This window comes from Prunus avium, chromosome 6, assembly GCF_965620075.1.
Source record: "Prunus avium chromosome 6, drPruAviu1.hap1.1, whole genome shotgun sequence".
In the NCBI taxonomy this organism is placed as follows: Eukaryota; Viridiplantae; Streptophyta; class Magnoliopsida; order Rosales; family Rosaceae; genus Prunus; species Prunus avium.
This window is the reverse complement of record NC_142289.1, coordinates 16,273,415-16,417,593: the sequence shown is the minus strand read 5'-3', so window position 1 is coordinate 16,417,593 and position 144,179 is coordinate 16,273,415. Positions and strand designations below refer to the sequence as shown.

Sequence of the window (144,179 nt, the reverse complement as noted above, 5' to 3'; positions counted from 1 at the left end):
ACATAAATTGTCCAATTTCTTACACCTATTGATTTCGGATCGAGCCCAAAACATCGGCAGCTTCATAATACGGTGGGAGGAGTCATTTGGTTAAGTTTGAGTGATATCCGATCTCTAGAACTATGAAATACACCAACCACTCCAATTAGGAACGAACTGCCTATCAACTTGAATTGTCCAATTTCTAACACCTATTGATTTCGGATTGAGCCCAAAACTTGGGCAACATCATAATATGGTGGGAGGAGTCATTTGGTTAAGTTCGAGTGAAATCCGATCTTTAGAACTACCCAAAACACCAACCACTCCAATTAGGAACGAACTGCCTTTGAACTTTAATTGTCCAATTTCTTACACCTATTGATTTCGGATCGAGCCCAAAACTTGGGCAACGTCATAATATGGTGGGAGGAGTCATTTGGTCAAGTTTGAGTGAAATCTGATATCTTGAACTACCCAAAACACCAACCACTCCAATTAGGAACGAACTGCCTTTGAACTTGATTTGTCCAATTTCTTACACCTATTGATTTCGGATCGAGCCAAAAACTTGGGCAACATCATAATATGGTGGGAGGAGTCATTGTTGTTAATATTATGTTAACTCGCAATTGTACGGGGCAAGACAAGTACGAGGTCGTACCCACGAAGACTGAGAAGTTAAAACTAGTTATGTACTTAGATTACCAAATTTTAGAAAGTAGGAGGTTATGTCTAAAACAGAAGCAAAATGAAATTGCAAACAAAAACAAGTAAACAAATGTAACAAAGAGTGGTTTTAAGAGTTGGAAAACAGATTTGGAGACTAGGGCATTCGAATCACCATAACAATTCAATTCTGGGTTATAAGGAGTCAAGTAACAACTCTAATTCATATTCAAAGATTGATTCTAGCTAAAGTATGATTAGGCCATGGTGTCTGGTTCTAACCTTGTGTTCCTAATTCCCTAATTTGATCATTTGTTGTCTAACCTAAATTAAGCATTAGGAACCCATTAAGCATAGAAGAACAATTTAAACAACCAAGTATGTATCTAATCCCTGTTGTCGAATGTCCATACATACTCTTCCTATTCATAGTTCAATTTGAATCAAAGCATGGTGTCTACTCTTGATTCAAACCAAGATAGCTAACATACAAGTTCTAATGGTGATCAATCATTCAAACAAGTATATTAACTGATAAGCATAATGAATAAAAACATGAATCATGAATCAAACTTGAAACTCCAACCTTCAAACTTATAAACCTAGAATATTCATGTTAGGTTACATCGAAGCCCTAGTTATGAAATTAGCTGCTCATAATGAAAAATAAACTTAGATAGAAATGAGAAAACATAAGGAATGCAATAAGAGTAGAAAAACCTCTTTTCTGAAGTTCTTGTGGTGTCCAAGACTTCTTCAAGTGCTTCTCCACGTCTAATGCTTCTCCAAGAGCTTCCCCACATCTAGAATGATGTATGACAGCTAGTAGGTGATTTGGGATGAGTTTGGGTGAGTGGTGATGGTTGAGAAAGAGGAAATTCGTAGGGAAATGGAAGGGAGGTTTTCTAGAGCTGTTTTGGTGATTTTGGGGCAGTTTAGAGTATTGGGTTGATTGCTTGAGTTTTTGGGGTTGTGGGAATGTATGAGGATGATTTCTGGATGTGTTGATGGAATGATGGAAGTGTGGAGGATGGCTGAAGTGAATTTTTTAGCTTGAAGACTCCTCTATTTATAGGGCTAAGAGGGAGGAACATCATGATGAAATCCAACACCACCATTCCTCATTTAATACAACCCATAACTCCCACTTCATCTTGTCTATGTTAGTGTGGTTGGAATCAATCCCATCCCATACTTCTTTTGCTGCACCTCAAGCTTTCTTCACATGGGTGTTCAAAGGTGTTCAATTGTGGCTGCCTTTTGCTGCCAACCCATGTGGGTTTTCTTTTGGTTGCTGGAAATAAAAGATGCTGCTGAACCAGGCTTGGTGTATGAAGGCCTGAGATTTCAATATGTATCCAATGGGGCTCAAATTTGGATATGTCCTGATAGACACCCATTGGAACAACTTTGATGAAGAATGCATTCCCATCTGAGCAGTATAAGTATATGTTTTAGGCCTTGCAAGTTGACTTTCGAAAATAGACTGGAATGTATAGTGTGCATTTTGATGGGCCCAAGGATTGGGCTTGGCTTCATCAATTGATACGTTTTAGCAGTCCATCTTGCAGTTCAGAATCTCTTCTTTCCAACCACATATTAATTGGGCCAACACAAGTTGGGAGGAGGAAGTTAAGGCCAAAAAAAATTGCTAACTCAGTCTGCTCGTTTTTGAACAATTTTGCATATTTTCCTATCCAAAGCCACCATTGCTATCTAAGGCCCAATGAACTGAATGACAAACAGAAAAGGGATTAAAAGCACAAGTTTAACTCAATAACATAACCAAATAATAAGTTAGAGGGGTACAAAATGATATACAATTATGAACTGATCAGTCATTTGGTTAAGTTTGAGTGAAATCCAATCTCTAGAACTACCCAAAACACCAACCACTCCAATTAGGAACGAACTGCCTTTGAACTTCAATTGTCCAATTTCTTACACCTATCGATTTCAGATCGAGCCCAAAACTTGGGCAACATCATAATATGGTGGGAGGAGTCATTTGGTGAAGTTAAAGTGAAATCCGATCTCTAGAACTACCCAAAACACCAACCACTCCAATTAGGAACGAACTGCCTTTGAACTTGAATTGTCCAATTTCTTACACCTACTGATTTCGGATCGAGCCCAAAACTTGGGAAACATCATAATATGGTGGGTGGAGTCATTTGGTTAAGTTTGAGTGAAATCCGATCTTTAGAACTACCCAAAACACCAACCACTCCCATTAGGAACGAACTGCCTTTGAACTTGAATTGTCCAGTTTCTTACACCTTTTGATTTCGGATCGAGCCCAAAATTTGGGCAACATCACAATATGGTGGGAGGAGTCATTTGGTGTGCTTTGAGAAAAATCTGATCTCTAGAACTATGGAATACACCAAACACTCCGATTAGGAACGAACTGCCGTTGAACATAAATTGTCCAATTTCTTACACCTATTGATTTCGGATCGAGCCCAAAACTTGGGCAACAACATAATATGGTGGGAGGAGTCATTTGGTTAAGTTTGAGTGAAATCTGATATCTAGAACTACCCAAAACACCAACCACTCCAATTAGGAACGAACTGCCTTTGAACTTGAATTGTCCAATTTCTTACACCTATTGATTTCGGATCGAGACCAAAACTTGGGCAACATCATAATATGGTGGGAGGAGTCATTTGGTTAAGTTTGAGGGAAATCCGATCTCTAGAACTACCCTAAACACCAACCACTCCAATTAGGAACGAACTGCCTTAGAACTTGAATTGTCCAATTTCTTACACCTATTGGTTTCGGATCAAGCCCAAAACTTGGGCAACATCATACTATGGGGGGAGGAGTCATCTGGTTTGTTTTGAGTGAAATCCAATCTCTAGAACTATGGAATACACCAACCACTCCGACCAGGAACGAACTGCCTTTGAACATAAATTGTCCAATTTCTTACAACTATTGATTTCGGATCGAGCCCAAAACTTGGGCAACACCATAATATGGGGGGGGGGGGGTGTCATTTGGTTAAGTTTGAGTGAAATCCAATCTCTAGAACTACCCAAAACACCAACCACTCCAATTAGGAACGAACTTCCTTTGAAGTTGAATTGTCCAATTTCTTACACCTATTGATTTCAGATCGAGCCCAAAACTTGGGCAACATCATAATACGGTGGGAGGAGTCATTTTGTTAGTTTTGAGTGAAATCAGATAACTAGAACTATGAAATACACCAACCACTCCGATTAGGAACGAACTGCCTCTGAACATAAATTTTCCAATTTCTTAATCCCATTGATTTGGGATCGAGCCCAATGCTTGGGCAACATCATAATATGGTGGGAGGAGTCATTTGGTTAAGTTTGAGTGAAATCCGATCTCTAGAACTACCCAAAACACCAACCACTCCAATTAGGAACGAACTGCGTTTGAACTTGAATTGTCCAATTTCGTACACCTATGAATCTCGGATCGAGCCCAAAACTTGGGCAACATCATAATATGGTGGGATGAGTCATTTGGTTAGTTTTGAGTGAAATCCGATCTCTAGAACTATGGAATACACCAACCACTCCGATTACGAACGAACTGCCTTTGAAAATAAATTGTCCAATTTCTTACACCTATTGATTTCGGATCTAGCCCAAAGCTTGGGTAACATCATAATATGGTGGGTGGAGTCATTTGGTTGAGTTTGAGTGAAATCCGACCTGCAGAACTACCCAAAACACCAACCACTCCAATTAGGAACGAACTGCCTTTGAACTTGAATTGTCCAATTTCTTACACCTATTGATTTCGGATCGAGCCCAAAACTTGGGCCACATCATAATACGTTGGGAGGAGTCCTTTGGTTAAGTTTGAGTGAAATCCGACCTCTAGAAGTACCAAAAACACCAACCTCTCCAACTAGGAACGAACTGCCTTTGAACTTGAATTGCCCAATTTCGTACACCTATTGATTTCGGATCGAGCCCAAAACTTGGGCAACATCATAATATGGTGGGAGGAGTCATTTGGTTAGTTTTCAGTGAAATCCGATCTCTATAACTATGGAACACACCAACCACTCCGATTAGAAACGAACTGCCTTTGAACATAAATTGTCCAATTTCTTACACCTATTGATTTCGGATCGAGCCCAAAACTTGGGCAACATCATAATATGGTGGGAGGAGTGATTTGGTTAAGTTTGAGTGAAATCCGATCTCTAGAACTACCCAAAACACCAACCACTCCAATTAGGAACGAACTGCCTTTGAACTTGAGTTGTTCAATTTCTTACACGTATTGATTTCGGATCGAGCCCAAAACTTGGGCGACCTCATAATATGGTAGGAGGAGTCATTTGGTTAAGTTTGAGTGAAATCCGATCCCTAGAACTATGGAATACACTAACCACTCCGATTAGGAACGAACTCCCGTTGAACAAAAATTGTCCAGTTTCTTGCACCTATTGTTTTCAGAGTGAGCCCAAAACTTGGGCAACATCATAATATGGTGGGAGGAGTCATTTAGTTAAGTTTGAGTGAAATCTGATGTTTAGAACTACCCAAAACACCAACCACCCCAATTAGGAACGCACTGCCTGTTGTGTAGATTTCAGCTGCACCAAAATGGATTCAGCTGCATCCTCAACTTGTGATACTCGCAAGTGCACGAGCCGTTCGGTAGTATAGCGTATGTAAGTGCGAGGTCGATCCCATGAGGATTGGTGATTGAATGATCCAATTCATTTTCCCTATACAAAACAGAAACAAAAACAAAGAACATGAAAGAAGGAAAAAAGAAAATAAGAAAGTAACTCAAGCAAATAAGTTCCCAAGTTCAATTTAGATTAATGGATTGATTCTAGCTAAAGTATGATTAAGCCATGGTGTGTGGTCATAACCTTGTGTTCCTAATTCCCTAATTTGATCATTTGTTGTCTAACCTAAAATTAAGCATTAGGAACCCATTAAGCATAGAAGAACATTTTAAACAACCAAGCATGTATCTAATCCCTGTTGTCGAATGTCCATACATACTCTTCCTATTCATAGTTCAATTCGAATTAAAGCATGGTGTATACTCTTAATTCAAACCAAGATAGCTAACATGCAAGCCTAAATGGTGATCAATCATTCAAACTAGCATATTAACTTATAAGCATAATGAATAAGAACAAAAACCATAATTGAAACTTGGAAACTAATTCAACTTGAAACTAAAGAAAAGAATTTACATAATGAAAAGTAAAGTGGAACTAAGAAAAACTTAAGGAAAATTTCAGCACAAAAGATTTCATTACAACAATTGAAAACTAGAAAGAGAAACTAAGAGAATTTGAGGGAGAGAAGGGAAGGGAGCTCTAGAGAAGTGTTTGAGAGCTCCCCCCCTTGGGGTGTGTTTACAAGCTTGGGAAACCTCACTATATATAGGCCTAAGGAAGCTGAAAATCTGAATTAAGTATGGCTAATGCATACAACACTTGTTTTATAAAATCTGAAATGGTTGATGCACTTCACTAATGCATACAACACTTCCATTATAAAATCTGAAATGGTTGATGCACTTCACTAATAAATCCCACCAGCAGCCCTAGCTCATCTTCATGTCACCATGACCAAGCTTCCAACCAGAAATGATAGCTCATACCTAGCTCACCATGACCAAGCATCCAACCAGCACATGCTGAGGTCAGCATGACCAGCAACTTCAAGGGCTTACAACTTGGGCTTCTCTTAATCAAATTAGGACTTTAAGCACTCGAAATTGAAGTTCAGAATGTCTTCTTTCCAGCCATATGTTATTTGGGCCAATCCAAGGTCGGAGGAAGAAGTTAAGGCCGAAACAAATTGCTAACTCATTTTCCGCGCTGATAAGATCCATCCTGAGCATGGTTCTGTGTTTGCTAGGTAACGGACTCCAGATTTATCCAATGGGGCTGAATTTTGGATATGTTATAGTACACACCAATTGGAACAACTTTCATGAAGAATGTGGCCTCATTAGAGCTATGTAGGTTGTTGAAACAAAGCTTGCAATATGACCTACGAAACTGGGCTGGCAGGGGACTGTAGCCAAAATGAGTTTGTCTTTAAGCTCTTCATCCATTCATCCAAATTAGGCCTTAACATGCTTGAATTGCATGAATTATGCTCTCTTGCTCTTTTTGCCTACAAAACACACAAAGAGAGGCAAATAACATAGAAATCTAGGAAACTAAGCAAAAGAAGTAAGTAAATTTGGGCATGTATATGTATGAAATTATGAGCTTAACACTGCCTTCGAATTAGGAACGAACTGCCTTTGAACTTGAATTGTCCAATTTCTAAAACCTATGGATTTCGGATCGAGCCCAAAACTTGGGCAACATCCTAATAGGGTGTAAGGAGTCATTTGGTTAGTTTTGAGTATCCGATCTCTAGAACTATGGAAAACAACAAACACCCCGATTCGGAACGAACTGCCTTTGAACATAAATTGTCCAATTTCTTACACCAATTGATTTCGGATCGAGCCCAAAACTTGGGCAACATCATAATATGGTGGGAGGAGTGATTTGGAAAAGTTTGAGTGAAATCTGATCTATAGAACTACCCAAAACACCAACCACTCCAATTAGGAACGAACTTCCTTTGAACTTGAATTTTCCAATTTCTTACACCTATTGATTTCGGATCGAGCCCAAAAATTGGGCAACATCATAATATGGTGGGAGAAGTCATTTGGTTAAGTTTCAGTGAAATCCGATCTCTAAAACTAGTCAATACACCAACCAACCCAATTAGGTACGAACTGCCTTTGAACTTAAATTGTGCAATTTCTTACACCTATTGATTTCGGATCGAGACCAAAACTTGGGCAACATTATAATATGGTGGGAGGTGTCATTTGGTTAAGTTTGAGTGAAATCCAATCTCTAGAACTACCCAAAACACCAACCACTCCAATTTGGAACGAACTGCCTTTGAACTTGAATTGTCCAATTTCTTACACCTATTGATTTCGGATCGAGCCCAAAACTTGGGCAACAAACTAATATGGTGGGAGGAGTCATTTGGTTAGTTTTGAGTATCCGATATCTAGAACTGTGGAATACAACAAACACCCCGATTCGGAATGAACTGCCTTTGAACAGAAATTGTCCAATTTCTTACACCTGTTGATTTCGGATCGAGCCCAAAACTTGGGCAACATCATAATACGGTGGGAGGAGTCTATTGGTTAACTTTGGGTGAAATCCGATCTCTAGAACTACCCAAAACACCAACCACTCCAATTAGGAACGAACTGCCTTTGAAATTGAAGTGTCCAATTTCTTACACCTATTGATTTTGGATCGAGCCCAAAACTAGGGCAACATCATAATATGGTGGGAGGACTCATTTTCTTAGTTTTCAGTGAAATCCGATCGATAGAACTATGGAATACACCAACGACTCCGATTAGGAACGAACTGCCTATGAATATAAATTGTCCAAGTTCTTACACCTATTGATTTCGGATCGAGCCCAAAACTTGGGCAACTTCATAATATGGTGGGAGGAGTCATTTGGTTAAGTTTGAGAGAAATTCGATCTCTAGAATTACCCAAAACACCAACCACTCCAATTAGGAACGAACTGCCTTTGGACTTGAATCATCCAATTTCTTACACCTATTGATTTCAGACCGAGCCCATAACTTGGGCAACATCATAATATGGTGGGAGGAGTCATTTGGTTAAGTTTGAGTGAAATCCAATCTCTAGAACTACCCAAAACACCAACCACTCCAATTAGGAACGAACTGCCTTTGAACTTGAATTGTCCAATTTCTTACACCTATTGATTTCGGATCAAGCCTGAAACCTATTCAACATCATAATATGGTGGGAGGAGTCATTTGGTTAAGTGTGAGTGAAATCCGAAATCTGGAACAACCCAAAACACCAACCACTCCAATTAGGAACGAACTGCCTTTGAACTTGAATTGTCCAATTTCTTACACCTATTGATTTCGGATCAAGCCCGAAACCTATTCAACATCATAATATGGTGGGAGGAGTCATTTGGTTAAGTTTGAGTGAAATCTGAAATCTAGAACTACCCAATACACCAACCAACCCAATTTGTAACGAACTGTCTTTGAACTTGAATTGTCCAATTTCTTACACCTATTGATTTCGGATCGAGCCCAAAACTTGGGGAACATCATAATATGGTGGGTGGAGTCATTTGGTTAAGTTTGAGTGAAATCTGATGTCTAGAACTACCCAATACACCAACCACCCCAATTTGGAACGAACTACCTTTGAACTTGAATTGCCCAATTTCTTACACCTATTGATTTCGGATCGAGCCCAAAACTTGGGCAACATCATAATATGGTGGGAGGAGTCATTTGGTTAAGTTTGAGTGAAATCCGATCTCTAGAACTACCCAAAACACCAACCACTCCAATTAGGAACGAACTGCCTTTGAACTTGAATTGTCCAATTTCTTACACCTATTGATTATGGATCGAGCCCAAAACCAGGGCAACAACACAATATGGTGGGAGGAGTCATTTGTTTGTTTTGAGTGAAATCCGATCGCTAGAACTATGGAATACACCAACCACTCCGATTAGGAACGTACTGCCTTTGAACTTGAATTGTCCAATTCCTTACACCTATTGATTTCGGATCGAGCCCAAAACTAGGGCAACATCATAATATGGTGGGAGGATTCATTTGGTTAGTTTTGATTGAAATCCGATCTCTAGAACTGTGGAATACACCAACCACTCCGATTAGGAACGAACTGCCTTTGAACATAAATTGTCCAATTTCTTGCACCTACTGATTTCGGATCGAGCCCATAACTTGGACAACATCATAATATGGTGGGAGGAGTCATTTGGTTAAGTTTGAGTGAAATCCGATCTCTAGAACTACCCAAAACACCAACCACTCCAATTAGGAACGAACTGCCTTTGAACTTGAATTGTCCAATTTCTTACACCTATTGATTTCGGATGGAGCCCCAAACTTGGGCAACATCATAATATGGTGGGAGGAGTCTTTTGGTTAACTTTGAGTGAAATCCGATCTCTAGAACTACCCAAAACACCAACCACTCCAATTAGGAACGAACTGCCTTTGAACTTGAATTGTCCAATTTCTTACACCTATTGATTATGGATCGAGCCCAAAACCAGGGCAACAACATAATATGGTGGGTGGAGTCATTTTGTTTGTTTTGAGTGAAATCCGATCGCTAGAACTATGGAATACACCAACCACTCAGATTTCGAACGAACTGCCTTTGAACTTGAATTGTCCAATTTCTTACACCTATTGATTTCGGATCGAGCCCAAAACTAGGGGAACATCATAATATGGTGGGAGGAGTCATTTGGTTAGTTTTGATTGAAATCCGATCTCTAGAACTGTGGAATACACCAACCACTCCGATTAGGAACGAACTGCCTTTGAACATAAATTGTCCAATTTCTTGCACCTATTGATTTTGGATCGAGCCCAAACCTTGTTCAACATCATGAAATGGTGGGTGGAGTCGTTTGGTTAAGTTTGAGTGAAATCCGATCTCTGGAACAACCCAAAACACCAACCACTCCAATTAGGAACGAATTGCCTTTGAACTTCAATTGTCCAATTTCTTACACCTATTGATTTCGGATCGAGCCCAAAACTTGGGCAACATCATAATATGGTGCGAGGAGTTTTTGGTTAACTTTAAGTGAAATCCGATCTCTAGAACTACCGAAAACACCAACCACTCCAATTAGGAATGAACTGCCTTTGAACTTGAATTGTCCAATTTCTTACACCTATTGATTTCGGATCGAGCCCAAAACTTGGGCAACGTCATAATATGGTGGGAGGAGTCGTTTGGTTAAGTTTGAGTGAAATCAGATCTCTGGAACAACCCAAAACAGGAACCACTCCAATTAGGAACGAACTGCCTTAGAACTTGAATTGTCCAATTTCTTACACCTATTGATTTCGGATCGAGCCCAAAACTAGGGCAACATCATAATATGGTGGGAGAAGTCATTTTGTTAGTTTTGAGTGAAATCTGATTGCTTGAACTATGGAATACACCAACCACTCCGATTAGGAACGAACTACCTTTGAACATAAATTGTCCAATTTCTTACACCTATTGATCTCAGATCGAGCCCAAAACTTGGGCAACATCATAATATGGTGGGAGGAGTCATTTGGTTAAGTTTGAGTGAAATCCGATGTCTTGAACTACCCAATACACCAACCACCCCAATTAGTTACGAACTGCCTTTGAACTTGAATTGTCAAATTTCTTACACCTATTGATTTCGGATCGAGCCCAAAACTTGGCCAACATCATAATATGGTGGGAGGAGTCATTTGGTTAAGTTTGAGTGAAATCCGATCTGTAGAACTACCCAAAACACCAACCACTCCAAGTTGGAACGAACTGCCTTTGAACTTGAATTGTCCAATTTCTTACTCCTATTGATTTCGGATCGAGCCCAAAACTTGGGCAGCATCATAATATGGTGGGAGGAGTCATTTGGTTAAGTTTGAGTGAAATTCGATCTGTAGAACTACCCAAAACACCAACCACTCCAATTTGGAACGAACTGCCTTTGAACTTGAATTGTCCAATTTCTTACACCTATTGATTTCGGATCGAGCCCAAAACTAGGGCAACATCATAATATGGTGGGAGAAGTCATTTTGTTAGTTTTGAGTGAAATCCGATTGCTTGAACTATGGAATACACCAACCACTCCGATTTGGAACGAACTGCCTTTGAACATAAATTGTCCAATTTCTTACACCTATTGATTTCGGATCGAGCCCAAAACTTGGGCAACATCATAATATGGTGGGAGGAGTCATTTGGTTAAGTTTGAGTGAAATCCGATGTCTTGAACTACCCAATACACTAACCACCCCAATTAGGAACGAACTGCCTTTGAACTTGAATTGTCAAATTTCTTACACCTATTGATTTCGGATCGAGCCCAAAACTTGGGCAACATCATAATATGGTGGGAGGAGTCATTTGGTTAAGTTTGAGTGAAATTCGATCTGTAGAACTACCCAAAACACCAACCACTCCAATTTGGAACGAACTGCCTTTGAACTTGAATTGTCCAATTTCTTACACCTATTGATTTCGGATCGAGCCCAAAACTAGGGCAACATCATAATATGGTGGGAGAAGTCATTTTGTTAGTTTTGAGTGAAATCCGATTGCTTGAACTATGGAATACACCAACCACTCCGATTTGGAACGAACTGCCTTTGAACATAAATTGTCCAATTTCTTACACCTATTGATTTCGGATCGAGCCCAAAACTTGGGCAACATCATAATATGGTGGGAGGAGTCATTTGGTTAAGTTTGAGTGAAATCCGATGTCTTGAACTACCCAATACACTAACCACCCCAATTAGGAACGAACTGCCTTTGAACTTGATTTGTCAAATTTCTTACACCTATTGATTTCGGATCGAGCCCAAAACTTGGGCAACATCATAATATGGTGGGAGGAGTCATTTGGTTAAGTTTGAGTGAAATCCGATCTCTAGAACTACCCAAAACACCAACCACTCCAATTAGGAACGAACTGCCTTTGAACTTGAATTGTCCAATTTCTTACACCTATTGATTTCGGATCGAGCCCAAAACATGGGCAACACCATAATATGGTGGGAGGAGTCATTTGGTTAAGTTTGAGTGAAATCTGATCTCTAGAACTACCCAAAACACCAACCCCTCCAATTAGGAACGAACTGCCTTTGAACTTGAATTGTCCAATTTCTAAAACCTATGGATTTCGGATCGAGCCCAAAACTTGGGGAACATCCTAATAGGGTGGGAGGAGTCATTTGGTCAAGTGTGAGTGAAATCCAATCTCTAGAACTACCCAAAACACCAACCACTCCAATTATGAACGAACTGCCTTTGAACTTGAATTGTCCAATTTCTTACACCTATTGATTTCGGATCGAGCCCAAAAATTGGGCAACATCATAATATGGTGGGAGGAGTCATTTGGTTAGTTTTGATTGAAATCCGATCTCTAGAACTGTGGAATACTGATCGGTTCATAATTGTATATCATTTTGTACCCTTCTAGCTTATGATTTGGTTATGTTTTTGTGTTAAACTTGTGCTTTTAATCCTTTTTGTGTTTATCTTTCAGTTAATTGACATTTAGGTAACAATGATGACTTTGGATAGGAAATGATGCAATCCATGCATGTTATGGGCTGATTGGCATATGAGGAATATGAGCTTAAAGACAAACTAATTTTGGCTACAGCCCATTTCCAGCCCAGTTTCGTAGGTCAACTTCTTGGCCTTGGATCAGAATTCTGTGGGGCTCGGATGAGGTGAAGATCTTCATGAAAGTTGTTCCATTGGGTGTGTACTATAACATATCCAAATTTCAACCCAATTGAACATGTCTGGAATCCTTAGCCTGTCCAACACTGAACCCTGCTCAGGAGGATTTGCAGCTGCCAGCTTTGTCATGTGCCTCCATGTGCCTCCTTTTAGCCATGTGCCTCACCCCAGCTATAACTGACTTTGCACCCAGCATAATGAGTGAAGTGGGGAGGCATTCCAGCTATGAAATTCTAAAGGAGCAAGTTGGTACATGCTGGAGCTATTATAGAGAAAGCATGTGCATGCATGGGAAGCAAAGAGAAAGGAGAGAGAGAAGGATGAGGAATGATGAGAGGCATTTTGCTTCAGCCTTTGAACATGGGAATTGAATTGGCAGATCACTTTGGAGCTGGAAATCAGGTTTTAATTGAAAGAGGAAGCATGTACGTGCATGTGAATCAAAAAGGAAAGAAAAGGTGAAATGAAGTCAATTCCAGTCTCTGTTCGGCTGCCAACTTGCAACGCCCAAAACGCACACTTCTACTGCTCCGATGGGAATACTTTCTTCATAGAAGTTGTTCCAATGGGTGTCTAGTATAACATATCCAAATTTGAGCCCCATTGGATACGTTTTGAAACCTCTGGCCTTCCTACACCAAGCCTGGTTCAGAAACCTCGTTTTTCAGCAACCAAAAGGCAACCACATGGGTTGGCAGCAAAAGGCAACCACATGGGTTGGCAGCAAAGGCAGCCACAACTCATCACCTTTGAACCCATGTGAAGAAAGCTTGAGGTGCTGCAGCAAAAGATGAAGGATGGTGTGGGAATTCATCATGATGTTCCTCCCTCTTAGCCCTATAAATAGAGAAGCCTTCAAGCTTCAAAACACACCCCAAGGGGGGGAGCTCTCAAACACTTCTCTAGAGCTCCCTTCCCTTCTCTCCCTCAAATTCTCTTACTTTCCTTTCAAGTTGTCAATTGTTGTAACAAAATGACTTTACTAAATTTTCCTTCAAGTTTTCTTAGTTCCACTTTACTTTTATTTGTAATGTACATTCTTTCTTAAGTATTCAAGTTTAATTAGTTTCCAAGTTTCAATTATGGTTTTTGTTCTTATTCATTATGCTTATAAGTTAATATGCTTGTTTGAATGATTGATCACCATTTAGGCTTGTATGTTAGCTATCTTGGTTTGAATTAAGAGTAGACACCATGCTTTAATTCGAATTGAACTATGAATAGGAAGAGTATGTATGGACATTCGACAACAGGGATTAGATACATGCTTGGTTGTTTAAATTGTTCTTCTATGCTTAATGGGTTCCTAATGCTTAATTTTAGGTTAGACAACAAATGATCAAATTAGGGAATTAGGAACACAAGGTTATGACCAAACACCATGGCTTAATCATACTTTAGCTAGAATCAATCCGTTAATCTAATTGAACTTGGGAACTTATTTGCTTGAGTTATTTCTTTTTTTCTTGTTTTATTTATTTTCTTTTTCATTTCTGTTTTATGTAGGGGAAATGAATTGGATCATTCAATCACCAATCCTCGTGGGATCGACCTCGCACTTACATATGCTATACTACCGAACGGCTCGTGCACTTGCGAGTATCACAAGTTGAGGATGCAGCTGAATCCATTTTGGTGCAGCTAAATCGAAGCAACAAGTTTTTGGCGCCGTTGCCGGGGATTGACAACATAGTTTGGTTCTATTTCTTTTCCCTTGTTTTATTTTTATTTTTCAGTTTCATGTTTTTCTAGACAATTTCTTGTTTTAAAGTTAATGCCATTAATGGACAAGTTGTGTTTGTAGTCCAACAGAAAAGGACAATTGCCCAACAAGCAAGAGAACTGGGTTTAAGTCCCAGCTTACACAACCCATTGGTGTTTGTTACTTTGAAGCATGGAATTAGATGTTTGTGGTGAAGTTGAATCCCTAATCTTGATGTTTTTGTTTAGTTTATCCTTTTCATTTAATTTATGGTTTCCTCATCCTTTAAATCTAAAAACCTGTTTCAAGTTTCCTTGTCTTTCGTTAAGCATTTCTGAAGTAGCTCAATAAGAAAGAGAGAGTGGAGAGAGATGGCAACCTCAATCATAAGAATGGGAAGTGTGGAGCAATGGGAGAAGTCGCGACCTCCAAGTGCATCCATGCTCGACCTAATCGCTTCAAGGGGAAGCATTTCAATCCTTTCTCTTCTTTGAATTGTGTTTATTTCCATACTTGTTTTTGCCTTTTGGTCCACGCTGGGTTCTTTGTTTTTCTCTGCTGAATCCAACCATATAAAGAACGTGAAATTTGGACTTGCGGTTGGAAAGTTATAGGCTAAAAACTGAACATAGGTCGAAGCTGAAAAATATAGAAACGAATCTGTCCAAATGGTGATAAAAGGGTGATAAAAAGTGCTGTTTGTGTTTTTCTTTGGTTTCTTGGTTTGTTTCTTTTAGTACAACAATTTACGTCGTTTGTTTGAGTTTGTTTAGAGTACTTAGTTCATTTTCGTTTATGGTTTGTTGTTTCATTTTATCTGAATTTGTTTTTGTTTCTTAAATTAAAAATTAAAATTTAAATAAAAAAATAAAAAAAAAAGATTTTTCATATGAGCTGACTTATGGTAACTCCAGTAAGCACTTCCGTCAATACAGTGTCTAGGAGTTCTTTAGGCGACACCTTCGGTGTCTAAGAAGTTTGGGTTTTAAACGGGACCATTGTGACCCCTCCAACCTTCCCGGATTCCCTGGCTGTGTTTTCTGAGGCCCTTAACTGGTCATCCGTGAGTTGCTTGTATATTCGTGTGTTTTTAAATTAAGTTTTTTTTTTAATTTATTTTTATTTTCTTTGTTTTATTTTCTGTATAGTCTTTGTTTTTGTTTTGTTAAGTTAGTTTATTTATTTATTTACGTGGTATGGTTAGTTAGTTTATTTCTGAGTGTTAAAAACACATTTTTATTTCACTTCAAACTCTGCATTACAAACAAAGAAAAAAAAAAGAAAAAAAAAAAAACAACAACAACAACATCATCTTCTTCATCTTCATGGCTTGCCTCTATTTTCTCGCACTTGTAGAATCTGCAGCAGCTCTACATGGTCTTCATTTCTCTTTTGCAGCATTTCTACATTCTGGTTGGCACTGTAGAGCCGCTTCTGCAAGTCCGCCACCAGAGTTTTCAAGGCAGCCACCTCCTCGCTCAGCCCTGTGCACTCCCGCATCCTCGCCAGTAATCGCATGCCCAAATTGGTAGCCGAGACCGCATGGAGCACAGTTAAAGAGTGGGACTCATCCACCGCCATCTTGTCAGACCTACGTGCCACATGCAGATGATCTGCCGATGTGAGTTTACTGTCAATCATGCCTCCCAGCAGAACTGCTCTGTTTGGCCTTGCCTCAGCAAAGTTCGGTATTGCCTCAGCAAAGTTTGAGGCCGTGCAGTGATGATATGTGGAGTTTGGGAAGACAGGAGTTGGAGGAGCCCTTATCTGGGCATTCGGAGGTGCAAGGGACAATTCAAGGTTGAGATCATCAAGGTGAGCGCATGAGGATGCCATTGTTTTGTTTCTGGATTTTTTTTTTTGGATGTTTTTCTCTGGAACTACCCAAAACACCAACCACTCCAATTAGGAACGAACTACCTTTGAACTTGAAATGTCCAATTTCTTACACCAATTGATTTCGGATCGAGCCCAAAATTTGGGCAACATCATAATATGGTGGGAGGAGTCATTTGGTTAAGTTTGAGTGAAATCCGACCCCTAGAACTACCAAAAACACCAACCACTCCAATTAGGAACGAACTGCCTTCGAACTTGAATTGTCCACTTTTTTACACCTATTGATTTCGGATCGAGCCCAAAACTTGGGCAACATCATAATATGGGGGCAGGAGTCATTTGGTTAAGTTTGAGTGATATCCGATCTCTAGAACTATGGAATACACCAACCACTCTGATTAGGAACGAACTGCCTTTGAACATAAATTGTCCAATTTCTTACACCTATTGATTTCGGATCGACCCCAATACTTCGGCAACATCATAATATGGTGGGAGGAGTCATTTGGTTATGTTTGAGTGAAATTCGATCTCTAGAACTACCCAAAACATCAACCACTCCAATTAGGAACGAACTTCCTTTGAACTTGAATTATCCAATTACTTACACCTATTGATTTCGGATCGGGCCCAAAACTTGGGTAACATCATAATACGGTGGGAGGAGTCATTTGGTTAGATTTGAGTGAAACCCGATCTCTAGAAGTGTGGAATTCACCAACCACTCCGATTAGGAACGAACTGCCTTTGAACTTGAATTGTCCAATTTCTTAAACCAATTGATTTCGGATCGATCTAAAAACTTGGGCAACATCATAATATGGTGGGAGGAGTCATTTGGTTAAGTTTGAGTGAAATCCGATCACTAGAACTACCCAAAACACCAACCCTTCCAATTAGGAACAAACTGCCTTTGAACTTGAATTGTCCAATTTCTTACAAGTATTGATTTCGGATCGAGCCCAAAACTCGGGCAACATCATAATATGGTGGGTGGAGTCATTTGGTTAGTATTCAGGGAAATCCGATTTCTAGAACTATGGAATACACCAACCACTCCGATTAGGAACGAACTGCCTTTGAACATAAATTGTCCAATTTCTTACACCTATTGATTTCGGATCGATCCCAAAACTTCGGCAACACCATAATATGGTGGGAGGAGTCATTTGGTTATGTTTGAGTGACATCCGATCTCTAGAACTACCCAAAACATAAACCAATCCAATTAGGAACGAACTCCCTTTGAACTTGAATTGTCCAATTTTTTACACCAATTGATCTCGGATCGAGCCCAAAACTTAGGCAACAGCATAATATGGTGGGAGGATTCATTTGGTTAGTTTTGAGTGAAATCCGATGTCTAGAACTATGGAATACACCAAAGCACTCCAATTAGGAACGAACTGCCTTTGAACTTGAATTGTCCAATTTCGTACACCTATTGATTTCGGATCGAGCCCAAAACTTGGGCATAATCATAATACGGTGGGAGGAGTCGTTTGGTTAAGTTTGAGTGAAATCCGATCTCTAGAACAACTCAAAACACCAACCACTCCAATTAGGAACGAACTGCCTTTGAACTTGAATTGTCCAATTTCTTACACCTATTGATTTCGGATCGAGCCCAAAACTAGGGCAACAACATAATATGGTGGGTGGAGTCATTTGGTTAGTATTCAGGGAAATCCGATCTCTAGAACAATGGAATACACCAACCACTCCGATTAGGAATGAACTTCCGTAGAAGATAAATTGCATAATTTCTTACACCTATTGATTTCGGATTGAGCCCAAAACTTGGGCAACATCATAACATGGTGGGAGGAGTCATTTGGTTAATTTTGAGGTAAATCAAATCTCTAGAACTACCCAATACACCAACCACCCAAATTAGGAACGAACTGCCATTGAACTTGAATTATCCAATTTCTTACATGTATTGATTTCGGATCGAGCCCAAAACTAGGGCAACATCATAATATGGTGGGTGGAGTCATTTGGTTAGTATTCAGGGAAATCCGATTTCTAGAACTATGGAATACACCAACCACTCCGATTAGGAACGAACTGCCTTTGAACATAAATTGTCCAATTTCTTACACCTATTGATTTCGGATCGACCCCAAAACTTCGGCAACACCATAATATGGTGGGAGGAGTCATTTGGTTATGTTTGAGTGAAATCCGATCTCTAGAACTACCCAAAACATCAACCAATCCAATTAGGACGAACTCCCTTTGAACTTGAATTGTCCAATTTTTTACACCAATTGATCTCGGATCGAGCCCAAAACTTGGGCAACAGCATAATATGGTGGGAGGATTCATTTGGTTAGTTTTGAGTGAAAGCCGATCTCTAGAACTATGGAATTCACCAACCACTCCGATTAGGAATGAACTGCCTTTGAACATGAATTGTCCAATTTCTTACAAAAATTGATTTAGGAACGAGCCCAAAACTTGGGCAACATCAAAATATGGTGGGAGGTGTCATTTGGTTAAGTTTGAGTGAAATCCGATCTCTAGAACGACCCAAAACACAAACCACTCCAATTAGGAACGAACTGCCTTTGAACTTGAATTGTCCAATTAATTACACCTATTGATTTCGGATCGAGCCCAAAACTTGGGCAACATCATAATATGGTGGGAAGAGTCATTTGGTTAGCTTTAAGTGAAATCCGATCTCTAGAACTGTGGAATAAACCAACCACTCCGATTAGGAACGTATTGCCTTTGAATATAAATTGTCCAATTTCTTACACCTATTGATTTAGGATCGATCCCAAAACTTGGGCAACATCATAATATGGTGGGAGGAATCATTTGGTTAAGTTTGAGTGAAATCCGATCTCTAGGACTACCCAAAACACCAACCACTCCAACTAGGAACGAACTGCCTTTGAACTTGAATTGTCCAATTTCTTACACCTATTGAATTTGGATCGAGCCCAAAACTTGGGCAACACCATAATATGGTGGGAGGAGTCATTTGGTTAAGTTTGAGTGAAATCCGATCTCTGGAACTACCCAAAACACCAACCACTCCAATTAGGAACGAACTGGCTTTGAACTTGAATTTTCCAATTCCTTACACCTATTGATTTCGGATCGAGCCCAAAAATGGGGCAACATCATAATATGGTGGGAGGAGTCATTTGGTTAAGTTTGAGTGAAATCCGATCTCTAGAACTACGCAAGACAAAAACCACTCCAATTAGGAACGAACTGCCTTTGAACTTGAATTGTCCTATTTCTTACACCTACAGATTTCAGATCGAGCCCAAAACTTGGGCAACAACGTAATATGGTGGGAGGAGTCATTTGGTTAAGTTTGAGTGAAATCTGATCTCTAGAACTACCCAAAACACCAACCACACCAATTAGGAACGAACTGGCTTTGAACTTGAATTGTCCAATTCCTTACACCTATTGATTTTGGATCGAGCCCAAAACTGGGGCAACATAATAATATGGTGGGAGGAGTCATTTGGTTAAGTTTGAGGGAAATCCGATCTCTAGAACTACCCAAATCGAAAACCACTCCAATTAGGAACGAACTGCCTTTGAACTTTAATTGTCCTATTTCTTACACCTACTGATTTCAGATCGAGCCCAAAACTTGGGCAACATTGTAATATGGTGTGAGGAGTCATTTGGTTAAGTTTGAGTGAAATCCGATCTCTAGAACTACCCAAAACACCAACCACTCCAATTAGGAACAAACTGCCTTCCAACTTGAATTGTGGAATTTCTTACACCAATTTATTTCGGATCGAGCCCAAAACTTGGGCAACATCATAATATGGTGGGAGGAGTCATTTGGTTAAGTTTGAGTGAAATCCGATCTCTAGAACTACCCAAAACACCAACCACTCCAACTAGGAACGAACTGCCTTTGAACTTGAATTGTCCAATTTCTTACACCTATTGATTTCGGATCGAGCCCTAAACTTCGGCAACATCACAATATTGTGGGAGGAGTCATTTGGTTAAGTTTGAGTGAAATCCGATCTCTAGAACTACCCAAAACACCAACCACTCCAATTAGGAACGAACTGCCTTTGAACTTGAATTGTCCGCTTTCTTACACCTATTGATTTCGGATTGAGCACAAAACCTGCGCAACGACGTAATATGGTGGGAGGAGTCATTTGGTTAAGTTTGAGTGAAATCCGATCTCTAGAACTACCCAAAACACCAACCACTCCAACTAGGAACGAACTGCCTTTGAACTTGAATTGTCCAATTTCTTACACCTATTGATTTCGGATCGAGCCCAAAACTTGGGCAACATCATAATATGATGGGAGGAGTCATTTGGTTAGTTTTGATTGAAATCCGATCTCTAGAACTGTGGAATACACCAACCACTCCGATTAGGAACGAACTGCCTTTGAACATAAATTGTGCAATTTCTTACACCTATTGATTTCGGATCGAGCCCAAAACTTGGGCAACATCATAATATGGTGGGAGGAGTCATTTGGTTAAGTTTGAGTGAAATCCGGTCTCTTGAACTACCCAAAACACCAACCACTCCAATTAGGAACGAACTGCCTTTGAACTTGAATTGTCCAATTTCTTACACCTATTTATCTCGGATCGAGCCCAAAACTAGGGCAACATCATAATATGGTGGGAGGAGTCATTTGGTTAGTTTTGATTGAAATCCGATCTCTAGAACTGTGGAATACACCAACCACTCCGATTAGGAACACATAAATTGTACAATTTCTTGCACCAATTGATTTTGGATCGAGCCCAAAACTTGGGCAACATCATAATATGGTGGGAGGAGTCATTTGGTTAAGTTTGAGTGACATCCGATCTCTGGAACCACCCAAAACACCAACCACTCCAATTAGGAACGAACTGCCTTTGAACTTGAATTGTCCATTTTGTTACACCTATTGATTTCGGTACGAGCCCAAAACTTGGGCAACATCGTAATACGGTGGGAGGAGTCATTTGGTTAAGTTTGAGTGAAATCCGAAATCTAGAACTACCCAATACACCAACCACCCCAATTTGGAACGAACTGCCTTTGAACTTGAATTGTCCAATTTCTTACAGCTATTGATTTCGGATCGAGCCCAAAACTTGGGTAACATCATAATATGGTGGGAGGAGTCATTTGGTTAAGTTTGAGTGAAATCCGATCTCTAGAACTACCCAAAACACCAACCACTCCAATTAGGAACGAATTGCCTTTGAACTTGAATTGTCCAATTTCTTACACCTATTGATTTCGGATCGAGCCCAAAACTTGGGCAACATCATAATACGGTGGGAGGAGTCATTTGGTTAAGTTTGAGTGAAATCCGAAATCTAGAACTACCCAATACACCAACCACCCCAATTAGGAACGAACTGCCTTTGAACTTGAATTGTCCAATTTCTTACACCTATTGATTTCGGTACGAGCCCAAAACTTGGGCAACATCGTAATACGGTGGGAGGAGTCATTTGGTTAAGTTTGAGTGAAATCCGAAATCTAGAACTACCCAATACACCAACCACCCCAATTAGGAACGAACTGCCTTTGAACTTGAATTGTCCAATTTCTTACACCTACTGATATCGGATCGAGCCCAAGACTTGGGCAACAACACAATATGGTGGGAGGAGTCATGATCAGTTCATAATTGTATATCATTTTGTACCTCTCTAGCTTATGATTTGGTTATGTTATTGAGTTAAACTTGTGCTTTTAATCCCTTTTCTGTTTGTCATTCAGTTCATTGGGCCTTAGGTAGCAGTGGTGGCTTTGGATAAGAAGAGTTGCACAATGGTGCAAAAAACGAGCAGACTGAGTTAGCAATTTGTTTCGACCTTAACTTCCTCCTCCCAACTTGGATTGGCCCAAATGATATGTGGTTAGAAAGAGGAGTTTCTGAACTGCAAGATGGACTGCTCAAACGTATCCATTGATGAAGCCAAGCCCAATCCGTGGTCCCATCAAGTTGCACCATGCTCAGGATTGCAGCTGCCAGCTGATGAGCTTGTCACCTCCTTTAAGCCATGTGCCTCACCCCAGCTGTAACTGACTTTGGCAGCAAAAGAAGACCACATGGGTTGGCAGCAAAAGAAGACCACATGGGTTGGCAGCCAAAAGAAGATCACATGGTTTGGCAGCAAAAGGGCAGCCACAACTGATCACCTTTGAACCCATGTGAAGAAAGCTTGAGGTGCAGCAGCAAAAGGATGAAGGATGGTGTGGGAGTTCATCATGATGTTCCTCCCTCTTAGCCCTATAAATAGAGGAGTCTTCAAGCTTCAAAAACACACATCCACCCCATACACTCTAGGTACTCAGCCAGATACTCTAAACTGCCCCAAATCACCAAAACAGCTCCAGAAAACCACCTTTCCATTTCCTACGAATTTCCTCTCTCTCAACCAACACCACTCACTCAAACTCATCCCAAATCACCTCCATATCCTTCATACATCCTTCTAGACGTGGAGAAGCTCTTGAAGAAGCACTGGACACCACAAGATCTTCATAAAAGGGTTTTTCTACTCCATATCCTTCATATTATGTTTTCCCTTTGAACTTGAATTGTCCGATTTCTTACACCGATTGATTTCGGATTGAGCACAAAACCTGCGCAACAACATAATATGGTGGGAGGAGTCATTTGGTTAAGTTTGAGTGAAATCCGATCTCTAGAACTACCCAAAACACCAACCACTCCAACTAGGAACGAACTGCCTTTGAACTTGAATTGTCCAATTTCTTACACCTATTGATTTCGGATCGAGCCCAAAACTTGGGCAACATCATAATATGGTGGGAGGAGTCATTTGGTTAGTTTTGATTGAAATCCGATATCTAGAACTGTGGAATACACCAACCACTCCGATTAGGAACGAACTGCCTTTGAACATAAATTGTGCAATTTCTTACACCTATTGATTTCGGATCGAGCCCAAAACTTGGGCAACATCATAATATGGTGGGAGGAGTCATTTGGTTAAGTTTGAGGGAAATCCGGTCTCTTGAACAACCCAAAACACCAACCACTCCAATTAGGAACGAACTGCCTTTGAACTTGAATTGTCCAATTTCTTAGACCTATTGATTTCTGATTGAGCCCAAAACTTGGGCAACATCATAATATGGTGGGAGGAGTCGTTTGGTTAAGTTTGAGTGAAATCCGATCTCTAGAACTACCCAAAACACCAACCACTCCAATTAGGAACGAACTGCCTTTGAACTTGAATTGTCCAATTTCTTACACCTATTGATTTCGGATCGAGCCCAAAACTTGGGCAACATCATAATACGGTGGGAGGAGTCATTTGGTTAAGTTTGAGTGAAATCCGAAATCTAGAACTACCCAATACACCTACCACCCCAATTAGGAACGAACTGCCTTTGAACTTGAATTGTCCAATTTCTTACACCTATTGATTTCGGTACGAGCCCAAAACTTGGGCAACATCGTAATACGGTGGGAGGAGTCATTTGGTTAAGTTTGAGTGAAATCCGAAATCTAGAACTACCCAATACACCAACCACCCCAATTTGGAACGAACTGCTTTTGAACTTGAATTGTCCAATTTCTTACACCTATTGATTTCGGATCGAGCCCAAAACATGGGCAACATCGTAATACGGTGGGAGGAGTCATTTGGTTAAGTTTGAGTGAAATCCGAAATCTAGAACTACCCAATACACCAACCACCCCAATTAGGAACGAACTGCCTTTGAACTTGAATTGTCCAATTTCTTACACCTATTAATTTCGGATCGAGCCAACAACTTGGGCAACATCATAATATGGTGGGAGGAGTCATTTGGTTCAGTTTGAGTGAAATCCGATCTCTAGAACTACCCAAAACACCAACCACTCCTATTAGGAACGAACTGCCTTTGAACTTGAATTGTCCAATTTCTTACACCTGTTGAATTCGGATCGAGCCCAAAACTAGGGCAACATCATAATATGGTGGGAGGAGTCATTTTTTTAGTTTTCAGTGAAATCTGATCTCTAGAACTACCAAAAACACCAACCACTCCTATTAGGAACGAACTGTCGTTGAACTTAAATTGTCCAATTTCTTACACCTGTTGAATTCGGATCGAGCCCAAAACTTGGGCAACATCATAATATGGAGGGAGGAGTCATTTGGTTATGTTTGAGTGAAATCCAATCTCTAGAACTACCCAAAACAACTACCACTCCAATTAGGAACGAACTGCCTTTGAACTTGAATTGTCCAATTTCTTACACCTATTGATATCGGATCGAGCCCAAAACTTGGGCAACATCACAATCTGGTGGGAGGAGTCATTTGGGTTTTTTTGAGTGAAATCCGATCTCTAGAACTGTGGAATACACCAACCACTCCAATTAGGAACGAACTGCCTTTGAACATGAATTGTCCAATTTCTTACACCTATTGATTTCGGATCGAGCCCAAAACTTGGGCAACATCATAATATGGTGGGAGGAGTCATTTGGTTAAGTTTGAGTGAAATCCGATCTCCAGAACTACCCAAAACACCAACCACTCCAATTAGGAACGAACTGCCTTTGAACTTGAATTGTCCAATTTCTTACACCTATTGATTTCGGTACGAGCCCAAAACTTGGGCAACATCGTAATACGGTGGGAGGAGTCATTTGGTTAAGTTTGAGTGAAATCCGAAATCTAGAACTACCCAATACACCAACCACCCCAATTTGGAACGAACTGCTTTTGAACTTGAATTGTCCAATTTCTTACACCTATTGATTTCGGATCGAGCCCAAAACATGGGCAACATCGTAATACGGTGGGAGGAGTCATTTGGTTAAGTTTGAGTGAAATCCGAAATCTAGAACTACCCAATACACCAACCACCCCAATTAGGAACGAACTGCCTTTGAACTTGAATTGTCCAATTTCTTACACCTATTAATTTCGGATCGAGCCAACAACTTGGGGAACATCATAATATGGTGGGAAGAGTCATTTGGTTCAGTTTGAGTGAAATCCGATCTCTAGAACTACCCAAAACACCAACCACTCCTATTAGGAACGAACTGCCTTTGAACTTGAATTGTCCAATTTCTTACACCTGTTGAATTCGGATCGAGCCCAAAACTAGGGCAACATCATAATATGGTGGGAGGAGTCATTTTTTTAGTTTTCAGTGAAATCTGACCTCTAAAACTACCCAAAAGACCAACCACTCCTATTAGGAACGAACTGCCGTTGAACTTAAATTGTCCAATTTCTTACACCTGTTGAATTCGGATCGAGCCCAAAACTTGGGCAACATCATAATATGGAGGGAGGAGTGATTTGGTTATGTTTGAGTGAAATCCAATCTCTAGAACTGCCCAAAACAACTACCACTCCAATTAGGAACGAACTGCCTTTGAACTTGAATTGTCCAATTTCTTACACCTATTGATATCGGATCGAGCCCGAAACTTGGGCAACATCACAATATGGTGGGAGGAGTCATTTGGGTTTTTTTGAGTGAAATCCGATCTCTAGAACTGTGGAATACACCAACCACTCCAATTAGGAACGAACTGCCTTTGAACTTGAATTGTGCAATTTCTTAGACCTACTGATTTCGGATCGAGCCCAAAACTAGGGCAACATCATAATATGGTGGGAGGAGTCATTTGGTTAGTTTTGATTGAAATCCGATCTCTAGAACTGTGCAATACACCAACCACTCCGATTAGGAACTCATAAATTGTACAATTTCTTGCACCTATTGATTTTGGATCGAGCCCAAAACTTGGGCAACATCATAATATGGTGGGAGGAGTCATTTGGTTAAGTTTCAGTGAAATCCGATCTACGGAACCACCCAAAACACCAACCACTCCAATTAGGAACGACCTGCCTTAGAACTTGAATTGTCCAATTTCTTACACCTATTGATTTCGGATCGAGCCCAAAACTTGGGCAACATCAGAATATGGTGGGAGGAGTCATTTGGTTAAGTTTGAGTTAAATCCAATCTCTAGAACTACCCCAATTACCAACCTCTCCAATTAGGAACGAACTGCCTTCGAACTTGAATTGTCCAATTTCTGACACCTATTGATTTCGGATCGAGCCCAAAACTTGGGCAACATCATAATACGGTGGGAGGAGTCATTTGGATAAGTTTGAGTGAAATCCGAAATCTTGAACTACCCAATACACCAACCACCCCAATTAGGAACAAACTGCCTTCGAACTTGAATTATCCAATTTCTTACACCAATTGATTTCGGATCGAGCCCAAAACTTGGGCAACATCATAATATGGTGGGAGGAGTCATTTGGTTAAGTTTGAGTGAAATCCGATCTCTAGAACAACCCAAAACACCAACCACTCCAATTAGGAACGAACTGCCTTTGAACTTGAATTGTCCAATTTCTTACACCTATTGATTTCGGCTCGAGCCCAAAACTTGGGCAACATCATAATATGGTGGGAGGAGTCATTTGGTTAAGTTTGAGTGAAATCCGATCTCTAGAAGTACGCAAAACACCAACCACTCCAATTAGGAACGAACTGCCTTTGAACTTGAATTGTGCAATTTCTTACACCTATTGATTTCGGATCGAGCCCAAAACTTGGGCAACATCATAATACGTTGGGAGGAGTCATTTGGTTAAGTTTGAGTGAAATCTGAAATCTTGAACTACGCAATACACCAACCACCCCAATTAGGAACGAACTGCCTTTGAACTTGAATTGTCCAATTTCTTACACCTATTGATTTCGGTTCGAGCCCAAAACTTGGGCAACATCATAATATGGTGGGAGGAGTCATTCGGTTAAGTTTGAGTGAAATCCGAAATCTTGAACTACCCAATACACCAACCACCCCAATTAGGAATGAACTGCCTTTGAACTTGAATTATCCAATTTCTTACACCTATTGATTTTGGATCGAGCCCAAAACTTGGGCGACATCATAATGTGGTGGGAGGAGTCATTTGGTTAAGTTTGAGTGAAATCCGATCTCCGGAACCTCCCAAAACACCAACCACTCCAATTAGGAACGAACTGCCTTAGAACTTGAATTGTCCAATTACACCTATTGATTTCGGATCGAGCCCAAAACTTGGGCAACATCATAATATGGTGGGAGAGGTCATTTGGTTAAGTTCGAGTGAAATCCGATCTCTAGAACTACCCAAAACACCAACCACTCCAATTAGGAACGAACTGCCTTTGAACTTGAATTGTCCAATTTCTTACACCTATTGATTACGGAGCGAGCCCAAAACTTGGGCAACATCATAATACGGTGGGAGGAGTCATTTGGTTAAGGTTGAGTGAAATCCGAAATCTAGAACTACCCAATACACCAACCATCCCAATTAGGAACGAACTGCCTTTGAACTTGAATTGCCCAACTTCTAACACCTACTGATTTCGGATCGAGCCAAAAACTTGGGCAACATCATCATATGGTGGGAGGAGTCATTTGGTTAAGTTTGAGTGAAATCCGATCTCTAGAACTACCCGAAACACCAACCACTCCTATTAGGAACGAACTGCCTTTGAACTTGAATTGTCGAATTTCTTACACCTATTGATTTCGGATCGAGCCCAAAACTAGGGCAACATCATAATATGGTGGGAGAAGTCATTTTTTAAGTTTTCAGTGAAATCCGATCGCTAGAACTATGGAATACACCAACCACTCCGATGTGGAACGAACTGCCTTTGAACATAAATTGTTCAATTTCTTACACCTATTGATTTCGGATCGAGCCCAAAACTTGGGCAACATCATAATATGGTGGGAGGAGTCATTTGGTTATGTTTGAGTGAAATCCAATCTCTAGAACTACCCAAAACAACTACCACTCCAATTAGGAACGAACTGCCTTTGAACTTGAATTGTCCAATTTCTTACACCTATTGATGTCGGATCAAGCCCAAAACTTGGGCAACATCACAATATGGTGGGAGGAGTCATTTGGGTAGTTTGGGGCGAAATCCGATCTCTAGAACTGTGGAATACACCAACCACTCCAATTAGGAACGAACTGCCATTGAACTTGAATTGTCCAATTTCTTACACCTACTGATTTCTGATCGAGCCAAAAACTTGGGCAACATCATAATATGGTGGGAGGAGTCAGTTGATTAGTTTTGTTTGAAATCCGATCTCTAGAACTGTGGAATACACCAACCACTCTGATTAGGAACGAACTGCCTTTGAACATAAATTGTCCACTTTCTGACACATATTGATTTTGGATCGATCCCAAAACTTGGGCAACATCATAATATGTTGGGAGGAGTCATTTGGTTAAGTTTGAGTGAAATCCGATCTCTGGGACAACCCAAAACACCAACCTCTCCAATTAGGAACGAACTGCCTTAGAACTTCAATTGTCCAATTTCTTACACCTATTGATTTCGGATCGAGCCCAAAACTTGGGCAACATCATAATACGGTGGGAGGACTAATTTGGTTAAATTTGAGTGAAATCCGAAATCTAGAACTACCCAATACACTGACCACCCCAATTAGGAACGAACTGCCTTAGAACTTGAATTGTCCAATTTCTTACACCTATTGATTTCGGATCGAGCCCAAAACTTGGGCAACATCATAATATGGTGGGAGGAGTCATTTGGTTAAGTTTGAGTGAAATCCAATCTCTAGAACCACCCAAAACACCAACCACTCCAATTAGGAACGAACTGACTTTGAACTTGAATTGTCCAATTTCTTACACCTATTGATTTCGGATCGAGCCCAAAACTTGGGCAACATCATAATATGGTGGGAGGAGTCATTTGGTTAGTTTTGATTGAAATCCGATCTCTACAACTGTGGAATACACCAACCACTCGGATTAGGAACGAACTGCCGATGAACTTAAATTGTCCAATTTCTTCCACCTATTGATTTTGGATCGAGCCCAAAACTTGGGCAACATCATATTATGGTGGGAGGAGTCATTTGGTTATGCTTGACTGAAATCCGATCTCTAGAACTACCCAAAACACCAACCATTCCAATTAGGAACGAACTGCGTTTGAACTTGAATTGTCCAATTTCTTACACCTATTGATTTCGGATCGAGCCCAAAACTTGGGCAACATCATAATATGGTGGGAGGAGTCATTTGTTTAGTTTCGATTGAAATCCGATCTCTAGAACTGTGGAATACACCAACCACTCCGATTAGGAACGAACTGCCTTTGAACATAAATTGTCCAATTTCTGACACCTATTTATTTTGGATCGAGCCCAAAACTTGGGCAACATCATAATATGGTGGGAGGAGTCATTTGGTTAAGTTTGAGAGAAATCCGATCTCTGGAAGAACCCAAAACACCAACCACTCCAATTAGGAACGAACTTCCTTAGAATTTGAATTGTCCAATTTGTTACACCTATTGATTTCGGATCGAGCCCAAAACTAGGGCAACATCAGAATATGGTGGGAGGAGTCATTTGGTTAAGTTTGAGTGAAATCCAATCTCTAGAACTACCCAAAACACCAACCTCTCCAATTAGGAACGAACTGACTTTGAACTTGAATTGTCCAATTTCTTACACCTATTGATTTCGGATCGAGCCCAAAACTTGGGCAACATCATAATATGGTGGGAGGAGTCATTTGGTTAGTTTTGATTGAAATCCGATCTCTACAACTGTGGAATACACCAACCACTCGGATTAGGAACGAACTGCCGATGAACTTAAATTGTCCAATTTCTTACACCTATTGATTTTGGATCGAGCCCAAAACTTGGGCAACATCATATTATGGTGGGAGGAGTCATTTGGTTATGCTTGACTGAAATCCGATCTCTAGAACTACCCAAAACACCAACCACTCCAATTAGGAACGAACTGCGTTTGAACTTGAATTGTCCAATTTCTTACACCTATTGATTTCGGATCGAGCCCAAAACTTGGGCAACATCATAATATGGTGGGAGGAGTCATTTGTTTAGTTTCGATTGAAATCCGATCTCTAGAACTGTGGAATACACCAACCACTCCGATTAGGAACGAACTGCCTTTGAACATAAATTGTCCAATTTCTGACACCTATTTATTTTGGATCGAGCCCAAAACTTGGGCGACATCATAATATGGTGGGAGTTGTCATTTGGTTAAGTTTGAGTGAAATCCGATCTCTGGAAGAACCCAAAACACCAACCACTCCAATTAGGAACGAACTTCCTTAGAACTTGAATTGTCCAATTTGTTACACCTATTGATTTCGGATCGAGCCCAAAACTAGGGCAACATCAGAATATGGTGGGAGTAGTCATTTGGTTAAGTTTGAGTGAAATCCAATCTCTAGAACTACCCAAAACACCAACCTCTCCAATTAGGAACGAACTGCCTTTGAACTTGTATTGTCCAATTTCTTACACCTATTGATTTCGGATCGAGCCCAAAACTTGGGCAACATCTTAATACGGTGGGAGGAGTCATTTGGTTCAGTTTGAGTGAAATCCGAAGTCTAGAACTACCCAAAACACCAACCACTCCAATTAGGAACGAACTGCCTTTGAACTTGAATTGTCCAATTTCTTACACCTATTGATTTCGGATCGAGCCCAAAACTTGGGCAACATCATAATATGGTGGGAGGAGTCTTTTGGTTATGTTTGAGTGAAATCCAATCTCTAGAACTACCCAAAACACCAACGACTCCAATTTGGAACGAACTGCCTTTGAACTTGAATTGTCCAATTTCTTACACCTATTGACTTCGAATCGAGCCCAAAACTTCGGCAACATCATTATATGGTGGGAGGAGTCATTTGGTTAAGTTTGAGTCAAATCCGATCTCTAGAACTACCCAAAACACCAACCACTCCAATTTGGAACGAACTGCCTTTGAACTTGAATTGTCCAAATTCTTACACCTATTGATTTCGGATCGAGCCCAAAATTTGGGCAACATCATAATATGGTGGGAGGAGTCATTTGGTTAGTTTTGATTGAAATCCGATCTCTAGAACTGTGGAATACACTAACCACTCCGATTAGGAACGAACTGCGTTTGAACATAAATTGTCCAATTTCTTGCACAGATTGATTTTGGATCGAGCCCAAAACGTGGGCAACATCATAATATGGTGGGAGGAGTCATTTTGTTAAGTTTGAGTGAAATCCGATCTCTGGAACAACCCAAAACACCAACCACTCCAATTAGGAACGAACTGCCTTTGAACTTGAATTGTCCAATTTCTTACACCTATTGATTTCGGATCGAGCCCAAAACTTGGGCAACATCAGAATATGGTGGGAGGAGTCATTTGGTTAAGTTTGAGTGAAATCCGATCTCTAGAACTACCCAAAACACCAACCACTCCAATTAGGAACGAACTGCCTTTGAACTTGATTTGTCCAATTTCTTACACCTATTGATTTCGGATCGAGCCCAAAACTTGGGCAACATCATAATATGGTGGGAGGAGTCTTTTGGTTAAGTTTGAGTGAAATCTGATGTCTAGAACTACCCAATACACCAACCACCCCAATTAGGAACGAACTGCCTTTGAACTTGAATTGTCCAATTTCTTACACCTATTGATTTCGGATCGAGCCCAAAAGTTGGGCAACATCATAATATGGTGGGAGGAGTCATTTGGTTAAGTTTGAGTCAAATCCGATCCCTAGAACTACCCAAAACACCAACCACTCCAATTAGGAACAAACTGCCTTTGAACTTCAATTGTCCAATTTGTTACACCTGTTGATTTCGGATCGAGCCCAAAACATGGGCAACATCATAATATGGTGGGAGGAGTCATTTGGTTAAGATTGACTGAAATCCGATCTCTAGAACTACCCAAAACACCAACCACTCCAGTTAGGAACGAACTGCCTTTGAACTTTAATTGTCCAATTTCTTACACCTATTGATTTCGAATCGAGCGCAAAACTTGGGCAACATCATTATATGGTGGGAGGAGTCATTTGGTTAAGTTTGAGTGAAATCCGAAATCTAGAACTACCCAATACACCGACCACCCCAATTAGGAACGAACTGCCTTTGAACTTGAATTGTCCAATTTCTTACACCTATTGATTTCGGATCGAGCCCAAAACATGGGCAACACCATAATATGGTGGGAGGAGTCATTTGGTTAAGTTTGAGTGAAATCCGATCTCTGGAAGAACCCAAAACACCAACCACTCCAATTAGGAACGAACTTCCTTAGAACTTGAATAGTCCAATTTGTTACACCTATTGATTTCGGATCGAGCCCAAAACTAGGGCAAAATCAGAATATGGTGGGAGGAGTCATTTGGTTAAGTTTGAGTGAAATCCAATCTCTTGAACTACCAAAAACACCAACCACTCCAATTAGGAACGAACTGCCTTTGGACATGAATCGTCCAATTTCTTACACCTATTGATTTCGGATCGAGGCCAGAACTAGGGCAACATCATAATATGGTGGGAGAAGTAATTTCGTTAAGTTTGAGTGAAATCTAATCTCTAGAACTACCCAAAACAACAACCACTCCAATTAGAAACGTACTGCCTTTGAACTTGAATTGTCCAATTTCTTACACCTATTGATTTCGGATCGAGCCCAAAACTTGGGCAACATCATAATGTGGTGGGAGGAGTCATTTCGTTAATTTTGAGTGAAATCCGATCTCTAGAACTACCCAAAACACGAACCTCTCCAATTAGGAACGAACTGCCTTTGAACTTGAATTGTCCAATTTCTTACACCTTTTGATTTCGGATCGAGCCCAAACCTTGGGCAACATCATAATACGGTGGGAGGAGTCATTTGGTTAAGTTTGCGTGAAATCCGAAATCTAGAACTACCCAAAACACCAACCACTCCAATTAGGAACGAACTGCCTTTGAACTTGAATTGTCCAATTTCTTACACCTATTGATTTCGGATCGAGCCCAAAACTTGGGCAACACCATAATATGGTGGGAGGAGTCATTTCGTTAATTTTGAGGGAAATCCGATCTCTAGAACTACCCAAAACACGAACCTCTCCAATTAGGAACGAACTGCCTTTGAACTTGAATTGTCCAATTTCTTACACCTATTGATTTCGGATCGAGCCCAAACCTTGGGCAACATCATAATACGGTGGGAGGAGTCATTTGGTTAAGTTTGCGTGAAATCCGAAATCTAGAACAACCCAAAACACCAACCACTCCAATTAGGAACGAACTGCCTTTGAACTTGAATTGTCCAATTTCTTACACCTATTGATTTCGGATCGAGCCCAAAACTTGGGCAACATCATAATATGGAGGGAGGAGTCATTTGGTTAAGTTTGAGTGAAATCTGATGTGTAGAACTACCCAATACACCAACCACCCAAATTAGGAACGAACTGCCTTTGAACTTGAATTGTCCAATTTCTTACACCTATTGATTTCGGATCGAGCCCAAAATTTGGGCAACATCATAATATGGTGGGAGGAGTCATTTGGTTAAGTTTGAGTGAAATCCGATCTGTAGAACTATGGAATACACCAACCACTCCGATTACGAACGAACTGCCTTTGAACTTGAATTGTCCAATTTCTTACACCTATTGATTTCGGATCGAGACTAAAACTAGGGCAACATCATAATATGGTGGGAGGAGTCATTTGGTTAGTTTTGATTGAAATCCGATCTTTAGAACTGTGGAATACACCAACCACTACGATTAGGAACGAACTGCCTTTGAACATAAATTGTCGAATTTCTTGCACCTATTGATTTTGGATCGAGCCCAAAACTTGCGCAACATCATAATATGGTGGGAGGAGTCATTTGGTTAAGTTTGAGTGAAATCCGATCTCTGGAACAACCGAAAACACCAACCACTCCAATTAGGAACGAACTGCCTTAGAACTTGAATTGTCCAATTTCTTACACCTATTGATTTCGGATCGAGCCCAAAACTTGGGCAAAATCAGAATATGGTGGGAGGATTCATTTGGTTAAGTTTGAGTGAAATCGAATCTCTAGAACTACCCAAAACACCAACCTCTCCAATGCGGAACGAACTGCCTTTGAACTTGAATTGTCTAATTTCTTACACCTATTGATTTCGGATCGAGCCCAACCCTTGGGCAACGTCATAATACGATGGGAGGAGTCGTTTGGTTAAGTTTGAGTGAATTCCGAAATCTAGAACTACCCAATACACCAACCAACCCAATTTGGAACGAACTGCCCTTGAACTTGAATTGTCCAATTTCTTACACCTATTGATTTCGGATAGAGCCCAAAACTTGGGCAACATCATAATATGGTGGGAGGAGTCATTTGGTTAAGTTTGAGTGAAATCCGATCTGTAGAACTGCCCAAAACACCAACCACTCCAATTTGGAACGAACTGCCTATGAACTTGAATTGTCCAATTTCTTACACCTACTGATATCGGATCGAGCCCAAGACTTGGGCAACAACACAATATGGTGGGAGGAGTCATTTGGTTAAGTTTGAGTGAAATCCGATCTCTAGAACTACCCAAAACACCAACCACTCCAATTTGGAACGAACTGCCTTTGAACTTGAATTGTCCAAATTCTTACACCTATTGATTTCGGATCGAGCCCAAAATTTGGGCAACATCATAATATGGTGGGAGGAGTCATTTGGTTAGTTTTGATTGAAATCCGATCTCTAGAACTGTGGAATACACTAACCACTCCGATTAGGAACGAACTGCGTTTGAACATAAATTGTCCAATTTCTTGCACAGATTGATTTTGGATCGAGCCCAAAACGTGGGCAACATCATAATATGGTGGGAGGAGTCATTTTGTTAAGTTTGAGTGAAATCCGATCTCTGGAACAACCCAAAACACCAACCACTCCAATTAGGAACGAACTGCCTTTGAACTTGAATTGTCCAATTTCTTACACCTATTGATTTCGGATCGAGCCCAAAACTCGGGCAACATCATAATATGGTGGGAGGAGTCGTTTGGTTAAGTTTGAGTGAAATCCGATCTCTAGAACTATCAAATACACCAACCACCCCAATTAGGAACGAAATGCCTTTGAACTTGAATTGTCCAATTTCTTACACCTATTGATTTTGGATCGAGCCCAAAACTTGGGCAACGTCATAATATGGTGGGAGGAGTCATTTGGTTAAGTTTGAGTGAAATCCGATCTCTAGAACTACCCAAAACACCAACCACTCCAATTAGGAACGAACTACCTTTGAACTTGAATTGTCCAATTTCTTGCACCTATTGATTTCGGATCGAGCCCAAAACTCGGGCAACATCATAATATGGTGGGAGGAGTCGTTTGGTTAAGTTTGAGTGAAATCCGATCTCTAGAACTATCCAATACACCAACCACCCCAATTAGGAACGAAATGCCTTTGAACTTGAATTGTCCAATTTCTTACACCTATTGATTTTGGATCGAGCCCAAAACTTGGGCAACGTCATAATATGGTGGGAGGAGTCATTTGGTTAAGTTTGAGTGAAATCCGATCTCTAGAACTACCCAAAACACCAAACACTCCAATTAGGAACGAACTACCTTTGAACTTGAATTGTCCAATTTCTTGCACCTATTGATTTCGGATCGACCCCAAAACTTGGGCAACATCATAATATGGTGGGAGGAGTCATTTGGTTAAGTTTGAGTGAAATCCGATCTCTAGAACTACCCAAAACACCAACCACTCCAATTAGGAACGAACTGGCTTTGAACTTGAATTGTCCAATTTCTTACACCTATTGATTTCGGATCGAGCCCAAAACTTGGGCAACATCATAATATGGTGGGAGGAGTCATTTGGTTAGTTTTGATTGAAATCCGATCTCTAGAACTGTGGAATACGCTAACCACTCCGATTAGGAACGAACTGCGTTTGAACATAAATTGTCCAATTTCTTGCACCCATTGATTTTGGATCGAGCCCAAAACGTGGGCAACATCATAATGTGGTGGGAGGAGTCATTTGGTTAAGTTTGAGTGAAATCCGATCTCTAGAACTATCCAATACACCAACCACCCCAATTAGGAACGAAATGCCTTTGAACTTGAATTGTCCAATTTCTTACACCTATTGATTTTGGATCGAGCCCAAAACTTGGGCAAAGTCATAATATGATGGGAGGAGTCATTTGGTTAAGTTTGAGTGAAATCCGATCTCTAGAACTACCCAAAACACCAACCACTCCAATTAGGAACGAACTACCTTTGAACTTGAATTGTCCAATTTCTTGCACCTATTGATTTCGGATCGACCCCAAAACATGGGCAACATCATAATATGGTGGGAGGAGTCATTTGGTTAAGTTTGAGTGAAATCCGATCTCTAGAACTATCCAATACACCAACCACCCCAATTAGGAACGAAATGCCTTTGAACTTGAATTGTCCAATTTCTTACACCTATTGATTTTGGATCGAGCCCAAAACTTGGGCAAAGTCATAATATGATGGGAGGAGTCATTTGGTTAAGTTTGAGTGAAATCCGATCTCTAGAACTACCCAAAACACCAACCACTCCAATTAGGAACGAACTACCTTTGAACTTGAATTGTCCAATTTCTTGCACCTATTGATTTCGGATCGACCCCAAAACATGGGCAACATCATAATATGGTGGGAGGAGTCATTTGGTTAAGTTTGAGTGAAATCCGATCTCTAGAACTACCCAAAACACCAACCACTCCTATTAGGAATAAACTGCCTTGCAACTTGAATTGTCCAATTTCTTACACATATTGATTTCGGATCGAGCCCAAAACTTGGGCAACATCATAATACGGTGGGAGGAGTCATTTGGTTAAGTTTGAGTGAAATCCGATCTCTAGAACTACCCAAAACACCAACCACTCCAATTAGGAACGAACTGGCTTTGAACTTGAATTGTCCAATTTCTTACACCTATGGATTTCAGATCGAGCCCAAAACTTGGGCAACATCATAATATGGTGGGAGGAGTCATTTGGTTAGTTTTGATTGAAATCCGATCTCTAGAACTGTGGAATACACTAACCACTCCTATTAGGAATGAACTGCCTTTGAACATAAATTGTCCAATTTCTTACACCTATTGATTTTGGATCAAGCCCAAAACTTGGGCAACATCATAATATGGTGGGAGGAGTCATTTTGTTAAGTTTGAGTGAAATCCGATATCTGGAACAACCCAAAACACCAACCACTCCAATTAGGATCGAACTGCCTTAGAACTTGAATTGTCCAATTTCTTACACCTATTGATTTCGGATCGAGCCCAAAACTTGGGCAACATTAAATTTGGTGGGAGGAGTCATTTGGTTAAGTTTGAGTGAAATCCCATCTCTAGAACTACCCAAAACACCAACCACTCGAATTAGGAATAAACTGCCTTGGAACTTGAATTGTCCAATTTCTTACACCTATTGATTTCGGATCGAGCCCAAAACTTGGCCAACATCATAATACGGTGGGAGGAGTCATTAGGTTAAGTTTGAGTGAAATCTGATCTCTAGAACTACCCAAAACACGAACCACTCCAATTAGGAACGAACTGCCTTTGAACTTGAATTGTCCAATTTCTTACACCTATGGATTTCAGATCGAGCCCAAAACTTGGGCAACATCATAATATGGTGGGAGGAGTGATTTGGTTAAGTTTGAGTGAATTCCAATCTCTAGAACTACCCAAAACACCTACCACTCCAATTAGGAAAAAACTGCCTTTGAACTTGAATTGTCCAATTTCTTACACCTATTGATTTCGGATCGAACCCAAAACTTCGGCAACATCAGAATATTGTGGGAGTAGTTTGGGTACTTTTGAGTGAAATCCGATCTCTAGAACTATGGAATACACCAACCACTCCAATTAGGAACGAACTGCCTTCGAACTTGAATTGTCCAATTTCTTACACCTATTGATTTCTGATCGATCCCAAAACTTGGGCAACATCATAATACGGTGGGAGGAGTCATTTGGTTAGTTTTGATTGAAATCCGAACTCTAGAACTGTGGAATACACCAACCACTCCGATCTGGAACGAACTGCCTTTGAACATAAATTGTCCAATTTTTTACACCTATTGATTTCGGATCGAGCCCAAAACTTGGGCAACATCATAATACGGTGGGAGGAGTCATTTGGTTAAGTTTGAGTGAAATCCAATCTCTAGAACCACCCAAAACACCAACCACTGCAACGAGGAACGAACTGCCTTTGATCTTGAATTGTCCAATTTCTTACACCTACTGATTTCGGATTGAGCCCAAAACTTGGGCAACATCATAATATGGTCGGAGGAGTCATTTGGTTAAGTTTGAGTGAAATCCGATCTCCGGAACTGCCCAATACACCAACCCACCCAATTAGGAACGAACTGCCTTTGAACTTGAATTGTCCAATTTCTTACACCTATTGATTTCGGATCGATCCCAAAACTTGGGCAATATCATAATATGGTGGGAGGAATCATTTGGTTAGTTTTGAGTGAAATCCGATCTCCAAAACTATGGAGTACACCAACCACTCCGATTAGGAACGAACTGCCATTGAACAAGAATTGTCCAGTTTCTTACACCTATTGATTTCGGATCGAGCCCAAAACTTGCTCAACATCATAATATGGTGGGAGGAGTCATTTGGTAATGTTTGAGTGAAATCCAATCTCTAGAACTACCCAAAACACCTACCACTCCAATTAGGAACGAACTGCCTTTGAACTTGAATTGTCCAATTTCTTACACCTATTGATTTCGGATCGAGCCCAAAACTTGGGAAACATCACAATATGGTGGGAGGAGTCATTTGGGTAGTTTTGAGTGAAATCCGATCTCTAGAACTATCGAATACACCAACCACTCCAATTAGGAATGAACTGCCTTTGAACTTGAATTGTCCAATTTCTTACTCCTATTGATTTCGGATCGAGCCCAAAACTTGGGCAACATCATTATATGGTGGGAGGAGTCATTTGGTTAAGTTTGAGTGAAATCCGATGTCCAGAACTGCCCAATACACCAACCCACCCAATTAGGAACGAACTGCCTTTGAACATGAATTGTCCAATTTCTTACACCTATTGATTTTGGATCGAGCCCAAAACTTGGGCAACATCATAATAAGGTGGGAGGACTCTTTTGGTGTGTTTTGAGTGAAATCCGATCTCTAGAACTATGGAATACACCAACCACTCCGATTAGGAACGAACTGCCGTTGAACTCGAACTGTCCAATTTCTTACACCTATTGATTTCGGATCGAGCCAAAAACGTGGGCAACATCATGATATGGTGGGAGGAGTCTTTTGGTTATGTTTGAGTGAAATCCAATCTCTAGAACTACCCAAATCACCTACCACTCGAATTAGGAACGAACTGCCGTTGAAATTGAATTGTCCAATTCCTTACACCTATTGATTTCGGATCGAGCCCAAAACTTGGGCAATATCATTATATGGTGGGAGGAGTCATTTGGTTAAGTTTGAGTGAAATCCGATCTTTAGAACTACACAATACACCAACCCACCCAATTAGGAACGAACTGCCCTTGAACTTGAATTGTCCAATTTCTTACACCTATTGATTTCGGATCGAACCCAAAATTTGGGCAACAACATAATATGGTGGGAGGAGTCACGTGGTTATTTTGAGTGAAATCCAACATCTAAAACTATGGAATACACCAACCACTCCGATTAGGAACGAACTGCCTTTGAATAAGAATTGTCCAGTTTCTCACACCTATTGATTTTGGAACGAGCACAAAACTTGGGCAACATCATAATATGGTGGGAGGAGTCATTTGGTTTATTTTTAGTGAAATCTGATCCCTAGAACTACCCAATACACCAACCAATCCAATTAGGAAAGAATTGCCTTTGAACTTGAATTTTCCAATTTCTTACACCTATTGATTTCGGATCGAGCGCAAAACTTGGGCAACATCATAATATGGTTGCAGAAGTCATTTGGTTAAGTTTGAGTGAAATCCGATCTCTAGAACTATAAAATACACCAACCACCCCAATTAGGAACGAACTGCCTTTGAAATTGAATTGTCCAATTTCTTACACCTATTGATTTGGAATAGAGCCCAAAACTTGGGCAACATCATAAAATGGTGGGAGTAGTCATTTGGTTAAGTTTGAGTGAAATCCGATCTCCAGAACTACCCAATACACCAACCCACCCAATTAGGAACGAACTACATTTGAACATGAATTGTCCAATTTCTTACACCTATTGATTTCGGATCGAGCCCAAAACTTGGGCAACATCATAATATGGTGGGAGGAGTCATTTGGTTAAGTTTGAGTGAAATCCAATCTCTAGAACTACCCAAAACACTAACCACTCCAATTAGGAACGAACTTCCTTTGAACTTGAATTGTCCAATTTCTTACACCTATTGATTTCGGATTGAGCCCAAAACTTGGGCAACATCATAAGATGGTGGGAGGAGTCATTTGGTTAAGTTTGAGAGAAATCCGATTTCTAGAACTACCCAATACACCAACCCACCCAATTAGGAACGAACTGCCTTTGAACATAAATTGTCCAATTTCTTACACCTATTGATTTCGGATCGAGCCCAAAACTTGGGCAACAGCATAATATGGTGGGAGCTGTCATTTGGTTAAGTTTGAGTGAAATCTGATCTCTAGAACTACCCAAGACACCAACCAATCCAATTAGGAACGAACTGCCTTTGATCTTGAATTGTCCAATTTGTTACACCTGCTCATTTCGGATCGATCCCAAAACTTGGGTAACAACATAATACGGTGGGAGGAGTCCTTTGGTTAATTTTGAGTGAAATCCGATCTCCAGAACTACCCAATACACCAACCACCCCAATTAGGAACGAACTTCCTTTGAACTTCAATTGTCCAATTTCTTACACCTATTGATTTCGGATCGAGCCCAAAACTTGGGCAACATCATAATATGGTGGGAGGAGTCATTTGGTTAAGTTTGAGTGAAATGCAATCTCTAGAACTACCCAAAATACTAACCACTCCAATTTGGAACGAACTGCCTTTGAACTTGAATTGTCCAATTTCTTACACCTATTGATTTCGGATCAGGCCCAAAACTTGGGCAACATCATAATACGGTGGGAGGGGTCATTTGGTTAAGTTTGAGTGAAATCCGATCTTTAGAACTGCCCAATACACCAACCACCCCAATTAGGAAGGAACTGCCTTTGAACTTGAATTGTCCAATTTCTTACACCTATTGATTTTGGATCGAGTCCAAAACTTGGGCAACATCATAATACGGTGGGAGGAATCATTTGGTTACGTTTGAGTGAAATCTGATCTCTAAAACTGCCCAATTAGGTACGAACTGCCTTTGAAAATGAATTGTGCAATTTCTTACACCTATTGATTTCGGATCAGGCCCAAAACTTGGGCAACATCATAATACGGTGGGAGGAGTCATTTGGTTAAGTTTGAGTGAAATCCAAACTCTAGAACTACCCAAAACACCAACCACTCCAATTAGGAATGAACTGCCTTTGAACTTGAATTGTCCAATTTCTTACACCTATTGATTTCGGATCGACCCCCAAACTAGGGCAACATCATAATATGGTGGGAGGTGTCATTTTGTTTGTTTTAGTGAAATCCGATCTCTAGAACTACCCAAAACACCAACCACTCCAATTAGGAACGAACTGCCTTTGAACTAGAATTGTCCAATTTCTTACACCTATTGATTTCGGATCGATCCCCAAACTAGGGCAACATCATAATACGGTTGGAGGTGTCATTTTGTTAGTTTTGAGTGAAAACCGATCGCCAGAACTGTGGAATACACCAACCACTCCGATTATGAACGAACTACCTTTGAAAATAAATTGTCCAATTTCTTACACCTATTGATTTCAGTTCGAGCCCAAAACTTGGGCAACATCAAAATATGGTGGGAGGAGTCATTTGGTTAGTTTTGAGGGAAATCCAATCTCTAGAACTACCCAAAACACCTACCACTCCATTTTGGAACGAACTGCCTTTGAACGTAAATTGTCCAATTTCTTACACCTGTTGATTTCGGATCGAGCCCAAAACCTGGGCAATATCATAATATGGTGGGAGGAGTCATTTGGTTAAGTTTGAGTGGAATCCGATCTCTAGAACTGCCCCGAACACCAACCACTCCAATTAGGAACGAACTGCCTTTCAACTTGAATTGTCCAATTTCTTATACCTATTGATTTCGGTTCGAGCCCAAAACTTGGGCAACCTCATAATATGGTGGTAGGAGTCATTTGGTTAAGTGTGAGTGAAATCCAATCTCTAGAACTACCCAAAACATCAACCACTCCAATTTGGAACGAACTCCCTTCGAACTTGAATTGTCCAATTTCTTACACCTATGGATTTCGGATCGAGCCCAAAACATGGGCAACATCATAATATGGTGGGAGGAGTCATTTGGTTAGTTTTAATTGAAATCCGATCTCTAGAACTGTGGAATACCCCAACCACTCCGATCAGGAACGAACTGCCTTTGAACATAAATTGTCCAATTTCTTACACCTATTGATTGTGGATCAAGCCCAAAACCTGGGCAACATCATAATATGGGGGGAGGAGTCATTTGGTTAAGTTTGCGTGAAATCCGATCTCTTGAAGTACCCAAAACACCAACCACTCCAATTAGGAACGAACTGCCTTTGAACTTGAATTGTCCAATTTCTTACACCTATTGATTTCGGATCGAGGCAAAAACTTGGGCAATACCATAATACGGTGGCAGGAGTCATTTGGTTAGGTTTCGGTGAAATCCGATCTCCAGAACTACCCAAAACACCAACCACTCCAATTAGGAACGAACTACCTTTGAACTTGAATTGTCCAATTTCTTACACCTATTGATTTCGGATCGAGCCCAAAACTAGGGCAACAACATAATACGGTGGGAGGAGTCATTTGGTTATGTTTGAGTGAAATCCAATCTCTAGAACTACCCAAAACACCTACCACTCCAATTAGTTACGAACTTCCTTCGAACTTGAATTGTCCAATTTCTTACACCTATGGATTTCGGATCGAGCCCAAAATATGGGCAACATCATAATATGGTGGGAGGAGTCATTTGGTTAGTTTTGATTGAAATCCGATCTCTAGAACTGTGGAATACACCAACCACTCTGATTAGGAACGAACTGCCTTTGAACATAAATTGTCCAATTTCCTACACCTATTGATTTTGGATTGAGCCCAAAACTTGGGCAACATCATAATATGGTGGGAGGAGTCATTTGGTTAAGTTTGAGTGAAATCTGATCTCTGGAAGAACCCAAAACACCAACCACTCCAATTAGGAACGAACTGCCTGAGAACTTGAATTGTCCAATTTCTTACACCTATTGATTTCTGATCGAGCCCAAAATTTGGGCAAGATTAGAATATGGTGGGAGGAGTCATTTGGTTAAGTTTGAGAGAAATCCAATCTCTAGAACTACCCAAAACACCAACCTCTCCAATTTGGAACGAACTGCCTTTCAACTTGAATTGTCCAATTTCTTACACCTATTGATTTCGGATCGAGCCCAAAACTTGGGCCACATCATAATACGGTGGGAGGAGTCATTTGGTTAAGTTTAAATGAAATCCAATCACTAGAACTAACCAATACACCAACCAATCCAATTAGGAACGAACTGCCTTTGATCTTGAATTGTCCAATTTCTTACACCTATTGATTTCGGATCGAGCCCTAAACTTGGGCAACATCACAATATGGTGGGAGGAGTCATTTGCTTAAGTTTGAGTGAAATACGATCTCTAGAACTACCCAATACACCAACCAATCCAATTATGAACGAACTGCCGTTGAACATGAATTGTCCAATTTCTTACACCTATTGATTTCGGATCGAGCCCAAAACTTGGGCAACATCATAATCTGGTGGGAGGAGTCATTTGGTTAAGTTTGAGTGAAATCTGATCTCTGGAAGAATCCAAAACACCAACCACTCCAATTAGGAACGAACTGCCTTAGAACTTGAATTGTCCAATTTCTTACACCTATTGATTTCTGATCGAGCCCAAAATTTGGGCAACATAAGAATATGGTGGGAGGAGTCATTTGGTTAAGTTTGAGTGGAATCCAATCTCTAGAACTACCCAAAACACCAACCTCTCCAATTAGGAACGAACTGCCTTTGAACTTGAATTGTCCAATTTCTTACACCTATTGATTTCGGATCGAGCCCAAAACTTGGGCAACATCATAATATGGTGGGAGGGGTCATTTGGTTAGTTTTGATTGAAATCCTATCTCTAGAACTGTGGAATACACCAACCACTCCGATTAGGAACGAACTACCTTTGAACATAAATTGTCCAATTTCTTACACCTATTGATTTTGGATCGAGCCCAAAACTTGGGCAACATCATAATATGGTGGGAGGAGACATTTGGTTAAGTTTAAGTGAAATCCGATCTCTGGAAGAACCCACAACACCAACCACTCCAATTAGGAACGAACTGCCTTAGACCTTGAATTGTCCAATTTCTTACACCTATTGATTTCGGATCGAGCCCAAAATTTGGGCAACATCAGAATATGGTGGGAGGAGTCATTTGGTTAAGTTTGAGTGAAATCCGATCTCTAGAACTACCCAAAACACCAACCTCTCCAATTTGGAACGAACAGCCTTTGAACTTAAATTGTCCAATTTCTTACACCTATTGATTTCGGATCGAGCCCAAAACTTGAGCAACATCATAAGATGGTGGGAGGAGTCATTTGGTTAAGTCTGAGTGAAATCCGGTCTCTAGAACTACCCAATAAAACAACCCACCCAATTAGGAACGAACTGCCTTTCAACTTGAATTATCCAATTTCTTACACCTATTGATTTCGGATCGAGCCCAAAACTTGGGCCACATCATCATATGGTGGGAGGAGTCATTTGGTTAAGTTTGAGAGAAATCCAATCTCTAAAACTACCCAAAACACCAACCACTCCAATCAGGAACGAACTGCCTTTCAACTTGAATTGTCCAATTTCTTACACCTATTGATTTCGGATCGATCCCAAAACTTGGGCAGCATCATAATATGGTGGGAGGAGTCATTTGGTTAAGTTTGAGTGAAATCCGATCTCTGGAAGAACCCAAAACACCAACCACTCCAATTAGGAACGAACTGCCTTAGAACTTGAATTGTCCAATATCTTACACCTATCGATTTCGGATCGAGCCCAAAACTTGGCCAACATCATAATATGGTGGGAGGAGTCATTTGGTTAGTTTTGAGTGAAATCCGATCTCTAGAACTATGGAATACACCAACCACTCCGATTAGGAACGAACTACCTTTGAACATAAATTGTCCAATTTCTTACACCTATTGATTTCGGATCAAGCCCAAAACTTGGGCCACATCATAATACGGTGGGAGGAGTCATTTGGTTAAGTTTGAATGAAATCCAATCACTAGAACTACCCAATACACCAACCAATCCAATTAGGAACGAACTGCGTTTGATCTTGAATTGTCAAATTTCTTACAACTATTGATTTCGGATCGAGCCCAAAACTTGGGCAACATCACAATATGGTGGGAGGAGTCATTCGGTTAAGTTTGAGTGAAATACGATCTCTAGAACTACCCAATACACCAACCAATCCAATTATGAACGAACTGCCGTTGAACATGAATTGTCCAATTTCTTACACCTATTGATTTCGGATCGAGCCCAAAACTTGGGCAACATCATAATACGGTGGGAGGAGTCATTTGGTTAATTTTGAGTGAAATCCGATATCTAGAACCACCCAAAACACCAACCACTCCAATTAGGAAGGAACTGCCCTTGAACTTGAATTGTCCAATTTCTTACACCTATTGACTTCGGATCGAGCCCAAAACATGGGCAACAACATAATATGGTGGGAGGAGTCATTTGGTTAAGTTTGAGTGAAATCCGATACCTAGAACTACCCAAAACACCAACCGCTCCAATTAGGAACGAACTGCCTTTTAACTTAAATTGTCCAATTTCTTACACCTATTGATTTCGGATCGTGCCCAAAACGTGGGCAACAACATAATATGGTGGGAGGAGTCATTTGGTGTGTTTTGAGTGAAATCCGATATCCAGAACTACCCAATACACCAACCACCCCAATTAGGAACGAACTGCCTTTGAACTTGAATTGTCCAATTTCTTACACCTATTGATTTCGGACCGAGCCCAAAGCTTGGGCAACATCATAATATGGTGGGAGGAGTCATTTGGTTAATTTTGAGTGAAATCCGATCTCCAGAACTATGGAATACTCCAACCACTCCGATTAGGAACGAACTGCCTTTGATCATAAATTGTCCAATTTCTTACACCTATTGATTTCGTATGGAGCCCAAAACTTGGGCAACATCATAATATGGTGGGAGGAGTCATTGGTTAAGTTTGAGTGAAATCCGATCTCTAGAACTACCTAATACACCAACCATCCCAATTAGGAACGAACTACCTCTGAACTTGAATTGTCCAATTTCTTACACCTATTGATTTCGGACCGAGCCCAAAACTTGGGCAACACCATAATATGGTGGGAGGAGTCATTTGGTTAAGTTTGAGTGAAATCCGATCTTCAGAACTACCCAAAACACCGACCACTCCAATTAGTAACGAACTGCCAGTGAACTTCAATTGTCCAATTTCTTACACCTATTGATTTCGGATCGAGCCCAAAACTTGGGCAACATCATAATATGGTGGGAGGAGTCATTTGGTTAATTTTGAGTGAAATCCGATCTCCAGAACTATGGAATACTCCAACCACTCCGATTAGGAACGAACTGCCTTTGATCATAAATTGTCCAATTTCTTACACCTCTTGATTTCGTATGGAGCCCAAAACTTGGGCAACATCACAATATGGTGGGAGGAGTCATTGGTTAAGTTTGAGTGAAATCCGATCTCTAGAACTACCTAATACACCAACCATCCCAATTAGGAACGAACTACCTCTGAACTTGAATTGTCCAATTTCTTACACCTATTGATTTCGGATCGAGCCCAAAACTTGGGCAACATCATAATATGGTGGGAGGAGTCATTTGGTTAATTTTGAGTGAAATCCGATTTGTAGAACTACCCAATACAACAACCAACCCAATGAGGAACAAACTGCTTTCGAACTTGAATTGTCCAATTTCTTACACCTATTGATTTCGGATCGAGCCCAAAACTTGGGCAACATCATAATATGGTGGGAGGAATCATTTGGTTAATTTTGAGTGAAATCCGATCTCTCGAACTTCCCAATACACCAACCACCCCAATTAGGAAATAACTACCTTTGAACTTGAATTGTCCAATTTCTTACACCTATTGATTTCGAATAGAGCCCAAAACTTGGGCAACATCATAATATGGTGGGAGGAGTCATTTGGTTAATTTTGAGTGAAATCCGATCTCTAGAACTACCCAATACACCAACCACCCCAATTAGGAAATAACTACCTTCGAACTTGAATTGTCCAATTTCTTATCCCTATTGACTTCGTATAGAGCCCAAAACTTTGGCAACATCATAATATGGTGGGTGGAGTCATTCGGTTAATTTTGAGTGCAATCCGAACTCTAGAACTTCCCAATACACCAACCACCGCAATTAGGAACGAACTGCCATTGAACTTGACTTGTCCAATTTCTTACACCTATTGATTTCGGATCGAGCCCAAAACGGGGGCAGCATCATATTATGGTGGGAGGAGTCATTTGGTTGAGTTTCAGTGAAATCCGATCTCTAGAACTTCCCAAAATACCAACCACTCCAATTAGGAACGAAATGCCATTGAACGTGAATTCTCCAATTTCTTACACCTATTGATTTCGGATCGAGCCCAAAACTTGGGCAACATCATAATTTGGAGGGAGGAGTCATTTGGTGAATTTTGAGTGAAATCTGATCTCTAGAACTATGGAATACACCGACCACTTCAATTAGGAACGAACTGCCTTTGAACTTGAATTGTCCAATTTCTTACACCTATTGATTTCGGATCGAGCCCAAAACTTGGGCAACATCAGAATATGGTGGGAGGAGTCATTTGGTTAATTTTGAGTGTAATCGGATCTTTAGAACTACCCAATACACCAACCACCCCAATTAGGAACGAACTGCCATTGGACTTGAATTGTCCTATTTCTTACAACTATTGATTTTGAATCAATCAGGAAACTTGGGCCACATCATAATATGGTGGGAGGATTCATTTGGTTAAGTTTGAGTGAAATCCGATCTCTAGAACTACCCAAAACACCAACCACTCCAATTAGGAAAGAACTGTCTTTGAACTTGAATTGTCCAATTTCTTACACCTATTGATTTCGAATCAGCCCCAAAACTTGGGCAACATCATAATATGGTGGGAGGAGTCATTTGGTTATGTATGAGTGAAATCCGATCTCCAGAACTACCCAAAACCCCAACCACTCCAATTAGGAACGAACTTCCTTTGAACTTGAATTGTCCAATTTCTTACACCTATTGACTTCGGATCGAGCCCAATACTTGGGTAACAATGTAATATGGTGGGAGGAGTCATTTGGTTAAGTTTGAGTTAAATCCGATCGCTAGAGCTACCCAAAACACCAACCACTCCAATTAGGAACGAACTGCCATTGAACTTGAATTGTCCAATTTTTTACACCAATTGATTTCGGATCGAGCCCAAAACTTAGGCAACAGCATAATATGGTGGGAGGATTCATTTGGTTAGTTTTGAGTGAAATCCGATCTCTAGAACTATGGAATGCATCAACCACTCCAGTTAGGAACGAACTTCCTTTGAACTTGAATTATCCAATTTCTTACACCTATTGACTTCGGATCGAGCCCAATACTTGGGCAACATTGTAATATGGTGGGAGGAGTCATTTGGTTAAGTTTGAGTGAAATCTGATCTCCAGAACTACTCAAAACACCAACCACTCCAATTAGGAACGAAGTTCCTTTGAACTTGAATTGTCCAATTTGTTGCACCTATTGACTTCGGATCGTGCTCAAAACTCGGGCAACATCATAATATGGTGGGAGGAGTCATTTGTTTAATTTTGAGTGAAATCCAATCTCAAGAACTACCCAATACACCAACCACCCAAATTAGGAACGAACTGCCATTGAACTTGAATTGTCCAATTTCTTACACTTATTGATTTCGGATCGTGCCCAAAACTTGGGCAACATCATAATAGGGTGGGAGGAGTCATTTGGTTAGTTTTGAGTGAAAGCCGATCTCTAGAACTATGGAATTCACCAACCACTCCGATTAGGAACGAACTGCCTTTGAACATAAATTGTCCAATTTCATACACCAATTGATTTAGGATCGAGCCCAAAACTTGGGCAACAACATAATATGGTGGGAGGTGTCATTTGGTTAAGTTTGGGTGAAATCCGATCTCTAGAACTACCCAAAACACCAACCACTCCAATTATGAACGAACTGCCTTTCATGTTGAATTGTCCAATTTCATACACCTATTGATTTTGAATCAATCCCGAAACTTGGGCCACATCATAATATGGTGGGAGGATTCATTTGGTTAATTTTGAGTGAAATCCGATCTCTCGAACTTCCCAATACACCAACCACCCCAATTAGGAAATAACTACCTTTGAACTTGAATTGTCCAATTTCTTACACCTATTGATTTCGAATAGAGCCCAAAACTTGGGCAACATCATAATACGGTGGGAGTCATTTGGTTATGTTTGAGTGAAATCCGTTCTCAAGAACTACCCAAAACATCAACCACTCCAATTTGGAACGAACTTCCTTTGAACATGAATTATCCAATTACTTACACCTATTGATTTCGGATCGAGCCCAAAACTTGGGTAACATCATAATACGGTGGGAGGAGTCATTTGGTTAGATTTGAGTGAAACCTGATCTCTAGAACTATGGAATACACCAACCACACTGATTAGGAACGAACTGCCATCGAACATAAATTGTCCAATTTCTTTCACCTATTGACTGCGGATCGAGCCCAAAACTGGGGCAACATCATAATCTGGTGGGAGGAGTCATCTGGTTAAGTTTGAGTGAAATCAGATCTCTAGAACTACCCAGAACACCAACCAATCCAATTACGAACGAACTGCCTTTGAACTTGAATTGTCGCATTTCTTACACCTATTGATTTCGGATCGAACTAAAAACTCGGGCAACGTCATAATATGGTGGGAGGAGTCATTTGGTTATGTTTGAGCGAAATCCGATCTCTAGAACTACCCAAAACATCAACCACTGCAATTAGGAACGAACTTCCTTTGAACTTGAATTATCCAATTACTTACACCTATTGATTTCGGATTGAGCCCAAAACTTGGGCAACATTATAATATGGTGGGAGGAGTCATTTGGTTAAGTTTGAGTAAAATCCGATCTCTAGAACTACCCAAAACACCAACCACTCCAATCAGGAACGAACTGCCTTTGAACTTGAATTGTCCAATTTTTTACACCAATTGATCTCGGATCGAGCCCAAAACTTGGGCAACAGCATAATATGGTGGGAGGATTCATTTGGTTAGTTTTGAGTGAAATCTGATCTCTAGAACTATGGAATACACCAAAGCACTCCAATTAGGAACGAACTGCCTTTGAACTTGAATTGTCCAATTTCGTACACGTATTGATTTCGGATCAAGCCCAAAACTTGGGCAACATCATAATACGGTGGGAGGAGTCGTTTGGTTAAGTTTGAGTGAAATCTGATCTCTAGAACAACTCAAAACACCAACCACTACAATTAGGAACGAACTGCCTTTGAACTTGAATTGTCCAATTTCTTACACCTATTGATTTCGGATCAATCCCAAAACTTGGGCAACAACATACTATGGTGGGAGGAGTCATTTGGTTAAGTTTGAGTGAAATCCGATCTCTACAACTACTCAAAACACCAACCACTCCAATTAGGAACGAAGTTCCTTTGAACATGAATTGTCCAATTTGTTACACCTATTGACTTCGGATCGTGCCCAAAACTGGGGCAACATCATAACCTGGTGGGAGGAGTCATTTGGTTAATTGTGAGTGAAATCCAATCTCTAGAACTACCCAATACACCAACCACCCAAATTAGGAACGAACTGCCATTGAACTTGAATTGTCCAATTTCTTACACCTATTGATTTCGGATCGTGCTCGAACCATGGGAAACATCATAATAGGGTGGGAGGAGTCATTTGGTTAGTTTTGAGTGAAAGCCGATCTCTAGAACTATGGAATTCACCAACCACTCCGATTAGGAACGAACTGCCTTTGAACATAAATTGTCCAATTTCTTACACCTATTGATTTCGGATCGAGCCCAAAACTTGGGCAACCTCATAATATGGTGGGAGGAGTCATTTGGTTAGTTTTAAGTGAAATCCGATCTCTAGAACTGTGGAATACACCAACCACACTGATTAGGAACGAACTGCCTTTGAACATAAATTGTCCAATTTCTTACAAAAATTGATTTAGGATCAAGCCCAAAACTTGGGCAACATCATAATATGGTGGGAGGTGTCATTTGGTTAAGTTTGAGTGAAATCCGATCTCTAGAACGACCCAAAACACCAACCACTCCAATTAGGAACGAACTGCCTTTGAACTTGAATTGTCCAATTAATTACACCTATTGATTTCGGATCGAGCCCAAAACTTGGTCAACCTCATAATATGGTGGGAGGAGTCATTTGGTTAGTTTTAAGTGAAATCCCATCACTAGGACTACCCAAAACACCAACCACTCCAACTAGGAATGAACTGCCTTTGAACTTGAATTGTCCAATTTCTTACACCTATTGATTTCGGATCAATCCCAAAACTTGGGCAACAACATAATATGGTGTGAGGAGTCATTTGGTTAAGTTTGAGTGAAATCCGATCCCTAGAACTACTAAAAACACCAACCACTCCAATTAGGAACGAACTGGCTTTGAACTTGAATTGTCCAATTCCTTACACCTATTGATTTCGGATCGAGCCCAAAACTGGGGCAACATCATAATATGGTGGGAGGAGTCATTTGGTTAGGTTTGAGTGAAATCCGATCTCTAGAACTACCCAAAACAAAAACCACTCCAATTAGGAACGAACTGCGTTTGAACTTGAATTGTCCAATTTCTTACACCTACTGATTTCAGATCGAACCCAAAACTTGGGCAACGTCGTAATATGGTGGGAGGAGTCATTTGGTTAAGTTTGAGTGCAATCCGATCTCTAGAACTACCAAAAACACCAACCACTCCAATTAGGAACGAACTGGCTTTGAACTTGAATTGTCCAATTCCTTACACCTATTGATTTCGGATCGAGCCCAAAACTGGGGCAACGTCATAATATGGTGGGAGGAGTCATTTGGTTAAGTTTGAGTGAAATCCGATCTCTAGAACTACCCAAAACACCAACCACTCCAATTAGGAACAAACTGCCTTTCAACTTGAATTGTGCAGTTTCTTACACCAATTGATTTCTGATCGAGCCCAAAACTTGGGCAACATCATAATATGGTGGGAGGAGTCATTTGGTTAAGTTTGAGTAAAATCCGATCTCTAGAACTACCCAAAACACCAACCACTCCAACTAGGAACGAACTGCCTTTGAACTTGAATTGTCCAATTTCTTACACCTATTGATTTCGGATCGAGCCCAAAACTTGGGCAACATCATAATATGATGAGAGGAGTCATTTGATTAATTTTGAGTGAAATCCCATCTCTAGAACTACCCAAAACACCAACCACTCCAACTTGGAACGAACTGCCTTTGAACTTGAATTGTCCAATTTTTTACACCTATTGATTTCGGATCGAGCCCAAAACTTGGGCAACATCATAATATGGTGGGTGGAGTCATTTGGTTAGTTTTGAGTGAAATCCGATCTCTAGAACTATGGAATACACCAACCACACCGATTTGGAACGAACTGCCTTTGAACATAAATTGTCCAATTTCTTACACCTATTGATTTCGGATTGACCCCAACACTTGGGCAACATCATAATATGGTGGGAGGAGTCATTTGGTTAAGTTTAAGTGAAATCCAATCTCTAGAACTACCTAAAACACCAACCACTCCAATTAGGAACGAACTGCCTTTGATCTTGAATTGTCCAATTTCTTACACCTATTGATTTCGGATCGAGCCCAAAACTTGGGCAACATCATAATATGGTGGGAGGAGTCATTTGGTTAGTTTTGAGTGAAATCCGATCTCTAGTACTACCCAAAACACCAACCACTCCAATTAGGAACGAACTGCCTTTGAACTTGAATTGTCGAATTTCTTACACCTATTGATTTCGGATCGGGCCCAAAACTTGGGCAACGCAATAATATGGTGGGAGGAGTCGTTTGGTTAAGTTTGAGTGAAATCCAATCTCTAGAACTACCCAAAACACCAACCACTATAATTAGGAACGAACTGCCTTTGAACTTGAATTGTCCAATTTCTTACACCTATTGATTTCGGATCGAGCCCAAAACTTGGGCAACATCATAATGTGGTGGGAGGAGTCATTTGGTTAAGTTTGAGTGAAATCCGATCTCTAGAACTACCCAAAACACCAACCACTCCAATTAGGAATGAACTGCCTTTGAACATAAATTGTCCAATGTCTTACACCTATTGATTTCGGATTGAGCCCAACACTTGGGCAACATCATAATATGGTGGGAGGAGTCATTTGGTTAAGTTTGAGTGAAATCCGATCTCTAGAACTACCCACAACACCAACCACTCCAATTAGGAACGAACTGCCTTTGAACTTGAATTGTCCAATTTCTTACACCTATTGATTTCGGATCGAGCCCAAAACTTGGGCAACGTTATAATATGGTGGGACAAGTCATTTTGGTTTGTTTTGAGTGAAATCCGATCTCTAGAACTATGGAATACACCAACCACTCCGATTAGGAACGAACTGCCTTTGAACATAAATTGTCCAATGTCTTACACCTATTGATTTCGGATTGAGCCCAACACTTGGGCAACATCATAATATGGTGGGAGGAGTCATTTGGTTAAGTTTTAGTGAAATCCGATCTCTAGAACTACCCACAACACCAACCACTCCAATTAAGAACGAACTGCCTTTGAACTTGAATTGTCCAATTTCTTACACCTATTGATTTCGGATCGAGCCCAAAACTTGGGCAACATCATAATATGGTGAGAGGAGTCATTTGATTAATTTTGAGTGAAATCCGAACTCTAGAACTACCCAATACACCAACCACCCCAATTAGGAACAAACTGCTTTCGAACTTGAATTGTCCAATTTCTTACACCTTTTGATTTCGGATCAAGCCCAAAACTTGGGCAACATCATAATATGGCGGGAGTAGTCGTTTGGTTAATTTTGAGTGAAATCCGATCTCTAGAACTACTGTTGTTAATTATTATGTTAACTCGCAATTGTACGGGGCAATTAGTAATATAGCAAGACAAGTACGAGGTCGTACCCACGAAGACTGAGAAGTTCAAATTAGTTATGTACATAGATTACCGAATTCAAGAAGTTAGGAAGTTAAGTCTAAAACAGAAATTAATGTGAGAGTGATTGTGATTGTGAAAAGAAGTGAGCAAACTGAAATTGCAAATGAAAGCATATAAAGAAGTGTAACAAAGAGTGGTTTTAAGAGTTGGAAAGCAGATTTGGAGACTAGGGCATTCGAATCACCATAACAATTCAATTCTGGGTTATATGGAGTCAAGTAACAAGTCTAATTCAGATTCAAAGATTGATTCTAGCTAAAGTATGATTAGGCCATGGTGTTTGGTCCTAACCTTGTGTTCCTAATTCCCTAATTTGATCATTTGTTGTCTAACCTAAAATTAAGCATTAGGAACCCATTAAGCATAGAAGAACAATTTAAACAACCAAGCATGTATCTAATCCCTGTTGTCGAATGTCCATACATACTCTTCCTATTCATAGTTCAATTCGAATTAAAGCATGGTGTCTACTCTTAATTCAAACCAAGATAGTTAACAAACAAGTTCTAATGGTGATCAATCATTCAAACAAGCATGTTAACTTATAAGCATAATGAATAAGAACATGAATCATGAATCAAACTTGAAACTCCAAACTTATAAACCCAGAATATTCATGTTAGGTTACATCGAAGCCCTAGTTATGGATTTAGCTACTCATAATGGAAAAGAAACTAAAATAGAAATGGGAAAACATAATGAATGCCATAAGAGTAGAAAAACCCTTTTCTGAAGTTCTTGTAGTGTCCAATGCTTCTCCAAGAGCTTCTCCACATCTAGAAGGATGTATGAAGGATATGGAGGTGATTTGAGATGAGCTTGAGTGAGTGGTGATGGCTGAGAAAGAGGAAATTCGTAGGGAAATGGAAGGGAGGTTTTCTGGAGCTGTTTTGGTGATTTTGGGGCAGTTTAGAGTATTGGGTTGATTGCTTGAGTGTTTGGGGTTGTGGGAATGTATGAGGATGATTTCTGGATGATGGAAGTGTGGAGGATGGCTGAAGTGAATTTTGTAGCTTGAAGACTCCTCTATTTATAGGGCTAAGAGGGAGGAACATCATGATGAAATCCAACACCACCATTCCTCATTTAATACAACCCATAACTCCCACTTCATCTTGTCTATGTTAGTGTGGTTGGAATCAATCCCATCCCATACTTCTTTTGCTGCACCTCAAGCTTTCTTCACATGGGATCAAAGGTGATCAATTGTGGCTGCCTTTTACACCTATTGGTTGCGGATCGAGCCCAAAACTTGGGCAACATCATAATATGGTGGGAGGAGTCATTTGGTTAAGTTTGAGTGAAATCCGACCTCTAGAACTACCGAAAACACCAACCACTCCAATTAGGAATGAACTGCCTTTGAACTTCAATTGTCCAATTTCTTACACCTATTGATTTCGGATCGACCTCAAAACTTGGGTAACATCATAATGTGGTGGGAGGATTCATTTGGATGAGTTTGAGTGAAATCCGATCTCTAGAACTACCCAAAACATGAACCACTCCAATTAGGAACGAACTGCCTTAGAACTTCAATTGTCCAATTTCTTACACCTATTGATTTCGGATCGATCCCAAAACGGGGGCAACATCATAATATGGTGGGAGGAGTCATTTGGTTAAGTTTGAGTGAAATCCGATCTCTAGAACTACCCAATACACCAACCAATCCAATTAGGAACGAACTGCCTTTGATCTTGAATTGTCCAATTTGTTACACCTATTGATTTCGGATCGAGCCCAAAACTTGAGCAACATCATAATATTGTGGGAGGAGTCATTTGGTTAGTTTTGAATGAAATCCGATCTCTAGAACTATGGAATACACCAACCACTCCGGTGAGGAACGAACTGCCTTTGAACATTAACTGTCTAATTTTTTACACCTATTGATTTCGGAGCGAGCCCAAAACTTGGGCAACATCATAATATGGTGGGAGGAGTCATTTGGTTAAGTTTGAGTGAAATTCGATCTCTAGAACTACCCAAAACACCAACCACTCCAATTATGAACGAACTGCCTTTCAACTTGAATTGTCCAATTTCTTACACCTATTGATTTCGGATCCAGCCCAAAACTTGGGCAACATCATAATATGGTGGGAGGAGTCATTTGGTTAAGTTTGAGTGAAATCCGACCTCTAGAACTACCCAAAACACCAACCACTCCAATTAGGAACGAACTGCCTTCGAACTTGAATTGTCCAATTTCTAACACCTATTGATTTCGGATCGAGCCCAAAACTTGGGCAACATCATAATATGGGGGGAGGAGTCATTTGGTTAAGTTTGAGTGAAATCCGATCTCTAGAACAACCCAAAACACCAACCACTCCAATTAGGAACGAACTTCCTTTGAACTTGAATTGTCCAATTTCTTACACCTATTGATTTCGGATTGAGCCCAAAACTTGGGCAACATCGTAATATGGTGGGAGGAGTCTGTTAAGCTCATAATTTCATACATATACATGCCCAATTTACTTAGTTCTTTTGCTTAGTTTCCTATAATTCTGAGTTATTTGCCTCTATTTGTGTGTTTTGTAGGCCAATAGAGTAAGAGAGCATAATTCATGCAATTCAACCATGTTAAGGCCTGATTTGGATGAATGGAAGAAGAGCTTAAAGACAAACTCATTTTGGCTACAGCCCCCTGCCAGTCCAGTTCCGTAGGTCATATTGCAAGCTTTGTTTCAGCAACCTACACAGCGCGGATGAGGCAGCATTCTTCATGAAAGTTGTTCCAATGGGTGTGTACTATAACATATCCAACATTCAGCCCTATTGGATAAATTTGGGGTCCGTTACCTAGCAAACACAGAACCATGCTCAGGATGGATTTTGTCAGCGAGCAAAACGAGTTTCATCTTTCTTAGCCATCACCACTCACTCAAACTCATCCCAAATCACCTCCATATCCTTCATACTTCTGTCTAGACGTGAGAAAGCTCTTGGAGAAGCATTAGACGTGGAGAAGCACTTGGAGAAGCCTTGGACACCACAAGAACTTCAGAAAAGGGGTTTTTTCTACTCTTATTGCATTCATTATGTTTTCTCATTTCTGTTCAAGTCTCTTTTCCATTATGAGTAACTAAATCCATAGCTAGGGTTTCAATGTAACCTGACAGGATAATTTCATGTTTCAAGTTAATGATTAACCTTTGTTGATTACTTTTAATTTTCTAGTCTCATTCACTTGTTCTTAGTTGAATCTTTATGCATGTTTAAATAACTGGCCATTATGAACACATGCATGTTGGTTATCTAGTTCAAGTTTACATAAACACCATATGACTCTTGAACCGATTAGTGAATGAGTGGGTAATGCATTTAGGACAAACACCATGTTCAAATGTTTACTTGGTTCCTTTGTGTTCTTCTTAAGCTTAATGGATTCAGATTCATAGCTTAGACTAAACACCTTAGCTAAGTTGTGTTTTCTGAGTACGTGATTAAAACCAAACACCATATGGATAATCATATATAAGAAAGAACGAACTCCAGAAATTGTAATCAACTTTTGTGATTGTTAACTTGTAGCTTGAAATTGGATTGTCATGGTGAAGTTGAACCCCTAGTGTTTGAGAACATTTCACAACATTCAATTTGCCAACAGAAACTAGGTAATTGCACACACAACATGCAATTGCATTCACCGTTTGCGAAAACCAACTTTCTGATTGTCAATTAAAGGAATGCATTTTTAGCTCATTTTCGTAGGTCAACTTCTTAGCTTTGGTAACTTGTTATTTTGCATTCCCTTTTAGTAGTTTTCATTCCAACAAACTCACTTTTGCTTTAAATTCTGTTTTAGACTTAACTTCCTAACTTCTTGAATTTGGTAACCTAAGTACATAACTAATTTTAACTTCTCAGTCCTCGTGGGTATGACCTCGTACTTGTCTTGCTATACTACTGATTGGCACGTACACTTGCGAGTTAACATAAATAAACAACAGAGTCATTTGGTTAATTTTGAGTGAAATCTGATCTCTAGAACTACCCAATACACCAACCACCCCAATTAGGAACGAACTGCCATTGAACTTGAAGTGTCCAATTTCTTTCACCTATTGATTTCGGATCAACTCCAAAACTTGGGCAACAACGTAATATGGTGGGAGGAGTCATTCGGTTAATTTTGAGTGAAATCCGATCTCTAGAACTATGGAATACACCAACCACTTCAATTAGGAACGAATTTGGGCAACATCATAATGTGGTGGGAGGAGTCATTTCGTTAAGTTTGAGTGAAATCCGATCACTAGAACTATCCAAAACACCAACCACTCCAATTAGGAACGAACTGCCTATGAACTTGAATTGTCCAATTTCTTACACCTATTCATTTCGGATCGATCCCAAAACTGGGGCAGCATCATAATATGGAGGGAGGAGTCGTTTGGTTAAGTTTGAGTGAAATCCGATCTCTAGAACTACCCAAAACACCAACCACTCCAATTAGGAACGAACTGCCTTTGAACTTGAATTGTCCAATTTCTTACACCTATTGATTTCGGATCGAGCCCAAAATTGGGGCAGCATCATAATATGGAGGGAGGAGTCGTTTGGTTATGTTTGAGTGAAATCCGATCTCTAGAACTACCCAAAACACCAACCACTCCAATTAGGAACGAACTGCCTTTGAACTTGAATTGTCCAATTTCTTACACCTATTGATTTCGGATTGAGCCCAAAACTTGGGCAACATCATAATATGGTGGGAGGAGTCATTTGGTTAGTTTTGAGTGAAATCCGATCTCTAGAACTATGGAATATACCAACCACTCCGATTAGGAACGAACTGCCTTTGAGCATAATTTGTCCAATTTCTCACACCTATTGATTTCGGATCGAGCCCAAAACGGGGGCAACATCATACCATAGTGGAAGGAGTCATTTGGTTAGTTTTGAGTGAAATCTGATCTCTAGAACTATGGAATACACCAACCACTTAGATTTGGAACGAACTGCCTTTGAACATAAATTGTCCAATTTCTTACACCTATTGATTTCGGATCAAGCGCAAATCTTGGGCAACAGCATAATATGGTGGGAGGAGTCATTCGGTTAGTTTTGAGTGAAATCCGATCTCTAGAACTATGGAATACACCAACCACTCCGATTAGGAACGAACTGCCTTTGAAAAAAAATTGTCCAATTTCTTAAACCTATTGATTTCGGATAGAGCCCAAAACTTGGGCAACATCATAATATGGTGGGAGGAGTCATTTGGTTTTTGTTTTTAGTGAAATCCGATCTCAAGAACTATGGAATACACCAACCACTCCGATTAGGAACGAACTGCCTTTGAGCATAATTTGTCCAATTTCTTACACCTATTGATTTCAAATCGAGCCCAAAACTTGGGCAACATCATAAGATGGTGGGAGGAGTCATTTGGATATTTTTGAGTGAAATCCGATCTCGAGAACTATGGAATACACCAACCACTCCGATTAGGAACGAACTGCCTTTGAACTTGAATTGTCCAATTTCTTACACCTATTGATTTCGGATCGAGCCCAAAACATGGGCAATATCATAATATGGTGGGAGTAGTCATTTGGTTAGTTTTGAGTGAAATCCGATCCCTACAACTAGGGAATACACCAACCACTCCGATTAGGAACGAACTGCCTTTGATCATAAATTGTCCAATTTCGTAAACCTATTTATTTCGGATCGAGCCCAAAACTTGGGCAACATCATAATATGGTGGGAGGAGTCATTTGGTTAAGTTTAAGTGAAATCCGAACTCTAGAACCACCCAATACACCAACCACCCCAATTAGGAACGAACTGCCTTTGAACTTGAATTATCCAATTTCTTACACCTATTGATTTCGGATCGACCCCAAAACTTGGGCAACGTCATAATATGGTGGCTGGAGTCATTTGGTTAAGTTTCAGTGACATCCGATCTCTAGAACTACCCAAAACACCAACCACTCCAATTAGGAACGAACTGCTTTTGAACTTAAATTGTCCAATTTCTTACATCTATCGATTTCGGATGGAGCCCAAAACTTGAGCAACATCATAATATGGTGGGAGGAGTCATTCGGTTAGTTTTGAGTGAAATCCGATCTCTAGAACTATGGAATACACCAACCACTTCGATTTGGAACGAACTTCCTTCGAATATAAATTGTCCAATTTCTTACACCTATTGATTTCGGATCGAGCCCAAAACTTGGGCGACATCATAATATGGTAGGAGGAGTCATTTGGTTAGATTTGAGGGAAATCTGATCTCTAGAACTATGGAATACACCAACCACTCCGATTAGGAACCAACTACCTTTGAACATAAATTGTCCAATTTCTTACACCTATTGATTTCGGATCAAGCCCAAAACTTCGGTAACATCATAATACGGTGGGAGGAGTCATTTGGTTAAGTTTGAGTGAAATCTGATCTCTAGAACTACCCAAAACACCAACCACTCCAATTAGGAAAGTACTGCCTTTGAACTTGAATTGTCCAATTTCTTACACGTATTGATTTCGGATCGAGCCCAAAACTTGGGCAACAACATAATATGGGGGGCGGAGTCATTTGGTTAGTTTTGAGTGAAATTCGATCACTAGAACCATGGAATACACCAACCACTCCGATTCGGAACGAACTGCCTTTGAACATAAATTGTCCAATTTCTTACACCTATTGATTTCGGATAGAGCCCAAAACTTGGGCAACATCATAATATGGTGGGAGGAGTCATTCGGTTAGTTTTGAGTGAAATCCAATCTCTAGAACTATGGAATACACCGACCACTACGATTAGGAATGAACTGCCTTTGAAAATAAATTGTCCAATTTCTTACACCAATTGATTTCGGATCGACCCCAAAACTTGGGCAACATCATAATATGGTGGGAGGAGTCATTCGGTTAGATTTGAGTGAAATCCGATCCCTAGAACTATGGAGTAACCAACCACTCCAATTAGGAACGAACTGCCTTTGAACTTGAATTGTCCAATTTCTTACACCTATTGATTTCGGATCGAGCCCAAAACTTGGGCAACATCATAATATGGTAGGAGGAGTGATTTCGTTAGTTTTGTTAAATCCGATCTATTGAACTATGGAATACACCAACCACTCCGATCAGGAACGAACTGCCTTTGAACATAAATTGTCCTATTTCTTACACCTATTGATTTCGGATCGAGCCCAAAACTTGGGCAACATCATAATATGGTGGGAGGAGTCATTTGGTTAAGTTTGAGTGAAATCCGATCTCTAGAACTACCCAAAACATCGACCACTTCAATTAGGAACGAACAGCCTTTGAACTTGAATTGTCCAATTTCTTACACCTATTAATTTTGGATTGAGCCCAAAACTTGGGCAACATCATAATATGGTGGGAGGAGTCATTTGGTTAAGTTTGAGTGAAATCCGATCTCTAGAACTACTCAAAACACCAACCACTACAATTAGGAACGAACTGCCGTTGAACTTGAATTGTCCAATTTTTTACACCTATTGATTTCGGATCGAGCCCAAAACTTGGGCAACATCATAATATGGTGGGAGGAGTCATTTGGTTAGTTTTGAGTGAAATCCGATCTATTGAACTACGGAATACACCAACCACTCCGATCAGGAACGAACTGCCTTTGAACTTAAATTGTCCAATTTCTTACACCTATTGATTTCGGATCGAGCGCAAATCTTGGGCAACATCATAATATGGTGGGAGTAGTCATTTGGTTAGTTTTGAGTGAAATCTGATCTCTAGAACTACCCAAAACATCGACCACTTCAATTAGGAACGAACAGCCTTTGAACTTGAATTGTCCAATTTCTTACACCTATTAATTTTGGATTGAGCCCAAAACTTGGGCAACATCATAATACGGTGGGAGGAGTCATTTGGTTAAGTTTGAGTGAAATCCGATCTCTAGAACTACCCAGAATACCAACCACTCCAAGTAGGAACGAACTGCCTTTGAACTTGAATTGTCCTATTTCTTACACCTATTGACTTCGGATCGAGCCCAAAACTTGGGCAACATCATAATATGGTGGGAGGAGTCATTCGGTTAGTTTTGAGTGAGATCCGATCTCTAGAACTATGGAATACACCAACCACTCCGATTAGGAACGAACTGCCTTTGAACATAAATTGTCCAATTTCTTACACCTATTGATTTCGGATCGATCCCAAAACTTGGGCAACATCATAATATGGTGGGAGTAGTCATTTGTTTAAGTTTGAGTGAAATCCGATCTCTAGAACTACCCAAAACAGCATCCACTCCAATTAGGAACGAACTGCCTTTGAACTTGATTTGTCTAATTTCTTACATGCAATTGATTTCGGATCGAGCCCAAAACTTGGGCAACATCATAATATGGTGGGAGGAGTCATTTGGTTAGTTTTGAGTCATATCCGATCTCTAGAACTATGGAATACACCAACCACTCCGATCAGGAACGAACTACCTTTGAACATAAATTGTCCAATTTCTTACACCTATTGATTTCGGATCGAGCCCAAAACTTGGGCAACATCATAATATGGTGGGAGGAGTCATTTGGTTAAGTTTGAGTGAAATCCGATCTCTAGAACTACCCAAAACATCGACCACTTCAATTTGGAACGAACAGCCTTTGAACTTGAATTGTCCAATTTCTTACACCTATTAATTTTGGATTGAGCCCAAAACTTTGGCAACATCATAATATGGTGGGAGGAGTCATTTGGTTAAGTTTGAGTGAAATCCGATATCTAGAACTACCCAAAACACCAACCACTCCAATTAGGAACGAACTGCCGTTGAACTTGAATTGTCCAATTTCTTACACCTATTGATTTCGGATCGAGCCCAAAACTTGGGCAACATCATAATATGGTGGGAGGAGTCATTTGGTTAGTTTTGAGTGAAATCCGATCTATTGAACTACGGAATACACCAACCACTCCGATCAGGAACGAACTACCTTTGAACATAAATTGTCCAATTTCTTACACCTATTGATTTCGGATCGAGCGCAAATCTTGGGCAACATCATAATATGGTGGGAGTAGTCATTTGGTTAGTTTTGAGTGAAATCTGATCTCTAGAACTACCCAAAACATCGACCACTTCAATTAGGAACGAACAGCCTTTGAACTTGAATTGTCCAATTTCTTACACCTATTAATTTTGGATTGAGCCCAAAACTTGGGCAACATCATAATACGGTGGGAGGAGTCATTTGGTTAAGTTTGAGTGAAATCCGATCTCTAGAACTACCCAGAATACCAACCACTCCAAGTAGGAACGAACTGCCTTTGAACTTGAATTGTCCTATTTCTTACACCTATTGATTTCGGATCGAGCCCAAAACTTGGGCAACATCATAATATGGTGGGAGGAGTCATTCGGTTAGTTTTGAGTGAAATCCGATCTCTAGAACTATGGAATACACCAACCACTCCGATTAGGAACGAACTGCCTTTGAACATAAATTGTCCAATTTCTTACACCTATTGATTTCGGATCGATCCCAAAACTTGGGCAACATCATAATATGGTGGGAGTAGTCATTTGTTTAAGTTTGAGTGAAATCCGATCTCTAGAACTACCCAAAACAGCATCCACTCCAATTAGGAACGAACTGCCTTTGAACTTGAATTGTCTAATTTCTTACGTGCAATTGATTTCGGATCGAGCCCAAAACTTGGGCAACATCATAATATGGTGGGAGGAGTCATTTGGTTAGGTTTGAGTCATATCCGATCTCTATAACTATGGAATACACCAACCACTCCGATCAGGAAAGAACTGCCTTTGAACATAAATTGTCCAATTTCTTACACCTATTGATTTCGGATCGATCCCAAAACTTGGGCAACATCATAATATGGTGGGAGGAGTCATTTGGTTAAGTTTGAGTGAAATCCGATCTCTAGAACTACCCAAAACATCGACCACTTCAATTAGGAACGAACAGCCTTTGAACTTGAATTGTCCAATTTCTTACACCTATTAATTTTGGATTGATCCCAAAGCTTTGGCAACATCATAATATGGTGGGAGGAGTCTTATGTTTAAGTTTGAGTGAAATCCGATGTCTAGAACTACCCAAAACACCAACCACTCCAATTAGGAACGAACTGCCGTTGAACTTGAATTGTCCAATTTCTTACACATATTGATTTCAGATCGAGCCCAAAACTTGGGCAACATCATAATATGGTGGTAGGAGTCATTTGGTTAAGTTTGAGTGTAATCCGATCTCTAGAACTACCCAAAACATCGACCACTCCAATTAGGAACGAACAGCCTTTGAACATGAATTGTCCAATTTCTTACACCTATTAATTTTGGCTCGAGCCCAAAACTTGGGCAACATCATAATATGGTGGGAGGAGTCATTTGGTTAAGTTTGAGTGAAATCGGATCTCTAGAACTACCCAAAACACCAACCACTCCAATTAAGAACGAACTGCCATTGAACATGAATTGTCCAATTTGTTACACCTATTGATTTCGGATCGAGCCCAAAACTTGGGCAACATCATAATATGGTGGGAGGAGTCATTTGGTTAAGTTTGAGTGACATCCGATCTCTAGAACTACCCAAAACATCGACCACTCCAATTACGAACGAACAGCCTTTGAACTTGAATTGTCCACTTTCTGACACCTATTGATTTTGGATCGAGCCCAAAACTTGGGCAACATCATAATATGGTGGGAGGAGTCATTTGGTAAAGTTTGAGTGAAATCCGATCTCTAGAACTACCCAAAACACCAACCACTCCAATTAGGAACGAACTGCCATTGAACATGAATTGTCCAAATTCTTACACCCATTGATTTCGGATCGAGCCCAAAACTTGGGCAACATCATAATATGGTGGGAGGAGTCATTTGGTTAAGTTTGAGTGAAATCCGATCTCTAGAACTACCCAAAACACCAACCACTCTGCCTTTGAACTTGAATTGTCCAATTTCTTACACCTATTAATTTTGGATTGAGCCCAAAACTTGGGCAACATCATAATATGGTGGGAGGAGTCATTTAGTTAAGTTTGAGTGAAATCCGATCTCTAGAACTACCCAAAACACCAACCACTCCAATTAGGAACGAACTGCCATTGAACATGAATTGTCCAATTTCTTACACCTATTGATTTCGGATCGAACCCAAAACTTGGGCAACATCATAATATGGTGGGAGGAGTCATTTGGTTAAGTTTGAGTGAAATCCGATCTCTAGAACTACCCAAAACATCGACCACTCCAATTAGGAACGAACAGCCTTTGAACTTGAATTGTTCACTTTCTTACACCTATTGATTTTGGATCGAGCCCAAAACTTGGGCAACATCATAATATGGTGGGAGGAGTCATTTGGTAAAGTTTGAGTGAAATCCGATCTCTAGAACTACCCAAAACACCAACCACTCCAATTAGAAACGAACTGCCATTGAACATGAATTGTCCAATTTCTTACACCTATTGATTTCGGATCGAGCCCAAAACTTGGGCAACATCATAATATGGTGGGAGGACTCATTTGGTTAGTTTTGAGTGAAATCCGATCTCTAGAACTATGAAATACACCAACCATTACGATTAGGAACGAACTGCCTTTGAACATAAATTTTCCAATTTCTTACACCTATTGATTTCGGATCGAGCCCAAAGCTTGGGCAACATCATAATATGGTGGGAGGAGTCATTTGGTTAAGTTTGAGTGAAATCCGATCTCTAGAACTACCCAAAACTCCAACCACTCTGCCTTTGAACTTGAATTGTCCATTTTCTTACACCTATTGATTTCGGATCGAGCCCTAAACTTGGGCAACATCATAATATGGTGGGAGGAGTCATTTTGTTAGTTTTGAATGAAATCCGATCTCTAGAACTATGGAATACACCAACCACTCCAATTAGGAACGAACTGCCTATGAAAATAAATTGTCCAATTTCTTACACCTATTGATTTCGGATCGAGCCCAAAACTTGGGCAACATCATAATATGGTGGGAGGAGTCATTTGGTTAAGTTTGAGTGAAATCCGATCTCTAGAACTACCCAAAACATCGACCACTCCAATTAGGAACGAACAGCCTTTGAACTTGAATTGTCCAATTTCTTGCACCTATTAATTTTGGATCGAGCCCAAAACTTGGGCAACATCATAATATGGTGGGAGGAGTCATTTGGTTAAGTTTGAGTGAAATCCGATCTCTAGAACTACCCAAAACACCACCCACTCCAATTAGGAATGAACTACCATTGAACATGAATTGTCCAATTTCTTACACCTATTGATTTCGGATCGAGCCCAAAACTTGGGCAACATCATAATATGGTGGGAGGAGTCATTTGGTTAAGTTTGAGTGAAATCCGATCTCTAGAACTACCCAAAACACCAACCACTCCAATTTAGAACGAACTTGTCCGCCGCGCAAATCTCACGGCCTGGAGTTCTGGGCCGAGGGGATGTGCGTTGACACGCGGTTTCCTGCTTTTGGGTGCGGTGCGGTTGTGCGCGGGCGTGCCAGCACGGTCCGCCGTGCGTCGAGATGTTTGATGAGTGTTGGATGGATAAATGGTGCGCCTGTTTGAACTCGTCCTCTTAATCAAACGATTGTAGCCGAGAGAGGAAATGGTCTCGTCTGTTAGGTTCACGGCCTGAACTACAAGGCCGTTAAGTGATGGTGTTGGTGGCGAGTTTTGGGCGGTGCTCCGGCGCGCTGCTTAGGGAGCGGCGGTCGTATGATATATGGGGTGAGTGAACGAACAACAAGGATGGTGCTCCGGCTCCTTGAAAATCAAGGGTCGTATGATATATTGATGAATGGATTTTCCTTACAACCTAACACTACTCCTAGGAAAGCAAGTAAAGATATTGAAAGTGCATTACAGGAAAAAATAAGTTGCTCCGTGGGAGGCTTTGTTTTGGTGTTGAACCTTTTGAATGTAGCTCGAGCCTTGTATTTATAGGGAGAGTCCCTGGAGGAGTAATCGAGGCTGAAAATCTGCGTGGTGGAGCTTGATTAGAGCAAGTGGGCAGTCCAATCGACATTTGGGATCGTGAAGTATGGTGGCGTGACCCCTAAAATCCTGGTGAATCTCGGCCGCCGCTCTCGATCGTGGGTTCTGAACTTCTGACCGTGGAGACGCATTTATGGCCTGGATAGCTGGTGAACCAATATCTCAAGCTGTCAGAATTCCTTGTGAGAATGTCCACGTCTAATCACTCTGATTCGCCTCACCAAATCCTGACTTCAATCACTTCCCACCTTCCCTCATGCATTAAATGCTTCTTTGTGGCCAGTGGGTTTGCTGTATTAAACAGGCACTACTTCATTAAATGAAGCATGGGACCCTGCGATCACGTGGTGATTTGTCTTGACTATCCTCGGCCATGACCCTTCTCGGCCTCGGTCTCAGCCTTCAGTCGAGGCCGAGATGTCCGTGCCTTGGCAATTTCCTTTGATTTTCAGAAGGGCGAAGTATCCTGGAAAAACGCTATGTTTCAGCTTTTATGAACAAGTGCCAAGGCCGAGAAAAAGGGGCTCCTTCGGCCAGCTCACGGCCACGATTTATTAGGCACAAACATTGCCCCCACATCCCTGGATTCTTCGGCCTCGGCATGGGTAGGGGCCGAATGGATTCCAAGGGATGGACCCTTTGCATTCCCTTCTGAAGTGATTGACAACTGGGGCATTAAATGCGCACGTCAGTTGGCGCATTTAATGCTTTGAAGCACGTCGTGTTGGCCATCATTGCCCAGGGTGTCGCTTCGTTTTGTCAGAGGAAACGCCGGCCCCTGGGCTTTCGACACGTCATTGCGCCTGTTGAGCGTGCTGACAGAACGTTACGTCTCTCGAGAGAGACACACCCTTTCGTTTCGAATTCTAGCGCCAATATAAAAACCCAGACTTCCTTGCTTTCTCCTTACGCTTTCAGAATTCTCAGACGCCCAAGCTTTGTCAAAAAACCCTTTTCTCCAACCTTCAAAACCCACAAAAATCTTTGAACCTCCAAGGTTACCAGAGAGCTCCTCCTGAACTCGTGACTTTCCAGACCCTACAGACTTTGTCCATTCTTTCTAAGCTTTTCCTCCTTAAACACTCATCTTAAGCCTGCTCTAATGGCCTCCAGTACCCCCGCATCTGTTGAAGTTCGGTCCCAAACCTTCCAAACTGAATTCGAGGCTATTTACCGAGATATTCAGGGCTCGATCCTCCCTGATATCAGTACGCCCTGGGTTGATGACGATGGCGCCCCCACCGATTCTTGCGTTCTCGGCCCCTCCATTAATGGCGGAATGCCAGAGAGGCTTGTGGCCCATCTGAAGAACAACCTAGTGGAGCACTCAGCTTTTGACGGGGGAGACTTCCAGGACTGGAATGTCCTCAGGCCGCAGCAACAGTGGCTAACCGTGACCCCAGATTGGGAAAAATGGCTGCCGAGGATGGAGCATTTCTTCGGTCGACAATGGAAGGATCAAGGCATCTACCACTTGATCAAGCTATTCGATCGGCCGCTCGTCATGGATCGGTCGCTCTTGGCCGCGGCCCTGTGCTTCTGGTCGTCGGCCACCAATACCATGAACTTTCGGTTCGGTATGATGACGCCGATCGTTCTAGATATGGCCGCCCTGTTCGGCCTGTCCCCCCTTGGCGTGGAAGTAAACACCGCCCTTGTTGCTCCCGAGGTGGAAGGGAGCTTTAAGGCCACGTGGCCCACTCTTGCGAGAGTTGCTGGGAGCAAGGCTAAGAACATGCTCAACTACTCCAGCTTCTACACCAACTTCGGCGTAGAAGACAGCGCTGAAGACGACGCCATTGCCCCTCTCGACGAGGTTGAACACGCCGTGTTCTTGCTGTACTGGTTGTGCAAGTTCGTGTTTTGCACCCAGGCGAACAAGGTCACCCTGGAGTTCGCCCACCTGGCTGATTACCTAGCGCAGGGCGGTAGGTTAGCACTCGGCCCGTTCCTGCTCGGCCACATCTACCGCACGCTTCACGACATCGTTACTGATGGGATGAAGCCGAAGCACGGTGGTACACTGTGGGCCTTCCAGTTCTGGCTGCAGGCCTACTTCCCAGAACTGAGGGGGGTGGCCGCTCCCCAAGACACCGAGCCGCTGGCCAACGCTTTTGCTCGAGCCCCCAAGAAGCATAATGTCACGGCCTTCCGCTACAAATTCTTCTACGGCTTGGCCGAGAGAACTGGTACGCAGTTCCGAGTCTGCCTTGCTCGGCCGTTCCCTCTGATCCTGACCCACGACCTCTCCGTCGTCCCTGATGTTGAGACGGAGAACGATATGAAGGAGATCTGGGGCTCCTTCCTGGTTTCGCGCGACCTCCATTGCGGTCTGTCCAAGGCCGGGGCCGAGGTATATCTGCCGAACCTCGTGGCAAGGCAGTTCGGCCTAATCCAGACGGTCCCACTCCTTCCTCTTTCAACCAACCGGCTATCGTCCTGGAGGGCCGACGTCTCCCAGCAGCACGGTGTGGCTGAGATCACCTTTCAGCTTCAAAAGGGAATGACCTTCCTAACTCTGATGCCCTGGTCGTGCCGCAATGCGTATGACGAGGATGGAAGGGTCTGGTATGAGAAGTGCATCTCGGCCAGATTTATTCAGCCTGTTGAAGAGGCCGCGAGGGCGGCCCTGACGAATGTAGATTGGGACCCTCTCACCCCCAAGGGCAGTAAAGTGAAGAAGGTATCATCTGGGCCGCCTCGGCCAAGTGCCCCGACCGTTTTTACCTCCTCGGAGGGCAGAGGAAGAGGACCCTTTTTACCTCCTCGGAGGGCAGAGGTGAAGAGGAGGCCCCTCCCGTGACTATGAGTGAGGCCCCCCCTGCGATCGTAAGTATTACTCCCTGGTGTCCTTTCTCCTTTTTTGTGCATTCTGGTAATCTGGTTCCTTCCTCAGGACGTGGTGATAGTCGAGGAGGAGGCTATGGTCGAGGTGCCGTTCGTAAAGGAGGCGGCCGCTGCCCACATGATGGTCGAGGAGGCGGGAGCCGCAGAGACGACGGCTGAAGGGGCAGCCACTGTCGAGGAAGTGGCCGAGGCGCTTGATGCTGAGATTGCGCCTGCAGAGGTGCCGCCTGCCAAGGAGGCTGCAGAGGGGGTGACCGAAGAGATCGCTGAAGAAGTCGCCGAAGAGGCCGCTGAGGGAGTTGCCGAAGAGGCCGCCGACGAGGACGGCGAGGAGGCCCATGAAGAAGCCGCTGAGGAAGTAACCGACAAGGCCGCCGACGAGCCTGCTATGGACGTGCCAAGTGGGCCTTTGACGTCCGCCCCTTGTCGCCCAAGCGGTATCTCCTTTCGCTCGGTAAGAATCCGCCTTCAAAATACTTGGCTTTGTCGTTCTCTTTTGATCTGTCTCTATGCTTCTGACCGGATTTGTTTGTCTCTAGCCTCCCCAATCGTCGCCGCCGCTGGCCATGGTTACCGCGACCATGCCTCCTATGCCGTCGTTCCAAGACTCGATGGTCGTGGCCGAGTCGGTGATGACTAGAGCCACGGTCGTGAGTGTGCCAAGTCTCCTGCGGACTACTTCAGCGGTCATGACCGACCTTTCGCTCCCCGTGAGTATTCGACCTCCCCTTTTTTGTTTATTCCTTTGTGTCTTAGTCAATTATCTCTTACCCTTACTCCCTCTTATGTTTAGGAAGCCACCTCCTCCGATGATCTTGACGAGTTATACGCCAGCCTCCATGAGGAAGGGGGAAGCTCGACCTCAGCTCCGTTGGACGAGGATTCCAAGACCGTTATTGAACGGCTCCGGGAGTTCCTTCTCCTTGATGTTCGGCAGATGACCGCTGCTGGGGCGATTTCGGAGTTTAGGTCCTGCTTGGATATGGCCATGGCGCTCGGTCTGCTCGACTCGGCTCAACTGGATGAACTGCAAGCCCGCCTGGCCGAAGGCGAGGAGATGATCGCCCGGTATTCTGAAGCCGTCATGCGGATGGCCGAGGGGAGCTTGCTCGAGCAAGATCTGGAGGTGATTAAAGAACAAGTTCATCCTGCAATGGCTCGATTGAAAGAAAATGACCTCGTCGTCCAACGAGAGAATGAAGAGCTTGAGCAGGTTGAGGCCCAGATTACCGAGCTCCAGGCTCACCGAGATCTCATCCTCCAACGCCGAGATGGCGCGGTCGCGGCCGGAAGCGAGCTGAAATCCTCGGCCAAGCGAATCCTCAAGGGGTCTAGGCGGGTGAAGAGCGACCTTTTCAACTATTTCTCCCTTTTTTTTTTCTTTTTTTTTTCTTTTTGGGATGTAAATAAATAACCACATACAATTTTAAATTATCTATACACAGTTTATCTTTTGTTTCAAGACCAGACAAATATATACTTATTTGTTTATCTCGGCCGTGGCTGACCGTTCTCTGTTTGTAAGTAATGCCCCTTTTTGTCTAAATACAAGGGCCTTCTTTTCTGAAAAGCTAGACGTATATTGTTGTTTTAATTTGACCGCGCCATTCACTTACCTTGGTCGCCTACCTTCCTCTTTTCTTCTTTTTGACTTTTTTGTCGTAGGTCCTCGGCGCAATCTTCTTTTGAACTTGCGCCGAGTTGTAGGCGCCGAGTTCCGACTGTTCTGAATTCTCTGGACTCCTGGTCCTCATCTGCGAGTGGCCCTCCTTCTCTCGGCCATGCTGCCCGATAATTTGAGGAAATCGAACCCTCTGCTTTGATATTTTACCAGGGTCATGGCCGTTGGCCAAGACATAAGGTGTCATACCCACAGCCGAAATTTCTGAGATACGGCGGGCCCAAAAAACCTTAGGAAATAAATCGTACGTATTGCTAAGTTTCTTTTATGGGCGCGGCCTTGGGTAATCTGGTGCCCCCAGCTCTCTCTTTATTGAATCATTTTTTACGATAGGAGGAGTCATTTGGTTGAGTTTGAGTGAAATCCGATCTCTAGAACTACCCAAAACACCAACCACTCCAATTAGGAACGAACTGCCTTTGAACTTGAATTGTCCAATTTCTTACTCCTATTGATTTCGGATCGAGCCCAAAACTTGGGCAACATCATAATATGGTGGGAGGAGTCATTTGGTTAAGTTTGAGTGAAATCCGATCCCTAGAACTACCCAAAACACCAACCACTCCAATTAGGAACGAACTGCCTTTGAACTTGAATTGTCCAATTTCTTAGGCCTATTGATTTCGGATCGAGCCCAAAACTTGGGCAACATCATAATATGGTGGGAGGAGTCATTTGGTTAAGTTTGAGTGTAATCCGATCTCTATAACTACCCAAAACACCAACCACTCAAATTAGGAACAAACTGCCTCTGAACTTGAATTGTCCAATTTCTTACACCTACTGATTTCGGATCGAGCCCAAAACTTGGGCAACATCATAATATGGTGGGAGGAGTCATTTGGTTAGTTTTGAATGAAATCCGACCTCTAGAACTATGTTATATACCAACCACTCCGATTAAGAACAAACTGCCTTTGAACATAAATTGTCCAATTTCTTACACCTATTGAATTCGGATCGAGCCCAAAACTTGGGCAACATGATAATAAGGAGTCATTTGGTTAAGTTTGAGTGAAATCCGACTTCTAGAACTACCCAAAACACCAACCACTCCAATAAGGAACGAACTGCCTTTGAACTTGATTTGTCCAATTTCTTACACCTATTGATTTCGGATCGAGCCCAAAACTTGGGCAACATCATAATATGGTGGGAGGAGTCATTTGGTTAGTTTTGAGTGAAATCCGATCTCTAGAACTATGGAATACACCAACCACTCCGATTAGGAACGAACTGCCATTGAACATAAATTGTCCAATTTCTTACACCTATTGATTTCGGATCGAGCCCAAAACTTGGGCAACATCATAATATGGTGGGAGGAGTCATTTGGTTAAGTTTGAGTGAAATCCGATCTTTAGAACTACCCAAAACACCAACCACTCCAATTAGGAACGAACTGCCTTTGAACTTGAATTGTCCAATTTCTTAGGCCTATTGATTTCGGATCGAGCCCAAAACTTGGGCCACATCATAATAGGGTGGGAGGAGTCATTTGGTTAAGTTTGAGTGTAATCCGATCTCTAGAACTACCCAAAACACCAACCACTCCAATTAGGAACGAACTGCCTATGAACTTGAATTGTCCAATTTCTTACACCTATTGATTTCGAATCGAGCCCAAAACTTGGGCAACATCATAATAGGGTGGGAGGAGTCATTTGGTTAAGTTTGAGTGTAATCCGATCTCTAGAACTACCCAAAACACCAACGACTCCAATTAGGAACGAACTGCCTTTGAACTTGAATTGTCCAATTTCTTGCACCTATTGATTTCGGCTCTAGCCCAAAACTTGGGCAACATCGTAATATGGTGGGAGCAGTCATTTGGTTAAGTTTGAGTGAAATCCGACCTCCATAACTACCATAAACACCAACCACTCCAATTAGGAACGAACTGTACTTGAACTTGAATTGTCCAATTTCTTACACCTATTCATTTCGGATCGAGCCCAAAACTTGGGCAACATCATAATATGGTGGGAGGAGTCATTTGGTATAGTTTGAGTGAAATCCGACTGGCAGAACTACCCAAAACACCAACCACTCCAATTAGGAACGAACTGCCTTTGAACATGAATTGTCCAATTTCTTGCACCTATTGATTTCAAATCGAGCCCAAAACTTGGGCAACATCATAATATGGTGGGAGGAGTCATTTGGTTAAGTTTGAGTGTAATCCGATCTCTAGAACTACCCAAAACACCAACGACTCCAATTAGGAACGAACTGCCTTTGAACTTGAATTGTCCAATTTCTTACACCTATTGATTTCGGCCCTAGCCCAAAACTTGGGCAACAACATAATATGGTGGGAGCAGTCATTTGGTTAAGTTTGAGTGTAATCCGATCTCTAGAACTACCCAAAACACCAACGACTCCAATTAGGAACGAACTGCCTTTGAACTTGAATTGTCCAATTTCTTACACCTGTTGATTTCGGATCGAGCCCAAAACTTGGGCAACATCATAATATGGTCGGAGCAGTCATTTGGTTTAGTTTGAGTGAAATCCGACTGGCAGAACTACCCAAAACACCAACCACTCCAATTAGGAACGAACTGCCTTTGAACATAAATTGTCCAATTTCTTACACCTATTGATTTCAGATCGAGCCCAAAACTCGGGCAACATCATAATATGGTGGAAGGAGTCATTTGGTTAAGTTTGAGTGAAATCCGATCTCTAGAACTACCCAAAACACCAACCACTCCAATTATGAATGAACTGCCTTTGAACTTGAATTGTCCAATTTCTTAAACCTATTGATATCGGATCGAGCCCAGAACTTGGGCAACATCATAATATGGCAGGAGGAGTCATTTGGTTAGTTTTGAGTGAAATCCGATCTCTAGAACTACGGAATACACCAACCACTCCGACTAGGAACGAACTACCTTCGAACTTGAATTGTCCAATTTCTTACACCTATTCATTTCGAATCGAGCCCAAAACTTGGGCGACATCACAATGTGGTGGGAGGAGTCATTTGGTTAGTTTTGAGTGAAATCCGATCTCTAGAACTATGGCATACACCAACGACTCCGAATAGGAACGAACTGCCTTTGAACATGAATTGTCCAATTTCTTACACCTATTGATATCGGATCGAGCTCAAAACTTGGGCAACATCATAATATGGTGGGAGGAGTCATTTGGTTAATTTTGAGTGAAATCCGAACTCTAGAACTACCCAATACACCGACCACTCCAATTAGGGACGAACTGCCTTTGAACGTGAATTGTCCAATTTGTTACACCTATTGATGTCAAATCGAGCCCAAAACATAGGCAACATCATAATATGGTGGGAGGAGTCATTTGGTTAATTTTGAGTGAGATCCGATCTCTAGAACTACCCCATACACCGACCACTACAATTTGGGACGAACTGCCTTTGAACGTGAATTTTCAAATTTGTTACACCTATTGATTTCGAATCGAGCCCAAAACATGGGCAACATCATAATATGGTAGGCGGAGTCATTTGGTTGAGTTTGAGTGAAATCCAATCTCTAGAACTACGCAAAACACCAACCACTCCAATTAGGAACGAACTGCTTTTGAACTTGAATTGTCCAATTTCTTACACCTATTGAAATCGGATCGAGCCCAAAACTTGGGCAACATCATAATATGGTGGGAGGAGTCATTTGGTTAAGTTTGAGTGAAATCCGATCTGTAGAACTACCCCAAACCCCAACCACTCCAATTAGGAACGAACTGCCTTTGAACTTGAATTGTCCAATTTATTACACCTATTGATTTCGGATCGAGCCCAAAACTTGGGCAACATCGTAATATGGTGGGAGGAGTCATTCGGTTAAGTTTGAGTGAAATCCAATCTTTAGAACTACCCAAAACACCAACCACTCCAATTAGGAATGAACTGCCTTTGAACTGGAATTGTCCAATTTCTTACACCTATTGATTTCAGATCGAGCCGAAAACTTGGGCAACCTTAGAATATGGTGCGAGGAGTCATTTGGTTAGTTTTGAGTGAAATCCGATCTCTAGAACTACGGAATACACCAACCACTCCGATTAGGAACGAACTGCCTTTGAACATAAATTGTCCAATTTCTTAAACCTATGGATTTCGAATTGAGCCCAAAACTTGGGCAACATCATAATATGTTGGGAGGAGTCATTTGGTTAAGTTTTAGTGAAATCCGATCTCTAGAACTACCCAAAACGCCAACCACTCCAATTAGGAACGAACTGCCTTTGAACTTGAATTGTCCAATTTCTTACACCTATTGATTTTAGATCGAGCCCAAAACTTGGGCAACATCATAATATGGTGGGAGGAGTCATTTGGTTATGTTTGAGTGAAATCCTATCTCTAGAACAACCCAAAACACCAACCACTCCAATTAGGAACGAACTGCCTTTGAACTTGAATTGTCCAATTTCTTACACCTATTGATTTCGGATCGAGCCCAAAACTTGGGCAACATCATCATATGGTGGGAGGAGTCATTTGGTTAAGTTTGAGTGAAATCTGATCTCTAGAACTACCCAAAACACCAACCACTCCAATTTGGAACGAACTGCCTTTGAACTTGAATTGTCGAATTTCTTACACCTATTGATTTCGGATCGAGCCCAAAACTTGGGCAACATCATAATATGTTGGGAGGAGTCATTCGGACAAGTTGGAGTGAAATCCGATCTCTAGAACTACCCAAAACACCAATCACTCCAATTAGGAACGAACTGCCTTTGAACTTGAATTGTCCAATTTCTTAAACCAATTGATTTCGGATCGAGCCCAAAACTTGGGCAACATCCTAATATGGTGGGAGGAGTCATTTGGTTAGTTTTGAGTGAAATCCGACCTCTAGAACTATGGAATACACCAACCACTCCGATTTGGAACGAACTGCCTTTGAACATAAATTGTCCAATTTCTTACACCTATTGATTTCGGATCGAGCCCAAAACTTGGGCAATATCACAATACGGTGGGAGGATTCATTTGGTTAGTTTTGAGTGAAATCCGATCTCTAGAACTTTGGAATACACCAACCACTCCGATTAGGAACGAACTGCCTGTGAACATAAATTGTCCAATTTCTTACACCTATTGATTTCGGATCGACCCCAAAACTCGGGCAACATCATAATATGGTGGGAGGGGTCATTTCGTTAAGTTTGAGTGAAATTCAATCTCTAGAACTTCCCAAAACACCAATCACTCCAATTAGGAACGAACTGCCTTAGAACTTGAATTGTCCAATTTCTTACACCTATTGATTTCGGATCGAGCCCAAAACTTGGGCAACATCATAATATGGTGGGAGGAGTCATTTGGTTAAGTTTGAGCGAAATCCGATCTCTAGAACTACCCAAAAGACCAATCACTCCAATTAGGAACGAACTGCCGTTGAACTTGAATTGTCCAATTTATTACACCTATTGATTTCGAATCGAGCCCAAAACTTGGGCAACATCATAATATGGTGGGAGGAGTCATTTGGTTAGTTTTCTGTGAAATCCGATCTCTAGAACTATGGAATACACCAACTGTTAAGCTCATAATTTCATACATATACATGCCCAAATTTACTTACTTCTTTTGCTTAGTTTCCTATAATTTTGAGTTATTTGCCTCCCTTTGTGTGTTTTGTAGGCCAAAAGAGCAAGAGAGCATAATTCATGCAATTCAAGCATGTTAAGTCCTAATTTGGATGAAGGGAAGAAGAGCTTAAAGACAAACTCATTTTTGCTACAGCCCCCTGCCAGTCCAGTTCCGTAGGTCATATTGCAAGCTTTGTTTCGGCAACCTACACAACTCGGATGAGGCCGCATTCTTCATGAAAGTTGTTCCAATGGGTGTGTACTATAACATATCCAAATTTCAGCACCATTGGATAAATATGAAGTCTGTCACGTAGCAAACACAGAACCATGCTCAGGATGGATTTTTGTCAGCGAGCAAAACGAGTTAGCAATTTGTTTTGGCCTTAACTTCTTCATCCGAGCTTGGATTGGGCCAATACTTGTGTGGTTGGATCAGACACATTCTGAAATTCAATTTGGAGTGCTTAAAGTCATCATTTACTTAAAAGAAGCCCAATTTGTAAGCCCTTGAAGTTGCTGGTCATGCTGACCTCAGGATGAGCTGGTTGGAAGCTTGGTCATGGTGAGCTAGGCATGAGCTATTGTAGCTGGTTGGAAGCTTGGTCATGGTGACATGAAGATGAGCTAGGGCTGCTGGTGGGATTTATTGGTGAAGGGCATCAACCAATTCTGATTTTCTAATCCAAGTGCATCAACCAATTCAGATTTTATAATACAAGTGTTGTATGCATTAGTCATATTGAATTCAGATTTTCACTTCCCCTAGGCCTATAAATAGGGATGTTCTCTAAGCTTGTAAACACACCCCAAGGGGGGGAGCTCTCAAACACTTCTCTAGAGCTCCCTTCCCTTCTCTCCCTCAAATTCTCTTAGTTTCATTTTCTAGTTTTCAATTGTTGTAATGAAATATTTGTGCTGAAATTCTCCTTAAGTTTGTCTTAGTTCCACTTTACTTTTCATTATGTAAACTCTTTTCTTAAGTTTTCAAGTTGAATTAGTTTCCAAGTTTCAATTATGGATTTTGTTCTTATTCATTATGCTTATAAGTTAATATGCTAGTTTGAATGATTGATCACCATTTAGGCTTGCATGTTAGCTATCTTGGTTTGAATTAAGAGTATACACCATGCTTTAATTCGAATTGAACTATGAATAGGAAGAGTATGTATGGACATTCAACAACAGGGATTAGATAAATACTTGGTTGTTTAAAATGTTCTTCTATGCTTAATGGGTTCCTAATGCTTAATTTTAGGTTAGACAACAAATGATCAAATTAGGGAATTAGGAACACAAGGTTATGACCACACACCATGGCTTAATCATACTTTAGCTAGAATCAATCCATTAATCTAAATTGAACTTGGGAACTTATTTGCTTGAGTTATTTCTTCCTTGTTTTATTTATTTCCTTTCTTTTTCATTTCTGTTTTGTGTAGGAAAACTGAATTGGATCATTCAATCACCAATCACTGTGGAATGGACCTCGCACTTACATACGCTAAACTACCAACGGTTCGTGCACTTGCGAGTATCACAAGTTGAGGATGCAGCTGAATCCATTTTGGTGCAGCGGAAATCTACACAACACCAACCACTCCGATTAGGAACGAACTGCCTATGAACATAAATTGTCCAATTTCTTAAACCAATTGATTTCGGATCGAGCCGAAAACTTGGGCAACATCATAATATGGTGGGAGGAGTCATTTGGGTAGTTTTGAGTGAAATCCGATCTCTAGAACTATGGAATACACCAACCACTCTGATTAGGAACGAACTGCCTTTGAACATAAATTGTCCAATTTCTTACACCTATTGATTTCGGATTGAGCCCAAAACTTGGGCAACGTCATAATATGGTGATAGTAACCTTTTGGTTAAGTTTGAGTGAAATCCGATCTGTAGAACTGCCCAAAACACCAACCACTCCAATTATGAATGAACTGCCTTTGAACTTGAATTGTCCAATTTCTTACACCTATTGATTTCGGATCAAGCCCAAAACTTGGGCAACACCGTAATATGGTGGGAGGAGTCATTTGGTTAGTTTTGAGTGAAATCCGACCTCTAGAACTATGGAATACACCAACCACTCCGATTAGGAACGAACTGCCTTTGAACATAAATTGTCCAATTTCTTACACCTATTGATTTCAGATCGAGCCCAAAACTCGGGCAACATCATAATATGGTGGAAGGAGTCATTTGGTTAAGTTTGAGTGAAATCCGATCTCTAGAACTACCCAAAACACCAACCACTCCAATTATGAATGAACTGCCTTTGAACTTGAATTGTCCAATTTCTTAAACCTATTGATATCGGATCGAGCCCAGAACTTGGGCAACATCATAATATGGCAGGAGGAGTCATTTGGTTAGTTTTGAGTGAAATCCGATCTCTAGAACTACGGAATACACCAACCACTCCGACTAGGAACGAACTACCTTCGAACTTGAATTGTCCAATTTCTTACACCTATTGATTTCGAATCGAGCCCAAAACTTGGCCGACATCACAATGTGGTGGGAGGAGTCATTTGGTTAGTTTTGAGTGAAATCCGATCTCTAGAACTATGGCATACACCAACGACTCCGAATAGGAACGAACTGCCTTTGAACATGAATTGTCCAATTTCTTACACCTATTGATATCGGATCGAGCTCAAAACTTGGGCAACATCATAATATGGTGGGAGGAGTCATTTGGTTAATTTTGAGTGAAATCCGAACTCTAGAACTACCCAATACACCGACCACTCCAATTAGGGACGAACTGCCTTTGAACGTGAATTGTCCAATTTGTTACACCTATTGATGTCAAATCGAGCCCAAAACATAGGCAACATCATAATATGGTGGGAGGAGTCATTTGGTTAATTTTGAGTGAGATCCGATCTCTAGAACTACCCCATACACCGACCACTACAATTTGGGACGAACTGCCTTTGAACGTGAATTTTCAAATTTGTTACACCTATTGATTTCGAATCGAGCCCAAAACATGGGCAACATCATAATATGGTAGGCGGAGTCATTTGGTTGAGTTTGAGTGAAATCCAATCTCTAGAACTACGCAAAACACCAACCACTCCAATTAGGAACGAACTGCTTTTGAACTTGAATTGTCCAATTTCTTACACCTATTGAAATCGGATCGAGCCCAAAACTTGGGCAACATCATAATATGGTGGGAGGAGTCATTTGGTTAAGTTTGAGTGAAATCCGATCTGTAGAACTACCCCAAACCCCAACCACTCCAATTAGGAACGAACTGCCTTTGAACTTGAATTGTCCAATTTATTACACCTATTGATTTCGGATCGAGCCCAAAACTTGGGCAACATCGTAATATGGTGGGAGGAGTCATTCGGTTAAGTTGGAGTGAAATCCAATCTTTAGAACTACCCAAAACACCAACCACTCCAATTAGGAATGAACTGCCTTTGAACTGGAATTGTCCAATTTCTTACACCTATTGATTTCAGATCGAGCCGAAAACTTGGGCAACCTTAGAATATGGTGCGAGGCGTCATTTGGTCAAGTTTGAGTGAAATCCGATCTCTACAACTATCCAAAACACCAAAAACTCCAATTTGGAACGAACTGCCTTTGAAGTTGAATTGGCCAATTTGTTACACCTATTGATTTCGGATGGAGCCCACAATTTGGGCAACATAATAATATGGTGGGAGGAGTCATTTGCTCAAGTTTTGAGTGAAATCCGATCTCTAGAACAATGGAATACACAAACCACTCCGATTAGGAACGAACTGCCTTTGAACATAAATTGTCCAATTTCTTACACCTACTGATTTCGGATCAAGCCCAAAACTTGGGCAACATCATAATATGGTGGGAGGAGTCATTTGGTTATGTTTGAGTGAAATCCAATCTCTAGAACTACCCAAAACACCAACCACTCCAATTGGGAAATAACTGCCTTTGAACTTGAATTGTCCAATTTCTTACACCTATTGATTTCGGATCGAGCCCAAAACTTGGGAAACATCATAATATGGTGGGAGGCGTCATTTGGTTAGTTTTGAGTGAAACCCAATCTCTAGAACTATGGAATACACCAACCACTCCGATTTGGAACGAACTGCCTTTGAACATAAATTGTCCAATTTCTTACACCTATTGATTTCGGATCGAGCCCAAAACTTGGGCAACACCATAATACGGTGGGAGGAGTCATTTGGTTAAGTTTGAGAGAAATCTGATCTCTAGAACTACCCAAAACAACAACCACTCCAATTAGGAACGAACTACCTTTGAACTTGAATTGTCCAATTTTTTACACCTATTGATTTCGGATCGAGCCCAAAACTTGGGAAACATCATAATATGGTGGGAGGAGTCATTTGGATAAGTTTGAGTGAAATCCGATCTATAGAACTACCCAAAACACCAACCACTGCACTTAGGAACAAACTACCTTTGAACATAAATTGTCCAATTTCTTAAACCTACTGATTTCGGATCGAGCCCAAAACTTGGGCAACAACATAATATGGTGGGACGAGTCATTTGGTTAAGGTTGAGTGAAATCCGATCTCTAGAACTACCCAAAACACCAACCACTCCAATTAGGAACGAACTGCCTTTGAACTTGAATTGTCCAATTTCTTACACCTGTTGATTTCGGATCGAGCCCAAAACTGTGGCAACATCATAATATGGTGGGAGGAGTCATTTGGTGTGTCTTGAGAGCAATCCGATCTCTAGAACTACGGAATACACCAACCACTCCAATTAGGAACGAACTGTCTTTGAACTTGAATTGTCCAATTTATTACACCTATTGATTTCGGATCGAGCCAAAAACTTGGGCAACATCATACTACGGTGGGAGGAATCATTTGGTTAAGTTTGAGTGAAATCCGATGTCTAGAACTACCCAAAACACCGCCACTCCAATTAGGAACGAACTGCCTTTGAACTTGAATTGTCCAATTTCTTACACCTATTTATTTCGGATAGAGCCCAAAACTTGGGCAACATCATAATATGGTGGGAGGAGTCATTTGGGTAAGTTTGAGTGAAATCCGATCTCTAGAACTACCCAAAACACAAACAACTCCAATTTGGAATGAACTTCCTTTGGACTTGAATTGTCCAATTTCTTACCCCTATTGATTTTGGATCGAGCCCAATACTGTGGCAACTTCACAATATGGTGGGAGGAGTCATTTGGGTAAGTTTGAGTGAAATCCGATCTCTAGAACTACCGAAAAGACCAACCACTCCCTTTAGGAACGAATTGCCTTTGAACTTGAATTGTCCAATTTCTTACACCGATTGATTTCGGATCGAGCCCAAAACTTGGGCAACATCATAATATGGTGGGAGGAGTCTTTTGGTTAAGTTTGAGTGATATCTGATATCTATAACTACCCAAAACACCAACCACTCCAATTAGGAACGAACTGCCTTTGAACTTGAACTGTCCAATTTCTTACTCCTATTGATTTCGGATCGAGCCAAAAACTTGGGCAACAACATAATATGGTGGGAGGAGTCATTTGGTTAAGTTTGAGTGTTGATTTCGGATCGAGCCCAAAACTTGGGCAACATCAGAATATGGTGGGAGGAGTCATTTGGTGTGTTTTGAGTGAAATCCGATAACTAGAACTATGGAATACACCAACCACTCCGATTAGGAACGAACTGCCTTTGAACATAAATTGTCCAATTTCTTACATCTATTGATTTCGGATCGAGCCCAAAACTTGGGCAACATCGTAATATGGTGGGAGCACTCATTTGGCTAAGTTTGAGTGAAATTCGACCTGTAGAACTACCCAAAACACCATCCACTCCAATTAGGAACGAACTGCCTTTGAACTTGAATTGTCCAATGTCTTACCCCTATTGATTTCGGATCGAGCCCAAAACTTGGGCAACATCATAATATGGTGGAAGGAGTCGTTTGCTTAAGTTTGAGTGTAATCCGATCCCTAGAACTACCCAAAACACCAACCACTCCAGTTAGGAACGAACTGCCTTTGAACTTGAATTGTCCAATTACTTACACCTATTGATTTCGGATCCGGCCCAAAACTTGGGCAACATCATAATATGGTGGGAGCAGTCATTTGGATAACTTTGAGTGAAATTCAACCTGTAGTACTATCCAAAACACCAACCACTCCAATTAGGAACGGACTGCCTTTGAACTTGAATTGTCCAATTTCTTACACCTATTGATTTCGGATCGAGCCCAAAACTGGGGCAAAGTCATAATATGGTGGGAGGAGTCGTTTGGTCAAGTTCGAGTGAAATCCGATCTCTAGAACTACCCAAAACACTAACCACTCCAATTCAGAACGAACTGCCTTTGAACTTGGATTGTCCAATTTCTTATCCCTATTGATTTCGGATCGAGCCCAAAACTTGGGTAACATCATAATAAGGTGGGAGCAGTCATTTGGTTATGTTTGAGCGAAATCCGACTAGTAGAACTACCCAAAACACCAACCTCTCCAATTAGGAACGATCTGCCTTTGAACTTGAATTGTCCAATTTCTTGCACCTATTGATTTCGGATCGAGCCCAAAACTTGGGCAACATCATAATATGGTGGGAGGAGTCATTTGGTTAACTTTGAGTGTAATCCGATCTCTAGAACTACCCAAAACACCAACCACTCCAATTTGGAACGAACAGCCTTTGAACTTGAATTGTCCAATTTCTTACACCTATTGATTTCGGATCGAGCCCAAAACTTGGGCAACATCATAATATGGTGGGAGGAGTCATTTGGTTAAGTTTGAGTGCAATCCGATCTCTAGAACTACCCAAAACACCAACCAGTCCAATTAGGAACGAACTGCCTTTGAACTTGAATTGTCCAATTTCTTACACCTATTGATTTCGGATCGAGCCCAAAACTTGGGCAGCATCATAATATGGTGGGAGCAGTCATTTGGTTAAGTTTGAGTGAAATTCGACCTGTAGAACTACCCAAAACACCAAACACTCTAATTAGGAACGAACTGCCTTTGAACATGAATGGTCCAATTTCTTGCACCTCTTGATTTCGGATCTAGCCCAAAACTTGGGCAACATCATAATATGATGGGAGGAGTCATTTGGTTAACTTTGAGTGTAATCCGATCTCTAGAACTACCCAAAACACCAACCACTCCAATTAGGAACGAACTGCCTTTGAACTTGAATTGTCAAATTTCTTATCCCTATTGATTTCGGATCGAGCCCAAAACTTGGGTAACATCATAATAAGGTGGGAGCAGTCATTTGGTTATGTTTGAGTGAAATCCGACCAGTAGAACTACCCAAAACACCAACCTCTCCAATTAGGAACGATCTGCCTTTGAACTTGAATTGTCCAATTTCTTACACCTATTGATTACGGATCGAGCCCAGAACTTGGGCAACATCATAATATGGTGGAAGGAGTCATTTGGTTAGTTTTGAGTGAAATCCGATCTCTAGAACTATGGAATACACCAACCACTCCGATTAGGAACGTACTGCCTTTGAACATAAATTGTCCAATTTCTTACACCTATTGATTTCGGATCGAGCCCAAAACTTGGGCAACATGATAATACGGTGGGACGAGTCATTTGGTTAAGTTTGTGTGAAATCCGATCTCTAGAATTACCCAAAACACCAACCACTCCAATTAGGAATGAACTGCCCTTGAACTTGAATTGTCCAATTTCTTACACCTATTGATTTCGGATCGAGCCCAAAACTTGGGCAACATCATAATATGGTGGGAGGAGTCATTTGGATAAGTTTGAGTGAAATCCGTTCTCTAGAACGACCCAAAACACCAACCACTCCAATTAGGAACGAACTTCCTTTGAACTTGAATTATGCAATTTCTTACCCCTATTGATTTTGGATCGAGCCCAAAACTTGGGCAACATCATAATACGGTGGGACGAGTCATTTGGTTAAGTTTGGGTGAAATCCGATCTCTGGAACTACACAAAACACCAACCACTTCAATTAGGAACGAACTGCCCTTGAACTTGAATTGTCCAATTTCTTACACCTATTGATTTCGGATCGAGCCCAGAACTTGGGCAACAACATAATATGGTGGGAGGAGTCATTTGGTTAAGTTTGATTGAAATCCGATGGCTAGAACTACCCAAAACACCAACCACTCCAATTAGGAACGAACTGCCTTTGAACTTGAATCGTCCAATTTCTTACACCTATTGATTTCGGATCGAGCCCAGAACTTGGGCAACATCATAATATGGTGGGAGGAGTCAATTGGTTAAGTTTGAGTGAAATTGAATCTCTAGAACTACACAAAACACCAACCACTCCAATTAGGAACGAACTGCCTTTGAACTTGAATTGTCCAATTTCTCACACCTATTGACTTCGGATCAAGCCCAAAACTTGGGTAACATCATAATATGGTGGGAGGAGTCATTTGGTTAAGTTTGAGTGAAATCCGATGTCCGGAACTACAAAATACACCAACCACCCCAATAAGGAACGAACTGCCTTTGAACTTGAATTGTCCAATTTCTTACACCTATTGATTTCGGATTGAGCCCAAAACTTGGGCAACGTCGTAACACAGTGGGAGGAGTCATTTGGTTAAGTTTGAGAGAAATCCAATCTCTAGAACTACCCAAAACACAAACCACTCCAATTAGGAACGAACTGCCTTTGAACTTGAATTGTCCAATTTCTTACACCTATTGATTTCGGATCGAGCCCAAAACTTTGGCAACATCATAATATGGTGGGAGGAGTCATTTGGTTAGTTTTGACTGAAATCCGATCTCTAGAACTGTGGAATACACCAACCACTCTGATTAGGAACGAACTGCCTTTGAACATAAATTGTCCAATTTCTTACACCTATTGATTTTGGATCGAGCCCAAAACCTGGGCAACATTATAATATGGTGGGAGGAGTCATTTGGTTAAGTTTGAGTGAAATCCGATCTCTAGAACCACCCAAAACACCAACGACTCCAATTAGGCACGAACTGCCTTAGAACTTGAATTGTCCAATTTCTTACACCTATTGATTTCGGATCGAGCCCAAAACTTGGGCAACATCAGAATATAGTGGGTGGAGTCAGTTGGTTATGTTTGAGTGAAATCCAAACTCTAGAACTACCCAAAACACCAACCACACCAATTGGGAACGAACTGCCTTTCAACTTGAATTGTCCAATTTCTTACACCTATTGATTTCGGATCGAGCCCAAAACTTGGGCAACATCATAATATGGTGGGAGGAGTTATTTGGTTAAGTTTGAGTGAAATCCAATCTCTAGAACTACCCAAAACACCAACCACTCCAATTAGGAACGAACTGCCTTGGAACTTGAATTGTCCAATTTCTCACGCCTATTGATTTCGGATCGAGACCAAAACTTGGGCAACGTCATAATGTGTTGGGAGGAGTCATTTGATGAGTTTTGAGTGAAATCCAATCACTAGAAGTATGGAATACACCAACCACTCCAACTAGGAACGATCTGCCAATGAACTTGAATTGTCCAATTTCTCACACCTATTGATTTCGAATCGAGCCCAAAACATGGGCAACATCATAATATGGTGTGAGGAGTCTTTTGGTGTGTTTTGTGTGAAATCCAATTGCTAGAAGTATGGAATACACCAACCACTACAATTAGGAACGAACTGTCGTTGAACTTGAATTGTCCAATTTCTTACATCTATTGATTTCGGATCGAGATCAAAACTTGGGCAACATCATAATATGGTGGGAGGAGTCATTAGGTGTGTTTTGAGTGAAATCCAACCGCCAGAACTATGAATTACCTCAACCACTCCAATTTGAAACGAACTGCCTTTGAACTTGAATTGTCCAATTTCTTACACCTTTTGATTTCGGATTGAGCCCAAAACTTGGGCAACATCATAATATGTTGGGAGGAGTCATTTCGTGAGAGTTTAGTGAAATCCAATCACCAGAACTATGAATTACCCCAACCACTCCAATTTGGAACGAACTGCCTTTGAACTTGAATTGTCAGATTTCTTACACCTATTGATTTCAGATCTTGCCCAAAACTTGGGCAACATCATAATATGGTGGGAGGAGTCATTTGGTGTGTTTTGAGTGAAATCCAATCACTAGAACTATGAATTACCCCAACCACTCTAATTTGGAACGAACTACCTTTGAACTTTAATTGTCCCATTTCTTCCACCTATTGATTTCGGATCGAGTCCAAAACTTGGGTAAAACATAATATGGTGGGAGGAGTCATTTGGTGAGTTTTTAGTGAAATCCAATTGCTAGAAGTATGGCATACACCAACCACTCCAATCAGGAACGAACTGTCGTTGAACTTGAATTGTCCAATTTCTTACACCTAAGGATTTCGGATCGACCCCAAAACTTGGGCAACATCATAATATGGTGGTAGGAGTCATTTGGTTAAGTTTGAGTGAAATCCAATCTCTAGAACTACCCAAAACACCAACCACTCCAGTTAGGAACGAACTGCTTTGGAACTTGAATTGTCCAATTTCTTACACCTACTGATTTCGGATCGAGCCGAAAACTTGGGCAACATCATAATATGGTGGGAGGAGTCATTTGGTTAGTTTTGAGTGAAATCCGATCACTAGAACTACCCAAAACACCAACCACTCCAATTAGGAACGTACTGCCATTGAACTTGAATTGTTCAATTTCTTACATCTATTGATTTCGGATCGACCCCAAAAGTTGGGCAACATCATAATATGGTGGTAGGAGTCATTTGATTAAGTTTGAGTGAAATCCAATCTCTAGAACTACCCAAAACACCAACCACTCCAATTAGGAACGTACTGTCATTGAACTTGAATTGTCCAATTTCTTACATCTATTGATTTCGGATCGACCCCAAAACTTGGGCAACATCATAATATGGTGGTAGGAGTCATTTGGTTAAGTTTGAGTGAAATCCAATCTCTAGAACTACCCAAAACACCAACCACTCCAGTTAGGAACGAACTGCTTTGGAACTTGAATTGTCCAATTTCTTACACCTACTGATTTCGGATCGAGCCGAAAACTTGGGCAACATCATAATATGGTGGGAGGAGTCATTTGGTTAGTTTTGAGTGAAATCCGATCACTAGAACTACCCAAAACACCAACCACTCCAATTAGGAACGTACTGCCATTGAACTTGAATTGTTCAATTTCTTACATCTATTGATTTCGGATCGACCCCAAAAGTTGGGCAACATCATAATATGGTGGTAGGAGTCATTTGATTAAGTTTGAGTGAAATCCAATCTCTAGAACTACCCAAAACACCAACCACTCCAATTAGGAACGTACTGTCATTGAACTTGAATTGTCCAATTTCTTACATCTATTTATTTCGGATCGACCCCAAAACTTGGGCAACATCATAATATGATGGTAGGAGTCATTTGATTAAGTTTGAGTGAAATCCAATCTCTAGAACTACCCAAAACACCAACCACTCCAATTAGGAACGTACTGCCATTGAACTTGAATTGTCCAATTGATTACATCTATTCATTTCGGATCGACGCCAAAACTTGGGCAACATCACAATATGGTGGTAGGAGTCATTTGGTTATGTTTGAGTGAAATCCAATCTCTAGAACTACCCAAAACACCAACCACTCCAATTAGGAACGAACTGCCTTTGAACATAAATTGTCCAATTTCTTACACCTATTGATTTCGGATCGAGCCCAAAACTTGGGCAACATCATAATATGGTGGGAGGAGTCATTTGGTTAGTTTGGAGTGAAATCCGATCTTTAGAACTATGGAATGCACCAACCACTCCGATTAGGAACGAACTGCCTCTGAACAAAAATTGTCCAATTTCTTAAACCTATTGATTTCGGATAGAGCCCCAAACTTGTGCAACATCATAATATGGTGGGAGGGGTCATTTGGTTACGTTTGAGTGTAATCCGATCTCTAGAACTACCCAAAACACTAACCACTCCAATTAGGAACGCCTGCCTTTGAACTTGAATTGTCCAATTTCTTTAACCTATTGATTTCGGATCGAGCCTAGAACTTGGGCACCATCATAATATGGTGGGAGCAGTCATTTTGTAAGTTTTGAGTGAAATCCGATCTCTAGAACTATGGAATACACCAACCACTCCGATTAGAAACGAACTGTGTTTGAACATAAATTGTCCAATTTCTTACACCTATTGATTTCGGATCGATCCCAAAACTTGGGCAACATCATAATATGGTGGGAGGAGTCATTTGGTTAAGGTTGAGTGAAAACCGATCTCTAGAACTACCCAAAACACCAACCACTCCAATTAGGAACGAACTGCCTTTGAACATGAATTGTCCAATTTCTTACACCTATTGATTTCAGATCGAGCCCAAAACTTGGGCAACATCATAATAAGGTGGGAGGAGTCATTTGGTTAAGTTTGAGTGAAATCCAATCTCTAGAACTACACAAAACACCACCAACTCCAATTAGTAACGAACTGCCTTTCAACTTGAATTGTCCAATTTCTTACACCTATTGATTTCGGATCGAGCCCAAAACTGGGGCAACATCATAATACGGAGGGTGGAGTCCTTTGGTTAATGTTGGGTGAAATCCGATCTCTAGAACTACCCAATACACTAACCACCCCAATTAGCAACGAATTGCCTTTGAACTTTAATTGTCCAATTTCTTACAACTATTGATTTCGGATCGAGTCCAAAACTTGGGCAACATCGTAATACGGTGGGAGGAGGCATTTGGTTAAGTTTGAGTGAAATCCGATCTCTAGAACTACACAATACACCAATCAATCCAATTTGGAACGAATTGCCTTTGATCTTGAATTGTCCAATTTCTTACACCTATTCATTTCGGATCGAGCCCAAAACTTGGGCAACATCATAATATGGTGGGAGGAGTCATTTGGTTAAGTTTGAGTGAAATCCGATCTCTAGAACTACCCAAAACACCAACCACTCCAATTGGGAACGAACTGCCTTCGAACTTGAATTGTCCAATTTCTTAAACCTATTGATTTCGGATCGAGCCCAGAACTTGGGCAACATGATAATATGGTGGGAGGAGTCATTTGGTTTAGTTTGAGTGAAATCCGATCTCTAGAACTGTGGAATACACCAACCACTCCGATTAGGAATGAAGTGCCTTTGAAAATAAATTGTCCAATTTCTTACACCTATTGATTTCGGATCGAGCCCAAGACTTGGGCAACATCATAATATGGTGGGAGATTTGGTTAAGTTTGGGTGAAATCCAATCTCTAGAACTAACCAAAACACCAACCACTCCAATTAGGAACGAACTGCCTTTGAACTTGAATTTTACAATTTCTTATACCTATTGATTTCGGATCGAGCCCAAAACTTGGGCAACAGCACAATATGGTGGGAGGAGACGTTTGGTTAGTTTTGAGTGAAATCCGATCTCTAAAACTATGGAATACACCAACCAATCCGATTAGGAACGAACCGCCTTTGAACATCAGTTGTCGAATTTCTTAAACCTATTGATTTCGGATCGAGCCCAAAACTTGGGCAACATCATAATATGGTGGGAGGAGTCATTTGGTTAAGTTTGAGTGAAATCCGATCTCTAGAACTATGGAATACACCAACCACTCCAATTAGGAACGAACTGCCTTTGAACTTGAATTGTCCCATTTCTTAATCCTATTGATTTCGGATCGAGCGCAGAACTTGGGCAACATCATAATATGGTGGGAGGAGTCATTTGGTTAGTTTTCAGTGAAATCCGATCTCAAGAACTATGGAATACACCAATCAATCCGATTAGGAACGAACTGCCTTTGAACAGAAATTGTCCAATTTGTTAAACCTATTGATTTCGGATCGAGCCCAAAACTTGGGCAACATGATAATATGGTGGGAGGAGTCATTTGGTCAAGTTTGAGTGAAATCCAATCTCTAGAACTACCCAAAACACCAACCACTCCAATTAGGAACGAACTGCCTTTCAACTTGAATTGTCCAATTTCTTACACCTATTGATTTCGGATCGAGCCCGAAACTTGGGCAACATCATAATATGGTGGGAGGAGTCATTTGGATAAGTTTGAGCGAAATCCGATCTCTAGAACTACCCAAAACACCAACCACTCCAATTAGGAACGAACTGCCTTTGAACTTGAATTGTGCAATTTCTTACACCTATTGAGTTCAAATCGATTCCGAAACTTGGGCAACATCGTAATACGGTGGGACAAGTCATTTGGTTAAGTTTGAGTGAAATCCGATCTCTAGAACTACACAAAACACCAACCACTCCAATTAGGAACGAACAGCCCTTGAACTTGAATTGTCCAATATCTTACACCTATTGATTTCGGATCAAGCCCAAAACTTGGGCAACATCATAATATGGTGGGAGGAGTCATTTTGTTAGTTTTGAGTGAAATCCGATCTCTAGAACTGTGGAATACTGTTAAGCTCATAATTTCATACATATACATGCCCAATTTGCTTCTTTTGCTTAGTTTCCTATAATTCTGAGTTATTTGCCTCTATTTGTGTGTTTTGTAGGCCAATAGAGTTAGATAGCATAATTCATGCAATTCAAGCATGTTAAGGCCTGATTTGGATGAATGGAAGAAGAGCTTAAAGACAAACTCATTTTGGCTACAGCCCCCTGCCAGTCCAGTTCCATAGGTCATATTGCAAGCTTTCTTTCAGCAACCTACACAGCTCGGATGAGGCAGCATTCTTCATGAAAGTTGTTCCAATTGTGTGTTTTGTAGGCCAATAGAGTTAGATAGAAATCCGATCTCTAGAACTACCCAATACACCAACCACTCCAATTAGGAACGAACTGCCTGTGAACATAAATTGTCGAATTTCTTACACCTATTGATTTCGAATCGAGCCCAAAACTTTGGCAACATCATAATATGGTGGGAGGAGTCATTTGGTTAGTTTTGAGTGAAATCCGATCTCTAGAACTATGGAATACACCAACCACTCCGATTAGGAATGAACTGCCTGTGAACATAAATTGTCGAATTTCTTACACCTATTGATTTCGAATCGAGCCCAAAACTTTGGCAACATCATAATATGGTGGGAGGAGTCATTTGGTTAGTTTTGAGTGAAATCCGATCTCTAGAACTATGGAATACACCAACCATTCCGATTAGGAACGAATTGCCTATGAACATTAATTGTCCAATTTCTTAAACCTATTGATTTCGGATCGAGCCCGAAACTTGGGCAACATCATAATATGGTGGGAGGAGTCATTTGGTTAAGTTTGAGTGAAATCCGATCTCTAGAACTACCCAAAACCCCAACCACTCCAATTAGGAACGTACTGCCATTGACCCTGAATTGTCCAATTTCTTACATCTATTGATTTCGGATCAACCCCAAAACTTGGGCAACAACATAATATGGTGGTAGGAGTCATTTGGTTAAGTTCGAGTGAAATCCAATCTCTAGAACTACCCAAAACACCAACGAATCCAATTAGGAACGAACTGTCTTTGAACTTGAATTGTCCAATTTCTTACACCTATTGATTTCGGATCGAGCCCAAAACTTGGGCAACATCATAATATGGTGGGAGGATTCATTTGGTTAAGTTTGAGTGAAATCCGATCTCTGGAACTACCCAAAACACCTACCACTCCAATTAGGAACGAACTGTCTCTGAACATAAATTGTCCAATTTCTTAAACCTATTGATTTCGGATCGACCCTAAAACTTGGGCAACATCATAATATGGTGGGAGGAGTCATTTGGTTAATTTTGAGTGAAATCCAATCTCTAGAACTGCCCAATACGCCAACCATCCCAATTAGGAACGAACTGCCTTTGAACTTCAATTGTCCAATTTCTTACACCTATTGATTTCGGATCGAGCCCAAAACTTGGGCAACATCATAATATGGTGGGAGGAGTCATTTGGTGTGTTTTGAGAGAAATCCGATCTCTAGAACTATGGAATACACCAACCACTTCGATTAGGAACGAACTGCCGTTGAACATAAATTGTCCAATTTCTTACACCTATTGATTTCGGATCGAACCCAAAACATGGGCAACATCATAATATGGTGGGAGGAGTCATTTGGTTAAGTTTGAGTGAAATCCAATCTCTAGAACTACCCAAAACACCAACCACGCCAATTAGGAACGAACTGCCTTTGACGTTGAATTGTCCAATTTGTTACACCTATTGATTTCGGATCAAGGCCAAAAGTTGGGCAACAGCGTAATATGGTGGGAGGAGTCTTTTGGTTAACTTTGAGTGAAATCCGATCTCTAGAACTACCCAAAACCCCAACCACTCCAATTAGGAACGAACTGCCTTTGAACTTGAATTGTCCAATTTCTTACACCTATTGATTTCGGATCGAGCCCAAAACTTGGGCAACATCATAATATGGTGGTAGGAGTCATTTGGATAAGTTTGAGTGAAATCCAATCTCTAGAACTACCCAAAACACCAACGACTCCAATTAGGAACGAACTGCTTTTGAACTAGAATTGTCCAATTTCTTACATCTATTGATTTCAGCTCGAGCCCAAAACTTGGCCAACATCATAATATGGTGGGAGGAATCTTTTGGTTAACTTTGAGAGAAATCCGATCTCTAGAACTACCCAAAACACCAACCACTCCAATTAGGAACGAACTGCCTTTGAACTTGAATTGTCCAATTTCTTACACCTATTGATTTCGGATCGAGCCAAAAACTTGGGCAACATCAAAATATGGTGGGAGTAGTCATTTGGGTAAGTTTGAGTGAAATCCGATCTCTAGAACTACCCAATACACCAACCCCCCCAATTAGGAACGAACTGCCTTTGAACTTGAATTGTCCAATTTCTCACACCTATTGATTTCGGATCGAGCCCAAAACTTGGGAAACATCATAATATGGTGGGAGTAGTCATTTGGTTAGTTTTGAGTGAAATCCGATCTCTAGAACTATGGAATAAACCAACCACTCCGATTAGGAACGAACTGCCTTTGAACATAAATTGTCCAATTTCTTACACCTATTGATTTTGGATCGAGCGCAAGACTTGGGCAACATCATAATATGGTGGGAGGAGTCATTTGGATAAGTTTGAGTGAAATCCAATCTCAAGAACTAACCAAAACACCAACCACTCCAATTAGGAACGAACTGCCTTTGAACTTGAATTGTCCAATTTCTTACACCTATTAATTTCGGATCGAGCCCCAAACTTGGGCAACATCACAATATGGTGGGTGGAGTCATTTGGTTAGTTTTGAGTGAAATCCGATCTCTAGAACTATGGAATACACCAACAAATCTGGTTAGGAACGAACTGCCTTAGAACATAAATTGTCCAATTTCTTAAACCTATTGATTTTGGATCGAGCCCAAAACTTGGGCAACATCATAATATGGTGGGAGGAGTCATTTGGTGTGTTTGGAGAGAAATCCGATCTCTAGAACTATGGAATACACCAACCACTCCGATTAGGAACGAACTGCCGTTGAACATAAATTGTCCAATTTCTTACACCTATTGATTTCGGATCGATCCCAAAACTTGGGCAACATCATAATATGGTGGAAGGAGTCATTTGGTTAAGTTTGAGTGAAATCCAATATTTAGAACTACCCAAAACACCAACCACTGCAAGTAGGACCGAATTGCCTTTGAACTTGAATTGTCCAATTTCTTACACCTATTGATTTCGGATCGAGCCCAAAAGTTGGGCAACATCATAATATGGTGGGAGGAGTCTTTTGGTTAACTTTGAGTGAAATCCGATCTCTAGAACTACCCAAAACACCAACCACTCCAATTAGGAACGAACTGCCTTTGAACTTGAATTGTCCAATTTCTTACACCTATGGATTTCGGATCGAGCCGAAAACTTGGGCAACATCAAAATATGGTGGGAGGAGTCATTTGGTTAAGTTTGAGTGAAATCCGATCTCTAGAACTACCCAATACACCAACCCCCCCAATTAGGAACGAACTGCCTTTGAACTTGAATTGTCCAATTTCTTACACCTATTGATTTCGGATCGAGCCCAAAACTTGGGCAACAACATAATATGGTGGGAGGAGTCATTTGGTTAGTTTTGAGTGAAATCCGATCTCTAGAACTATGGAATAAACCAACCACTCCGATTAGGAACGAACTGCCTTTGAACTTAAATTATCCAATTTCTTACACCTATTGATTTCGGATCGAGCCCAAAACTTGGGCAACATCATAATATGGTGGGAGGAGTCATTTGGTGTGTTTTGAGAGAAATCCGATCTCTAGAACTATGGAATACACCAACCACTCCGATTGGGAACGAACTGCCGTTGAACATAAATTGTCCAATTTCTGACACCTATTGATTTCGGATCGAACCCAAAACTTGGGCAACATCATATTATGGTGGGAGGAGTCATTTGGTTAAGTTTGAGTGAAATCCAATCTCTAGAACTACCCAAAACACCAACCACTCCAATTAGGAACGAATTGCCTTTGAACTTGAATTGTCCAATTTCTTACACCTATTGATTTCGGATCAAGGCCAAAAGTTGGGCAACATCGTAATATGGTGGGAGGAGTCTTTTGGTTAACTTTGAGTGAAATCCGATCTCTAGAACTACCCAAAACACCATCCACTCCAATTAGGAACGAACTGCCTTTGAACTTGAATTGTCCAATTTCTTACACCTATTGATTTCGGATCAAGCCCAAAACTAGGGCAACAACATAATATGGTGGGAGGAGTCATTTTGTTAGTTTTGAGTGAAATCCGATCTCTAGAACTATGGAATACACCAACCACTCCGGTTAGGAACGAACTGCCTTTGAAATTGAATTGTCCAATTTCTTACACCTACTGATTTCGGATCGAGCCCAAAACTAGGGCAACATCATAATATGGTGGGACGAGTCATTTGGTTAGTTTTGATTGAAATCCGATCTCTAGAACTGTGGAATACACCAACCACTCCGATTTGGAACGAACTGCCTTTGAACATAAATTGTCCAGTTTCTTACACCTATTGATTTTGGATCAAGCCCAAAACTTGGGCAACATCATAATACGGTGGGAGGAGTCATTTGCTTTAGTTTGAGTGAAATCTGATCTCTAGAACTACCCAAAACACGAACCACTCCAATTCGGAATGAACTGCCTTTGAACTTGAATTGTCCAATTTCTTAAACCTATGGATTTCAGATCGAGCCCAAAACTTGGGCAACATCACTATATGGTGGGAGGAGTCATTTGGTTAAGTTTGAGTGAAATCCGATCTCCAGAACTGCCCAATACGCGAACCCACCCAATTAGGAACGAACTGCCTTTGAACATGAATTGTCCAATTTCTTACACCTATTGATTTCGGATCGACCCCAAAACTTGGGCAACGTCATAATATGGTCGGAGGAGTCATTTGGTTAAGTTTGAGTGAAATCCGATCTCCGAAACTGACCAATACACCAACCCACCCAATTAGGAACGAACTGCCTTTGAACTTGAATTGTGCAATTTCTTACACCTATTGATTTCGGATCGAGCCCAAAACTTGGGCAACATCATAATATGGTGGGTGGATTCATTTGCTTAGTTTGGTGTGAAATCCGATCTCTAAAACTATGGAGTACACCAACCACTCCGATTAGGAACGAACTGCCTTTGAACAAGAATTGTCCAGTTTCTTACACCTATTGATTTCGGATCGAGCCCAAAACTTGCTTAACATCAGAATATGGTGGGTGGAGTCATTGGGTAATGTTTGAGTGAAATCCAATCTCTAGAACTACCCAAAACACCTACCACTCCAATTAGGAACGAACTGCCTTTGAACTTGAATTGTCCAATTTCTTACACCTATTGATTTCGGATCGAGGCCAAAACTTGGCCAACATCAGAATATGGTGAGAGTAGTCATTTGGGTAGTTTTGAGTGAAATCCGATCTCTAGAACTTTGGAATACACCAACCACTCCAATTAGGAACGAACTGCCTTTGAAGTTGAATTGTCCAATTTCTTATCCCTATTGATTTCGGATCGAGCCCAAAACTTGGGCAACATCACTATATGGTGGGAAGAGTCATTTGGTTAAGTTTGAGTGAAATCCGATTTCCAGAACTGCCCAATACACCAACCCACCCAATTAGGAACGAACTGCCTTTGAACATGAATTGTCCAATTTCTTACACCTATTGATTTCGGATCGAGCCCAAAACTTGGGCAACATCATAATAAGGTGGGAGGAGTCTTTTGCTATGTTTTGAGTGAAATATGATCTCTAGAACTATGGAATACACCAACCACTCCGATTAGGAACGAACTGCCTATGAACATAAATTGTCGAATTTCTTACACCTGTTGATTTCGGATCGAGCCCAAAACTTGGGCAACATCATAATATGGTGGGAGGAGTGATTTGGTTATGTTTGAGTGAAATCCAATCTCCAGAACTACCCAAAACACCTACCACTCCAATTAGGAACGAACTGCCGTTGAACTTGAACTGTCCAATTTCTTACACCTATTGATTTCGGATCGAGCCCAAAACTTGGGCAACATCATAATATGGTGGGAGGAGTCATTTGGTTAAGTTTGAGCGAAATCCAATCTCTAGAACTACCCAAAACACCAACCACTCCAATTAGGAACGAACTGCCTTTGAACTTGAATTGTCCAATTTATTACACCTATTGATTTCGGATCGAGCCCAAAACTTGGGCAACATCGTAATATGGGGAGAGGTGTCATTTGGTGTGTTTTGAGTGAAATCCGATCTCTAGAACTATGGAATATACCAACCACACCGATTAGGAAAGAACTGCCTTTGAACATAAATTGTCGAATTTCTTACACCTATTGATTTCGGATCGATCCCAAAACTTGGGCAACATCATAATATGGTGGGAGGAGTCATTTGGTTAAGTTGGAGAGAAATCCAATCTCTAGAGCTACCCAAAACACCAACCACTCCAATTAGGAACGAACTGCCCTTGAACTTCAATTGTCCAATTTCTTACACCTATTGATTTCGGATCGAGCCCAAAACTTGGGCAACATCATAAAATGGTGGGAGCAGTCGTTTGGTTAAGTTTGAGTGAAATCTGATCTCTAGAACTACCCAGAATACCAACCTATCCAATTTGGAACGAACTGCCTTCGAAATTGAACAGTCCAATTTCTTACACCTATTGATTTTGGATCGAGCCCAAAACTTGGGCAACATCCTAATACGGTGGAAGGAATCATTTGGCTAAGTTTCAGTGAAATCCGATCTCTAGAACTACCCAAAACACCAACCACACCAATTAGGAACGAACTGCCTTTGAACATGAATTGTCCAATTTCTTACACCTATTGATTTCGAATCAAGCCCAAAACTTGGGCGACATCATAATACGGTGGGGGGAGTCATTTGGTTAAGTTTGAGTGAAATCCGATCTTTAGAACTACCAAAGACACCAACCACCCCAATTAGGAACGAACTACCTTTGAACTTAAAATTGTCCAATTTCTTACACCTATTGATTTCGTATCGAGCCCAAAACTTGGGTAACATCATAATATGGTGGGAGGAGTCATTTGGTTAGTTTTAAGTGAAATCCGATCTATAAAACTATGGAATACAATAACCACTCCGATTACGAACGAACTGCCTTTGAACAAGAATTGTCCAGTTTCTTACACCTATTGATTTCGGATCGAGCCCAAAACGTGGGCAACATCATAATATGGTGGGAGGAGTCATTTGGTTATGTTTGAGTGAAATCCAATCTCTAGAACTACCCAAAACACCTAGCACTCCAATTAGGAACTAACTGCAGTTGAAATTGAATTGTCCAATTTCTTACACCTATTGATATCGGATCGAGCCCAAAACTTGGGCAACGTCACAATAGGGTGGGAGGAGTCATTTGGGTAGTTTTGAGTGAAATCCGATCTCTAGAACTATGGAATACACCAACCACTCCAATTGGGAACGAACTTCCTTTGAACATGAATTGTCCAATTTCTTACACCTATTGATTTCGGATCGAGCCCAAAACTTGGGCATTATCATTATATGGTGGGAGGAGTCATTTGGTTAAGTTTGAGTGAAATCCGAACTCTAGAACTACCCAATACACCAACCCACCCAATTAGGAACGAACTGCCTTTGAACATGAATTGTCCAATTTCTTACACCTATTGATTTCGGATCGAGCCCAAAACTTGGGCAACATCATAATATGGTGGGAGGAGTCATGTGGTTATTTTGGGTGAAATCCGATCTCTAAAACTATGGAATACACCAACCACTCCGATTAGGAACGAACTGCCTTTGAACAAGAATTGTCCAGTTTCTCACACCTATTGATTTCGGAACGAGCCCAAAACTTGGGCAACATCATAATATGGTGGGAGGAGTCATTTGGTTAAGTTTGAGTGAAATCCGATCTCTGGAACTACCCAAAACACCAACCACTCCATTAGGAACGAACTGCCCTTGAACTTGAATTGTCCAATTTCTTACACCTATTGATTTCGGATCGAGCCCAAAACTTGGGCAACATCATAATATGGTGGGAGGAGTCATTTGGTTATTTTTGAGTGAAATCCGATCTCGAAAACTATGGAATACACCAACCACTCTGATTAGGAGCGAACTGCGTTTGAACATAAATTGTCCAATGTCTTACACCTATTGATTTCGGATCGAGCCCAAAACTTTAACAACATCCTAATATGGTGGGAGGAGTCATTTGGTTAAGTTTGAGTGAAATCCGATCTCTAGAACTACCCAAAACACCAACCACTCCATTAGGAACGAACTGCCCTTGAACTTGAATTGTCCAATTTCTTACACCTATTGATTTCGGATCGAGCCCAAAACTTGGGCAACATCATAATATGGTGGGAGGAGTCATTTGGTTAGTTTTGACTTAAATCTGATTTCTAAAACTATGGAATACACCAACCACTCTGATTAGGAGCGAACTGCGTTTGAACATAAATTGTCCAATGTCTTACACCTATTGGTTTCGGATCGAGCCCAAAACTTTGGCAACATCAAAATATGGTGGGAGGAGTCATTTGGTTAAGTTCGAGTGAAATCCGATCTCTAGAACAACCTAAAACACCAACCACTCCAATTAAGAAGGAACTTCCATTGAACTTGAATTGTCCAATTTCTTACACCTATTGATTTCGGATCGAGCCCAAAACTTGGGCAACATCACAATATGGTGGGAGGAGTCATTTGGTTAAGTTTGAGTGAAATCCGATCTCTAGAACTACCCAAACCACCAACCACTCCAATTAGGAACGAACTGACTTTGAACTTGAATTGTCCAATTTCTTACACCTATCGATTTCGGATCGAGCCCAAAACTTGGGCAACATCATAATATGGTGGGAGGAGTCATTTGGTTAAGTTTGAGTGAAATCCGATCTCTAGAACTGTGGAATACACCAACCACTCCGATTAGGAACGAACTACCTTTGAACATAAATTGTCCAATTTCTTACACCTATTGATTTCGGATCGAGCCCAAAACTTGGGCAACATCACAATATGGTGGGAGGAGTCATTTGGTTAAGTTTGAGTGAAATCCGATCTCTAGAACTACCCAATCCACCAACCAATCATATTAGGAAGGAACTGCCTTTGATCTTGAATTGTCCAATTTCTTACACCTACTGATGTCGGATCGAGCCCAAAACTTGGGCAACAGTATAATATGGTGGGAGGACTCATTTGGTTAAGTCTGAGTGAAATCCAATCTCTAGAACTACCCAATACACCAACCAATCCAATTAGGAACGAACTGCCTTTGATCTTGAATTGTCCAATTTCTTACACCAATTGATTTCGGATCGAGCCCAAAACTTGGGCAACATCATAATACGGTGGGAGGAGTCATTTGGTTAATTTTGAGTGAAATCCGATATCTAGAGCCACCCAAAACACCAACCACTCCAATTCGGAACGAACTGCCCTTGAACTTGAATTGTCCAATTTCTTACACCTATTGACTTCGGATCGAGCCCAAATCTTGGGCAACATCATAATATGGGGGGAGGAGTCATTTGGTTAGTTTTGACTTAAATCTGATCTCTAGAACAATGGAATACACCAACCACTCCGATTAGGAACGAACTGCTTTCGAACATGAATTGTCCAATTTCTTACAGCTATTGATTTCGGATCGTGCCCAAAACTTGGGCAGCATCATAATGTGGTGGGAAGAGTCATTTGATTAAGTTTGAGTGAAATCCGATCTCTAGAACTACCATATACACCAACCACCCCAATTAGGAACGAACTGCCCTTGAACTTGAATTGTCCAATTTCTTACACCTATTGATTTCGGATCGAGCCCAAAACTTGGAAAACATCATAATATGGTGGGAGGAGTCATTTGGTTAGTTTTGAGTGAAATCCGATCTCTAGAACTATGGAATACACCAACCACTCCGATTAGCAACAAACTGCCTTTGAACATAAATTGTCCAATTTCTTAAAACTATTGATTTTGGATCGGTCCCAAAACTTGGGCAACATCATAATATGGTGGGAGGAGTCATTTGGTTAAGTTGGACTGAAATACGATTTCTAGAACTACCCAAAACACCAACCACTCCAATTAGGAACGAACTGCCGATTTCGAATCGAGCACAAAACTTGGGCAACATCATAATATGGTGGGAGGAGTCATTTGGTTAAGTTTGAGTGAAATCCGATCAATAGAACTACCCAAAACACCAACCACTCCAATTAGGATCGAACTGCCTTTGATCTTGAGTTGTCCAATTTCTTACACCTATTGATTTCGGATCGAGCCCAAAACTTAGGCAACATCATAATATGGTGGGAGGAGTCATTTGGTTAAGTTTGAGTGAAATCCGATCTCTAGAACTTCCCAAAACACCAACCAATCCAATCAGGAACAAACTTCCTTTGAACTTGAATTGTCCAATTTCTTACACCTATTGATTTCGGATCGACCCCAAAACAGGGGCAACAACATAATATGGTGGGAGGAGTCATTTGGTTAAGTTTGAGTGAAATCCGATCTCTAGAACTTCCCAAAACACCAACCAATCCAATCAGGAACAAACTTCCTTTGAACTTGAATTGTCCAATTTCTTACACCTATTGATTTCGGATCGACCCCAAAACAGGGGCAACAACATAATATGGTGGGAGGAGTCATTTGCTTAAGTTTGAGTGAAATCCGAACCCTAGAACTACCCAAAAAACCAACCACTCCAATTAGGAACGAACTGCCTTTGAACTTGAGGTGAACAATTTCTTACACCTACTGATTTCGGATTCAGCCCAAAACTTGGGCAACATCATAATATGGTGGGAGGAGTCATTTGGTTAGTTTTGAGTGAAATCTTATCTCTAGAACTGTGGAATACACCAACCACTCCGATTAGGAACGAACTGCCTCTGAACACAAATTGTCCAATTTCCTACACCTACTAATTTCGGATCGATCCCAAAACTTGGGCAACATAATAATATGGTGGGAGGAGTCATTTGGTTAGTTTTGAGTGAAATCCAATCTCTAGAACTGCCCAAAACACCAACCACTCCAATTAGGAACGTACTGCCTTTGAACTTGAATTGTCCAATTTCTTACACCAATTGATTTCGGATCGAGCCCAAAACTTGGGCTGCATCATAACATGGTGGGAGGAGTCATTTGGTTAATTTTGAGAGAAATCCGATCTCTAGAACTATGGAATACACCAAGCACTTCGATTAGGAACGAACAGCCTTCCACATAAATTGTCCCATTTCTTACACCTATTGATTTCGGATCGAGCCCAAAACTTGGGCACCATCGTAATACGGCGGGAGGAGTCATTTGGTTAGTTTTGAGTGAGATCTGATCTCTAGACCTACGGAATACACCAACCACTCGAACTTGGAACGAACTGCCTTCGAACTTGAATTGTCCAATTTCTTACACCAATTGATTTCGGATAGAGCCCAGAACTTGGGCAACATCATAATATGGTGGGATGAGTCATTTGGATGAGTTTGAGTGAAATCCGATCTCTAGAACTACCCAAAACAATAAACACACCAATTAGGAACGAACTGCCTTTGAACTTGAATTGTCCAATTTCTTACAACTATTGATTTCGGATCGAGCCCAAAACTTGGGCAACATCATACTATGGTGGGATGAGTCATTTGGTTAAGTTTGAGTGAAATCCGATCTCTAGAACTGACCAAAACACCAACCACTCCAATTAGGAACGAACTGCCTATGAACTTGAATTGTCCAATTTCTTACCCCTATTGATTTCGGATCGAGCCCAAAACTTGGGCAACATCATAATATGGTGGGACGAGTCATTTGGTTAGTTTTGAGTGAAATCCGATCTCTAGAACTGTGGAATACACCAACCACTCCGATTAGGAAAGAACTGCCTTTGAACTTGAATTGTCCAATTTTTTACAACTATTGATTTCAGATCGAGCCCAAAACTTGGGCAACAACATAATATGGAGGGAGCAGTGATCGGTTCATAATTGTATATTATTTCTTACCCTTCTAGCTTATGATTTGGTTATGTTTTTGAGTTAAACTTGTGTTTTTAATCCTTTTTGTGTTTATCTTTCAGTTAATTGAGCTTTAGGTAACAATGATGGCTTTGGAGAACATAATTCATGCAATTCAAGCATGTTAAGGCCTAATTTGGATGAATTGATGAAGAGCTTAAAGACAAATTCATTATGGCTACAGCCCCCTGCCAGTCCAGTTCCGTAGCTCATATTGCAAGCTTTGTTTCAGCAACCTACATAGCTCGGATGAGGCCACATTCTTCATAAAAGTTGCTCCACTTGGTGTGTACTATAACATATCCAAATTTCAGCCCCATTGGATAAATCTGGAGTCCGTTACCTAGCAAACACAGAACCATGCTCAGGATGGATCTTATCAGCGCGGAAAATGAGTTAGCAATTTGTTTCGGCCTTAACTTCTTCCTCCGACCTTGGATTGGCCCAAATAACATATGGCTGGAAAGAAGACATTCTGAACTTCAATTTAGAGTGCTTAAAGTCCTAATTTGATTAAGAGAAGCCCAAGTTGTAAGCCCTTGAAGTTGCTGGTCATGCTGACCTCAGCATGTGCTGGTTGGATGCTTGGTCATGGTGAGCTAGGTATGAGCTATCATTTCTGGTTGGAAGCTTGGTCATAGTGACATGAAGATGAGCTAGGGCTGCTGGTGGGATTTAGTGGTGAAGTGCATCACCCATTTCAGATTTTCTAATACAAGTGCATCAACCATTTCAGATTTTATAATTCAAGTGTTGTATGCATTAGTCTTATTGAATTCTGATTTTCACTTCCCCTAGGCCTATAAATAGGGAAGTTCTCTAAGCTTGTAATAACACCCCAAGGGGGGGGGGAGCTCTCAAACACTTCTCTAGAGCTCCCTTCCCTTCTCTCCCTCAAATTCTCTTAGTTTCCCTTTGTAGTTCTCAATTGTTGTAATAAGATCATTCTATTAAATTTTCTTTGTACTAAATATCAAACACTTTTCCTTTATCTTCTTCTAAATTCTTCAAATACTCTCTTCTCCAAACACTTCCCAAACACTTCTCCCATTTCCTTCATCAAATTCTCTAAAGCTTTCAAACACATGTTCTTCCAAAATCCTCAAAGTTCTCAAACATCTCTCTACTTCCCTTCTCTTCCAAAAGTCTCCATGTCTCAAACACTTCACAAACACATTTCTCTTCCTTCCCTAAAGTTCTCAAATTCTCCAAGTTCACAAACATCCTCCAAGTTCTCAAACACTCTCTTCCAAATTCCCCATGTCTTAAACACATTCCCTTCCAAAATCCTCAAAGCTCTCAAACACATGTTCTTCCAAAATTCTCTAAAGTTCCCAAACACTTTCTTCTCCCTCCTCAAAGTTCTCAAACACTTCCTTTCTTCCTCAAAGTTCTCTTAGTTTCCTTAATGTTTTCTTAGTTGTAATTTATTTTTCTTTGTTATGTAAATTCTTTTCTTAAGTTTTCAAGTTGAATTAGTTTCCAAGTTTCAATTATGGTTTTTGTTCTTATTCATTATGCTTATAAGTTAATATGCTAGTTTGAATGATTGATCACCATTTAGGCTTGCATGTTAGCTATCTTGGTTTGAATTAAGAGTATACACCATGCTTTAATTCGAATTGAACTATGAATAGGAAGAGTATGTATGGACATTCGACAACAGGGATTAGATACATACTTGGTTGTTTAAAATGTTCTTCTATGCTTAATGGGTTCCTAATGCTTAATTTTAGGTTAGACAACAAATGATCAAATTAGGGAATTAGGAACACAAGGTTATGACCACACACCATGGCTTAATCATACTTTAGCTAGAATCAATCCATTAATCTAAATTGAACTTGGGAACTTATTTGCTTGAGTTACTTATTTCTTTCTTCCTTGTTTTATGTTCTTTGTTTTTGTTTCTATTTTGTGTAGGGAAACTAAATTGGATCATTCAATCACCAATCCCTGTGGAATCGACCTCGCACTTACATATGCTATACTACCAACGGTTCGTGCACTTGCGAGTATCACAAGTTGAGGATGCAGCTGAATCCATTTTGGTGCAGCTGTATCGACACAACAAGCAGTCATTTGGTTAAGTTTGGGTGAAATCCGACCTGTAGAACTACCCAAAACACCAATCACTCCAATTAGGAACGAACTGCCTTTGAACTTGAATTGTCCAATTTCTTACAACTATTGATTTTGGATCAACCCCAAAACTTGGGCAACATCATAACATGGTGGGAGCAGTCGTTTGGTTAAGTTTGAGTGAAATCCAAACTGTAGAACTACCAAAAACACCAACCACTCCAATTAGGAACGAACTGCCTTTGAACATGAATTATCCAATTTCTTGCACCTATTGATTTCGGATCGAGCCCAAAACTTGGGCAACATCATAACATGGTGGGAGCAGTCGTTTGGTTAAGTTTGAGTGAAATCCAAACTGTAGAACTACAAAAAACACCAACCACTCCGATTAGGAACGAACTACCTTTGAACATAAATTGTCCCATTTCTTAAACCTATTGATTTCGGATCGAGCCCAAAACTTGGGCAACATTATAATATGGTGGGAGGAGTCATTTGGTTGAGTTTGAGTGAAATCCGATCTCTAGAACTACCCAAAACACCAACCACTCCAATTAGGAACGAACTGCCTTTGAACTTGAATTGTCCAATTTCTTACCCCTATTGATTTCGGATCGAGCCAAAAACTTGGGCAACATCATAATATGGTGGGATGAGTCATTTGGTTAAGTTTGAGTGAAATCCGATCTCTATAACTAACCAAAACACCAACCAGTCCAATTAGGAACGAACTGCCTTTGAACTTGAATTGTCCATTTTCTTACCCCTATTGATTTCGGATCGAGCCCAAAACATGGGCAACATCATAATATGGTGGGACGAGTCATTTGGTTAGTTTTGAGTGAAATCCGATCTCTAGAACTGTGGAATACACCAACCACTCCGATTAGGAACGAACTGCCTTTGAACTTAAATTGTCCAATTTCTTACACCTATTGATTTCGTATAGAGAGCAAAACCTGGGCAATATCATAATATTGTGGGAGGAGTCATTTGGTGAAGTTTGAGTGAAATCCGACCTCTAGAACTACCCAAAACACCAACCACTCCAATTAGGAACGAACTGCCTTTGAACATGAATTGTCCAATTTCTTGCACCTATTGATTTCGGATAGAGCTCAAAACTTGTTCAACATCATAATATGGTGGGAGGAGTCATTTGGTTAGTTTTGAGTGAAATCCGATCTCTTGAACTATGGAATACACCAACCACTCCGAATAGGAACGAACTGCCTTAGAAGATAAATTGTCCAATTTCTTACACCTATTGATTTCGGATCAAGCCCAAAACTTGGGCAACATCATAATATGGAGGGAGGAGTCATTTGGTTAAGTTTGAGTGAAATCCGTTCTCTAGAACTACCCAAAACACCAACCACACTAATTAGGAACGAACTGCCTTTGAACTTGCATTGTCCGATTTCTTACACCTATTGATTTCGGATCAAGCCCACAACTTGGGCAACATCATAATATGGTTGAAGGAGTCATTTGGTTAAGTTTGAGTGAAATCCGATCCCTAGAACTACCCAAAACACCAACCACTCCAATTAGGAACGAACTGCCTTTGAACTTGAATTGTCCAATTTCTTACCCCTATTGATTTCGGATCAAGCCCAAAACTTGGGCAACATCATAATATGGTGGGAGGAGTCATTTGGTAAGTTTTGAGTGAAATCCGACCTCTAGAACTATGGAATACACCAACCACTACGATTAGGAACGAACTGCCTTTGAACATAAATTGTCCAATTTCTTACACCTATTGATTTCGAATCGAGCACAAAACTTGGGCAACATCATAATATGGTGGGAGGAGTCATTTGGTTAGTTTTGAGTGAAATCCGATCCCTAGAACTACCTGTTGTTAATTATTATGTTAACTCGCAATTGTACGGGGCAATTAGTAATATAGCAAGACAAGTACGAGGTCGTACCCACGAAGACTGAGAAGTTCAAATTAGTTATGTACGTAGATTACCGAATTCAAGAAGTTAGGAAGTTAAGTCTAAAACAGAAATTAAAGTGAGAGTGATTATGATTGTGAAAGGAAGTGAGCAAACTGAAATTGCAAATGAAAGCAAATAAACAAGTGTAACAAAGAGTGGTTTTAAGAGTTGGAAAACAGATTTGGAGACTAGGGCATTCGAATCACCATAACAATTCAATTCTAGGTTATATGGAGTCAAGTAACAAGTCTAATTCAGATTCAAAGATTGATTCTAGCTAAAGTATGATTAGGCCATGGTGTTTGGTCCTAACCTTGTGTTCCTAATTCCCTAATTTGATCATTTGTTGTCTAACCTAAAATTAAGCATTAGGAACCCATTAAGCATAGAAGAACAATTTAAACAACCAAGCATGTATCTAATCCCTGTTGTCGAATGTCCATACATACTCTTCCTATTCATAGTTCAATTCGAATTAAAGCATGGTGTCTACTCTTAATTCAAACCAAGATAGTTAACAAACAAGTTCTAATGGTGATCAATCATTCAAACAAGCATGTTAACTTATAAGCATAATGAATAAGAACATGAATCATGAATCAAACTTGAAACTCCAAACTTATAAACCCAGAATATTCATGTTAGGTTACATCGAAGCCCTAGTTATGGATTTAGCTACTCATAATGGAAAAGAAACTAAAATAGAAATGGGAAAACATAATGAATGCCATAAGAGTAGAAAAACCCTTTTCTGAAGTTCTTGTAGTGTCCAATGCTTCTCCAAGAGCTTCTCCACGTCTAGAAGGATGTATGAAGGATATGGAGGTGATTTGAGATGAGCTTGAGTGAGTGGTGATGGCTGAGAAAGAGGAAATTCGTAGGGAAATGGAAGGGAGGTTTTCTGGAGCTGTTTTGGTGATTTTGGGGCAGTTTAGAGTATTGGGTTGATTGCTTGAGTGTTTGGGGTTGTGGGAATGTATGAGGATGATTTCTGGATGATGGAAGTGTGGAGGATGGCTGAAGTGAATTTTGTAGCTTGAAGACTCCTCTATTTATAGGGCTAAGAGGGAGGAACATCATGATGAAATCCAACACCACCATTCCTCATTTAATACAACCCATAACTCCCACTTCATCTTGTCTATGTTAGTGTGGTTGGAATCAATCCCATCCCATACTTCTTTTGCTGCACCTCAAGCTTTCTTCACATGGGATCAAAGGTGATCAATTGTGGCTGCCTTTTGCTGCCAACCCATGTGGTCTTCTTTTGGTTGTTGAACAAATACGAGTCTTCTGAACCAGACTTGGTGTAGGAAGGCCAGAGGTTTCAAAACTTATCCAATGGGGCTCAAATTTGGATATGGTATAGTAGACACCCATTGGAACAACTTCTATGAAGAAAGTATTCCCATCGGAGCAGTAGAAGTATGCGTTTTGGGCCTTACAATTTGGCTGCCGAACAGAGACTGGAATTGACTTCATTTCATTTATGCTTTACATGCATGCACATGCTTTCTCAATAATAACTCCAGCATGTACCAACTTGATCCTTTAGACTTTCATAGCTGGAATGCCTCCCCACTTCACTCATTATGTTGGATCCAAAGTCAGTTGCAGCATGGGTGAGGCACATGGAGGCACATGACAAAGCTGGCAGCTGCAAATCCTCCTGAGCAGGGTTGAGTGTTGGGCGGGCTGAGCACTCCACAAATGTCCAATTGGGCTGAAATTTGGATATGTTGTACTAGACACCCATTGGAACAAGTTTCATGAAGATCTTCACCTCATCCAAGCCCCATAGCATGCTGATCCAAGGCCAAGAAGCTGACCTACGAAATTGGGCTGGAAAGGAGTTGTAGCCAAAATGTGTTTGTCTTCAAGCCCTTCTTCCATTCACCCAAATCAAGCCTTAACATGCATGGATTGCATCATTTCCTATCCAAAGTCATCATTGTTACCTAAATGTCAATTAACTGAAAGATAAACACAAAAAGGATTAAAAGCACAAGTTTAACTCAAACACATAACCAAATCATAAGCTAGAATGGTACAAAATGATATACAATTATGAACCGATCAAATACCCCCAAACCTAGATTTTGCTAGTCCTCGAGCAAAACAACACAAAACAAAGTTAAAAACAACAAGTTAACTAAACCACTTTCGTAGGTAACTCGATTGCATTGAGCGTATGCAACAAGCCTTTAAACCTCTAGGCATCCCTAGTAGGAGGAGTTGTGTCTCCTGAGGGTTTAACAGAAACGATACCCACAAACGCATTACTAACTCTACAAAACAAAGTGGTTAGTAAAACTTGAAATCAACTAATGAGAACGAAAGAAAACTTTAGTCATACCTCCAACACCGTAGAGTTGCCAAGATAGGTGATCAATCAGTGTGTAATGTGGAAGCTATAGCTCAAAGGCACACGGTTTCAAAGCAAGCACACTCAAACCTTGAATAAAGAACATGCTTCGACTCTAATTCTCACAGATAACACTCAATCACTCAGAACCAATGGTTTTATTCTCTTAAACAAGCTTAAGTGAGTATATGAAATAGAAGCACAATATTTGGTTAGATCTCATGAAGGGAATCAAATACTAAGAATAGAGATACACACATACCTACCATCACCCATGAATACATCCTCAAAGATCAGCTAGGTCTTTCACAAGGTTTGTAATGAAAGGTAAGGTTAGGGGAAATGGAAGAATTGGAAGGAAAAACAGGTAACTTAAGAACATACCAAGGTTGCATTCTTCATTGATCTGCAAGGTAGCATTGACTTATAATGGCATGGCTGCAAACTTCATGGTACCACCTGGCATAGACTTTATTTATTTATTTATTTATTTATTTTTTTTTTTTTTTTACACTTAGATCAAATCGAAACACTTTCATCTTCGTTGATTTGATCTGCATCTTCATTAACTTCATTGCACAGAATCACACCATCTTTCATTTAGGCACATGGCAGCAACTTCCTTGCTTCAAACTTTATCTTGGCACACCTTGGTATATTTTTAAGCTATAGGGTATGGCTACAATAGGTGAAGTATCTCAGATTGAGATACAAAGGTAGGGAAATGATGAGGGTGATAGAAGAAAAGGCTTTAAGTGTTTGGCTTCAAGAGGGTTGATGGAACACACATATAGGTAGGGTGAAAAGAAAGCACATCGAATGGTTATGCACACATAGCCTAGCATCACTTCAATGAGTTCATTCATGAATGAGAGCAAGCACATGATATCTGCAAAAGAGAATCATCCTTAGTATTCAATCAAAATGGAATAATGAGATCATTTAGAGTGAAATGAAGAAAATAAATTGGGATGAGAAATAGAAACACTTTAAACCCTCTCAAGAAAGCAATTGGGCTCAAAATAGCTCACTAGGGTAGTCTCCACTATTCTCCTTCGAGAATTTGAGCATGGTACTTTAGCCACCAGAATTCTAGGAGCCAAAGCTTTGTGAAGTGCAAAATTCTGATATGAAAACCTCAATGGCAGCTCCATAGCATCGATTGTATGACATTAAAAAAAAAAAAAAAAAAAATTAGTGACAAATGAACGAAAATTGAAAACACAAATGAATGAAATTTGAAAACCTTCCCCCCAGACCTGAATTGAACATTGTCCTCAATGTTAAAGCAAAGTAAAGATGATTGAGAACAAGTAAATGATAAAGGGAAAAGTTAAGAAAAAGTTTAGAAGAAAAAAAAAAAAAATATATATATATATATATATATATACAAGCAACTCACGGATGACCAGTTAAGGGCCTCAGAAAACACAGCCAGGGGATCCGGGAAGGTTGGAGGGGTCACAATGGTCCCGCTTAAAACCCAAACTTCTTAGACACCGAAGGTGTCGCCTAAAGAACTCCTAGACACTGTATTGACGGAGGTGCTCACTGGGGTTACCCAAAGTTAGCTCATATGAAAAAAAATTATTTAAAGAAACAGAAACTTAAAATGACTAAAATAAAAACAAAACAAGTAAAGAGAAAGGATAGAAATGCTCCCCCTTGATGCGATTAGGTCGATTGCTACCAAGCACCTTCTTCTTGAACACATGGGTTGCCTCCCAAGAAGCGCCTTAGTTACTGTCTTGGCAAGACATTATGTGATCAACTAAGTTGATGGTACAAAGGGAAGTTGATCCACCACATGGCCTGTTTGAATGCCAGCTGAGATTCCCTCATAGAATGGCTTTAAACGTTGTCCATTTACTTTGAAAGTTGAGCCGTCTTTAGGGTTTTGAATCTCCACAGCTCCATAGGGAGAAACATTGACCACGGTGAATGGGCCTTGCCATCTAGACTTCAATTTTCCTGGAAAGAGACGCAATCGTGAGTTAAACAAAAGAACTGACATACCTTTGGAGAACTCTTTCCGTTGAATGTTTCTGTCATGGTAACTCTTGGTTCGTTCTTTGTAAAGCTTTGCATTCTCATAAGACTCATGTCTAATTTCTTCCAATTCATTGAGCTGAAACTTTCTTGCATGGCCTGCCTTGTCTAGATCAAAATTTAACTTCTTGATGGCCCAAAAAGCATTGTGTTCAAGCTCCATTGGCAGGTGACAAGCTTTCCCAAACACAAGACGATAAGGGCTCATCCCAATGGGAGTCTTATATGCAGTCCTATAAGCCCGTAATGAATCATTGAGCTTGGCTGCCCAATCTTTCCTTGTATTGTTCACCACCTTCTCCAGGATGTGCTTAATTTCTCTATTGCTTATTTCCACTTGACCAGAAGTTTGCGGATGATATGGTGTAGAGACTCGATGGGTGATGTTGTACTTCTTCATGAGTGCTTCGAATGGCTTGTTACAGAAGTGGCTGCCTCCATCACTAATGACAGCCCTTGGAGTACCAAACCTTGTGAAAATATTATCCTTCAAGAACTTGAGCACCACCTTATGATCATTGGTTTTGGTGGCTATGGCTTCCACCCATTTAGACACATAATCAACAGCAACAAGTATGTAAGTACAACCAAAGGAAGATGGGAATGGTCCCATGAAATCAATACCCCACACATCGAAGAGCTCCACAACAAGTATGCTATTCAATGGCATTTCATTCCTGCGACTTATGTTCCCCATCCTTTGACACCTATCACACTTAACACAAAAATTAAACGCATCTTTGAATAGAGTGGGCCAAAAGAAACCAGATTGGAGAATTTTAAGTGCTGTTTTCTTAGCTCCAAAGTGACCTCCACAAGCCAATTCGTGGCTATGCCTAAGTATGCTTTCTTGCTCTTCTTCTGGAACACATCTTCTGATGAGTTGATCCGGGCAATGCTTGAATAAGAAAGGTTCATCCCAGACATAATGTTTCACCATGGAAAAGAACTTCTTCTTGTCCTGAGAAGTTAGATCATTTCTAAGAACACCACAAGCAAGATAATTAACAAAATCAGCATACCATGGTTCTTTGACTTGGGCAGCATATAGTTGTTCATCAGGGAAAGTCTCATTCAAGGGTAGCACAGCTTCTCCTTTTTCTTCAACCACAATTCTGCTCAAATGATCAGCTACCACATTCTCACATCCCTTCTTGTCTCGAATTTCCAAATCGAACTCTTGCAGCAAGAGAATCCATCTAATTAAGCGTGGTTTTGCGTCCTTCTTAGTGAGCAAGTATCTAAGAGCTGCATGGTCAGAATAAACAATTACTTTAGAACCAACAAGATAAGAACGAAATTTTTCTAAAGCAAAAACCACAGCAAGGAACTCCTTCTCTGTTGTGGAGTAGTTGATTTGAGCATCATTCAAGGTCCGGCTAGCATAATGAATCACATGGGGGAGCTTGTTCTTCTTTTGACCTAAAACTGCACCAATAGCAAAGTCAGAGGCATCACACATTATTTCAAATGGTAAAGACCAATCTGGAGCTATGATAATAGGGGCTGAAGTTAGCTCCCTCTTCAAGGTAGTAAAGGCTTCCATGCAAGCTTCATTAAACTCAAAAACAGCATCCTTAGCAAGGAGATTACACAATGGCCTTGTAATGCTTGAGAAATTTTTGATGAACCTTCTATAGAATCCAGCATGACCTAGAAAGCTTCTAATTCCTTTCACAGAGGTAGGGGGTGGCAGATTTGAGATGAGATCGATCTTGGCTTTATCCACTTCAATTCCCTTGCTTGAAATCACATGGCCTAGCACAATGCCTTGTCTCACCATGAAGTGACACTTCTCCCAATTCAAAATCAGGTTTGTTTCCTGGCATCTTTTAAGCACTAGAGACAAGTGGTGAAGACAATTATCAAAAGAGGAACCAAAAACTGAAAAATCATCCATAAATACCTCAATGAATCGTTCCACCATATCTGAAAAGATAGACATCATGCATCTTTGGAAAGTTGCTGGGGCATTGCACAAACCGAATGGCATCCTTCTATAAGCAAACGTACCAAATGGGCATGTGAATGTGGTTTTCTCTTGGTCTTCCGGAGCAATGGGAATTTGATTATAACCTGAAAAACCATCAAGAAAACAATAGTAAGCATGGCCAGATAAACGTTCAAGCATTTGATCAATAAAAGGCAAGGGGAAATGATCTTTTCTAGTGGATGTGTTCAACTTCCTGTAATCAATACAAACTCTCCAACCAGTGATAGTTCGTGTAGGAACTATCTCATTCTTCTCATTCTTCACAACAGTGATTCCGGACTTCTTCGGAACAACTTGTACAGGGCTCACCCACTTAGAATCTGAAATTGGGTAGATGATTCCTACATCGAGTAGCTTTAAAACTTCAGCTCTAACCACCTCTTTCATGTTGGGATTTAGCCTCCTTTGGGCATCACGGGATGGTTTGCTGTCTTCTTCCATTAGAATCCGGTGCATGCACATGCTTGGACTAATTCCTTTGATGTCTGCTATGGTCCACCCAATGGCTGTTTTATGCTCTTTTAGAACCTTAATTAAGCTCTCTTCTTCATGTGAGGTGAGACCTGCAGCAATTATAACAGGGAGAGTTTCGTTAGCACCCAAATAAGTATATTTAAGATGATTGGGCAGTGGTTTAAGTTCTAGCTTTGGTGGGGTGATAATGGATGGCTCCAATTTCGTGGATGATGGTCCAAGAGGCTCGAGTGGTGGCCTAAAGGATGGTGGGTATGGTTGAAACACTTCTAAGGCAGCCACCACTTCTTGGAACTCCGGTTCACAAAGATCTTCCTCTTCTTGTGTTAAGACAGCTTCTAGAGCATCATTAAACTTTCTCTGCAAAATTTTGGAAGAAACCTCATGATCCACAACATCAATTGAAAAGCAAGAATCAAGAGAGATAGAAGGTTGAGATAGAGCATTAAGCATTTTAAATTCAACAGTTTCACCCAGAACAGTCATGGAAAGGGTGCTATCTTTCACTTTGATAACTGTGTCTGCAGTGGCCATGAATGGCCTGCCTAGGAGAATGCGATCAACATGATCTCCATTTGGATTGTCTTCCATGTCCATCACTACAAAATCAGCAGGGAGAATTAGTGTATTAACTTGAACTAAAATATCTTCTACAATACCTTTTGGATATTTTATAGAATGATCAGCTAGTTCAAGTCGTATTGAAGTCTTCTTCATCCCTTCTAAGCCAAGCTTTTGATACAATGAATATGGCATTAGGTTGACACTTGCTCCCAAGTCCAACATGGCTCTTCCAACCTTATTGCCTCCAATGTTAATGGGAATGTCAAAGCTGCCAGGATCAACTAGTTTTGGTGGAAGCTTCCTTTGCAACACAGCACTTACATTCTGGTCAAGCTTTACATCTTCATTTGGAGCGAAATTGAGCTTGTGAGTTTTCAAGTCCTTGATGAACTTTCCATTTGCAGGAATCTGTTCAATAACATCAAGCAAAGGCAAATTGATATTAACTTTACTCAAAATATCATAAATCTCTTTAAAAGCCTTATCTTGCTTTGCTTTCTTAAGACGGCCTGGAAATGGAATCGGTGGAACATATGGAGCGGGTGGCACGTATCTATCTTCTTGAAGATGTGGTGGCACAAATTTGTCATCTCTCTTATGCAATTGGAATTGTTTGGATTCCTGAGAATCTGATTTGGCATTAGGAGCAGATTGAGAAGTTTTGAGATGTTCCCCTTCTGTAGCCGTGGTCTCCTCCTCTTCATCTTCTACAATCACAACATCATTTGAAAGATTAGAATCAACTTTACTATCAATGATCTTACCTGATCTGAGCACATGAATGGCCTTGGCTTCTTGGTTCTTTGGATTGATCTCGATTTGGCTTGGCCATTTCCCAGGTGCTCTTTGAGTTATTTCAGCAGCTAATTGGCCTATTTGAACTTCCAATTTGGTAATGGCAGCTTGTGTAGTTTGCTGGAAATTGGATTGGTTGATTGCCATCTGCTTAACTATATCCTCCAATGATGATGTTTGTTGTGGCTTTTGGAATGAAGGGGGATTGGCTTGATTCTGAGTATTCCTCCATGAAAAGTTTGGATGATTCCTCCAACCTGGATTATAACTTTGAGAGTATGGATCATTTCTTGGACCTTGGTTGTAGGAATTTACCAACTTAGCTTGCTCTTGCACAAATTCTGGATATCCAGCCCCAAGTGGACAAGCTATGGTAGCATGGTCAGGAGTTTCGCAAATACTACACACTTCTTTCGGAGGGCTTCTTGAGTTTAATGCAAGAAGAGCATCTAGCTTTTGTTCCAGTTTTGAAATCTGCACACTAGAAGCATCATTAGAACCACTAATAACACGTTTACCTCTTGTATCCGTATGTTGGGTCTCCATTGCTATCTCCTCAAAGAGTTCGTATGTTTCTTCTGGTGTTTTGGTTTTAAAAGAACCACCTGCAAAATTGGTGACTATATTATGACTAGAAGGGGTTAGTCCTTTATAAAACATACGCATTTGAAGCTTCAATGGAATCCCATGATGAGGACATTGGTTGAGCAGCCCATTGAATCTCTCCCATGCTTCACAAAACGATTCATCATCTTGCTGTGCAAATAACAAGATCTTATCCCTAAGCATGTCGGTCTTTTGCGTGGAGAAGTATTTCTCCAAGAACTTCTTTTGAATGGCAGCCCATGTAGTGAGTGAACCAGGCTTTAAAGAATTCAACCAATATTTCGCCTTATCCTTCAAAGTGTATGGAAACACTCTCATTCGAAGTTGATCTTCTGTCACACCTGTCAAGGGAAAAGAACTCACAACATTAAAAATATCCTTTATATGAGTTAATGGATCTTCATTAGGTAAACCATAAAAGGAAGGCAGCATATTAAGATGAGAAGATTTAAGCTCATAATTTCGAGCTACAGTGGGCAGCAAAATGCTTGAAGGAGATGCTGGAATTGTTGGGATATCAAGTTCTCCCATGAACTCATTGGCAGCTATCTCTTCTTCTTCTTCTTGGTCTGAACTTGCTTCCGAATTTGAAGGTGAAGAACCAGGAAGTTCAGTGTGGAGAGCAATACTTGTAAATGTGGCAAGAGCTTGCTCTTTTGCAGTTGACAACTCTCTTTCTAGACGATTATGAACTTCAGAGATCACCCGATTGGGTTGCAACGATGGTCCTGTGTTCAAAGATCTGGAGCGTTGGAACGAAGACCTCACTTGTTCAAGGAACGGTCTTTTAGACATAAACTACCTGAAACAAAAAATTAGATTAATTAGAAACACTAAAAAAATAGGGTAACCCTGGGCACATAACCAGGGAAGAACTTTCGTTCAGTCCCCGGCAACGGCGCCAAAATTTGTTGTTAATTATTATGTTAACTCGCAATTGTACGGGGCAATTAGTAATATAGCAAGACAAGTACGAGGTCGTACCCACGAAGACTGAGAAGTTCAAATTAGTTATGTACGTAGATTACCGAGTTCAAGAAGTTAGGAAGTTAAGTCTAAAACAGAAATTAAAGTGAGAGTGATTATGATTGTGAAAGGAAGTGAGCAAACTGAAATTGCAAATGAAAGCAAATAAACAAGTGTAACAAAGAGTGGTTTTAAGAGTTGGAAAACAGATTTGGAGACTAGGGCATTCGAATCACCATAACAATTCAATTCTGGGTTATATGGAGTCAAGTAACAAGTCTAATTCAGATTCAAAGATTGATTCTAGCTAAAGTATGATTAGGCCATGGTGTTTGGTCCTAACCTTGTGTTCCTAATTCCCTAATTTGATCATTTGTTGTCTAACCTAAAATAAAGCATTAGGAACCCATTAAGCATAGAAGAACAATTTAAACAACCAAGCATGTATCTAATCCCTGTTGTCGAATGTCCATACATACTCTTCCTATTCATAGTTCAATTCGAATTAAAGCATGGTGTCTACTCTTAATTCAAACCAAGATAGTTAACAAACAAGTTCTAATGGTGATCAATCATTCAAACAAGCATGTTAACTTATAAGCATAATGAATAAGAACATGAATCATGAATCAAACTTGAAACTCCAAACTTATAAACCCAGAATATTCATGTTAGGTTACATCGAAGCCCTAGTTATGGATTTAGCTACTCATAATGGAAAAGAAACTAAAATAGAAATGGGAAAACATAATGAATGCCATAAGAGTAGAAAAACCCTTTTCTGAAGTTCTTGTAGTGTCCAATGCTTCTCCAAGAGCTTCTCCACGTCTAGAAGGATGTATGAAGGATATGGAGGTGATTTGAGATGAGCTTGAGTGAGTGGTGATGGCTTAGAAAGAGGAAATTCGTAGGGAAATGGAAGGGAGGTTTTCTGGAGCTGTTTTGGTGATTTTGGGGCAGTTTAGAGTATTGGGTTGATTGCTTGAGTGTTTGGGGTTGTGGGAATGTATGAGGATGATTTCTGGATGATGGAAGTGTGGAGGATGGCTGAAGTGAATTTTGTAGCTTGAAGACTCCTCTATTTATAGGGCTAAGAGGGAGGAACATCATGATGAAATCCAACACCACCATTCCTCATTTAATACAACCCATAACTCCCACTTCATCTTGTCTATGTTAGTGTGGTTGGAATCAATCCCATCCCATACTTCTTTTGCTGCACCTCAAGCTTTCTTCACATGGGATCAAAGGTGATCAATTGTGGCTGCCTTTTGCTGCCAACCCATGTGGTCTTCTTTTGGTTGTTGAACAAATACGAGTCTTCTGAACCAGACTTGGTGTAGGAAGGCCAGAGGTTTCAAAACTTATCCAATGGGGCTCAAATTTGGATATGTTATAGTAGACACCCATTGGAACAACCTCTATGAAGAAAGTATTCCCATCGGAGCAGTAGAAGTATGCGTTTTGGGTCTTACAATTTGGCTGCCGAACAGAGACTGGAATTGACTTCATTTCATTTAGGCTTTACATGCATGCACATGCTTTCTCAATAATAACTCCAGCATGTACCAACTTGATCCTTTAGACTTTCATAGCTGGAATGCCTCCCCACTTCACTCATTATGTTGGATCCAAAGTCAGTTGCAGCATGGGTGAGGCACATGGAGGCACATGACAAAGCTGGCAGCTGCAAATCCTCCTGAGCAGGGTTGAGTGTTGGGCGGGCTGAGCACTCCACAAATGTCCAATTGGGCTGAAATTTGGATATGTTGTACTAGACACCCATTGGAACAAGTTTCATGAAGATCTTCACCTCATCCAAGCCCCATAGCATGCTGATCCAAGGCCAAGAAGCTGACCTACGAAATTGGGCTGGAAAGGAGTTGTAGCCAAAATGTGTTTGTCTTCAAGCCCTTCTTCCATTCACCCAAATCAAGCCTTAACATGCATGGATTGCATCATTTCCTATCCAAAGTCATCATTGTTACCTAAATGTCAATTAACTGAAAGATAAACACAAAAAGGATTAAAAGCACAAGTTTAACTCAAACACATAACCAAATCATAAGCTAGAATGGTACAAAATGATATACAATTATGAACCGATCACTACCCAAAACACGAACCACTCCAATTTGGAACGTACTGCCTTTGAACTTGAATTGTCCAATTTCTTACACCAATTGATTTTGGATCGAACCCAAAACTTGGGCAACATCATAATATGGTGGGAGGAGTCCTTTGGTTAAGTTTGAGTGAAATCCGATCTTTAGAACTACCCAAAACACCAACCACTCCAATTAGGAACGAACTGCCTTTGAACTAGAATTGTCCAATTTCTTACACCTATTGATTTCCGATCGAGCCCAAAACTTGGGCAACAACATAATATGGTGGGAGGAGTCCTTTGGTTAAGTTTGAGTGAAATCTGACCTCTAGAACTACCCAAAACACCAAGCACTCCAATTAGGAACGAACTACCTTTGAACATGAATTGTCCAATTTCTTGCACCTACTGATTTCAGATAGAGCTCAAAACTTGGGCAACATCATAATATGGTGGGAGGAGTCATTTGGTTAGTTTTGAGTGAGATCCGATCTCTAGAACTATGGAATACACTAACCACTCCGATTAGGAACGAACTGCCTTTGAACATAAATTGTAAAATTTCTTACACCTATTGATTTCGAATCGAGCACAAAACTTGGGCAACATTATAATATGGTGGGAGGAGTCATTTGGTTAGTTTTGAGGGAAATCCGATCCCTAGAACTACCCAAAACACGAACCACTCCAATTAGGAACGTACTGCCTTTGAACTTGAATTGTCCAATTTCTTACACCAATTAATTTCGGATCGAGCCCAAAACTTGGGCAACATCATAAAATGGTGGGAGGAGTCATTTGTTTAGTTTTGAGTGAAATCCGATCTCTAGAACTATGGAATACACCAACCACTCCGATTAGGAAAGAACTGCCTCTGAACATAAATTGTCCAATTTCTTAAACCTATTGATTTCGGATCGAGCCCAAAACTTAAGCATCATCATAATATGGTGGGAGGAGTCAATTGGTTAAGTTTGAGTGAAATCCAATCTCTAGAACTACCCAAAACACCAACCACTCCAATTAGGAACGAACTCCCTTTGAACTTGAATTGTCCAATTTCTTACACCTATTGATTTCCGATTGAGCCCAAAACTTGGGCAACATCATAATGTGGTGGGAGGAGTCCTTTGGTTAAGTTTGAGTGAAATCTGACTTCTAGAACTACCCAAAACACCAACCACTCCAATTAGGAACGAACTGCCTTTGAACATGAATTGTCCAATTTCTTGCACCTATTGATTTCGGATAGAGCTCAAAACTTGGGCAACATCATAATATAGTGGGAGGAGTCATTTGGTTAGTTTTGAGTGAAATCCAATCTCTAGAACTATGAAATACACCAACCACTCCGATTAGGAACGCACTGCCTTTGAACATAAATTGTCCAATTTCTTACACCTATTGATTTCGAATCGAGCCCAAAACTTGGGCAACATCATAATATGGTGGGAGGAGTCATTTGGTTAGTTTTGTGTGAAATCCGATCTCTAGAACTATGGAATACACCAACCACTCCGAATAGGAACGAACTGCCTTAGAAGATAAATTGTCCAATTTCTTACACCTATTGATTTCGGATCAAACCCAAAACTTGGGCAACATCATAATATGGAGGGAGGAGTCATTTGGTTAAGTTTGAGTGAAATCCGATCTCTAGAACTACCCAAAACACCAACCACTCCAATTAGGAACGAACTGCCTTTGAACTTGAATTGTCCGATTTCTTACACCTATTGATTTCGGATCGAGCCCAAAACTTGGGCAACATCATAATATGGTTGAAGGAGTCATTTGGTTAAGTTTGAGTGAAATCCGATCCCTAGAACTACCCAAGACACCAATGATCGGTTCATAGTTGTATATCATTTTGTACCCTTCTAGCTTATGATTTGGTTATGTTTTTGAGTTAAACTTGTGCTTTTAATCTTTTTTGTGTTTATCTTTCAGTTCACTGAGCTTTAGGTAATAATGAGGGCTTTGGATAGTAAATTATGCAATCCATGCATGTTAGGGCCTAATTTGGATGAATGGATGAAGAGCTTAAAGACAAACTCAATTTTGGCTACAGTCCCCTGCCAGCCCAGTTTCGTAGGTCATATTGCAAGCTTTGTTTCAGCAACCTACATAGCTCGGATGAGGCCACATTCTTCATGAAAGTTGTTCCAATGGGTGTATACTATAACATATCCGAAATTCAGCCCCATTGGATAATTGTGGAGTCTGTTACCTAGCAAACACAGAGCCATGCTCAGGATGGATTTTATCAGCGCGCAAAATGAGTTAGCAATTTGTTTTGGCCTTAACTTCCTCCTCCGACCTTGGATTGGCCCAAATGATATATGGCTGGAAAGAAGACATTCTGAACTTCAAGTTTGAGTGCTTAAAGTCTTAATTTGCTTAAGGGAAGCCCAATTCGTAAGCCCTTGAAGTTGCTGGTCATGCTGACCTCAGGATGAGCTATTATTTCTGGTTGGAAGCTTGGTCATGGTGACATGAAGATGAGCTAGGGCTGCTGGTGGGATTTATTAGTGAAGTGCATCAATCATTTCAGATTTTATAATGGAAGTGTTGTATGCATTAGTGAAGTGCATCAACCATTTCAGATTTTATAAAACAAGTGTTGTATGCATTAGCCATACTTAATTCAGATTTTCAGCTTCCTTAGGCCTATATATAGTGAGGTTTCCCAAGCTTGTAAACACACCCCAAGGGGGGGGAGCTCTCAAACACTTCTCTAGAGCTCCCTTCCCTTCTCTCCCTCAAATTCTCTTAGTTTTCCTTTCTAGTTCTCAATTGATTGTAACAAAAATCCTTTTACTAAATTTTCCTTTAAGTCTTTCCAAGTTCTACTTTAATTTTCATCATTATGGAAAATGAATTGAAACATTCAATCACCAATCCTCGTGGGATCGACCTCGCACTTACATACGCTATACTACCGAACGGCTCGTGCACTTGCGAGTATCATAAGTTGAGGATGCAGCTTAATCCATTTTGGTGCAGCTGAATTTACACAACAACCAACCACTCCAATTAGGAACGAACTGCTTTTGAACTTGAGTAGTCCAATTTCTTACCCCTATTGATTTCGGATCAAGCCCAGAACTTGGGCAACATCATAATATGGTGGGAGGAGTCATTTGGTAAGTTTTGAGTGAAATCCGATCTCTAGAACTATGGAATACACCAACCACTCCGATTAGGAACGAACTGCCTTTGAACATAAATTGTCCAATTTCTTACACCTATTGATTTTGGATCGAGCCCAAAACTTGGGCAACATCATAATATGGTGGGAGGAGTCACTTGGTTAGTTTTGAGTGAAATCTGATCCCTAGAACTACCCAAAACACGAACCACTCCAATTTGGAACGTACTGCCTTTGAACTTGAATTGTCCAATTTCTTACACCAATTGATTTCGGATCGAGCCCAAAACATGGGCAACATCATAATACGGTGGGAGGAGTCATTTGTTTAGTTTTGAGTGAAATCCGATCTCTAGAACTATGGAATACACCAACCACTCCGATTAGGAAGGAACTGCCTCTGAACATAAATTGTCCAATTTCTTAAACCTATTGATTTCGGATCGAGAGCAAAACTTGAGCAACATCATAATATGGTGGGAGGAGTCATTTGGTTAAGTTTGAATGAAATCCGATCTCTAGAACTATCCAAAACACCAACCACTCCAATTAGAAACGAACTACCTTTGAACTTGAATTGTCCCATTTCTTACACCTATTGATTTCCGATTGAGCCCAAAACTTGGGCAACATCATAATATGGTGGGAGGAGTCCTTTGGTTAAGTTTGAGGGAAATCTGACCTCTAGAACTACCCAAAACAGCAACCACTCCAACTAGGAACGAACTGCCTTTGAACATGAATTGTCCAATTTCTTGCACCTATTGATTTCGGATAGAGCACAAAACTTGGGCAACATCATAATATGGTGGGAGGAGTCATTTGGTAAGTTTTGAGTGAAATCCGATCTCTAGAACTATGGAATACACCAACCACTCCGATTAGGAACGCATTGCCTTTGAACATAAATTGTCCAATTTCTTACACCTATTGATTTCGAATCGAGCCCAAAACATGGGCAACATCATAATATGGTGGGAGGAGTCATTTGGTTAGTTTTGAGTGAAATTCGATCCCTAGAACTACCCAAAACACCAACCACTCCAATTAGGAACGTACTGCCTTTGAACTTGAATTATCCAATTTCTTACACCAATTGATTTCGGATCGAACCCAAAACCTGGGCAACATCATAATATGGTGGGAGGAGTCATTTGTTTAGTTTTGAGTGAAATCCAATCTCTAGAACTATGGAATACACCAACCACTCCGATTAGGAACGAACTGCCTTTGACCATAAATTGTCCAATTTCTTACACCTATTGATTTCGGATCGAGCCCAAAACTTGGGCAACACCATAATATGGTGGGAGAAGTCCTTTGGTTAAGTTTGAGTGGAACCCGACCTCTAGAACTACCCAAAACACGAACCACTCCAATTAGGAACGAACTGCCTTTGAACATGAATTGTCCAATTTCTTGCACCTATTGATTTCGGATAGAGCTCAAAACTTGGGCAACATCATAATATGGTGGGAGGAGTCATTTGGTTAGTTTTGAGTGAAATCCGATCCCTAGAAGTACCCAAAACACCAACCACTCCAATTAGGAACGTACTGCCTTTGAACTTGAATTGTCCAATTTCTTACACCTATTGATTTCGGATCGGGCCCAAAACTTGGGCAACATCATAATATGGTGGGAGGAGTCATTTGGTTAATTTTGAGTGAAATCCGATCTCCAGAACTATGGAATACACCAACCACTCCGATTAGGAATGAACTGCCTTCGAACATAAATTGTCCAATTTCTTACACCTCTTGATTTCGTATCGAGCCCAAAACTTGGGCAACATCATAATATGGGGGGAGGAGTCGTTGGTTAAGTTTGAGTGAAATCCGATCTCTAGAACTACCCAACACACCAACCACCCCCATTAGGAACGAACTGCCTCTGAACTTGAATTGTCCAATTTCTTACACCTATTGATTTCGGATCGAGCCCAAAACTTGGGCAACATCATAATATGGTGGAAGGAGTCATTTGGTTAATTTTGAGTGAAATCCAATTTGTAGAACAACCCAATACCACAACCAACCCAATTTGGAACAAACTGCTTTCGAACTTGAATTGTCCAATTTCTTACACCTATTGATTTCGGATCGAGCCCAAAACCTGGGCAACATCATAATATGGTGGGAGGAATCATTTGGTTAATTTTGAGTGAAATGCGATCTCTAGAACTACCCAATACACCAACCACCACAATTAGGAAATAACTGCCTTTGAGCTTGAATTGTCCAATTTCTTATACCTATTGATTTCGGATAGAGCCCAAAACTTTGGCAACAACATAATATGGTGGGTGGAGTCATTCGGTTAATTTGAGTGCAATCCAATCTCTAGAACTTCCCAATACCCCAACCACCCCAATTACAAACAAACTGCCATTGAACTTGAATTGTCCAATTTCTTGTACCTATTGATTTCGGATCGAGCCCAAAACTCGGGCAACAGCATAATATGGTGGGAGGGGTCATTTGGTTAATTTTGAGTGAAATCCAATGTCTAGAACTACCCGAAACACCAACCACACCAATTAGGAAAGAAGTACCTTCGAACTTGAATTGTCCAATTTCTTACACCTGTTGATTTCGGATCGAGCCCAAAACTTGGGCAACATCATAATATGGGGGGAGAAGTCATTTGTTAATTTTGAGTGAAATCCGATCTCTAGAACTACCCAATACACCAACCTCTCCAATTAGGAACGAACTGCCTCTGAACTTGAATTGTCCAATTTCTTACACCTATTGATTTCGTATCGAGCCCAAAACTTGGGCAACATCATAATATGGTGGGAGGAGACATTGGTTAAGTTTGAGTGAAATCCGATCTCTAGAACTACCAAATACACCAACCACCCCAATTAGGAACGAACTGCCTCTGAACTTGAATTGTCCAATTTCTTACACCTATTGATTTCGGATCGAGCCCAAAACTTGGGAAACATCATAATATGGTGGGAGGAATCATTTGGTCAATTTTGAGTGAAATCCGATCTCTCGAACTACCCAATACAACAACCACCCCAATTAGGAAATAACTACCTTTGAACTTGAATTGTCCAATTTCTTACACCTATTGATTTCGAATAGAGCCCAAAACTTGGGCAACATCATAATATGGTGGGAGGAGTCATTTGGTTAATTTTGAGTGAAATCCGATCTCTAGAACTACCCAATACACCAACCACCCCAATTAGGAAATAACTACCTTCGAACTTGAATTGTCCAACTTCTTATACCTATTGACTTCGGATAGAGCCCAAAACTTTGGCAACATCATAATATGGTGGGTGGAGTCATTCGGTTAATTTTGAGTGCAATCCGATCTCTAGAACTACCCAAAACACCAACCACTCCAATTAGGAACGAACTACGTTTGAACTTGAATTGTCCAATTTCTTACACCTATTGATTTTGGATCGAGCCCAAAACTTGGGCAACATCATAATATGGTGGGAGGAGTCATTTGGTTAAGTTTGAGGGAAATCCGATGTCTAGAACTGCCCAAAACACCAACCGCTCCAATTATGAACGAACTGCCTTTCAACTTGAATTGTCCAATTCTTACACCTATTGATTTCTGTTCGAGCCCAAAACTTGGGCAACATCATAATATGGTGGGAGGAGTCATTTGGTTAAGTTTGAGTGAAATCCGACCTCTAGAACTACCAAAAACACCAACCACTCGAATTAGGAACGAACAGCCTTCGAACTTGAATTGTCCAATTTCTTACACCTATTGATTTTGGATCGAGCCCAAAACTTGGGCAACATTATAATATGGGGGCAGGAGTCCTTTGGTTAAGTTTGAGCGATATCCGATCTCTAGAACTATGGAATACACCAACTACTCTGATTAGGAACGAACTGCCTTTGAACATAAATTGTCCAATTTCTTACACCTATTGATTTCGGATCGAGCCCAAAACTTGGGCAACATCATAATATGGTGGGAGGAGTCATTTGGTTATGTTTGACTGAAATCCGATCTCTAGAACTACCCAAAACATCAACCACTCCAATTACGAACGAACTTCCTTTGAACTTGAATTATCCAATTACTTACACCTATTGATTTCGGATCGAGCCCAAAACTTGGGTAACATCATAATACTGTGGGAGGAGTCATTTGGTTAGATTTGAGTGAAACCCGATCTCCAGAACTATGGAATACACCAACCACTCCGATTAGGAACGAACTGCCTTTGGACATGAATTGTCCAATTTCTTACACCTATTGATTTCGGATCGAGCTAAAAACTTGGGCAACAGCATAATATGGTGGGAGGACTCATTTGGTTAAGTTTGGGTGAAATCCGATCTCTAGAACTACCCAAAACACCAACCATTCCAATTAGGAACAAACTGCCTTTGAACTTGAATTGTCCAATTTCTTACAAGTATTGATTTCGGATCGGGCCCAAAACTGGGGCAACATCATAATATGGTGGGAGGAGTCATTTGGTTATGTTTGAGTGAAATCCGATCTCTAGAACTACCCAAAACATCAACCACTCCAATTAGGAACGAACTGCCTTTGAACTTGAATTGTCCAATTTTTTACACCAATTGATCTCGGATCGAGCCCAAAACTTGGGCAACAGCATAATATGGTGGGAGGATTCATTTGGTTAGTTTTGAGTGAAATCCGATCTCTAGAACTACGGAATACACCAAAGCACTCCAATTAGGAACGAACTGCCTTTGAACTTGAATTGTCCAATTAATTACACCTACTGATTTCGGATCGAGCCGAAAACTTGGGCAACCTCATAATATGGTGGGAGGACTCCTTTGGTTAGTTTTAAGTGAAATCCGATCTCTAGAACTGTGGAATACACCAACCACTCCGATTAGGAACGAACTACCTTTGAACTTGAATTGTCCAATTTCTTACACCAATTAATTTCGGATCGAGCCCAAAAGTTGGCCAACATCATAATATCGTTGGAGGAGTCATTTGGTTAAGTTTGAGTGAAATCCGATCTCTAGAACTACCCAAAACACCAACCACTCCAATTAGGAACAAACTGCCTTTCAACTTGAATTGAGCAATTTCTTACACCAATTTATTTCGGATCAAGCCCAAAACTTGGGCAACATCATAATATGGTGGGAGGAGTCATTTGGTTAAGTTTGAGTGAAATCCGTTCTCTAGAACTACCCAAAACACCAACCACTCCAATTAGGAACGAACTGCCTTTGAACTTGAATTGTCCAATTCCTTACACCTATTGATTTCGGATCGTGCCCAAAACTGGGGCAACGTCATAATATGGTGGGAGGACTCATTTGGATAAGTTTGAGTGAAATCCGATCTCTAGAACTACCCAAAACACCAACCACTGCAATTAGGAACAAACAGCCTTTCAACTTGAATTGAGCAATTTCTTACACCAATTGATTTTGGATCGAGCCCAAAACTTGGGCAACATCATAATATGGTGGGAGGAGTCATTTGGTTAAGTTTGAGGGAAATCCGATGTCTAGAACTGCCCAAAACACCAACCGCTCCAATTAGGAACGAACTGCCTTTGAACTTGAATTGTCCGATTTCTTACACCTATTGATTTCGGATTGAGCACAAAACCTACGCAACAACATAATATGGTGGGAGGAGTCATTTGTTTAAGTTTGAGTGAAATCCAATCTCTAGAACTACCCAAAACACCAACCACTCCAAATTGGAACGAACTGCCTTTGAACTTGAATTGTCCAATTCCTTACACCTATTGATTTCGGATCGAGGCCAAAACTTGGGCAACTTCATAATATGGTGGGACGAGTCATTTGGTTTGTTTTGAGTGAAATCCGATCTCTAGAACTATGGAATACACCAACCACTCCGATTAGGAACGAACTGCCTTTGAACATAAATTGTCCAATGTCTTACACCTATTGATTTTGGATAGAGCCCAACACTTGGGCAACATCATAATATGGTGGGAGGAGTCATTTGGTTAAGTTTGAGTGAAATCCGATCTCTAGAACTACGCAAAACACCAACCACTCCAAGTTGGAACGAACTGCCTTTGAACTTGAATTGTCCAATTTTTTACACCTATTGATTTCGGATCGAGCCCAAAACTTGGGCAACATCATAATATGGTGAGCGGAGTCATTTGGTTAGTTTTGAGTGAAATCCGATCTCTAGAACTGTGGAATACACCAACCACACCGATTTGGAACGAACTGCCTTTGAACATAAATTGTCCAATTTCTTACACCTATTGATTTCGGATCGAGCCCAAAACTTGGGCAACATCATAATATGGCGGGAGGAGTCATTTGGTTAAGTTAGGGTGAAATCCAATCTCTAGAACTACCCAAAACAACAACCACTCCAATTAGGAACGAACTGCCTTTGAACTTGAATTGTCCAATTTCTTACACCTACTGATTTCGGATCGAGCCCAAAACTTGGGCAACATCAAAATATGGTGGGTGGAGTCATTTGGTTAAGTTAGGGTGAAATCCAATCTCTAGAACTACCCAAAACACCAACCACTCCAATTAGGAACGAACTGCCTTTGAACATGAATTGTCCTATTTCTTACACCTATTGATTTCAAATCGAGCCCAAAACTTGGGCAACATCATAATATGGTGGGAGGAGTCATTTGGTGAAGTTTGAGTGAAATCCAATCTCTAGAACTACCCTTAACACCAACCACTCCAATTAGGAACGAACTGCCTTTGAACTTGAATTCTCCAATTTCTTACACCTAATGATTTCGGATCAAGCCCAAAACTCAGGCAACATCATAATATGGTGAGAGGAGTCATTTGATAAATTTTGAGTGAAATCCGAACTCCAGAACTGCCCAATACACCAACCACCCCAATTAGGAACAAACTGCTTTCGAACTTGAATTGTCCAATTTCTTACACCTATTGATTTCGGATCAACCCCAAAACTTGGGCAACATCATAATATGGTGGGAGGAGTCATTTGTTTAATATTCAGTGAAATCCGATCTCTAGAACTTCCCAATACACCAACCACCCCAATTAGGAACGAACTGCCTTTGAACTTGAATTGTCCAATTTCTTACACCTATTGATATCGGATCGAGCCCAACACTCAGGCAATATCATAATATGGTGGGAGGGGTCATTTGGTTAATTTTGAGTGAAATCCAATCTCCAGAACTGCCCAATACACCAACCACCCCAATTAGGAACAAACTGCCATTGAACTTGACTTGTCCAATTTCTTACACCTATTGATTTCGGATCGACCCCAAAACTTGGGCAACATCATAATATGGTGGGAGGAGTCATTTGTTAAATTTTCAGTGAAATCCGATCTCCAGAACTTCCCAATACACCAACCACCCTAATTAGGAACAAACTGCCATCGAACTTGACTTGTCCAATTTCTTACACCTATTGATTTCGGATCGAGCCCAAAACTTGGGCACCAAAATAATATGGTGGGAGAAGTCATTTGGTTAATTTTGAGTGAAATCCAATCTCTAGAACATCCCAATACACCAACCACCCCAATTAGGAACGAAGTGCCTTTGAACTTGGATTGACCAATTTTTTACACCTATTGATTTCGGATCGAGCCCAAAACTTGGGAAACATCATAATATGGCGGGAGGAGTCATTTGGTTAGGTTTGAGTGAAATCCAATCTCTAGAACTATCCAAAACACCAACCACCCCAATTTGGAACGAACTGCCTTTGAACTTGAATTGTCGAATTTCATACACCGACTGTTTCCGGATCGAGCCCAAAACATGGGCAACCTCATAATATGGTGGGAGGAGTCATTTGGTTAATTTTGAGAGAAATCCGATCCCTACAACTACCCAATACACCAAGCACCCCAATTAGGAACGAACTGCATTTGAACTTGAATTGTCCAATTTCTTACACCTATTGAATTCGGATGAAACCCAAAACTCAGGCAACACCATAATATGGTGGAAGGGGTCATTTGGTTAATTTAGAGTGAAATCCAATCTCTAGAACTACCCAATACACCACCCATCCAAATTAGGAACGAACTGCCATTGAACTTCAATTGTCCAATTTCTTACACCTCTTCATTTCGGATCGAGCCCAAAACTCGGGCAACATCATAATATGGTCGGAGGAGTCATTTGGTTAATTTTGAGTGAAATCCAATATCTAGAACAACCCAATACACCAACCACCCAAATTAGGAACGAACTGCCATTGAACTTGAATTGTCGAATTTCTTACACCTATTGATTTCGGATCAAACCCAAAACTTGGGCAACTTCATAATATGGTGGGAGGCGTCATTTGGTTAATTTTGAGTGAAATCCGATCTCAAGAACTATGGAATACACCAACCACTTCAATTAGGAACGAACTGCCTTTGAACTTGAATTGTCCAATTTGTTACACCTATTGATTTCGGATCGAGCCCAAAACTTGGGCAACATCATAATTTGGTGGGAGGAGTCATTTGGTTAATTTTGAGTGAAATCCTATCCCTAGAACTATGGAATACACCAAACACTTCAATTAGGAACGAACTGCCTTTGAAATTGAATTGTCCAATTTCTTGCACCTGTTGTTTTCAGATAGAGCCCAAAACTTGGGCAACAACATAATATGGTGGGAGGAGTCATTTGGTTAAGTTTGAGTGAAATCCGATCTCTAGAACTACCCAAAACACCAACCACTCCGATTAGGAACGAACTGCCTTTGAACATAAATTGTCCAATTTCTTACACCTATTGATTTCGGTTCGAGCCCAAAACTTGGGCAACATCGTAATATGGTGGGAGGAGTCATTTGGTTAAGTTTGAGTGAAATCCGATCTCTACAACTACCCAATACACCAACCAACCCAATTAGGAACGAACTGCCTTTGAGCAAGAATTGTACAATTTCTTACACCTATTGATTCCGGATCAACCCCAAAACTTGGGAAACATCATAATATGGTGGGAGGAGTCATTTGGTTAAGTTTGAGTGAAATCCGATCTCTAGAACTACCCAATACACCAACCCACCCAATTAGGAACGAACTGCCATTGAACATGAATTGTCCAATTTCTTACACCTATTGATTTCGGATCGAGCCCAAAACATGGGCAACATCATAATATGGTGGGAGGAGTCATTTGGTTACGTTTGAGTGAAATCCGATCTCTAGAACTACCCAAAACACCAACCACTCCAATTTGGAACGACTGCCTCTGAACTTGAATTGTCCAATTTCTTACAGCTACTGATTTCGGATCGAGCCCAAAACTTGGGCAACATCATAATATGGTGGGAGGAGTCTTTTGGTTAAGTTTCAGTGAAATCCGATCTCTAGAACTACCCAAACCACCAACCACTCCAATCAGGAACGAACTGCCTTCCAACTTTAATTGTCCAATTTCTTACACCTATTGATTTTGGATCGAACCCAAAACTTTGGCAACATCATAATAAGGTGGGAGGAGTCATTTGGTTAAGTTTGAGTGAAGTCCGATCTCTAGAACTACCCCAAACACCAACCACTCCAATTAGGAACGAACTGCCTTTGAATTTGAATTATCCAATTTCTTAAACATATTGATTTCGGATCGAGCCCAGAACTTGGGCAACATCATAATATGGTGGGAGGAGTCATTTGGTTAGTTTTGAGTGAAATCCGATCCGTAGAACTACCCAAAACACTAACCACTCCAATTAGGAACGTACTACCTTTGAACTTGAATTGTCCAATTTTTTACACCTACTGATTTCGAATCGAGCCCAAAACTTGGGCAACATCGTAATATGGTGGGAGGAGTCATTGGGTTAGTTTTGAGTGAAATCCGATCTCTAGAACTATGGACTACACCAACCACTCCAATTTGGAACGAACTGCCTTTGAACCTAAATTGTCCAATTTCTTACACCTACTGATTTCGAATCGAGCCCAAAACTTGGGCAACATCATAATATGGTGGGAGGAGTCATTTGGTTAAGTTTGAGTGAAATCTGATCTCTAGAACTATCCAAAACAACAACCACTCCAATTAAGAACGCACTGCCTTTGAACTTGAATTGTCCAATTTCTTACACCTATAGACACCAACCACTCCAATTAGGAACGTACTGCCTTTGAACTTAAATTGTCCAATTTCTTACACCTATTGATTTCGGATCGAGCCCAAAACTTGGGCAACATCGTAATATGGTGGGAGGAGTCATTTGGCGAGATTTGAGTGAAATCCGATCTCTAGAACTACCCAAAACACCAACCACTCCAATTAGGAACGTACTACCTTTAAACTTGAATTGTCCAATTTTTTACACCTACTGATTTCGGATCGAGCCCAAAACTTGGGCAACATCGTAATATGGTGGGAGGAGTCATTGGGTTAGTTTTGAGTGAAATCCGATCTATAGAACTAGGGAATACACCAACCACTCCGATTAGGAACGAACTGTCTTCGAACATAAATTGTCCAATTTCTTACACCTATTGATTTCGGATCGAGCCCAAAACTTGGGCAACATCATAATATGGTGGGAGGAGTCATTTGGTTAGATTTGAGTGAAATCCGATATCTAGAACTACCCAAAACACAAACCACTCCAATTAGGAACGTACTGCCTTTGAACTTGTATTGTCCAATTTCTTACACCTACTGATTTCGGATCGAGCCCAAAACTTGGCCAACATCATAATATGGTGGGAGGTGTCGTTTGTTTAAGTTTGAGTGAGATCCGATCTCTAGAACTATGGAATACACCAACCACTCCAATTAGGAACGAACTGCCTTTGAAATAAATTGTCCAATTTCTTAAACCCATTGATTTCGGATCGAGCCCAAAACTTGGGCAACATCATAATATGGTGGGAGGAGTCATTTGGTTAAATTCCAGGGAAATCCAATCGCTAGAACTACCCAAAACACCATCCACTCCAACTAGGAACGAATGCCTTTGAACTTGAATTGTCCAATTTCGTACATCTATTGATTTCGGAACGACCCCAAAACTTGGGCAAGATTAAAATATGGTGGTTGGATCTCTAGAACTGACCAAAACACCAACCACTCCAATTAGGAACGAACTGCTTTTGAACTTGAATTGTCCAATTTCTTATACCTATTGATTTGGGATCGAGCCCAAAACTTGGGCAACATCATAATATGGTGGTAGGAGTAATTTGGATAAGTTTGAGCGAAATCCGATCTCTAGAACTACCCAAAACACCAACTTGTCCATTAACGCGATTAACTTTAAAACATGAAACTGTCTAGAAAAACTTGAAAATGAAAAATAAAAATAAAACAAGTAGGGAAAAGAAATAGAACCAAACTATGTTGCCAATCCCCGGCAACGGCGCCAAAAACTTGTTGCTTCGATTCAGCTGCATCAAAATGGATTCAGCTGCATCCTCAACTTGTGATACTCGCAAGTGCACGAGCCGTTTGGTAGTATAGCATATGTAAGTGCGAGGTCGATCCCACGAGGATTGGTGATTGAATGATCCAATTCATTTCCCCTACACAAAACAGAAATGAAAAAGAAAATAAATAAAACAAGAACAAAGGAAATAACTCAAGCAAATAAGTTCCCAAGTTCAATTAGATTAACGGATTGATTCTAGCTAAAGTATGATTAAGCCATGGTGTTTGGTCATAACCTTGTGTTCCTAATTCCCTAATTTGATCATTTGTTGTCTAACCTAAAATTAAGCATTAGGAACCCATTAAGCATAGAAGAACAATTTAAACAACCAAGCATGTATCTAATCCCTGTTGTCGAATGTCCATACATACTCTTCCTATTCATAGTTCAATTCGAATTAAAGCATGGTGTCTACTCTTAATTCAAACCAAGATAGCTAACATGCAAGCCTAAATGGTGATCAATCATTCAAACTAGCATATTAACTTATAAGCATAATGAATAAGAACAAAAACCATAATTGAAACTTGGAAACTAATTAAACTTGAATACTTAAGAAAGAATGTACATTACAAATAAAAGTAAAGTGGAACTAAGAAAACTTGAAGGAAAATTTAGTAAACTCATTTTGTTACAACAATTGACAAATTGAAAGGAAACTAAGAGAATTTGAGGGAGAGAAGGGAAGGGAGCTCTAGAGAAGTGTTTGAGAGCTCCCCCCCTTGGGGTGTGTTTTGAAGCTTGAAGGCTTCTCTATTTATAGGGCTAAGAGGGAGGAACATCATGATGGATTCCCACACCATCCTTCATCTTTTGCTGCTGCACCTCAAGGATCTTCACATGGGTTCAAAGGTGATCAGTTGTGGCTGCCTTTGCTGCCAACCCATGTGGTTGCCTTTTGCTGCCAACACATGTGGTTGCCTTTTGGTTGCTGAAAAACGAGGTTTCTGAACCAGGCTTGGTGTAGGAAGGCCAGAGGTTTCAAAACGTATTCAATGGGGCTCAAATTTGGATATGTTATACTAGACACCCATTGGAACAACTTCTATGGAGAAAGTATTCCCATCGGATCAGTAGAAGTGTGCGTTTTGGGCCTTGCAAGTTGGCTGCCGAACAGAGACTGGAATTGACTTCATTTCATTTCTTTTCTTTCTTTTTGCTTCACATGCATGCACATGCTTTCTCTATAATAACTCCAGCATGTACCAACTTGATCCTTTAGACTTTCATAGCTGGAATGCCTCCCCACTTCACTCATTATGTTGGATCCAAAGTCAGTTGCAGCATGGGTGAGGCACATGGCTTAAAGGAGGAGACAAGGCTCAAAGCTGGCAGCTGCAAATCCTCCTGAGCATGGTTCAGTGTTGGACGGGCTAAGGCCTCCACATATGTTCAATTGGGCTGCATGTTGGATATGTTATACTAGACACCCAATTGAACAACTTCAATGAAGAATGTCTCCTCATCCGAGTTGTGCAGATTGCTGAAATGAGACCTGCAAGGTGACTTACGAAACTGGACAGACAAGAAGTGTGGCCCAACTTTGGTTTTGTCTTTAAGCTCTTGCTCTTATCCCAATCAGCCCTTAACATGCATGGATTGCATCAAATGTGATCTCTTGCTATCTTAACCTACAAAAACACACAAACAGAGGTAAGTGACTCAAAATAAAGAGAAACTAAGCAAAATCACCAAGTAAAGAAGGCAAGCAAGTGTATGAAATTATGGACTTATCAAAACAGAAAATGGATTAAAAGCACAAGTTTAACTCAATAACATAACCAAATCATAAGCTAGAAGGGTACAAAATGATATACAATTATGAAATCCGATCTCTAGAACTACCCAAAACACCAACCACTCCAATTAGGAACGAACTGCCTTTGAACTTGAATTGTGCAATTTCTTACACCTATTCATTTCATATCGATCCCAAAACTTGGGCAACATCATAATACGGTGGGATAAGTGATTTGGTTAAGTTTGAGGGAAATCCGAAGTCTAGAACTACCCAATACACCAACCACCCCAATTAGGAACGAACTGCCTTTGAACATGAATTGTGCAATTACTTACACCTATTGATTTCGGATAGAGCCCAAAACTTGGGCAACATCATAATATGGTGGGAGGAGTCGTTTGGTTAAGTTTGAGTGAAATCCGATCTCTAGAACTACCCAAAACACCAACCACTCCAATTAGGAACGAACTGCCTTTGAACTTGAATTGTGCAATTTCTTACACCTATTGATTTCGGATCGAGCCCAAAACTTGGGCAACATCAGAATATGGTGGAAGGAGTCATTTGGTTAAGTTTGAGTGAAATCCAATCCCTAGAACTACCCAAAATAACAACCTCTCCAATTAGGAACGAACTGCCTTCGAACTTGAATTGTCCAATTTCTTACACCAATTGATTTCGGATCGAGCCCAAAACTTGGGCAACATCATAATACGGTGGGAGGAGTGATTTGGTTAAGTTTGAGTGAAATCCGAAGTCTAGAACTACCCAATACACCAACCACCCCAATTAGGAACGAACTGCCTTTGAACTTGAATTGTCCAATTTCTTACACCTATTGATATCAGATCGAGCCCAAAAGTTGGGCAACAACACAATATGGTGGGAGGAGTCATTTGGGTAGTTTTGAGTGAAATCCGATCTCTAGAACTGTGGAATACACCAACCACTCCAATTAAGAACGAACTGCCTTTGAACTTGAATTGTCCAATTTCTTACACCTATTGATTTCGGATCGAGCCCAAACCTTGGGCAACATCATAATATGGTGCGACGAGTCATTTGGTTAAGTTTGAGTGAAATCCGATCTCTAGAACTACCCAAAACACCAACCACTCCAATTAGGAACGAACTGCCTTTGAACTTGAATTGTCCAATTTCTTACACCTATTGATTTCGGATCGAGCCCAAAACTTGGGCAACATCATAATACGGTGGGAGGAGTCATTTGGTTAAGTTTAAGTGAAATCCGAAATCTAGAACTACCCAATACACCAACCACCCCAATTAGGAACGAACTGCCTTTGAACTTGAATTGTCCAATTTCTTACACCTATTGATTTCGGTACGAGCCCAAAACTTGGGTAACATCATAATACGGTGGGTGGAGTCATTTGGTTAAGTTGGAGTGAAATCCGAAATCTAGAACTACCCAATACACCAACCACCCCAATTTGGAACGAACTGCCTTTGAACTTGAATTGTCCAATTTCTTACACCTATTGATTTCGGATCGAGCCCAAAACTTGGGCAACATCATAATATGGTGGGAGGAGTCATTTGGTTACGTTTGAGTGAAATCCGATCTCTAGAACTACCCAAAACACCAACCACTCCAATTAGGAACGAACTGCCTTTGAACTTGAATTGTCCAATTTCTTACACCTATTGATTTCGGATCGAGCCCAAAACTTGGGCAACATCAGAATATGGTGGGAGGCGTCATATGGTTAAGTTTGAGTGAAATCCAATCTCTAGAACTACCCAAAACACCAACCTCTCCAATTAGGAACGAACTGCCTTTGAACTTGAATTGTCCAATTTCTTACACCTATTGATTTCGGATCGAGCCCAAAACATGGGCAACAACATAATACGGTGGGAGGAGTCATTTGGTTAAGTTTGAGTGAAATCCGAACTCTAAAACTATGGAATAAACCAACCACTCCGATTAGGAACGAACTGCCTTAGAAGATAAATTGTCCAATTTCTTATACCTATTGATTTCGGATCGAGCCCAAAACTTGGGCAACATCATAATATGGTGGGAGGAGTCATTTGGTTATGTTTGAGTGAAATCCAATCTCTAGAACTGACCAAAACACCAACCACTCCAATTAGGAACGAACTGCCTTTGAACCTGAATTGTCCAATTTCTTACACATATTGATTTCGGATCGAGCCCAAAACTTGGGCAACATCACAATATGGTGGGAGGAGTCATTTGGGTAGTTTTGAGTGAAATCCGATCTCTAGAACTATGGAATACACCAACCATTCCAATTAGGAACGAACTGCCTTTGAACTTGAATTGTCCAATTTCTTACACCTATTGATTTCGGATCGAGCCCAAAACTTGGGCAACATCATTATATGGTGGGAGGAGTCATTTGGTTAAGTTTGAGTGAAATCCGATCTCTAGAACTACCCAATACACCAACCGAACCAATTAGGAACGAACTGTCTTTGAACATAAACTGTCGAATTTCTTACACCTATTGATTTCGGATCGAGCCCAAAACTTGGGCAACAACATAATATGGGGGGAGGTGTCATTTGGTGTGTTTTGAGTGAAATCCAATCTCTAGAAGTATGGAATACACCAACCACTCCGATTAGGAACGAACTGCCTTTGAACATAAATTGTCGAATTTCTTACACCTATTGATTTCGGATCGAGCCCAAAACTTGGGCAACATCATAATATGGTGGGAGGAGTCATTTGATTAAGTTTAAGTGAAATCCGATCTCTAGAACTACCCAATACAACAACCCACCCAATTAGGAACGAACTGCCTTTGAATTTCTTACACCTATTGATACCGGATCGAGCCCAAAACTTGGGCAACATCATAATATGGTGGGAGGAGTCATTTGGTTAGTTTTGAGTGAAATCCGATCTCTAGATCTGCCCAAAACACCAACCACTCCAATTAGGAACGAAGTGCCTTTGAACTTGAATTGTCCAAATCCGATCCCTAGAACTACCCATAACACCAACCGCTCCAATTAGGAACGAACTGCCCTTGAACTTGAATTGTCCGATTTATTAGACCTATTGATTTCGGATCGAGCCCAAAACCAGGGCAACATCATAATATGGTGGGAGGAGTCATTTGGTTAAGTTTGAGTGAAATCCGATCTCTAGAACTACCCAATACACCAACCCACCCAATTAGGAACGAACTGCCTTTGAAAATAAATTGTCCAATTTCTTACACCTATTGATTTCGGATCGAGCCCAAAACTTGGGCAACACCATAATATGGGGGGAGGTGTCATTTGGTGTGTTTTTAGTGAAATCCGATCTCTAGAACTACGGAATACACCAACCACTCCGATTAGGAACGAACTGCCTTTGAACATAAATTGTCGAATTTCTTACACCTATTGATTTCGGATCGGGCCCAATACTTGGGCAACATCATAATATGGTGGGAGGAGTCATTTGGTTATGTTTGAGTGAAATCCAATCTCTAGAACTACCCAAAAACCAACCACTCCAACAAGGAACGAATTGCCTTTGAACTTGAATTGTCCAATTTCTTGCACCTATTGATTTCGGATCGAGCCCAAAACTTGGGCAACACCATAATATGGTGGGAGGAGTCATTTGGTTTTGTTTGAGTGAAATCCGATCTCTAGAACTATGGAATACAACAACCACTCCAATTAGGAACGAACTGCCTTTGAACATAAATTGTCCAATTTCTTACACCTATTGATTTCGGATCGAGCCCAAAACTTGGGCAACATCATAATATGGTGGGAGGAGCCATTTGGTTAAGTTTGAGTGAAATCCGATCTCTAGAACTACCCAAAACACCAACCACTCCAATTAGGAACGAAGTGCCTTTGAACTTGAATTGTCCGATTTCTTACACCTATTGATTTCGGATCGAGCCCAAAACTTGGGCAACATCATGATATGGTGGGAGGAGTCATTTGGTTAAGTTTGAGTGAAATCCAATCTCTCGAACTACCCAAAACACCAACCACTACAATTAGGAACTAACTGCCTTTGAACTTGAATTGTCTAATTTCTTAGACCTATTGATTTCGGATCGAGCCCAAAAGTTGGGCAACAACATAATATGGCGGAGGAGTCATTTGGTTAGTTTTGAGTGAAATCCGATCTGTAGAACTATGGAATACACCAACCACTCCGATTAGGAACGAACTGCCTTTGAACAGAAATTTTCCCATTTCTTAAACCTATTGATTTTGGAACGATCCCAAAACTTGGGCAACATGTTAATATGGTGGGAGCAGTCATTTGGTTTGTTTTGAGTGAAATCCAATCTCTAGAACTATGGAGTACACCAACAACTCCGATTAGGAACGAACTGCCTTTGAACATAAATTGTCCTGTTTCTTACACCTATTGATTTCGGATCGAGCCCAAAACTTGGGCAACATCATAATACGGTGGGAGGAGTCATTTGGTTAGTTTTGAGTGAAATCCGATCTCTAGAACTATGGAATACACCAACCACTTCGATTAGGAACGAATTGCCTCAGAAGATAAATTGTCCAATTTCATACACCTATTGATTTCGGATCGAGCCCAAAACTTGGGCAACATAATAATATGGTGGGAGGAGTCATTTGGTTAAGTTTGAGTGAAATCCGATCTCTAGAACGACCCAAAAAACCAACCACTCCAATTAGGAACGAACTGCCTTTGAACTTGAATTGTCCAATTTCTTTCACCTATTGATGTCGGATCGAGCCCAAAACTTGGGCAACGTCATAATATGGTGGGAGGAGTCGTTTGGTTAAGTTTGAGAGAAATCCGATCTCTAGAACTATGGAATACACCAACCACTCCGATTCGGAACGAACTGCCTTAGAAGATAAATTGTCCAATTTATTACACCTATTGATTTCGGATCGAGGCCAAAACTTGGGCAACATCATAATATGGCGGGAGGAGTGATTTGTTTAGTTTTTAGTGAAATCCGATCTCTAGAACTATGGAATGCACCAACCACTCCGATTAGGAACGAACTGCCTTTAAACATAAATTGTCCAATTTCTTACACCGATTGATTTCGGATCGAAATCAAAACTTGGGCAACATCATAATAAGGTGGGAGGAGTCATTTGGTTAGTTTTGAGTGAAATCCGATCTCTAGACCTATGGAATACACCAACAACTCCGATTAGGAACAAACTGCCTTAGAAGATAAATTGTCCAATTTCTTACACCTATTATTTTCGGATCGAGCCCAAAACTTGGGCAACAACTTAATATGGTGGGAGGAGTCATTTGGTTTTGTTTGAGTGAAATCCGATCTCTAGAACTACCGAAAACACCAACCACTCCAATTAGGAACGAACTGCCTTTGAACTTGAATTGTCCAATTTCTTACACCTACTGATTTCGGATCGAGCCCAAAACTTGGTAACATCATAATATGGTGGGAGGAGTCATTTGGTTTGTTTTGAGAAAAATCCGATCTCTAGAACTATGGAATACACAAACCACTACGATTAGGAACGAACTACCTTTGAACATAAATTGTCCAATTTCTTACACCTATTGATTTCGGATCGAGCCCAAAACTTAGGCAACATCATAATATGGTGGGAGGAGCCATGTGGTTAAGTTTGAGTGAAATCCGATCTCTAGAACTACCCAAAACACCAACCACTCCAATTAGGAACGAACTTCCTTTGAAATTGAATTGTCCAATTTCTTACACCTATTGATTTCGGATCGAACCAAAAACTTGGGCAACGTCATAATATCGTGGGAGGAGTCATTTGTTTAAGTTTGAGTGAAATCCGATCCCTAGAACTATGGAATACACCAACCACTCCGATTAGGAACGAACTGCCTTTGAACAGAAATTGTCCAATTTCTTAAACCTATTGATTTTGGATCGAGCCCAAAACTTGGGAAACACCGTAATATGGTGGGCGGAGTCATTTGGTTAAGTTTGTGTGAAATCCGATCTCTAGAACTACCCAAAACACCAACCACTCCAATTAGGAACGAACTGCCTTTGAACTTGAATTGGCCAATTTCTTACACCTATTGATTTCGGATCGAGCCCAAAACTTGGGCAACATCATAATATGGTGGGAGGAGTCATTTGGTTAAGTTTGAGTGAAATCCGATCTCTAGAACTACCCAAAGCACCAACCACTCCAATTAGGAACAAACTGCCTTTGAACTTGAATTCTCCAATTTCTTACACCTATTGATTTCGGATGGAGCCCAAAACTTGGGGAACTTGATAATATGGTGGGAGGAGTAATTTGGTTAGTTTTCAGTGAAATCCGATCTCCAGAACTATGGAATACACCAACCACTCCAATTAGGAACGAACTGCTTCTGAACTTGAATTGTCCAATTTCTTACACCTATTGATTTTGGATCGAGCCCAAAACTTGGGGAACATCATAATATGGTGGGAGGAGTCATTTGGTTAAGTTTGAGTGAAATCCGATCTCTAGAACGATGGAATACAACAACCACTCCGATTAGGAACGAACTGCCTTTGAACAAAAATTGTCCAATTTCTTACACCTATTGATTTCGGATCGAGCCCAACACTTGGGCAACATCATAATATGGTGGGAGGTGCCATTTGGTTAAGGTTGAGTGAAATCCGATCTCTAGAACTACCCAAAACACCAACCACTCCAATTAGGAACGAATTACCTTTGAACTTGAGTTGTTCAATTTCTTACACCTATTGATTTCGGATCGAGCCCAAAACTAGGGCAACATCATAATATTGTGGGAGGAGTCATTTTGTTAAGTTTGAGTGAAATCCGATCTCTAGAACTATGGAATACACCAACCACTCCGATTCGGAACGAACTGCCTTTGAACATAAATTGTTCAATTTCTTACACCTATTGATTTAGGATCGAGCCCAAAACTTGGGCAGCATCATAATATGGTGGGAGGACTCATTTGGATAGTTTTGAGGGAAATCCGATCTCTATAACTATGGAATACACCAACCACTTCAATTAGGAACGAACTGCCTATGAACATGAATTGCCCAATTTCTTACACCTATTGATTTCGGATTAAGCCCAAAACTTGGGCAACATCACAATATGGTTGGAGGAGTCATTTGGTTAAATTTGAGTGAAATCCGATCTCTAGAACTACCCAATACACTAACCACCCCAATTAGGAACGAACTGCCTTTGAACTTGAATTGTCCAATTTTTTACACCTATTTATTTCGTATCGAGCCCAAAACTTGGGCAACGTCATAATATGGTGGGAGGATTCAT

The 144,179-nt window shown here is 40.7% G+C and overlaps 1 non-coding gene across 1 annotated transcript; it reads left to right on the top strand.

Moving 5' to 3' along the window:
- Positions 1–117,637: 117,637 nt before the first annotated feature.
- On the top strand, positions 117,638–117,744 carry LOC148293791 (small nucleolar RNA R71). Its single transcript, XR_015836964.1, has one exon. It is a non-coding gene; the product is annotated as a small nucleolar RNA R71 (small nucleolar RNA).
- Positions 117,745–144,179: the final 26,435 nt, after the last annotated feature.